Source organism: Mixophyes fleayi, chromosome 1, assembly GCF_038048845.1.
Source record: "Mixophyes fleayi isolate aMixFle1 chromosome 1, aMixFle1.hap1, whole genome shotgun sequence".
Taxonomy (NCBI): Eukaryota; Metazoa; Chordata; class Amphibia; order Anura; family Limnodynastidae; genus Mixophyes; species Mixophyes fleayi.
The window spans coordinates 130620991-130765169 of NC_134402.1; the positions used below are offsets into that span (position 1 = coordinate 130620991).

The 144179-nt window shown below is 40.2% G+C and overlaps 2 protein-coding genes across 2 annotated transcripts; one reads left to right on the forward strand and one right to left on the reverse strand.

The window, feature by feature from the left end:
* The first annotated feature begins 3019 nt into the window (after positions 1-3019).
* LOC142138794 (uncharacterized) lies at positions 3020-31799 on the forward strand. The gene is made up of 9 exons (XM_075195788.1): positions 3020-3064; positions 3563-3640; positions 4205-4291; positions 5454-5528; positions 20721-20865; positions 25899-25946; positions 29279-29383; positions 30220-30396; positions 31645-31799. The coding sequence occupies exons 1-9, from the start codon at positions 3020-3022 to the stop codon at positions 31647-31649; spliced, it is 765 nt and encodes a 254-aa protein (XP_075051889.1). The 3' UTR covers positions 31650-31799.
* Positions 31762-110249, reverse strand: UGT8 (UDP glycosyltransferase 8). Its single transcript, XM_075200346.1, has 6 exons — positions 109778-110249; positions 73750-74573; positions 43807-43949; positions 40669-40745; positions 38584-38803; positions 31762-37608 (listed from the first exon to the last, which is right to left on the reverse strand). Exons 2-6 carry the CDS (start codon positions 74569-74571, stop codon positions 37260-37262), a joined length of 1611 nt encoding a protein of 536 aa, XP_075056447.1. The 5' UTR covers positions 74572-74573; positions 109778-110249; the 3' UTR covers positions 31762-37259.
* Between the last annotated feature and the right edge of the window lie 33930 nt (positions 110250-144179).

The window sequence follows — 144179 nt, forward strand, 5'->3', positions numbered from 1 at the left end:
CAGTGACTTGCTGAAGAGGTGGTCCCAAAGATCTAAGATGTATAAGCAACATTCTACAAAAAAGACTAATGGATTTGTTAGAGTATCAAGGACAAAATGTATTAACTTTTAGATTTAATATACAAAGGTACAGGTCATATGGATACAAATAAAGAAAAAGATCACAGAACAAATTACATAAAAGAAAAGTAAATGCAGTTATAAAAACAAATGGGATGAAATTACAGAGAATACAATTTATGTAACATAATCTGTATGCCTGGAGCAAAGCAGAATGAAATGGACAGTCCTTCAATTAGATTGAAGAGCTGCCATTCACCCTTTGTTTAAGAGGGCAATTTAAGTGGGTTGAACAGGGCGGGCATTTAGAGGAGTAGGAAATGTCCCCTGATTGTCATTTACAGTTTGTCCATAAATAGTCCAAAATACCTTCCAAAATCTTTCTTGGACATATCCCAGAGACATAATCCCAGCTTCAATAAACCTGTCATAACCCCCTGCACATTTACATATCAAATATGATGGAATTACAACAATATCAAATTTCATTCTGAAATATATGTGACTGCTGTGGTTTTCCTGTATAGTTGGTATTTATACTTCACAACTCTTGGGCTGTGTTTGCCCCTAAATACAATTCCAAAATATGAAATATGAAGGCATGCTCTTTGAAGTTATTATTTCTTGTATGCCTGCATAGAGAGCCTTCACAATTTGTATTCACCTACAATGTTCTCACCTAGAGGGCTACTTTGTTTTTACAATACATTAATTAGACAGTCTACTCTAAGCAGGAAAAGGACATGCATGATCAAAGGGGAAGCATGATTGTGATCTGCATATGTAGTAAGTGAGCTTCCTGAAAGAATGTCTTAACCTAAATATCTCCCACTGACTGACTGATCAAATATTTTCCAACACTTTGATCTGATTGGAAAACATTTACATTCCTATTTATCAGTTCAATATTTCATTTGAGCCCTCATCCTGACATTTAATATTTTATAAAGGCCTTTACCCTGACACATGGTGATTACGACAATGGTAACAGTGGGCAGCACGGTTGCTAAGTGGCTAGCACTTCTGCTTTACAGTACTGGGGTCATGAGTTCAATTCCCGACCATGGTCTTATCTGTGAGGAGTTTGTATGTTCTCCTATGTTTGCGTGGGTTTCCGGTTTCCTCCCACACGCCAAAAACATACTGGTAGGTTAATTGGCTGCTAACACATTGACCCTAGTCTGTGTGTGTGTGTGTGTGTGTGTGTGTTAGGGAATTTAGACTGTAAACCCCAATGGGGCAGGGACTGATGTGAGTGAGTTCTCTGTACAGCGCTGCGGAATTAGTGGCGCTATATAAAAAAATGATGATAGTACCTTTTATTGTAGTAGACTGTGTGTTACACATTTACTTTATCTTACTGTAAGCTGACATCTAACTGAACTTTTTTTGTATCTTTCAGGAAATCATACTTAAGAAGATTCACTGGTAACATGTCTTGGACACAACCACTATGGATGTGTCATACAACTTTTATTATCATTCTGGTCTTGTCACAAGTGGCTCTGTGTATCTTTGTTCTGACAGAACATATGGATGAAAAAACATCTAAGCTGAATCAAGCTACAAAACAAAACAATACATTTGGAATGAGCAGTAAGTTTCAAAAAACATGCTGTTAGCACAATGATATTCATTTACTTCCAGATAATAAATAAAGATTAAATACACCCAAAACATAACATTTAGTTTTGAGTAGAGCTCACTATGAAATGATAAAATACCCAGTTCTAGATACCTTAGAGGTAGTGTTCCTACGATTCACCTCTGCACTCCTCTCTCTTATTAAGGCAAGCCTGCTTTCCAATAGATTGAGAGGCTGTCAGTGGTACTGGAACTTCCTATTCACATGCATAGTAAATCCATGGTGGAGAGGCATTGAAAACAATGCTTATCTGAATTAGGCAAGGGATAGTAGAAGAGAGGAGTGTGGCACTGGAACATTGGAACCTTCAAATGTTTTATAAGCACAGAAAACGTGAATAAAACGACAGATAGCCAAAAGAGCTGGATGGAACACATTTTGGAATTTGACTCAAACTGCAGCGTTTCTGCCATGCTGTCATGGTTACCAATCACCTAAACTGTCTGTCACTGATTTACATTAAATAAATTGTTTTAATAGTATCATATCTGCACCCAGGCCTTTCAGATGGAAAAAAGTGCAGGCTATTGATACTACGGGCCTGATACATTAAGGACAGTAAAGCAAAAAAAAAGGAGTAACTTTGCACCTTGGCAAAACCATGTTGCACTGGAGGGGGAGTTAAATTTAAAATGTGATGGCAGATTTCTAGTTAGCGTAGGGCATGTCCTTGATTAACTTTAAATTTCAGTGTAAAAATAAAACTATCATGTATTTTTGTGCTACATGAAAAAACAGCCAGTATTTTCCTTATGTGCAAAATAATAAACTAATTTGCACCCCTTGTATTGTAACATGGTTTGTTCAGGAGAATAATTACTCCTTTTTTTGCCTTACTTTTCTTTATGAATTAAGCCCTACAATATCTATAACTTGAAACTTCACCTTGTTTCTTGGTCGTTATTTTCACAGTATCTGAAAGATCTTGTATTACAGCACCATTAAAATTTCTAGGGGAAATTTAAACTTATTTAGTAGCATACCCATTTTCCCACTGTATTCCCACAATGTGCAATTTCTTCTATTGAATAGTCTAAGAAACCTTCATAAAACTCTTTGCCTGGGTTTATTATTTCATAAGCACTCCTGATTTATCCAATAACACCATTTTGTGAAATTTTTATCTTTAATATAAGATTAATGATTAGAAGGAAGAGAAAGAGTGTATGTTGTCACTACTGTTTACTGTTTGTTTTATTATTACATAGGATTATTAAAGTATTCTTGTGAGACGTGTTATTTATGAGTCATGTCTTTTTATTAGATCTTTTTTTGCAATACCATTATGACATTTTATTTTATAATTTAGGTCATATGGATAATGGAAGCAGTCTGAGATTTGAAAACGGAACACAAATGGTAAGAATGGATATTTTTAATAGCATTAGAATTTCAGTGGTTTCAGCAGGGTGCTGCTTAACTGCTAATTACAATCAAAGTTCAGGTTTCCTACAATACTTTACGCTGTATAGGTCCTAAACAATGGTCAGCTATGAAAACGAACTGTGCTTTTGGTGGGCAACTGTTTGACATGTAGTGGGATCTTAAGCCAAATGAGCATGAAAATTGTAATTAAAACATATGTCTGCTGTGAGGCAAAAGTTCTAACCACTGAGCCACTGTGCTGCGCAAGTGAGGGAAAGTGAAGAAAGGGATGGAAGTGGAGGAAGGGAGCGAATGAGGATAAAAGAATGAAATGTTGAAAAAAATGACAAATTTGTGACTATTCTGGGTTTAAATTTTTAAAACAGACGCTATCCAAAAACTAAAGCTTATACTGATTGTGCTATAATTATTATGCATCCTGCTAGGGCTATGATTTTTTCTTTCTTTTTTCTTGTTTTTTTTTGTTAATAGAGTGATGACCTGAAAATGGAACCAGAAAATCATAGCAAGGATGCTAACATTTTAAAAAGGGTTCATGCATTAGAAATTGTAAGTAAAAATACCTTGTACTGATAAATATTCAACTTAGTGCAAGGAAAAGAAAAAAAGATTTAAAAAAAAATGTGGTGGTCCCCCTATGACAAGATTAATAGTGTTTATAGCAAGCACCCCCATGGGGTTTTTTTTATCTTGTTTAGCCCTGTACAATAGATGGGGGGTCCTTGCATTGCCCCCTTAATGCCAGCAATGCTAATGTCACCATTGCCGACATTATCTCCTGTCAGCGTTTCTCCCAGGCCTGTTGCAAATGTTGGCTGTCCCTTCTTATGTAAATCTGTGTTTCCTACAAGTTGCTAGCAATCGTCACCCTAACTCTCAGTAACACAATTGATCATTTATATTGTATTATATAGTACAATAAGATGCATGAGCGTAAAAAGGATATGTGCTGCAATATGTGCCCATTCTAAATGATTCTTTGTGCAATTGGATCATGTCTGGTAAATTCATGGCAACATTTCAAATCATAAACAATTTAAATTAATGAATTTTAGCTCCAAATAATATTTAAGCAACTAGTGTTTGTTTAACATGGGCCTGTTGTTCATTTAGAATATAAAAACATTGAAGAAGATTGTTTCCAGTCAAGGAGAGGATATAAAAGCTCTACTGGCCCATCAACAAGCTGATGGGATAAAGGTATAAAAGATACAGCATGGTGGAAGATAATTTAAATATTGCATTTATGTATTTACTTGCATAATAGCATGTATTCTTGAGACAAGGAAAAAAGCAATACACACAAATATATATATATATATATATATATATATATATATATATATATATATATATATATATAAAGTCCATGTCAACCAAATTTGGTCAGTAATGAGAAAATATACATGTACATGCAGTTCAGTATAAGTAAGGGAATGTATATTCACTTTAGTATGGGAAAGCATCAATACAGATTGATCTTTATGTTTAAATCAACTGCTAATTTGAAAATAAGCTTGCAGCAGTTTACATAGAAAAAATGTTGAGGCTTTTATTATACAATAACAATGCCAAAAGTAAATTATCACACGTAACACAATTGCCTTTACTTGCCGTTAAATACCATAAAAGTCAATGCTATAGACAGAATCAATCCATGGTCAACAAGATCAGTGTCCAAAGACTGCACCTAAAGTATGATCTTGCATACATGTAAAAGTCTCTAACATAATCTATCATTAATTGCGACCTTCATACCAGCTCTAAAAGAGTGAAGGTCATCTTGAAGGTGCATAAATGCATATCTTCATTGACAAACAAAATTTCTAATTGCTGAACATAGTGCTCATGGATTTATTTAACTGTCAATGGTGAAAATATGTTGAGTGTGGAGTCCAACAGCCCTCCAGAAGGAAAAAGGAGCACAGGGTTTTTTGATCAGGTCCATTTAATTTTCAAACTTTTTTGACATAGCCTGTAAGCAATCTCAGAAAGAATGAGTAGTCACCATAAATTGGCTTAAAATACATACATTAATTTACATTGATAACAAACAGATACGTATGTGACTTAGTTCTGTGTAGGCTGAAAACTCTCTATTTCTATTTATTCCTATTCCTATCTGTATTCCGTCTATTAGTACGAGCAAATTAACAATTTATCTTTGAAGAGGACACTGTATAAGCATCAAATCATCTTTTATACAAACAGAAACATAATACATAAACATAAAACAACAGGCACAATGTAAAATTGCTGTGTTTTTATTCTAAGGATTTAAAGGGTCAACTTCATTTGCAAACGAGCATTGTAATTTATACAGTAATTTGTATTTTATTACCTTTCATTACATTTTTCACAGTACGAAAAAGCACTGGAAAGACAGTTCAACAATAAGACCACAGCACTGAACAGCCTTCAAAATCGCCTGGAGGAGGTCAGTGCAATTTTCTGTGCATTTTCAATTAATTTAATGGAAATGACATGCTTTTTACTGAAAATGTTATAGAGTCTACAATAGATCTGCAGAAGCAGAAAATAGCATAATGTCTTGTAATAAATACTGCTCATTAGAATTCCAATTGTAAGAAGGACTTTTATTCTAGCAGAGGTACATAATGTTACTAATTCAAAATCTCCATGATCTTTTTTTCTAAACGAGCTGTGGTTAGCAAGTGCTAGACTAGTGATGACTTAACATGATTAAAACTTTTCAAAGTTCAAGTCTTTAGTCCAAGAAAAAGCAATAATAATTCCATCTTAGTGACCCACATATAAATCATATTGGGAGATATTCATAAAAAATGTCCAAATGCTAAGGCTAAAGTGGTTAATTCAATATTAAAAAATAAAGTAAGTTACAAATAAGTGAGACCAATTTATATATGAAAATTGTACTTTTTTTACAGCGACTTTAACACCACTTTCTAGATTGTAGATTAAGGGGACAAGGGGAAGGTCATTGATCCCATGAGGTAAGGGGGTAAACTTGTTACAGATTAATCCATCCTAGGGTCAGCAGAACTTCCTGTTAGGTAACGTGCTTTTAACCCCCTCTACCAGTGTTCCAATCAACAACCACTCTGTAGTGCAGTTATTGACTGTGTGAGAGTAGTGGAGACAGGTCTGGGAGAAGAAGTGTTTTTCCTTACCTGTCCCTATTCATCTCATTAATATGGTTACTGCACTTGCTTCAGCAGTGAGCTGTAATCAAGTTGAATGTATGTGTTACATATAGAGGTGAGTTTTACCATAGTCTTCATGCATCAATTTGACAGGAGTCATACATTATTACCCTGTTCAGTTTGGGTACCCTGTTCGTTTGACAATCTAACCCAGTGATGGGCAAACTTTTTCAGGAGCAGGCCAAATAAAAAAGAAAAACTTTAGGCGGGCCAATATAATTTATTAAAAAACTCAAACATCGAAATATATAATACAAATTTTTTGAATGGGACATGAGGGTGTTATATAGCAGTGTTACCTCTATAAGTGCAGCGATCTGACAGACACAGCACTTATTTAAGCAGGTTGTTACAGATCCGTCTTTCTGGTGAGCCACTAACTGACAACACAGCAGCCAATTGAAATCCGCCTTAGTATATGGCCCAGCCCATCTCTTCTCACATGACTTTCAGCCATTAGGGGGCGGGCTGGTGTTTGAGTGATTGACATGCAAAGTGTCCTTTTAGGAAGGAGGATTAAGTGTAATGGAGGAAATAGCTGGGAAGGCATAAAAATGAAGGTTCTGGCACACAGGGTCGGCCCTAATAATTTTATGCATATTTTAATTAAATTTTTTAAAATATTGGCGGGCCGGATAGAACCTCTAAGTGGGCCGGATCTGGCCTGCGGGCCGTAGTTTGCCCATCACTGATCTAACCTATCCCTGTCACATGTAGCATTCTCTTCACTAATATAATTACACATCACTGTATGGTACAAGATCAATATACCCATCTCTTGCTGCTGTGAATGTTCCCATGACAATGGTACCACAGGTTGTTCAATCCCCTCCTTCTTCTAAACCAACTAAGAGCAGATAAAGAATTATAACCAAAAATCTATAGGCTGCACTTAGGTTCCATTCCAACTAGGGCACTATCTGTTTGTATGAATCTGTGTGTAGTTTGTATGTTCTGCTCATGTGCGTGTGGTTTTCATCCAGGTGCTCCAGTTTTCTTCCACAATTTAAAAACATAATGGCAGGTACAAAGTAAAGCATGCTAATACTACTAATTGCAATAACTAAACTATTACACAAATGAATACACTTTAATACACTTTAAAAACAGAAGTACTACTAATACCAGTCAGTTTCAGGAGTAACATAAGCACATGAAGATTACATTCAATAAGTAAAAGTTGGATGTGATATAATGACAGGACCAATGGTAAAAGTAAAACAAAACAGCCAGCCAATGATCAGCCACTCAGTCAATAATTTACTAGCAACAATACGCTGGTGCAGCAGAATGCTGGGGAATAATGACAGCACATTAGTCTTCAGCCCTACATCACACCATATAAGACAGGAGGAAACCTCCTAGGCAGAGGAATGCTATATTTATGCCCCAGCATCACAATTTACCAGGAGAGTAGCTGACAAAAACTTCTAGACAGGAGCGGAAAATTAAAATAGTCCCCAATGTACCAGGGAAACTGGAAATATACCATTACTGGTGAATTGTTCATTTGTACCCTGGTCACTACACACATATTTGAGCTAGCAATGGACAAATGTCTGCTACCTATCTGCTATCTCATAACCATCACATATCTATCTATCTATCTATCTATCTATCTATCTATATATATATATATATATATATATATATATATCTATCCTTTATGGCATATGACTTTAGACAAGGAAGCTATCTGCTCCTCTGTCCCACAAATTACCGTCACAATAGCACCCACAATTAATGACACAACTCGAAGAAGTGGAGAGTATATGGCCATGGTTTTGAAGAGGATTACATCTGGAATGGTCCATATGGGGAAAACCTGGGCTATATGGTCATTTTATTGATGACTTATTATTTGGAATGGGGGTCACATATTAGAACTAGAATTATTATTTTTTCTAATCTAAATTCTTATCATTTGAAATTTACACATTTCTTTGATTATCACACAATTATGCTTTTTTGGATATCACTCTCTTGGTTCGTAGTGACACAATTTTTTCATCTAACTACAATAAACCAGTATATTCTAATAAGTTTTACACTAGTGCACACCATAGACCATGGATTAAAAATATCACAAAAGGACAGCTTTGGAGATTACGTAGAAATTGTTGTACAAAATGCTGGTTTTAAAGAACAAGCTGGTAAAGTCCTGAACAATTTTGTTAAACGAGGGTATCCTAGAGAATTATTATAAGAAATGTATGTTATGGATGACGATAGGAGGTGTTTTGCTTATCCCTAAACAAGTCAATAAGATTAAAGCATCTTTTGTGGAGAATAGAGAGCATTTTAAAACACGATAATGTCCTGACTGATGTCATCAGTGAAAAAACCAAGTATTATATTTAAGAAAAATACAAGTCTGATGAAACCTTTTGCTTCTAGGTATTTAAAAGCACCCAAATAGATGGAAAAGGAGAGGACAGAGACCTGGATACCACAAAGAGTGATTTGGGCTATGCATTACTAAATTATGTTACTTTGCTACTAACATCATGCATGAATTTAATTGAGACTGGTATTCAGGGGCCTATTTTTGAAGCTCTAAACCATACAGAAACTGCATTTTCTACATGGTTTAGGGATTTTTAGGTAAAATGTTAATTTAAGATAAGCCTAACGCAGGAGATAATAGCCTAACCGCAGTCCCCATTATATGCAAAGGGTCAATAGGGACTGCCATCTGCCCAATTTTTATCAAGCTCCAAAAAGTTTACCTCAATCCTATGGGGAGAGCATCACAGGAGAGGGATCCTCGGATCCCTCTCTGGCAGCGTTGCTGCTCTCCCCTGCACTGCTACCTCAAATGGTAACTGTGCATGTGGGACCCTGGGTTCACGCCTGCGCAGTAAAGATTGCTCGTCAGATCCAGGAGTCTTCATTAAAATAAAGTCATCGCCGGGATTGCTGCCTATCAGATGCGCCGTCCTGAAATGACCTGTTGATTAATTTTCCCCAAAAAGTCATTTTCCATCATTGCGATGACAGATGATTAGTAACAATATCAACAGTGCAAAAACCTTATTATTACCTCATTATTAAATAGGTGAGGATTGAGTTCCGGATGTATACACAATAACGTTGTATATTTATTTGCACTTTGAGAGATTCCACTTTTACACTGGTAGGTTTGTGCATACCAATATTATCCAATTACTGTGTCATAGAAAGTTATGCTGTGAGGTCCTCTATATTTATACATATGTTGATGACTTTTGTAGATTTTGGGATTTTTTTAATCAGAACATAAAGACTATACTGTTCACAATATATTTGATTGAGCCAGATCTTTTATTGCTTCTGAGATTGTGAAAATTAAATTAGTAATATATATATATATATATATATATATATATATATATATATATATATATATATCACCTTTAGCACTGTTTTTTTTTGTATCTTGCATATATGACTCCTTACGTTTGTAGATGCTTATGGGTGGATGCAAGGGGTTTGGGAGCAAATATGACCGATGTAGACCTGGAAGCAGATGCAGATACGCCTGTCAGGCAATAAATATTTTATGTGAGTGCTCTACCCCTGGTGTAAGTTACAAACTGATAACTGCAACAAAAAATGTATTCTTACCACCAAAGTAAGTCCACTTATTCCTACTAGAGTGGTAAAATTGTTGTGAGCTTGGTACCAGAGATGCCTCCACTAAACCTTCTAAGAATCCCAATCTACCTTCCAAAATTCCACTGGGATAGACTCTCCTCGTGTCACTGTTCTTGATACAACAATCTGAGATGCCTCCTCCTCTTCTTTGAAACTTAGAATGTGAATCTTCGCAGGTTGATGTTTGAACCAAATATTATCATGTTCAAAGCAATAATCTCAGCAAATTAACTACAGAAAATGATGGCTTGGTCTGCCTATTTATGACCTGCACAACAGCAATCCAAAATAATTTTTCGGAACACACTGCTCCAAACCTTTGACCAACACCTAAGGGTATATGTATCAAGCTGCAAGTTTCTGGCAGGTTTGAAAAGTGGAGATGCTGCCTATAGCAACCATTCAGATTCTAGCTCTCATTATGTATAATGCACTAAATATATGACTAGAATCTGATTGGATGCTATAGGCAGCATCTCCACTTTTCAAACCACTGGAAACTTGCAGCTTGATACATTTACCCTCTAGAATGGGAAAAAGATTCAAGAAAGTTTAATTTTCAATTATGCCTCTCTCAACCAAACTAAAAGGCCATCTTTCCATGTGAGAAGTACCTGCAAGATAAGCATCAAACCTGCCATTTCAGAAAAGCATTCTGTGACAGGATGGACCGCCTATGCCACCCTGTCTGTTGTTGCTGGGAACCGGCTGGGCTTACTTTGCCACCGTTCCCTTTTGTTATCCCAAATGTGCCCTCTTGCCGCAGTAGGAGGGGCTTATACGAGCTGCCACCACTGGACTCCTATACCGGCATCCAGAACCGGGTTTCTTCTGGGTAGTTGATGCTTCTAGCGTACGTCGTTACTGGTGTACCTGGGCTGGTACTCCTGACCTTTTACTGTGGATCAGGGTTGCTGTGAATGGATCTGGCCTATCACACTGACCGGGGCTGCTGGGTAGCAGGCAGAGCGGTGGTACTGGAAAAGCTTGGGTCCAAACCTCAGGCAGCCGGAGAACGGATTAGTTTAGAGTCTAATCTGAAGGTCACAGGAATACAGCAATATTGAAGATGTTTCCAAGCAGGTCTTTGAAGCAAGATGTATATTTGCTCACACTGGTTAGTGGTACAAGTGATAAGGTCAAGTTGAAATCAGAAGAACACTTACATGCTCACACAGCTCATCTTTTATACAGTTAGGATAGTCTATTTTTAGAATCAGGATGTATCCTGCTTCCCAAAACACAGATTTACATGCATTACAAGGCTAACAAAATTTACACTCATCTATGAAATCCACTCTGCAAAAGGCCACACAGTAACGACCCCCTGCTGGGCCTTTGGTCCGAGCAGACATGACACTTCATCATAAAACTTCGTTAGCACTTTCTGCTATCAGACTCCTTTGCACATATGCCTAATTGGAGGTTTTCACTAGCAACCTTACAAATCCTAAACAATGACACTTTTATACTAAATACATCCCAATACACATAAGATCTCCATCCACAAAGGCCTATTGTATCAGATACATGCATCAGAAATAAGGCATATCCTTTAGTAAGGTGAAAACAGGGAAAAACAGTTTCTACCCTGGTCTCAGAAATAATGATTTCCTATCTCAGAATATAGACAATATTAAAAATAATTGCATTGGCAATTTATATAAATCAGCGCCCTGCGCTATTTCCCTTCAATAAATTTATACCATAAGTTATTTATGAGTGATCCAGTCACACATTCAAAATCAACATTAGACAATTTGCACCCTAATAACACTCACAAATTTAATTTAGATAAAAAGTTTTGCCAGATATGCAAAACCTCATGTATTGACAAAGAAACTTTAACATAATAATGGCTGTTTTGACTGACTGACTCTTTGCTAGGTTCAGCCTACAGCACAGAAAAAATTCACACAAATTACTCAACAACTAAAGTTTCAATAACCCAGTAAGGACTGGGGGAATTGCACTTTAACCATTCTAGGACATGCAAACAGTATCAAGCAAAGATTTAAGGCTTAGAATTTGTTCGGCTGACGGTCTGTTCACAAACTTACAGAACTAGTTGTCAGAGGTCTTCACCTTTAGTAGCCGCCTTTCCCATAGAGCTTTATACGCTCACCAATACTCAGATGCCCCCAGGACTTAACTCCAAACGTAGTGCAAGTTTGTAATGCAGAACCGTAGCAGCAGAATCAAGTATTTTCTGTATCACAAATTCCTGATGTCCTTCCACATTAACAGAGTGAGACCTCCGAGGCTGAATACACTTAAATTTACTAGAGAAAATTACAGGTTCAAGTAAAGGAGCAATGGACCGTGTTCAGAATCTTCAAGGAGCACGGGAGTTTCAATCTAAAGGCCACTGGATTCAATTGCTTGATGATGGAAAAGGGACCGATAAATCTAGGACCAAGCTTTTTACACGGTTGCCTGAACCTGATATTACGGATGGAGAGCCAAACCTTCTGACCCACTTTGAAAGAACAGCTCCTACGGTGTTGGTCCACAATTTTTTTTGAGTGAAATGAGGCCCGTTTTAAAGCAGCGTGAACTTTTTTCCACATGTTCTTCAGAGCAGCAGCCGTAGAGTGTATGCCAGGAAGCCCAGAAGAGGTAAGCATAGCCAAAGAGATAGATCTAGGATGGAAACCAAGATATCAATAGAACGGAGAGGTACAAATGGAGGAATGGCAGGAATTGTTGTATGCAAACTCCGCCCAGGGTAACAAAGCTGACCAGTTGTTGTGAAACTTCGTGGTGCATAAACGTAAAAATTGTTCCAGGGGCTGATTGACCCTCTCAGTTTGTCCATTGGATTGTGGATGATATGCTGAGGAGAGGCTGATGTTTGTTCCAAAGAGACAACAAAAGGATTTCCAGAATTGAGCAACAAACTGGGAACCGCGGTCAGAAACAATATCCAACAATAACCATGGAGCTGGAAGATGTGTTGGACAGAAAGTGACGCCAAGGTCTGTGCACTAGGGAGTGTGGTTAAAGGTATGAAATGGACCATTTTACTGAAGCGGTCAACCACTACCCAGATAGTATTGCAGCCTGCTGAAGAAGGAAGCTCCACAATAAAATCATTGACAGATGTGTCCACTGTCTATAAGGAACAGCTAAGGGCATAAATTGACCGGAAGGACGGTTTCTAGGAGTTTTGTTTTGGCACAGACTTCACAGGACATAACATAGTCTTGAACATCAGAAGCCATGGTAGGCCACCAAACGGAACGTGAGAGATTTTCTGTAGTTTTACAGATACCGGGGTGTCCAGTGAGGACAGCCTTTTGGAGGTGAACCGGAAGAAATAAGCGGTTTGCATGTGTCCCGCGGGAGCCTATTTTTGGAATCTGGGAAGGGTTGAGTCCTGGGCTAATCTGGCGTGAATGATCGCAGGTGGTATAATTGGCAGTGGTTTTGTAACTGGTGCATGATGAGAGGTAAAACTTATGGATAATGCATCAGCCTTAGTGTTCTTAGAACCTGGTCTATAACTGATTATAAAATGGAAGCGAGTAAATAACAATGACCAATGGGCTTGCCTTGGCCGTTTTGCTGATTCAACATATTGGAGATTCTTGTGGTCAGTAATGGTAATGGTCAGTTATGACTGAGATGACATGGATCGCCCCTTCCAGCTAGTGACGCCATTCTTCAAAAGCCCATTTGATGGCAAAGAGTTCTCGATTACCAACATCATAGTTGGCCTCTGCAGAAGAGAATTTCCGGGAGAAAAAGGCACAAGGAAATAATCAGTGATTACCAAGATCCTTTTGAGAGAGTACAGCGCCTGCACCAACATCAGAGGCATCAACCTCTAGAACAAAAGGCAAGTCAGGATTAGGATGCCTTAAGACAGGGGCGGAGTTGAATGCCTTTTTTAGAGCCTCAAAGGAACTGATGGCTTCTGAAGACCAGTTACCCGGATCTGCCCCTTTTCTGGTGAGGGCAACAATGGGGGCCACCAAATCGGAAAAACTTTGAATAAATCTTTGGTAGTAATTGGCGAAGCCCAAAAACCTTTGTATGGCCTTCAGATTGACAGGTCGCACCCAATCAAGAATAGCTTGCACCTTACTTGGGTCCATAGAGAAACCGGTAGAAGATATGCTATACCCAAAGAACTATACACTCTGGACTTCAAACTCGCATTTTTCCAGCTTGGCGAACAAATTATGGTCCCGTAATTTATGGAGTACTTGTTGGACGTGGAGCCGATGCTCAAAAAAGGAATGAGAGTATACCAGTATATCATCCAGGTATACAACAACAAACTTATCAAGGAATTCCCGGAAAACTTCATTAATAAGATCTTGGAAGACCGCTGGTGCATTGCAGAGACTGAATGGCATAACTAAATACTCATAGTGGCCAGACTGGGTATTGAAAGCCATTTTCCACTCATCTCCTTCTTTAATGCGGATGAGATTGTATGCCCCGCGAAGGTCAATTTTGGTGAAGATGGTAGCACCTTTGAGTTGGTCGAACAAATTCCGAGATGAATGGAATTGGGTACGTATTTTTAATAGTGATCCTGTTAAGACCTCTAAAATCAATGCTGGGACGTAGTCCACCATATTTTTTGGAGACAAAGAAGCAGCCAGCTCCTACTGGTGCTTTTGAAGGCCTAATGAAGCCTTTCTGAAGGTTTTCTTTGACATATTCCTCCATGGCTCTGGTTTCAGGACTGGAGAGTGAGTACAGTCTTCCTTTAGGCAACTTAGCACCCGGAATTAATTTGATGGCACAATCGAAGTCCCGGTGAGGAGGCAAAGTGTCAGCTGCTTTTTTAGAGAATACATCCCAGAATTCACGGTATTACGGAGGTAGTACTTCTGAAGCAGGCTGCAACATCCGAAGAGGTAACTTCAAACAAGTCTGAGAACAAGAGCACCTCCACTGGGTAATCTCCCCTTGTGCCCAATCAATTACAGGGTTATGAAGCCACAGCCAGGGATGCCCCAATATCACCGGTACAGACGGGCAGTTAATCAGGTAGAAGGTCAAGGATTCTGAATGGAGGGTTCCCACTGTTAGGTGTAATGGTGGAGTTTCATACAAAACCATGCCACCTGGAAGTGATCCCCATCTAGACAACATACACTAATAACTGTCTTGATACTCCGAAAAGGAATTCCAGAAGATTTAGCGAATCCAAAGTCCAGAAAATTCCCAGCGGCACCACTATCAATAAAGCCTGAAATGTCAACAGAATGGGCGCCATAAGTGATGTGCATGAGAACCAACAATGCATTTTTAGAAGAGATAATCTGAAGACCTAGGTGAACCTCCTCTTTATCTCCTAGGCCAAATCTTTTCCCGGCTTGGTAGGGCAGAAACGAGAAAAATGTGCTTTGGTGCCACAGTAAAGACACAGACCTTGAGTCCACCTCCTGGCTTTTTCTTCTGCAGAGAGGCGGTAAGATCCTAATTACATAGGTTCTTCTGGATCCAATGGTGCAGAAGCAAATACAGATGATGGGGCAGACGGTGCCTCTTTCTCCGCCTTCCTTTCCCTGATCCGCCTATCGATTTTGATTGAGAGTTGCATAAAGTCTTCCAATGATGTTGGCAAGGGATACTGTACCAATGCGTCCTTGATCTGTTCCGACAGACCTAAGCGAAGTTGACTGCGTACCGCAGGATCGTTCCATTCACTGTCTGTAGACCAACGCCTGAACGCGACACAGAAATCTTCAGCAGAGCGCCGGCCCTGTTTCAAGGCCCTAAGGTGAGCCTCGGCTGAAGCCACACGATCTGGATCATCATACAGTAGGCCTAAAGTATTAAAGAATGCGTCAACTGAGAGTAGCGAAGGGCTTGCATGAGGTAGACTAAATGCCCAGGACTGACGGTCACCTTGGAGAAGGGATATAATAATACAGACCCTTTGCTGCTCTGACCCAGAGGAACAGGTTTTTTAGCCGGAAGTAAATCTTACAGCTTTCCTTGAAATAGCGGAACAATGATTTTTCCCCGGAAAAGCGGTCTAGCAGGTTCAACTTAGGTTACGGAACAGGTGCCAAGGAACCCTGGTGGGCTTGCGAAGTCCTAGAAGCTTCCTCTTGAGCAGATAGCCGGTGCGAAAGTCCCTGGACCATCTGGGACAAGGTTTAGATCTGCCCTTCTAAGACTTGGGCTGGAGAGGAGTTCGTCCCGTTACTTTCCATGAACAATCCTCTCCAGAAATCAAAGGCCGGTTATAATGTTAGGCTGACGGTCTGTTCACAAACTTACAGAACTAGTTGGCGGAGGTCTTCACCTTTAGCAGCCACCTTTACCATAGAGCCTTGTACGCTCACCGGTACTCAGATGCCCCCAGGAGTTAACTCCAGATGTAGTGCAAGTTTGTAATGCAGAACCGTAGCAGCAGGTCAGGAGGCAGAGTAGATGGCAGCGGATGGTCAGACGTAAGCCGAGGTCAGAGGTCACTAGCTAGCAGAATGTTCAGATAACACGCCAAAGGTCAGGGTTACAGGCAACACAGTGGGGTCCAAGGTACAGGCAAAAGGGTCAGGGTCACAGGCAAGCAGGCAAGGTCCAAGGTACAGGCAGGGGTCATACACAGTAATCAATCCAAAAAGCTTTCACCAAACACAGCACAGGAGCAGGTTAGCTGACAGGGAAACTGGACGCTATAACCGGCAGGGAGGCTAATCCCTCCCTGTCTTAAATACCAATTGCAGCCAATCAGAGCCTAGCTCTGGAAGTATCCACAGCCCCTGTTAATAAATAGAAAATTTAATTACTTAGCCTGCAGGCTGGTGGGGGTGCTGCGCACGCGCCCGGCTTCCTTGCATTGCCAGGACGCAGCGCTGAGGAATTAGCGTCCGACCGTTGCTGCAATGGTCGGCCCATGCCAGGAAGTGACATCCCCGTCACCCAGGTGAAGGCTGGGACCCTGGGGAGCACAGAGAGCAAGTCGCGGCGGCTGTGAACACCGCCGCGGCTCGTAACAGAATTATGTAAACTGAAAACAATGATTTTAGAATTAAAGCAGCAATTCCATGGAAAAATGAGGTGTGCTTTTTTTTAACACAAATCACTGTGGCAGGCTATAAGAAGAATTTTGGTATTTACCATGTGTCCTTGGTTTGTTTCTTCAAGCTATAATTAATGATTTATAATTCTGCACAGTGTCATGTGAATATGGCAACTACGTGGCATATAATGTAATGAATAAAGAGGCTTTGGAATGTCCCTCTGAGCTCTGTCTGCATTGTGTACTGTAAAATCCTCCCCTTATGCCTTCAGATAACATGCTGAGAGATGGAGAACTAGATGATTGGGAGATCAAGTTGGTTGGCTCCGGACAATAAAATACAGTAAAGCATAAGATGACTGTAACTGTGTCACATGACATGATGATAGTGATTTGTCTTCCCTACTAAACTGTGATTGACCTAGATCATCATCATCATTTATATAACGCCAACATATTCCGTAGCACTTTACAATTGGGGACAAACACAGTAAACTAATAAACAAACTGGGTAAAAAAGACAAAGAGGTGAAAAGGCCCTGCTCACAAGCTTACAATCTATGGGAGAATGGGAGTTTGATACATGAGGTTAAGTCTACATTTTGCATTTCGGCGCAGCCAGACTGCAAATGTAAAAGTGACTCATAAGCTAAATGATCCTGTCACACAACAATGTGGGTCAGGGGGTAGTTGTCTTGTGTGAAATTGTTTAACGGGTGGTAATAGGGTAATGTAGTGAGGTTAAGAGGGTGGTTGAGGAATATTAAAAGTTTGTCTGAAGAGGCGGGTTTTCAGAGAATGCTTGAAAGTTTGTAGACCAGAGGAGAGTCTTATTGTGCGAGGGAGAGAATTCCATAGAGTGGGTGCAGCCCGAAAAAAGTCCTGTAACCGAATGGGAGGATGTATTGAGGGTGGATAAGAGACGAAGATCTTGTGCAGAACGGAGTTGCCGAGTTGGGAGATATTTTGAGACAAGTGAGGAGATGTATGTTGATGCAACTTTGTTGATGGCCTTGAAGGTTAGTAAAATTATTTTATATTGGATTCGGTAGAAAACAGGCAACCAGTGTAGACATACAGAGTGATTCAGCAGGGGAATAACGATTTGCAAGGAAAATCAATCTTGCCGCTGCGTGCAAAATAGATTGTAGGGGTTTGAGTCTGTTTTGGGGAAGACCAGTAAGGAGGGAATTGCAATAGTCAATGCAGGAGATGATAAGTGCATGAATTAAGGTTTTTGCAGTGTCTTGCGTGAGATATGTGCGAATTCTGGAAATGTTTTTTAGATGTATGTAACATGATTTAGAACATAGAGTCAATGTGGGGAACAAAGGATAGGTGTGAGCCAAGGATTACACCTAGGCAGTGAGCTTCTGGGGTGGGATTTATGGTCATGTTATCAACAGAGACAGAAATGTCAGGTATGCTCTTGTTGGTGGGTGGGAATATTATTAACTCCGTTTTAGAAAGATGAAGTTTGAGTTGGCGAGAGGACATCCAAGATGAAATGGCAGAAAGACAGTCAGTTACACGGGACAACACAGATGTCGAGAGATCTGAGGAGGATAGATATATTTGGGTATCATCCGCATAGAGATGATACTGAAATCCAAAGGAACTTATTTGATTTCCAAGAGAAGCGGTATAGATAGGGAACAACAGAGGAACTAGCACTGAGCCTTGCGGTACTCTAACTGATAAAGGAAGTGGAGCAGAGGTGACCCTAGAGAAATTAACAGTGAAAGAGCAATTAGAAAGGTAGGATGAGAACCAGGATAGAACAATGTCTTGAAGACCTAGTGATTGAAGCATTTGTATGAGAAGAGAGAGGTTAATGGTGTCAAATGCAGTCGAGAGATCCAGGAGAATTAGGAGAGAGTAATGGCGTTTAGTTTTAGCAGTGATCAGATCATTGACAACCTTAGTCAACGCAGTCTCTGTGGAATGTTGAGAACGAAAGCCAGACTGAAGTGGATCCAACAGGTTGTTTGTGAAAAAGAAGCATGTGAAACGAGTGTAGGCAAGTTTCTCTAGAAGCTTGGAGGGGCTCGGGAGCTGAGAGATGGGACGGTAATTTGAGAGAGAGTTAGAGGTGAAATGAGCACAGGCGACAGGCATCTACCAATTTGCAAGGGAATAGGATCTAGAGGACAGGAGGTAGAGTAGGAATATAAGAAGAGAGTAGAAATTTCCTCTTCATTTGTGGGGTCAAATGAGGAGAGGGTGTCAGAGGGTGGTGGGAAGGAACTGAGCTGATTGCTTGTCGAGGAAGAGGATACCATTTCTAGTCTGATCTTATCAATCTTGTCCTTGAAATAGGAAGCAAGATCCTGGGCACTGATAGTAGACGGAGGGTTCGGGGTGGGAGGAATAAGAATAGATCTAAATGTGTTAAAAAGGCGTTTGGGATTATAAACCTGTGCATAGATAAGAGATTGAAAGTATGTTTGTTTTGCAGTGCCCAGAGCTTTTTGATAGGAGCGGTAGATAGAAGTATATGTGAAGAAGTCATTAGAGGTGCGAGATTTACGCCAGTGACATTCTGCTTTACGGGAAAGTTTTTGAAGATTTTGCATTGCTGTAGTGTGCCACGGCTGACATCGAAGTCGACGTTTAGTATGTAGTGTCGCTGGAGCCACTTGATCAAGGGCTGTTGCTAAGGTTTGGTGAAAATGAGGTACTGCCATCTCAGGGCAGGAGAATGTAGAGATAGGGGGGAGAAGGTGGAGAGAGGTGGAAAATTGTTGAATAATATTTGCACACATTTGCAAATGTATGTTTAAGCCATCCGCCACGCCAAGGCGCTTTTGCTAATAGGATGGTCCTACTCTAAACAATGAGAGTCCCATATATTTGGGCCATACATATGTGTTTTTAAATTGGCATGGCGGATGGCTTAAACATACATTTGCAAATGTGTGCAACAAAGACTTTTGCATTTTTATCTACAGTAGAAATGGCAGATCTGTTGCTGGCTATAGCAGTGTGCTGGGGGAAAAAATGATGTTGTGTGTATGTTCCTTGCAGGATAACCCCACCCTTTCAAGCACCTGTTATGGCCTATAAATTGATTTGAGCAGCTTCACCTTTTGTATTCAGATTGCACTCAGACAGAGACAGATCTGCCTCTTGCACCTCTCTGCCCTTAGAGAGGTGGAATGGGGAAGTTAGTTTGCGGGCCTAGTAATGTAAATGAGTGCTCACCGACTCTACATCAGGCCCTTTGTCTCTAATTTCTGTTGTGACACTAAAGTCGTGTTTTAATACAGTAAAAGCTTCTGTAAATAAATTATAGTAATAGTATTCTTTAAACAGACCATTGTATATGTTTCTGCTATACAAATAGTATTGTCAGACATTGTCTCTCAAAACCAAAAAAGGACTTAATCCTTATGGCAGAGACATGAAAATGATTTCTTATATTTCCCAGTAAGACATCTAGACCTGCTGATTTATAGCACAGATACAGACAAATATTTACAGCTGTACAGTAGATCAAGTTTGCATATTGCTGTTTCAAATGTATCAAGTTTATGCTAACAGTCAATGTAGACACATTCTGTTACCACAAGGTGGTAGTATTTGACCATATTTCTGATACTCTAATACGTTTTGTATCTTTCATCACATGATAGTGAAATAGCAGCTTTACTAGGACTATATATTTTGTTAGATTTCACCCAACTGTACATACTTATTTTGCTGCAAATTATGACACACATTATAAGTTTGGTTCTGTGTTTCATTGTTTTTTGCACTTCTTTCTTCCAACATTTCACAGGGTCTGGATATAGTTTTTTCTCAAATATCACAGCTCAGGGATGATGTCTACTTTATTGAAAATGCTTTAAACCAAACAAAGAAAGGACATTTAGGAGAAAATGATACAGACTTGAAACCAACAAAGAGTGGGATCAAAGTTCCGGCAGTGACTGATCCTCAATTCCCTGCATCACACAGTATGTTGCCTTTTCAACTGTAATGTTTTTATATATTTTAGGTTATGAGAACAGACCCAAATATATCATTAGAAGCTAAAATCCAGTGATATTCTACTTTTAGCCCTAACAATATTATATGTTTTTCCTTAAATCTATGTAATGTGACATGGATAACATCAACATTATCCAAGATGATTTATTAATACAAACATGAAAAATTTATACCTGAAATACAAGATGTTTCAAGGAAAATATGTACTGATTACTTTCTATACTTTATTGGATTTAAAAAAACATCAGGAAACTGTGGGTTTGATTTATCAATGGCGAAAAGCCCTACTGCTGGCAAAAATGGGAGTCTTTACTGACGATAGGGTTTTTGCTCGTTATCCTTTTTTATACAACAAAGGGTAACCGTTGGTGAAAACAGCTGATTAAAATCATTAATAAAATCCTTTATTTACATAATTAAGGCTATAGAAATATATATTTTTTATTTTGTAACTTTTATCCCAAAAAAATCCACATTAGTGAAACTGAAAGCTCAAATTTGCCCATTCATATGCATATGACATATGCAGAGATTAGTCTAGTCACGCTGTAAGTTAACCCTTACTGCTCTGGCTCAGTATCGCTGGAGCAGACGAGTATTCCCTAGCTTCCACAGGGATAGTTTTTCATAAATTGCGGTGATGAGGGAATTTTATTTCATCAGTAATTGACGACAAAATATATCAGTCTTATCGCCAGATTCGTCTCCCTTCATTGAATGAACCTGTTGGTTGTGCGTATGGAATCTGAGCAGTTCATGCTGTACTCACTCTTGCACATTCTGTTAATGGTCCATTATCTAGGTATAGACACCTTGGAGGACTTTGAATGAATAGAGCGAGCAGTAAAATGCATTGAAAAGTCTGACTGGACAGCACAGCAAAAAATTCATTCAGGTTCTCATTACACTTCACCGTTCAATTTGTTAATTCAGAATTATACAGGTTTTTCCATCCCTGGAGAATGGTCCATTATCTGATTGAAGCAGGAACGAGTACGACGAGAAATATGCGGTCCCAGACTCAGAACCTAATCATTCATGCTAGCTTGGGGGGTGGGGACTCTTTGTTTTGATTAAAAAAAATCAACAATTTTGCCTGGAAATCTCTTTTTAAGATATGTTTCATGTCAATGTATATTTTGGACTAGAAGAACACAAACAAAAATATATCTTTACTGTATGGTCATGAAGTGCTTTTTAGTGAAGCCTTTCAGTTTGTTTTGGTGTAGTTTGGTGCAGCTTGCTGTTGACATTTATTAGTACATTAGTCATCAAAGTACGCCCAGTTTTCTATGGCCTTATTTAGTCAATATAACCATTTTATGAGGCTTCCGACTGAATAATAAAGCCTTGGGAACATTAACAGATTTGTTGCATCAGCAAGGGCGTTGTACTCGATCATTAAACCAGTTTGGAAATGGATAGGATAAACTGATGTTATCTGTGATGGTTAAAGATGTACTGATGATTAAGTGACATAGGAGTGATAAAGTGTTACTTTACACAACTGAAAAACCGCAGTCCAAAGAGCAAATGCAGTTGACTGAAACCATCACACCAATTTTGGTATAAATTGTGAAAAGAAAGGGCCTGATTCATGTTTGGATGTACGTCCATTTGCGTAGCGTTTCTTGTGTGAAATAGCTCTGCCCATGCTTTGAAACTAACTTTACACCGATGAAAGCAATTGCATGCAATTCATTTCTAGACGCAAATGTCACCTTTGACCTGAGAGACGAATCAGGGGAGGGAAGGGGCGGACTAATGTAGGCCATGTACAGTAAGGGCATGCTGAGGGAGTTCCGATGTAGATGCGGCCGATACAAGTCCTGGGTTTCTCTTAAGCACATTTGGATTCATCCGCATAATTTGCAGCAGCTACAGGGCAGGTGTAAATGGTGACTGATAGTGATGGCTGTTTCGATAGAGTCTTTGTTTTAAAAAAGTACATGTATGCATGCCAGTAGCTAGCACAGAACATGTGTATGCAAGTAAGATAGACTATAAAAATGCATTGTATGTACAGTATGCATTAAAAGCATCCTTTTTTAAGATTAAATTTAATAAAAATGTTTTTATTTTATTTTTTAAATCCATATTTTTATTAATGATTATACTGTAAAGTGTTGTTCATTTATTTTAGAATACATATTTTTTCATATACTTTATATTGAACATATGCATGTGTGTTTACTGGAGTCTGTTCCATCTGTCTGTATAATGCAAGTACTATTTGTCAGAGCTTACTTACAGCCAGATTCTATCGGAATGTATCTTGAGATCCTCTTCGATTTGATTGCGGTGGAAACTGCCCTCAAGTTCCTTGCTCCGAAGATGTATTAGGCCTAAAATCTCTAACATGAGAGGACCACATTGTGAAAAAACTAATGTGTCGTATCTCTATAAAAAGTTATTAGTCCTGTAGACACTGGGATATTAAAGTAAACTCGTTCCCACAAAAACTATGGTGTTTAGCATAGCAGAGAATCAGATTCTAGCTAAATCCGATGGGCTGGGACATTTGTAACAACTGGTACAAAGGAATAAAGCAGTTATATCTTACAAGCATATCTTTGCAATTATAACCTGCTCTTCAAAAATATATTTGTACTTAAATATATAATTATGTACCATCAATTTTTCTCTTTGCATCAGTTTTTATAAATGTCCCATAGTGCCTCTAAAATTATAGCTGCGCAACATGTAGCTTTTATGCAAATTAATTCCTCATTGCAAAACAGGGTAATTACAACCTGTTTACAGAATTTGATATAGTACAATATGTATTTAGCACAGTATGATATTACTGTCTTTTATGTCCACATTAACAACTACTAATAAGAATACATATTACATGTTTAACAAGGCATAGGAGTCTTTCAACCATTCATCATATCTCTCTACATAACATTTCCTCTACATCATAATTTCTTATCAACTAGTTTGCACTCGCCATCTGTCTCTTGTTTGATCTTATTCACCACCCTACATCTGGGACATACTGCAAAATATTCTCACCAAATATTTAATATTACACATTTTTACAAATATGGGGCCTGATTCATTAAGGATCTTAAATGAAGAAGTTTCTTATTTAAGTCTCCTGGACAAAACCATGTTACAATGCAAGGGGTGCAAATTAGTTTTCTGTTTTGCACATAAGTTAAATACTGACTGTTTTTTCATGTAGCACACAAATACTTGATAGCTTATTTGTACACTGAAATTTAAAGTTGATATTTGTGATATTTCCTAGAGTCAAATAATACCATAATAAGGATTAAAACGAGCCGTTAACTTGAAAAAAATCAAGATAAGAGAATAAAGCAGGAAGCTCTAAGGGGTCTATGTATTAAAATTGTGCAGTGATCATTATGCATTTCCGCAAATCACAGTGATACCTAATTAAGAACCGCTGTAATTCACCATGCCGGGGCTATTCTGGTAACACAAACTCTTTTTACTACTTACCGGCAGTCTAGCACATGTGCATAGCACTTCCACGCTGAGGGATCCAGCGAAGCCGGAGAGGCTTCACCTGGATCCATACAAAATTACAGATAATGCCATCTTGAGTTCAAAGCTTTATGCATAGCAGAACTTCACAGTCACCATATTAATGTATGGGAACTGTATTAAGAAACGTTAGATGGGTTATGGCAGAAGAAATCTTTGATTTCTCCTGCAGGGCTATGTGCAGAGCTTGACACAATTCATGTTTCAAACCATGAAACTTGGGTGTGTTCAAACCTGGTCCCAAAAAGAGTCTCACACATTATTATTGAGGTACTCTGTTGTAAAAAATTCCCACCGTGCATTAAAAAAGTAGTATTATTTATATCTATATTCAGACACTAAGCAAATATGCTAATCAGCTTCTACAAGGGCATCCCATCTTTCAACATTTTTTTTAGCTTTTAAGGCTTGTACGGCATACAGAATTGCCATGATCCATTTTCTAATACAAATACATACATGTGGTATAGGGATCAATGATTAATCTATGTAGACTTCGTTGGAAATTCTGCAAAGTGAAACCAAATACACATTGAGGTTCTCCAGTGCCAACATTCTCTAAGGTTTTGATACATGTTGCCATTCTGGTGGCCAATTAGGTTGTTTTAGACCTAATTGACTACCAGTCACAGCATGCATGTGCCCAAAAGACCACTTGATCAATATTTAAATGCTGCCTTTCAAATGCTGACTGGGATGGCCAGAATATCCATTCGGAAAGCATGTGAACATGTGTGCGGAAATTTATGACTGCACAGATTGTGTATCATAGGCTACCTTTAAGGGTAGATAATCCCTGACTGTGCTTTAGAGACAATCTGATATGCAGATTCAATTCAATCTACAGATGAAACTCCAGTAAACTGCTTTCAAAGGTTCATTTCCCCCATTCTCTGTATTGGCAATATCCATGCCCCCATACTCATAATTCAAGTCCTTCTGCTTGCCTAAAGAGTGTCATAAAGTTACTCACTGTATGAGAAAGAGGACCTTTAAACAGTGTTGACAGGTGTCTTTCAGCTGATTATATGAAATATATATATGAAAAAAATGGACCCCAATAGGTGTTTGAAACTTGGAATTTGACTTGGGGTGTAGGGCTCCTGGTTATGATTTCAATACATTTAAGGCCCAGAGAGACAGAGGTAGGCTTGACATTCCAGTAACTGTCACACTTGACCAGGGAACTTGAAAGCAGCGTGTGCATCTAGGGATTCGCTCACATACGACCCTGGGGCCTATAAATATTTTAATGCAGATGGGGGTTTCCATCCCATTTAATTGACATATTTACATATATAGGCACATGAGTAGGAGGCCGAAGCAAGATCTGTCCAAAATGTGTCCGCATTTACTTCCACAGAACTTACCCCTAGTCACTTCACATTAGTTAAATGAACACCTTATAAAGAAAAACAAAGCTTAGTTATTAAAATTTGCATAATGGTGCTAAATGTAAAACTATGTCACATTTCTGTTACAGCAACAATTGATCTGAAAGGAAAAGCACTGGAGGAAAGTGTACAAACTGGTAAGTCTGATATTACATCTGAATTCAACTACAGAAGAAATGTTGAACATAAAAACTAAAGTGTATAAGAGATTCAATCTCATTTTAAAATGACAAACATAATTCTGAAAAGGTGTCTATAAATTGAGATATTATACTTCAGCAAGATATGGGTAATTCTGCCGCTTGAGGTGGAAAAGGGCCCTAACTTCACAATTTACACAATTTACACAAAATAGCACAGCAATCAAACTTGTTATTGTAATGCAAACTGTAGCATAAGGACGGAAACAAAGCAATATAGAGATAAATTTTATGCTGCCTTAGTCAATAAGTCTGATAACTTGTCTAGTGCCTAAATACTGCATTGAGGTTCCACTACTCACCACTAATAATTTCCAAATTAATTGGTTTTTAAAAGGTCATTGACGGCTGCACCATGCAGTCTGCCCATCTATGTGCGATAACAGCCTTGATCAGGAATGATGAGCTTCTCATTCTGGGCCTGATTTAGAGTCGGACGCAAGACCTTCTTGTCAACGCAAAAAGCACTTTTAACCAAAGATCTGTCTCAGTTTACACTCGGATTGAGACAGATCTCCCTGTTGCACCTCTCTGTGCTTAGAGAGGTGGAACTGGGGAGGTAGTGGGTGAGCCTAGGATGTGCTCACACACTGTACATGCTATTTTGAGTTGAAAGCAACCACAGATAGGTCTCTAGGAGACGTCTCTTTTGCGGGTGCTTTCAGCTGGTGCAAGAGACCTTGATGTATTAAAAAACAAAGTAAAAACAATTTAATTTAAAAAAAGGTGTGCACCCCTACCAAACAGCATAACCAACCCTTGTGCTGTTTTGGGGGAGAAAAGAACAATTTTTTTTTACATTTCTTTATTATATTTAATTATCTGTTTTACAGGGCTCTGTGTATGATACACTTGCACGCTGGCCCATAAGGCAGATAAAGAGACGTGTTTGTGCAATTTTCCCAGTATTCTAAGTCCCATGAATCGTGAAAGATCCGTGCCACTATAAATACTGTGTAAATTACGTGATCCAATCTACACTTATGTTTTCAGTGTAAATAACGTCCAACTCTAAATTAGGCCCTCTATGACTATATATAGTACAACTATGCAAAAGGAAAATATTTTTTTTTATATTATGCCACTTTGCATAACAATATCTATTTCTTTTTCTTTTGTTTTTAATTTTGACGTCAGACTTTAACTGATCATTTAAGCTACAATGGCATCCTTTTATTTTAAATCAGTCATAAAACATTACTATATAGTGCTCTAAATTTCCGTCTGAATCTGGCTTTTCAAAACTTGCTGCTCGAGGCAATTATTTGCTATGGGCCTTACTTACCTTCAATGTTATATTTTGACCATTCAGAAGTTCCAAAATGCAGCTTTCTTCTAGGGCATAATGAAAAATGCATCTATTCCAGTATAGTAGAAAATTAAATGTTTTTATATTTAGAACTGGAAAGAACAGCGCAAATTAGAAGCAGTTGAAAATGGGTAAATACTAATAAACAATGTTGTCTATTTTAAGTTGTACGTCATACAGTGTATACATGTTCACTTTGTCAATATGCTTTTTAATTAAATCTCTCCTTGCTTCAAATCCTCTCTTGAGCAGCTAGTGTATTGACAGAGGACAATATAAAGCCACATATTGTACAAAACAAAGTACGCACCTGTGGTAGTAATGCCCTTTGGGAATACAGTGCTACAGAATGAGTTTAAAGTTTATCTATCTGCTATACTTCATGGCCTTTCAGTATACTGGGATGGTCCTTACCACACGCAGACCATGGAAAGCTGGTCATGACAGCACTGGTTGCTGTACTGGAGCTTTCTTTACTGACCTTATCAGGCCAGTATATAAATTGAATTTTGAAGATTTAGTTTACCACAAACTTTTGACCATTATTAGAGATAGGCGCTTCCTATATTGGTTAATCCAACTCTTTCAAGTTTTATTTATCTGTAGTCGAGCCTCAGATTGACTCAGAATTGCCCGTGCTCCCTGGATCTGAAAGCGAGACAAAATTTTGTTTTCAAGTGATGAAATATCACATGATTTGGCAGCTGCGAGCCCAGGCTACTCACTTTGTGTGAGTTGTAATCTTGCTCAAATCTCTGTGCATAATGTTATATCAGAAGAGCCACTACAACTCCCAGAAGCCCATGCACAGGTCACATGGTATTATCCGACCAAGTAGTGAGAATCCTCAGAAAGAGATATATATTATCAATGGTGGTCAGAGATATGGAGAGAATACAAACCTGGAGTAGAGCTCCGCATGTTGCAACAGGTCCAGCATTTCAATCACGTAAGAGGGTTTGACAGCTAATTGCAATAAAGACATAAAGAATGAAATACACAATCATGTATTTGATGGTCCATTTTTTTCTATGGCTTATGCCTTATGTAAGGTTGGTCTGGGATCGAGGCATAATTAGAAATTTTTGGGTCTCATAACAAAAATTTAAAGAAGTCCACAAAGTTTCTAGGGAGGAAATCCTTTGCATAATTAATCTTGCGAGGCTGGCTACCTGTCTCTGCTCCATTGCACTCTACAGTTCTTCATACAGTCAGTGTTTGGGCATAATGTTATTAGCTTTAAATACTGTAATGATGATGCCACTTGGTTTTGAAGATGTATACTTAGGTAATGCTATTTTTTATAGCTATTACCTATAGCTATAGCTAGAGATAGGCTATAATTGGTGATGTTGTTTGGTTTAAAATTATTTTTTCAATAATAATAATAATAATATCCCTCAAATAATAGAAACCCATCTGTAGATTATAAATTTAGTGTAAATAAATGTAAATAATCAAATCTCAAAATTACATGATTTTATAAAAAAAATTTCATCAGTTTTCAATAAATTTACATTATTGGGTAAAATCCTAAAGCAAAAACAAAACCGTAGCCAGGTTTTTTAAAACCAACACCAAAACACAATAATGGTTTTAGAGACACAGGGTGGCTCACTTATTTGTAATAATTATGATTCTGTGCACCCTGATCAAGGGTAGGCTGGGCTGAGGGGCATCTGCCCACAGGGCCGTTCCCATAGTGGGCTACCTTGTGCTGGGTGACTGGGCCACCTGCATTTTTTTTCATTTCACATAAGCTGCCGAGTCGAGTCTTGCGCCCAAGGCTAAAATCTGCCAGCCCTCCCCTGACCCTGATGGGTACACTTTAAATAAAACATGGCTTTTTGGATGCTGAGTGGAACAGGATCTGAAATCCATCAAGTGGTGGATCCACCTATAATATGTTTCAAGTATTACGTCAAGCTAAATTAACAAATTTGTGTTACATACACTGTAGAGATTATTCAGAAGATTAAGACCACTGTGCAACCAATTTCAGAGCAGAAGGATGAGCCTGGAGAACTGTATCACATATCCACATCTCTCCTGAAAAGTCGAGCAGGTAAGAGGTGTCATACTGATTTTTATAACCTGGTGTTAGTTTGCTTTTCCAAGCAACATAACACAGCATTTGCAATAAGTTCTGCTCTAAAATAATGTATCCAATATATTTTTTTTATTATTACATGCAACATTAAAATCTATAAAACAAAATATGTGGCATTTGTGATAGGTGAGACACACATTTGTTGACTAATGGTATCTAATCTGTAAAACGTTTACTAGTGCTGCCACACAAATGCAAGTAATTGCAATGGCTGTCTGCATCTCCCAGAATATAATTAAAACTTCATGCAGTCTGCCATTGAATGACCTCTGGCTATTATCAACTCCCCATTCCACAGGTTAAAGGCTTCACTTGTACTCAACATGTACTCTGGAATTCAATAACTCAGACATAGTTTAACTTCCAGCCTCTAAAGCTTTGGGCTGCCCTGTAAGCACAAATGTTATCTCTATATCTCTCTCTCTCATAATAATTAATCATCCACATCAGTCCCTGTCTCACTGGAGCTTACAATCTATATTCCCTATGTCAAGGACACACAGACACACAAGTGTTAAAATACTCCAAAGTTCTACATGTAATACACTGCTGATGTCCTCTCAATCTCATGATTACTTTAAGCCCTAAATGAATCAAAATTAATAAGTATTATAGGATAAAATAGCATTCTAATGTGTTGTCATGAAATACACTGGATGAACTCTTTAGGTGCAGTGGTGTAAAATCAAGATGTTTTATGATGCGCATCCAATGAGCTTCAGAATGAGGTTCATTCTTTGCCACTCATTCAAAAGAATGAATCTACTTATTTAAAATGTCTATGTATTCAGACTTTCAGGTATTTTTTTATGGAACAGACAAAGATGCAGATGGATACCTGACCTATGACGAAATAAAGAATGTTCTCGGAGAAGAGGCTCTGAGTAAAGAGGAGTTGCTACAGCACATTGATGATCCAAATAGAATGTACTCTTACACCGATCTAATGAAAATGTTCTCGCTGAAAGGTAAAAATCACATTAGCATATTGTAGAAGAGACATATGGAGAGCTTATTTGACCACCTGCACTTCCATTTAGGGGTAGGGTCTGTGATAGCCACCCTCTTGCCTGCTCTCTGTCAGTTTTGGTGATCCGGGATCTTATTGACAGGAGTCACATCCCTGCCACTAGGTTACCCCCCAAACTGTTGTATTGAGTTGTATGCCTCTATAGATGGTTTAGGGCAGGGTTTCCAAAACCCAGTCCTCAGGGCTCCACAACAGAGCAGGTTTTCCATATCTCCTTGCTGGAGCACATGTGTAATCATTACCAACTGACACATTGTAACAGATCCACAGGAGGTCCTAATTATGTCACATGTGATCCGTAAAACCTGCACTGTTGGCGAGCCCTGAGGACTGGGTTTGGGAAACCTTGGTTTAGGGAGAAGATGGAACAAACACAATGGTTTTGTAGGCAAGCTAAACTATATATTTATAAATTAATAACACCTTTATGGAAGCAGGGAATATTCCTGCAATACGGAAATAAGATACATCCTGTTTAATATTTACATTCGACAAATAGAAAGGAAAGTAGGGCTAACGTGCATATATCTTGACCACTTAAAATATAAGTTATACATGTAAAATATAGAAAACACTGATCATGGCTGTGTATATACTGTACTTTTATCAAGTCAGCTCCTAAGTCTGAAATGACTGAATCAGACTTTGAGAAATCTAAAATCACATAATAAATGGAACATAAGGACAAGAAGAACTTTACTTCCCTACTTGACGCAATGCAGAGTGCTAATCGAAGAGTATATTTAATGTACTGGTGCAAGCAGAATACATGTGCTAGAACACATAGCAAGCTGTCAGTCATTGGTTTGCAATGGTTACGATATTTTTTTCATTGCACCATTATACTTGGCATGCTCTCGAATAATAAGGTGTGCTAAACCAACAACAATGTGATTGCACTTATCAGATTTAACATTGTGTTCCTATGGTTCAGGTATTGTATCACAGTGTAGCGATAACTCTTCAAATGATTCTCCATTACAATATGTCACGTACTGCAATAATGCCTGCCCCACCTGTAAATGGTACACCGACAGAAAATAAATGTGCAATACTAAGAAAATCTGTATAACTATAGAACCGAGCTTCTAGGAGAACCCACTATAGGACATTTTCACCTGCTCTCTGGCGAGATATTGTAACATTTATTTTGTTTTACTGTATTGTGTTCATATTGTCTTTGCAGACTAAATATAAAGATGGAGTAACTGGACTGTTAATATGCGGCTTCACAAGACAGATTTTTACTCCTGAATTTCACGGACCAGGAAGAGGCAGTTAACAAACTACACAAAGAATCCTGAAATTTAAACAAATATTTTATTTTTATTATTGCGAGTATACAAACAAAAGGTTTGCTTTTAATTCTGAACTTGAGAAACAATGTTAATTTTCACTTTCAATTGTTTTAGCTTCAAGTTGTACAGTAGACATTAGGACAGTCATGTAGGTATTTTTCAAAATGTAAGTCATTTTATACATTTGCCATTTTAATAAGTGGGTAAAATGTGATGTGAACTACAATTTGTGTGATATTTTTCACCTACATAATGTTGGTATAGTTTTTGAAAAAATGTAAACATGGAGTGTACTTAGTTTAAATTAGGGGAAAAAAAAAAAAAGAATAGAAATGTTTTGTTAATATGTTTAAGTTTTATTTAGTCAGGGCCACCTTAGCAACATTATGGGCCCCCGGGCAAAGCAGTGCAGCTGGGCCCCTACCTCTATATATGTGTATCATATATAGAGATATATATATATATATATATATATAATTTGCAGGATTTTTTTTTTTTTTGTAGGATTATTTATTTCACTTAAGAGCCCTGTCTATGGGGCCCCCTTGCCTGTGGGGCCCCCGGGCACCTGCCCATCGTGCCCAATGGAAGAGATGGCCCTGTGTTTAGTGCCTATATTTGTAAAATAATAAATCTTACACTTGCATGATTCTGTAATAAAGTAATACATTAACTTGTACTGAGAGTTAATTGCAATTTTATTTCAGTGTCATAAAGGCAGGGTTAAACACAAACTTTAAACACAGTAGGTCACATATCCTGTGACAGAGAGACATTATGTAAAACAGACTTTACTATGAGAACTCTTGTTAAATAGTGTCCACCCACACATGGAGGACACATGCTGTATGCTGTAGCAGAATCTAAACAGGTTTTCAGTGTCCCACCTTAGTCCAGAATTTTCATCTTTACATTATAACTACTAGTGGGACTTCAACGAAGGATGCAACAAATCTAGTGTTCAGTTGTAGATCTGAGCAAACACAAAAGATTTAATTAACCAAATCCTCAGTATGTGCAGTTTAATTGTTCTGTATACAAAGTTACTGTTTACACCTAAAATGAAAAACAAAATGATTTAACACTTAGCGCTTTCCTGCTTCATTGTTACCTGCAAATTAAGGTTAAGAGTTTTATTCAATAGTCCAGGCTAATGTTGCCTTTATGTTGGACAATCTGGAAATAATAGAGTAATTGATCTGGTAAGTAAAAATGATCCCAGTTTCAATGTAATCTTTGAGGGTGGAGTACTTATGAGAATATATTTTTAACTCTTTCATTTCCAGACCACTGAGCTAAGGGGGAACATTGGCTCATGCTGGTCGATAATAATGCTGGACAGTCACCAGTGGTCCTATTGTGGGTTCCAGCAAAGTGAGCAAGATGGCAGCAACAGGAACCCCACCAATATATTAATATTTTTTTTTTTACCATTGCCTTAATGGCACCCTTATTAAACTCCATATTTTATAACCAGCACAGATAAACTTGTTCATTCAACAGTACGGGAGGGAGACCTATGAAGTATATATTTGTTTGCTAGTTTTAAATAATTAAGATAAAATGTCAGCTGGGATATGCAACAGACTTCCTATGTTAGTAATATATCTATTACTTTAACAATACGGTGCATTCTCTGTCCTCAGGTTTTAAGAATATGTTCATGTCAGTCGCTCATTTAGTTGCATGCTGTAAAATGATTGGGCCAATGAACGGAAACATTCTGTCCTAAAAATGTGTTGCCCATACAGAAAAAGTCAGAACCAGTGCTGTGCTAGGTTTAAGAGATAGGAGACATACATGTTACATATATTGCCTCTTCAAGTGCTATGTTCAATTAAAATAATGCTATACAATATAGATTATAAATGCTCTCTAGTAAAAATAGGGGGGGGGGGGGGGCAAACTGCTTTAAAATGTTTACTGATTGGAAAGGCCTTCACACTTGTGTATGCAGTATATGTACGCATGGTATAACACTCAGTGTTATAGAACTGAAAGCACATAAGGGCCTTCACTGTGCATGCTTTGTCCCTCCGTGTATGCTCAGAAGAGTGGGTGGCTCAGCATAGCCGGCTCCCTCATCACTGGGTACCACAGCAGCTGCTTGGATTCATCCGATAAAGGTTCCACCACTGTATACATACATTCCCTGGTGGTGCCTTTATTTGAATATTATTATGCATTAGGCTTAAACCTTTCAATTATTTATTTTATTATCATTTGAAAACAAATCTTCCCAATACTAAAATCATATTTATTTATACACTCCATTAAACAACACTACATTATTCTCCACCAATCATTGCTTCAGGAGTACTAATCTGCTTGTTAATATGCATGTCACAATAAAAATGGTTATTAAATTAACAACTAAAGTATGGAGCTCCTGGTGGATAGTGCTACAATGTAGAAAGTCAGTATTACATTTTAAAAAACAGTAATAAAGTTTGCATTTGTATTAATAAATAAAATACTGCTTACTATGTACAAACAGTGAAGGTGCATTTTACATACCAAGTAAACAGATTTCTAAAGGGATATTTTTGGAATTATCTACACTGATTTTAAATCAATAAGAAAATATTTTTGCTTCTTTGCTTTCCCCTATATTATGCTTTGTCTCAGTTACAATACTTGTCAGGAATTATTAAATCATAAACCAAGCATAGTCTGTTTTTAGTGTGGCCATCATAAATGTACCAGCATAGCGCATATGATAGAGCACAGTAATATTCTTCAGACAGTAAAGAACAAATGTGTCAAACCTTCTAAAAAGTAAAAGTGGAGGTGTTGCTCATAGCAACCAATAAGATTCTAGCTATCGTGTACAGTATCCAGTACTTTCTAGAAAATGGTAGCTACAATATGGTTGGTTGCTATGGGCAACACTGCAACACTTCCTTTTAGAAGGTTTGACACATTTACTCCTAAGGGTAATTTACTAAAATGTCTTAAAAGTGTAATTATACAGTAACGCACAGCAACTAGGCAGATAAACACTAATAGCCACCTGGTTCAAATTTATAGCTGTAGATTTTACTCCAGCCTTTGCAATATGATCTACCAGTGTAACTAGTTTAGTAAAATAGGTTTAGATGACTTTAATGAAGTTATATCCAGAACTAAATCTTGATGTGCATATACTGCTGAGCTATATTTTTCATGATATCTGATATATATGGTTTCAGGATCGGGTTACAGCAGAATGGTTGCATAATTAAATGGAGGTGCCAAGATTAATGTTAAACTTAAATTATACATAAGTTACACATACTACACTAATAAATTACCCCATAGCTTTTCACATGATTAATTTATCTTATATATTAAATGTGCATGTTTATCTAGTACTTTGTCAATCAATACATATACGTATGTTGTCTTATATTACATATTTATCTTATGAGTGAGACTTATTTAGATTAGACGATATTTTTGTATGCTTGTTCAAATTCATAAACAAAGCTGGGATGATAAATTACATGATTAACGTCACGTGGATTTTGAAGTAACTATTGACATTAGCAACACTTTCTTCACATTGCACAGACTATGCTCTGGCTACAATTGTCATATTGGAATAAATAGCTACATGTTTTCAGTTTATCAATATATACACAGACACGCCATCATCAATGTGAACAGAATCTCTGAATTATTGACCAAGTTTTACTAAGCTTCTCACTACCCTAGTCTGAGCTCCAGGGGCTGCTTCATGCAGCAGTTTGTACCCTTCTGGTTGTTCTAATATCACCGGTCAGTAGGTTGGGGTGAATCAAGAACCCCAATCAAAAGATTGCAGCTTCTGATAGGCCCTCCCCAAGTGTGGCAGAGAATTAATATGCTGATCCTGTATTAAAGAAATGGCACAACTCTGGTAAAATTTGCTGCTTGCAGCAACCCCTTGGGCTAGGCTGAAGCTTAGCAAGACTGATCCTACAGGTAGGTAGTGCTGGTTTAAAATAAATGTTTTTTCTGGAACATTTTGTATTAAGTGTTTTTCTTTACTACACTTTTGAGATAATGGCCGTATATGTTTCTAGTTTTTTAACTGTGCAGTAGGAGCTTATTAGACTACAAACAAATGACAATTGTCATCATACATCGTTCACAAAAGTTGAGTTGCATTTGGAGACCAAAACTAAGGGGTCTATTTACTAAGCTGCAATAAGCCTGAAATCCGGAGAAAACTTTTGTTTTGGCCATGGCAGCTCTTCTTTTAATTTATCAAGGTGTTAAAGCAGGAGACATCAGAGATTTCTCCTGCCGTAACCTGTTTAACATTGGTCACTGCAGTCCTAACAGACTTCTATGGGAATTGTGATGTGCCCCACTTTAACAAGCAATGAAAATTCCATCATCACCAGAGAAGCCTTTCTGCATCCAGCGCTGGGCTCCTAACAAAATGTATATGTGTGACTTTTGCTGCACATGCGCAGTAGTTACTCAGGTCAGATCCTCCATCCGCCGGCAGCATTAGGTCATAGCTGAAGGAGGTTTTAATTATTAAAGTGAAGGGGGGGCGAGGGATCACCAGGGCTCACCATTGAGCCCTGGCTTGATAAATACCAGCAGCAGGACATTTTATATTGCTGCAGCATCAAGTGATTCAAAATGACTCTCACAGCCATCCCGGGTTTAACGGTTCTCTATAGGAGAGAATACATAGAAGGTAGTAATTGATGTTAACCACAGTTTCTTTCAGTTAACAAACCTCCAGCATTCCATTTGTACTTCCACATAGAGATAAATCAACATTTTAATGTCAAATGATGTCTGCAAGTTCCTAAATGCAGCTCAACCTCACGGACTATGGACACTGTAGTCATTTTGAATGAAGAATTTATATTTTATCTACATTTTTTCCACCAAAATATGTACAGTAGGGTGCTTATGGATACCTCTTACCTTTCACAGATTTATACTAATAATGACCCAACATAACTCATGAATTTAGTGGCTTTCTTATGCACTTACAGTAATTCCTTTGAAATAACAGACTAAAATGAAAACAATGTACATGAATATATATGTAGACCACATGTGACATAATATATTCATATAAATATATGTTTTGTTCATGTTATACTGTATGTTGCACATGGACATAGTACAAAAATGGAAGTGAGAACAATCATAACTATGCTGTTCTAAAAATGAAACATCATTAAAAGGTGTTAATATAAATGGATGCTGAATGTTTTCTTAGAATTTAGTTAACAACAAGGCAATCAGAGGGACTGTTTAGAAGTGTTAGTAGATATTCTACTTCAAGTCTTTCAGTGCTCGGAAAGGCTAAAATACACCAACTGAGAAACAAGGAAATCGCATTGAAATAAATAATGATTGAAATGAATGGCCATAATTGTTTCATACTTGAGGCCGACTATACTGGTATTTTTTCCTGATGCAGTGAAGACTCCAGTAGTACTGACAATAGTTAGAATCCGTGTTACAGTGGCTCCATTTACATCAGCCTTTAAACCAGGGCTGTACTTATTCATTTCACTTTCTCTTTATGCTTTATATAACCATTTTTCTTGTGTTTGCCATTTGCTATGCCGTTATGGCAAAATCCATTGATGGTGCTTTGCTCTGATCCTGTGTTCTTCCGCAGATATTTCATCATTTTTGAAAGCACAAACCATGTTAAAACAACAATAAAGAGGGCAAGTAATACAATATCGATCAAGAAATACTGATAAGAGGATATATCATAAGTAGCAGCACGAAGATGCTCAGCCCCATTGTGGCGAATGATATAATCTATCCAATAAGTTGCTCTGCTGACAGGATGACCTGGCTGATCCTTGTGAATTTTAGACAACTTCAGTGCTTGTTGTCGGTAACTGGTTTGAAAAAATGAACAAATGGAAAAAGTTACTTTATTAAAAAGGATACTTTAAGTAATACTAAGACAAAAAGTTATGAGGAAAGGTAAGCCAGTTTAGGCATGTTTACTTTAGAAAAGAGGCATCTAAGGGGAGATATGATTACTATGTACAAATACATTAGGGGTCAATACAGAGAACTTTCATGGGAACTTTTTACCCCAAGGACCATACACAGGACACGTGATCACTCCCTAAGGTTAGAGGAGAGGAAGTTTCACAACCAGCAAAGGAAGGGGTTCTTTACAGTAAGGGCAGTCAAGATATGGAATTCATTGCCAGAAAAGGTTGTGATGGCAGATTCAATAAATATGTTTAAGAAAGGGTTAGACAAATTTTTAGAGTAAAGGTGTATCCAGGGATACGACCGTTAATTAAAATGAAGGATAGTAGTGGATATAGGGTAAAAATAGGACTGCAATATTGAGTCTGGGGGGATTTTCACAATTGAAACAGATTGGCGGTTGCTTAAACTCTGGATCAATTTCAAATATAAGTGCAGGATCGAAAGGAGATCCAAAATAGTTTGAACTTGATGGACTGGTGTCCTTTTTCAACCTCATCAACTATGTTACTATGTAAAAAGTATTGTTAATGTAAAATATAAGAAATAGAGAAAAGTGAAAATAAAGCCTAAGACTTACAGTAAAGAGACTAATAGTAGGCAAGTACAAGAGAACTGTTTTTAATGGGCAGAGAGTCCCAAAAATGTCTCAAACTAACAAGCAGTGAGGTACCCCTTGTTAGCACTTCTGGTATATGGACAGGACATGCCTAATAATCAGCATCTGCCTCTGTGATTCACAAGCAAAAATATGAGACCATGTGAAACCAGGGTTCAAATCCGAAAATTACCCCAAGACTATGCCCCCTTTTTCTTTTAAAAAAAATTGTCATTGCATAGTCTCAAAATATGCTGGAAATAAGTCTTACCTGGGATTATGGATAACATCTGAAAGGGACTTGTATAGATTATCCTCTGTCATTCTTTTCCACTCCAGAAGGATTCCCATACCTTTAGCCTGTACTCTGGTCATGGTATCATAATGGTCACCAAACAGTGGGATTCCTACTATTGGTACTCCATGGTACATAGCTTCAAATATACCATTCAATCCTCCGTGACTGAGGAATGTCTTAATTTTTGGATGACCTATAAAATTTATAAATGAATTTCATGAAAAATTATTTAATAATTCTAGTCTATACTAAGATATATAAAAAATATTAATTATATCATTCAAAATATAAATAGAAAAAGGTGGCAAGTATGAGTATTTGCTTACTGATTTTTTTTGTTACCTCTCCAGGAGAACCTGGAGGGGAGGTTGGTATCGCCACACACGAAGGGGTGGCAGGCGCGCACTTAGTGGGGGTTTCCATTTATCCGCAACCTACCTTCCCCTATGCTAGACTCACCACCTTCATCTCCTATGCAGAGGCCAGTGACTGACCTCAAATTAGTTTTTTGTTTTAGTCTGGCAGCCCCAGTGATGTCATAGGGCTCCCAGGAGAAGGCAGGAGACATGCAGCCTATTACTGCTGCAGATGGTGGTCCTGCCTCCTCTGTACAACATGCCACCTATTAAACATAAAGGCGGCAGTGCACTGCTCTTTACATACACAGCACGTGACCACCCCCCTTCACTGTGAAGGGCAAAAGTACACTTTTTCCCCAGCCCATCCCTGGCTCTTTCTTCCCCACCATGCTTGTTTGTTGACTCCTCCCCTAATGTGTCTGCCTCTGTCTTTCATTTCCTCCTGTCTCTCTTTACTCTTTGTGTTCCTGTCTCCAATGTTGTTTGTGTACCTCTCCCTGTTTTCCCATATGCATTTCTCATCCCCCCATTGTCTTCATGTGTAGGAAACACCCCACTAGAAACCAGTGGCGGATCCAGGGGGGGGGGGCGATCGGGGCGATCGCCCCCCCTAGCAGGGGCTTACTCCCGACGGCTGCACACTGTGCAGGTCCGTTCAGCAGTGACAGTGTGCTGCCCGGCTGCTCTGATTGTGTTTTAAACACAATCAGAGCAGCGGGGCAGCACACTGTCACTGCCGAGCGGACCTGCACATAGGGTGCAGCCGCCGGCAGCCTTAGAAATTAGAAAGGGGGTGGGGCCTAAATTGCCCCCCCTAAAATCGCCCGGGGTATAGTAATAGTCTGGATCCGCCTCTGCTAGAAACCAGACGATTGCCCCTGCGGGGGGCGAGGGATGAGGTTGGGACCTAAAGGGCAGTCATGAATTGTGTCATGGATGCCCCCCCTCCTGCTCAATTCACTAATAAGTGGATATGTTGTGGTCGAATGGCCTGCTTTCTTGGGAGTCTGGGAGACCCAACTGAAATTCCGGGAGAGTGCGCAAGGAACACTGAACTTTTATGTCTTGCATAGCATCTCCTTCACTCAAAAAAAGGTATTGCAGTGAGTTTACAAATGTAACTACTTAAATTCACCTTCTAAATTAAAGAAACACAGAAGTTATGTGGTTAATGTGGTTGGGTTATGGATCAAAAACCAAAGGTTTGAGATATTTCCGCTCCTGTGATATTCTGGCTTATACAGAGTTTGGTGAATGAGATGTTAAGGGGAAACATTCACAAACGGCTCAAATAAAACTGCAATTTACAAATAAGTCACACAAGGGGAAACACATTCTTTGTATGCCATACATGTCAATCAAATTAATTGACTCAATCATTCCATTTAATGCAGTTAACTTATTAGAGTCACAGATTCCATTTCCTGTAAGAAAGGCCTCAAATCCATATTGACATTTATTTAATAATGTTGCCATTGTGTATGGAATTTCACAGCCTAATTTCGCTTCAATAAAATATGTATTCATATTTTTATATTCCTTCTATATTTTTTCTAGCATTTGTTGAAATTCAGCCAACTAAATGTTTTCTCTGGTCACCTGTACTTTCTGTGTCTGAACGGAGACGTATTTCATCATTTATAATGAAATGCATTGTTTTTTTAAATATATGAGAAATAATGGCATGGCATTTACTTACCAAGTAAATCATTCTGAGGTAGCCATTCCACTAGTTTTGTGTTGTTACCTAAATTTCTTGGTTTGGGGCCTGAAAATCTACACAAAAAAAAATAAAAAAACAAAATTATTGCATGATAAAAGGGACATTATGCTGAATTGCTAGCTATATTTTAACCCATACATATTTATGTATACATTGCTAGTATAACAGAGGTAAGTAGAAAGTAGAAAACGTGTATATTAGGGGCACACAAAAGTAGTTCCTGAGAGGGATACCAGACTCATATCAATAGGGAGTGGTATTAGATAGCAGCCAATTTGGTACTCTCCGGAAAAAGGAGTTTATAGTCTTATAAAACGAAAGATAATACAATCATACTAATAACTCCTATTATATTAGACAAATCCAGACCTAATTATCTTATAAATGGGTGAAGAAAATATTGAGGTCTTGATTTTGTCCTACACGTTATGTACTTCAATCTTATATAACAGACTCTCTCCCTACAAATAAAGTATTGGGAGGACTATCTATGTGCATTAGATTTATAATATCATATATATGCAAATAGGAACTATTTGTAATAGTATAGCTTATCTCTCTTGCATTTTGAAATAGTGTGAATACTCATTTGGTTAATCTGCTTATTATGCCAGATACTTGGACAGCATGATGATTAATATTACCCAGATATAAAATAATTAGGGAAATTGTAATACTTACTACACAGTGAGGCTAGGCAGTTGGTTCTGTCTTTTTAATTAATTTATTTTGGTTATTATTTTTGTTTTATTTCGCTACTAGTGGTACTAAGGTACTAATTTGGGACTCTACTATTGTTTTAAATGAACTAATAAAATGTATGTTTTATATAAATAAACAATCATAGAGTGCCCCTAATATACACGTTTTCTACTTTCTACTTACCTCTGTAAATATCAGTTTTACGTGTGTAGGGTGCACCAACCCAGTCATATGATAACAAACATTATAATGATAGACTGGGTATATGATTATCTAGTGCGTCGGTATATATCTTTTTCTTATTGCTAGTATAACCACATATAAGATTTTCCTCCCAAAACGTTATTGCTTGGTAATGTCATGTAAACATTTTGCCATTGTTTGTTAATCAGGTAATTAGGTAACACTGTTTTATTGATGTCTACAGATGAAACAACCCCTTGCACTCAACCAAGCAATCAATATGTCAAGTAAAAAATCAAAATGCAAAATAATTCATGAGCATACGAGTCAGAAAACCAGGCCATGGCTGTCCAGCACAGTGCAGGTGCCTCTATGGGAGGTGCAAAAAACAGAGCTAACCCAAATGCCATATTGAAAGTGACAGGGACCATCGTGAACCCCCTTGGCTGTGGAAACCAAGTTAATTGGGACCCCCGGAGCAGCAACTTTACTAATTTAGAGGTACCACTAAGACCCCTGCCTACTATACAAAAAGAGTAAAAGAAAAAAAAAAAACACACACATTTTTATAGTACACTTTAATTGCCAGAGAGTCTTCAAAACTCGCCCCTCACTCACTTTTATTAAATAACATCTTTTCTTATTGATCCATCATAGTCCAAAATGAAAAAAAATGAGGGGACTCATTCACTGGCAGTTTGGGACTCTGCCATTGAAGGAGAGATCCGGGGACTCCAGGTTTTGATCATTTAGCTGTAGTAATTTGTAGTGAGATTGTGTGTGTGCGCACGTAACTTTTTTCCTAGAGATTTTATTGTGGGGGTACCATTTCTTTACTTGAAGGGATCTAGCAAGGCAAAAGAATTAAAGAAGATTTTTTTTCAGCCAGTATTGTATTTAATAAAGTGCGGAACAAGGGTTTTGGAGAGTTATTTATTACATTTTATTTATTATAGTATATTTTAAATTTGTGTGCAATTAATTTGTTTGGTACTTGTTAACTATATAGGTGCTCCTGAATCCGGCTTTTCTCACTGACTTGCATAATCTATTAATTCAGGTTTCTAGTTCCAGGCCATGGTGGGTTTGCTATGGTGGAAGGTCAAGGTGAACCAGGAGCCCTGGATGCTGAACAGCAGATCGCTGATCAGAATCATCCACTGTGTGAGTGCACAGTTTAAGGTTGGGCGTGACCGGAGCTCTATGGGCAGCGAGACGCCGACAATACAAGACAGAGCAGGATTTGCTCAAGATCCACCTTTGGAATGACAGGTGGGCGTAGTCATTGGTTTCAGTGGCACTCATATAAATACCATTTATTTGTACTCTTGATATATTTGACAGGGATCGAATAATCCAATAAAAGTGTTCGTTTTCCCCCTTTGCTAATGAGAGTCTGCAAAGCTGTGCATTCAATATGCCATCACTCTTTAAAATGTGATTGATGTCTCTGTACAAATAAAATACCACCAGTTATCCAATAAATCCACTTACTTAATACATTATGGCACTGGAAAATATATATTCTTTTTTCTGATGTAAAGGCAACAGCAGCAGCTCCACTTCTACTTTAAATTTACAGACTTTTAACTCTTCTCTCCCCCTCAACTCTGACAAATCCACTGAGGTTGCAGGTCAAATGACAAGTGCTTGTTAGATGTAAAGCTGTCGGCTGCTGCTCCTCAATGCCAATGTTAAGCTCGGAGCTTGGTGCTTAGCTATGATGTCACAGCCAAGCACCATGCCCCCAGCCTGAGCAGTAAAGCATACTTACCTACTTTCTTCAGCTCTCTTCCGGGAGCCAGCCAGTGGAGGTGGGCGTGGTGGACTAAATCGCATCATTTTGGCCCCGCCCCCTGTGATGTCATGACACAAACCGCGCAAACGCCGCGATTCACCGGGAATCGCGGCGTTTGGGATCTAATTCTGCCCATTTCACTAGGAAGTGGGGCACTTTCTAGTGAAGAGGGCAGAATTCGGGAGATTGCCACACTCACCCGGGAGTCCGGGAGACTCTCGCAAAATGCAGGAGTCTCCCGGACATTCCGAGAGAGTTGGCAAGTATGAGTAAAGCAGTTGCTCCCACCTTCCGACTGCAAGGTAAGAAGCACTAGGTGGGAGGCACAATGCCTGAGTGTGGGGTACCATCTAAGGCACCCTGAGCTTGCACCACACTTGCAAACAAGAATGTCATAGTTAGTAATAAGGATACATAATGCACCACCTTACCTCCAAATCACTTTCTGGCGTAATTTAGCCAGGGCACCAGCGAGTTTTTGGGCTATGTCTTCAGACAAATATTTTACCCCTGCCCCAAAAGAGACCAATACAAAGCCATTTTCATCCACATCATCGACCCAGGTCTGCAAATCCTAAAAGAAAAAAAGTATTAGAACAACTATGCTGTAATTAAGACAACATGGATGAAATATGCAATATAGGATCATTTTTATTTTCAAATAGGTGGTCAGTAAAGCAGCAAAACATTCTAGTATACGGGCCCTAAAAACCCACCCTTTTCTTAAAGCCTTTTTTTCTCCCACTTAACTTCCTACCTTATCTTCTGCCTCCGTCCCCCTACTCTCCCTCTCTCCCCTGCGTCTCTCAGTCTGTCCACCCCTCCCTTTAGATTGTACGCTCCTCTGAGCAGGGCCATCTCTCCTCCTGTTTCCACCACTTCTAACTCTGCTCTCCAGCTACTTAGCCCTCCTCCTCGAGGGTCCTCCACCCCACGTCCACTCTCGCTCCCTCCTCCCCCCTAGGGGTCTCCGTCTTCCGCGCCCTCCCCTATCGTTTGCGGATCCTCCCTCCCCCTTCCTCGCCCACTCTAGCTGTGCATTGAGCTTACTGAGTTGCTGTGCTTACTGTTTACTGTACTGTGCTGTCTCCCATTGTATTGTAATTTGTTTGTCTCTGTACAGCGCTGCGGACGCCTTGTGGCGCCTTATAAATAAAAATTAATAATAATAATAATAATAATAATAATAATATAGTAAACTTTAAATGAATTATTGTTCTATCACACCATCTGGCCCTTGAAAAGTTTCTTATCGTTATGCCACTGCCCCAATTATGTAGAGCTTCAATGAGAATCTTTTCTGAAGTAACGCTGTTTGCAAAAAACAAAATGCTGTTTTTTTTAAATTGAACATCAAGCTAAAGATGGGCAAAGAGGCACACAGCATTCATACTAGTTCATGAGGAGCATCATCAAATTGGTGCTGTTTATGCTAATAAGTGAGACATTTCATTATTAAAAATGTGGATGTAGTGCTCTCAGGCACATAATTTCACTTGTGTGTGAACTTGTTCTTCCAATATCATGCAAGACCACCAGACAATGGTGTTGTGTGCCATGACAACCATTTTATTTGCTGCTCCCTGAACATTACTACCCTTGGCATCTAGTATCATGGCTCTTATATGGTAATATATCAATATATTATCTGTAACTGAGGATAATTATTGATACTCCATACGTTTCCTAATATTATTCTTCAGAAATGTTACATTCAGTGTGAAAAGGGATACTAAAAGGAGCCAAGAGATTTTGGGGGTTTAGCATCATCATCATCATCATCATCAGCTATTTATATAGCGCCACTAATTTCTCAGTGATGTACAGAGAACTCATTCACATCAGTCCCTGCCCATTGGAGCTTACAGTCTAACTTCGCTAACACACACACACACAAAATAGGGTCTAAAGTGTGGGAAGAAACCAGAGCACCCAGAGGAAATGCACGGAAACAAAAACAAATTCCACACAGATAAGGCCATGGTCAGGAATTGAACTCATGACCCCAGTGCTGTGAGGCAGAAGTGCTAACCACTAAGTCACCTAGCATAGAAAGACATATCATGGACTGTAAGCATATTTTCATGATGCATTCCCATATAGCAACCTTCATGGATAGAGAGTAAAATTTGATTGGTAAATTCTTACTAGTTTAAGCCTTCATAAATTAAACTAGAGGACAAAAAACACAAATCTATTGTAAAACCTAATATTACAATCAAGTGTAAAGATTTGTCAAAACAAATTTTAAGACGAACCAGGGTAACCAGTGGCTTTGGTATTTGCATACATTATCACGAAAGTCATGATCTCAGCACCCTATTCTTATGGGTGTAAAATAAGGTATTGTACCAATCTTTTACAAAATTGCAAAAAAAGCAAATGTGCAATGCATTTCATTATGGTCAAACGTTCCTATTTATTGAACTTGTGCATGCATAGTAGAATATATGCTCACATTCTGATTTTGGGGACTGCCCCATAAAATTACTCTACACCTACTTTGTAAGTTAGGTTGGATATGTGAATAGTGGAAACAGTAAAAATGTAATTTTAAGGTCCAGCCTACTACTACCTTAGGCATACTTGCCAACATTTCTGTGCTCCCCTCCAGAATGGCTAGCTGACAAGTGTTAAGTCTAGTCTAGGTTCTGGGAAATTACCTGCTCTTCTGGGAGACCGGAAGGCCTCCCCAAAATTCTGGAGTCTCACTGATATTCCGGAAGAGTATACAAGTATGAATTTAGGACCACACACTTCATAAATTTACAGTTTTCAATATTTCACCTAAAACACTGCTCATTCCAACCTTATTTATATCTAAAATGGGACATGACTGACGGAGGATTGGGCTTGTTAAGTGTCAATATTATGCGTTTAAAAGTATTTTTATTACATATTTGTGTAATTTGTGTTAGCCACATCAAATACACCTACATCATACCCGACAACTCAAACCCACCCTCCAGGAGATTTCAGATGGGAGGCAAAGAGACAAGTGCAAGAGGGGGCATGGTGTCACAACTGTGTCATTGTGGACCGACCCCCCTGTTGCGCCATACTGGAATACCGTAACGCACATGGGGCGTGGGGGGGGGGGAGGGGTGGCAAGACCTGCCTGCACCAACTTCACTAGTAAAGTGGGAGAGGTCTAGGATGGTGCCTGCTCTTCTGGGTTTTCAGGAGGACTCCACAAAACTCAAGGGGTCTCCAAGACATCAAAGGGAGTATAATGACCTAGATGGTAAAAGAAAAAATTGCCTTTGATAATCACCATAAACTCTCTGCACCCAAAAAAAGCTGTCCTTTTCCAGGGTGAAATATTGAAACATGCACTGTGACTGCTTACAAACCAGGGAATACCCCCATAAAGGGGCCCTCTTTCTCCCTTGAATCTAGTCTACATATAACTAGGAATGCACCTTCTGCCAGGCTTCTGCAGTCAGATGTACACCACAGATGCTGCCATTTTGACACACAGATAAATGTGATTTCTCATAATAAATAAAAGTGCATTTTATAAAGTATGACATGACAAAAGAGCATATGCACTATGAGGGCACATATTTACACTATGGGAGGGACATAATTACACCTTATTAAATGAACCTTTGTATTCACCACAACGTTTATATCCATCTGAAAAGTACTGTGAGAGTAAGTTATTATCTTTTTTTTATAAATCACCAATCATATTACACAGTGATGTACATTGAGGGAATAATACAAATAAATTGCATACAATTACACGGAACAGAAGTAAATATAGCCCTGCCCAATTGAGCCTAAAATGTAACAATTTTAGCCGTAAGGATGTATTTTCATGGATACAGGCACCTGTGCTATTTCTTGGCTTCAGGCAGTTAATAAAGCTATAGTATCAATAAACACATAGGTATTGTGACAAAGGGACTAGCTGACTGCAGGGCAAGGTGCAAATAGAATTACACATTTGTACAGTAGTGCATAGAGATTAAAGAGATACAGATGGTGTGACAAAATAATAACAGTAGTAAAAAATGCGATTTAACTTACATATATAGTGGCTTATAAGTATTCTTTTCCACAGCTAACAGGGTGTGTCTGCACTGAGATTCATCAAGCAGAACAGCAGCGGAGAACTCCTCTATAAAGGCCAGGTGGAAGTGTTATAAAAACCTGACTTGTGCATTATGTGTGACTAATGCCGAATAAGTTGGCTGGTATCTGTGGAGCTGGCCTCTGTTAAATTTAGCATTAGGGTCACAAGAAGTGTGTGGAATTGTGTGTTATCAGTTACTTTGCAATAAAAAGCAAAGTACAAAGCAAGAAGTTGTTCGTGTGTGCATCACCAGAAGGGTGCCCAAGTCACAGTATATATATATTTAAATTAATAATAGTTAAAATAGTACAACAAATTGGTGTCTAAAAAATTTAATAGGCCTACTATTTTTGAAGTTGACAGATATAAGGCACTGTATGACAACTTTCTTTATAGATTGAGAGCCGGTTTTAGTGTGCTCTTGAAGGAAGTGTTAATTTGTGATGAGTTATGCATTAAAGAATCTAATTCTGTCTATCACATTAAAATACTTGTTTTGAGATGAGACTCTAGGAAACTCACCTGACTACACACAAAAAAATCCTCAGTTTTTCCTTTCTGGTGACGACTCAAGAAAAACCAGGTTTTGTTATGTAATCTCATCTTTCCACTTCACTTTTCTGTTTGCAGTGAATCTGACACCTGGCACCAACAAGATGTGGTATTATGAAGTAGGTTTTTTGTTTTTTTTCCTTGGTCCTTCTGGTGTAGTGGAGATCTGAAAGATCAATATGCCAACTCCTCCTAACCCCATATGGTGTGATTAGGTGCTTGATAATAATTATACCAGTCCCCGGTACTTTGTTATTAATTCCTTTTATCTTACAGGTGTAATGGGGCTGAAGAAGAGTAATGCAAAGATTAAGAGTAGCAACTAAAATGCACAGTGTGGAAGTTCTTAGTGTTTACCATAATACCGTAGCAAAACCAATAAAGACACGGACATCAGATTAACGTTGGAATAAAATATTATTTATTAAATGGCTAATATTAAACTAAAGGGGCTGAAAGGCGGACGAGAGCAGGGCAGTCAGCAAACACAAAACCAATAACGGTGGAAAGGTCAGACCATTGTACCACCAACCCAGGATCATACCTTATCTATTGTCCAGTGCGAAATATCTGTCCAAAGGCAAGACTACACCCCCCTTATAACCGCCAGTAAAATATTCAACATACTGGCCCAGAGTCCCATTCATTGGACCCAACACACGAGATGACAACACAATCCAAAAGGGGGAGTAGTGACCTATGATGAGATAACCCAAGCACCATATGCAAACTTACCGACTGCACTGCTCTCCCACCTAGAAGAAACCATATATACACAAACCTAATAACTGCCGGGTGGGCGGGAGGAATCCGGAAGCAGAGAGGGGAAAATGGTGGAGAACTTCACCTATATAAAACTAAGCCGCCCCCCTCCTCTGCCTTATTGGTTAACAGATAGAAGCAGCCCATAGGCTAAACACCTAATCACTCACCCACGTGATTTTAACTGCGTTTGGGCTGATGGCCACACTTCCCTAATGCCATTTCAGGTCTCATTCCCAACTGATATGTCTTTGAGGGATGGAACTACTAGTTTATTGCAATATTTAGGATTTATTTAATTTAGCAAGCCTCCCACTGCACCATAGTGCAACACTGATATTTTACATTTTAATTTACCTTAGTTCACTGGAACCATTTTTTTAAAAGTACATATTTATCTGTGTTTAACTGCACTGTGACAAATCCATAAAAGCGGCATAACAAATACAGATACATTTTTTGCCTGGATTGTGTCTGCCCAACTTCTGCCTTAGCACATTTTTAAAACTGTCCATAAAAGTATAAAAAAAGATATAAAAGCACAACACCATCCATTAGGAACTCCTGTATCAGCAAGTCACTAGCTGTCCTTCCTAGGTCTGAACTTTGGAAATCTGTTTATGGTAGGCCACTGTTGACAGTGAACTTTGAATCTCTTTGCAAAAGTTGCCACAACAGCCATTAAACAAATACAAGCTTTACTTGTCATAAGCAAGAGAAAGATAAACAACTTTGCAGAATTACTGTTTTTTTAACAATTCTCCATTAAGCCTTGAATTCTGTGATGCATTAGTGGTCATCAATCCAGTTTGTTGCTTACGGATATTTGTAATGTCACTGTGCACACATGTCAACAGAATGTGCTAGATAGTACAAAAAATAAAAAATAAAAAAAGTAGTATCATGCACTGTTGAGGATGAATGGTTATTGTCCTCATTCATAAAGCATGCACAGAGGATTAGTTTAAATAGATGTCAATTGTTTGCAGCATTAGTATTAAAGGAAAAATACATAGTGTCTTACATAGTATTTATTTAGTGGCAGGAATAACTGGGACACCAATTTGACCAGTTATTTGTTTATGCCATAAAACATACTTACCAACCTTCCCTGATTGTCAGGGAGACTCCCTGAAATAGGGGTGATCTCCCTCACTCCCTGAAGAGTCTGGCATTTTCCCTGATGCTGAGCCAGTACAAGACGTGGTTGGCTTTGCCATCTGTGGCAGGATGACAGTTCAGAAATTGTGCCCTATGTCCATGTATTGATGCCTATGGAGGTGGCCATTTTCATGGAGACCAAGATTTAATCAAAGACTGACAGGTAAGACAACATGACTTCAGTAATGGAGAAAGAAATGTAAAATACACTTCAGTCTCTAGAGATTCATTAGCTGCTTTTCTTTAACGCATAGTTGCCTACTCACACGGAATGTCCGGGAGACTCCCGCATTTCTGGGAGACCTCTCTGGCTATCGGGAGAGCAGGGCAACCTCCCAGTTTTCGCCCCCGCAATAGACGGGCGGGGTGGACGGGCGGGGCTTAATGACAAAAATATTGCGTCATCTTAGCCCCGCCCTCTGCTGTAATTGGCCAAAAATCATTTAGTGACGGTGCCAAAATGATGCGATTCTTCAAGCCCCGCCCTTGCACGCCCCCCTCCCCCCGAATCTCCCTGAAGCGAAGGAGGAAAATGTTGGCAAGTATGCCATAGTAAAAGCCATCCTACACTCAATTATCAGATACTATAAAATGACAATATAGAGGTTATTTCCACCAACTTTGATTATCTGAATGCATCAGGAATTTAATGTCAATGAAAATAAGTGTTCATTGCTAAATCATCCCAAACTGACTGGACGGTCTTGGAAAGATAAAAAAAAACAAAAAGGAGCCCGATGAGCTTTGAAAGTCGCTAGGTTTGTAGCCGTTAGGAAGAGTCTATCCTGCAATGACGCAAGGTAAAATCCTTGTCTTATATGGCAGGATTCTAGGGGCAGAGACAAGATTCTAGCCTAGCTGACTGGCTTCCAGTTTTTCATGTACCTTCATTTCTGTTACAGTATTACTGCACGCCTCAAAATGTTATTGCAAAAAGCACTTTTGCTAACTGCATATGTGCAGTAGAACCATTTACCCATCAGTCTACACATAGAGAGGGGGTAACACGAGAGAGAATGGGTGGACAGGTGGACATTAAATGTTATTGTTAATTCTTTTCATTATGAAAAAAGCTCTTTTCTCACCAAACATTCTCTAATACCCCATTCATACTGCACCAAAATCCTGGGTTTTTCCCGGGTCTTGGTGCAGTATGAATGGTACAAGTCAAAAATCCCGGGTCTAAAAACCCGGATCTTCAACCCGGGATTTATGGAGGGGTAATTCCCGGGTCGGACCCGGGTTGCCTGCACTATGAATGGAAAAACCCGGGTTTTTCAACCCGGATTGCACAGAAAACAAGATGATTGGCTGTCTGCCTGTCAGTGAATCATGAAGAACTGTGGGGCAATGGTGAGGGGTATGTTTTATAGTACAGATCTGTGTGCAGCATATCTCACAGTGATTCTACTGTGCTGTGTACATACATTTTTTGGAACTGAAGGTGACCTCTCAGTTTTCTTTATTCTTTATTAAAAGGGGAAAGAATAAAATGTAGTAATTGGGTTTGGATTGTGAGAAAATTAAGAACATCAACCAGAATAGAGCTACAAGTACACTAAATTTGGAATATAAGTAGTATATAAAGGTCATCAACAATTAAAGGTCATTTAGCCAGTCCCTGCAGCTGTATAATGCTCATTCTTCAGCCACAGAGGGGTCACAAAGAAGAAAGCTCAATGTACATGTCAAGTTGCTGCCTCGATTTATTACCATAGAGTAAAATTAAATTCTAAGCACCAATAGTTATTATCCCTGCACCTTTAAATCACAATATCTTGGTACACACCTTCTTACCATACCTTTTTGTAAATATTGTGCAGGAATCCGAATGATAAGTTCAGTCGCTGAGTGATGTAGAAAGGTACTTAGATCCCAAATACTATACACATTATTATATTGATTGCGTGAATCATCACATCCCCAGATTATAAGACATATAAATGCTGTGTTCCAGCATTAACCAGTCACCTTTCAATGACATCACCATTTTTCAGCCAATGAAAATTGCTCACGTGATGACTCCCACAAATTGCCAGGGCACAGACTTGTGCAGTATGAATGGGGTCAACCCGGGAAATTACCGGGTCGGAGGTGCAGTATGAATGGTGTTTCTGAGCTGGGACGCTCCGAGACCCTGCAAAAACCCGGCTTCAAAAACCCGGGATATTGCAGGGGCGGCAGTATGAAAGTGGTATAAATGTCTTTACCAAATTCCTGAAATAGCGATATGCCGTCGGACCTGTACCTTTTACGATTGCTCTCTGGGCTCTTGATTGTAAAGTGTTGCCAAAAATATTTCCCCCTGGTACACCTGTACTTATGTCCAGTTCCCAATCCTCCACAGGCTCCATGCACTTAACAGGGTTTCTCTTTCCCAGACCTGCTGGTCTGATTCCGATGAAACTTTGTGCAACCTCACATAGATTCTGTATATATTGCATTGCCTCTCCTGAGTAGCCAAATGCATATACCAACACAGCCTGAGAACTGATGGTCTATAAATAGAAGTAGCAATCACAGCAAAGAATAAAATTTTTATGGAACAGGCTGACGCGTTTCATCGCCAGCAGGCAATTTCATCAGATGAAATTGCCTGCAGGCAATCATACCCCACACCAAATTGTGATGTTTTGGTTTTGTGCAACATGCAAATCATGGATGATTATCATTGAGCCCAAAGCCCAATGATGTTTGAGGAAGTGCAAAACTAAATACCTAATAAGCCTAATCACAAGTGAAGAAGTGCGCTTTGCTTATTAATGGACCAGGCAACCCCTAAATTGTCACACCAGAAAACGATGTAATGGCCCCATAATCAAAGAGCCTAGAGCTTCACAGCCAAAATGATGGGGAACAGCTCAAGCCCATAACAGATTAGTCACTCTGGCTGTCCCCCTCTACGATTTCCAACAAAAAACAAAAACTTTATAGGGATAATGTGGCAAGCAAAAATTAAGGCACCCTAACACACATTGGAACTGCCTAAGGGATACTTTATCTGCGTGCCTGACTGACAAAATCAGCTCTCATGTTGGCCAACTTTTCCATAGGAAGGCGGCAGCAACCCATGATGGTGTCTCTCCTACTAGGGACTTATTACACCAGACAGGTCTAAAACATACTTGCCTACATTGGGCAAGTACTTTCCGGGAGAGGGACATGGCGGGAGGACGGGAGGGGCGAGGTGCAGCAAAACGCGTCATTTTGGCCCCGCCCCCCACGTCGGAAATGTCATTTTGTCGTGGGGCAGGGGCCTAAATGATGCGATTCACCGCGAATTGCGTCATTTTGGGACGGCAGTAGCGGGATGTGGGAGATTTGCCAGGACTCCCGGAAGTCCGTGAGTCTGACCCGAATTTCAGGAGTAATTGTCAAGTATGGTCTAAAATGGAATCTATTATTTCCACCTACCTCATTCCAACTAATGTCATGCATCGCATTCGGGAGCTTTATATCTTTCTGAACTAGCTCCAAGCAAAAATGCAATGCGTCTGGCTACATTGGACCTCATTTAGAGTAGGGATGTGCACCGGCGACTTTTGAGGTCTCGTGTTTTGTGTTTTGGATCCGGATTTTCGTTATTTTTGGGGTTCGGATTTGTCTCGCAAAACACTTGACGAAAGGTCTCGGTTCGGATTTAAGGTTTTGGATTCGGATTTTTTTTTAAAAAAACATAAAAAGTTTAAAAATCAAGTTTTTGGGCTTATTTTCACTCCTAGGCTATTATTAACCTCAATAACATTCAATAACAAGCATTTCCACTAATTTACAGTGTATTCTGAACACCTCACAATATAGTTATTAGTCCAAAACGTTGCAACAAGGTATCTTTCTGGACTGCGTAGAGGAGTGGGTCACCACAATATATATTAAAAACCCTGAACTTTTATGATTCGCACCAATAAATGTACCTGGACTGCGTAGAGGAGTGGGTCACCACAATATATATTAAAAACCCTGAACTTTTATGAATCGCACCAATAAATGTACCTGGACTGCGTAGAGGAGTGGGTCACCACAATATATTAAAAACCCTGAACTTTTATGAATCGCACCAATAAATGTACCTGGACTGCGTAGAGGAGTGGGTCACCACAATATATATTAAAAACCCTGAACTTTTATGATTCGCACCAATAAATGTACCTGGACTGCCTAGAGGAGTGGGCACTGGGCACCACAATAAAATATATAAAAAAACCTTCAACAGGTCTGCATTACACTACACATACGGCTGCTCCTCCATCCTCTCCATCATATACATGTTGGAGTTTTAGCGTGTGACAACCTCTTGTTTTTGATAATGTCAGTGCATTTTGAATATTTTTCAATTTGCCCCACACCACTGAATGTACTTTATCTATGATACACATCTATCTATCTTGACTGCGTAGTGTGGTGGCCCCGGTACACAATTTGGTACCGAGGCCACAATATAATTAAAAAACCCTCCACGTGTCAGAATTCCACCAAAAAAGGGTATGGACTGCGTAGTGTGGTGGCCCCGGTACACAATTTGGTACCGAGGCCACAATATAATTAAAAAATTGGGCATCAACTGTCACCGTTGTTTAATATCTGATACACCTAAATATGGACTGCACAGTGGAGTGGCCCCGGTAGTAAATTTGGTGCCGGGGCCACAATACCTCCTCCAACTTCCAAGTGTAGTGTTTATAAAGACAGACAGCGTCGAAGTGTTATTAGTTGACTTTCTTAACCCTAAAATTGTCCCTGTTGCAAATATTCGTGCAATGGACAGTTACTTTTTTATTGAAAGACTCAAGCTTTCAAGTGTAGTGTTTATAAAATATAAACAACAATACAGTAGTTTTAGAGCACGTCAATACCTCTGGTTTTAAATTATGACACGGCATTTTACTTTTGGTTTAATTTCTTGAATTTTTTTAAATTTGGTTTTACTTTTTGAACATGGCAAACGACTGTTGATTGGTCATATAATGCAAAAAAAAAAGGTCCAAGATGGAATTGTCCTTGGGCCCTCACACCCACCCTTATGTTGTTGAAATAGGACATGCACACTTTAACAAACCAATCATTTCAGCGACAGGGCCTACCAAACAACTTTGGCTGAAATGATTGGTTTGTTTGGGCCCCCACACCAAAAAAGCTATTCATCTCTCCCTGTACAGACTAAACAGGCTCTACTGAGGCAAGATGTCGTCCTCATCCTCAACCTCTGATTCCTCTCCCCCTACAGTGTGTACTTCCTCCTCATCACACATTATCAATTCGTCCCCGCTGGACTCCACAACCACAGGTCCCTCTGTAGTATCTGGAGGGCAGTGCTGTACTTGATTGAGGAATTGATTATTCATTTTTATGAACATCATTTTTTCAACGTTCTGAGGAAGCAACCTCCTTCGCCGCTCACTGACCAGGTTCCCCGCTACACTAAAAACTCTTTCCGAGTACACACTGGAGGGGGGACAACTCAGGTAAAATAGAGCCAGTTTGTACAGGGGCTTCCAAACTGCCTTTTTTTCCTGCCAGTAACAATATGGACTGTCTGACATGTCTACTTGGATGGTGTCAGCAAAGTAATCATCCACAATTTTTTCTATTGTGACAGCATCCAATGCAGCGAGAGTAGACATGTCTGCAATGGTTGGCAGGTCCTTCAGTCCGGACCAGATGTTATCAGCATCCCCGCCAGTGCCTCTTTTGGGAAAACTGAGCTTTTTCCTCGCAGCCATAGATGTGGAAGAAAATGAGGGTGGAGCTGTTGGCATGTCACGGCCCTCTTCAGAGGACAATCTCCTGACCAGCAGGTCTTTGCACCGCTGTAGACTTGTGTCCGCCGGAAACAGAGACACAACATACGCTTTAAACCGAGGATCGAGCACGGTGGCCAGAATGTATTCCTCTGACTTTAAAAGAGTGACCACCCTCGGATCCTGGCAAAGCGTACGACGGGCTACATCCACAAGAGCTACATGCTTGGTGTAATCGCAATGGCTTACCAGCTCCTCCCTCACTTTCTCCAGCTGCTTCTGCAACAGCCTGATCAGGGGAATGACCTGACTCAAGCTGGCAGTGTCGGAACTGACTTCTCGTGTGGCAAGTTCAAATGGCTGCAGAACCTTGCACAACACGGAAATCAGTCTCCACTGCGCTTGACTGAGGCGCATCCCCACTCCTTTGCCTATGTCGTAGGTGGCTGTGTAGGCCTGAATGGCCTTTTGCTGCTCCTCCATCCTCTGCAGCATATAGAGGGTGGATTTCCAGCGCGTCACAACCTCTTGTTTGAGGTGATGGCAGGGCAGGTTCATGCTTTTTTGATGTGCCTCTAGTCTGCGGTAGGCACTGGCTGAATGCCGAAAGTGTCCAGCAATTTTGCGCGCCACCGCAAGCATCTCCTGCACACCCCTGTCACTCTTGAGGTAATGCTGCACCACCAAATTAATGGTGTGGGCAAAACATGGGATGTGCTGGAAATTGCCCATATTTAATGCCCGCACAATGTTACTGGCATTGTCTGACACCACAAATCCCCATGAGAGTCTAAGTGGGGTAAGCCACTGGGAGATAATTTCCCTCATTTTCTCTAATATGTTGTCAGCGTTGTGCCTCTTATTAAAGCCTGTAATACACAATGTTGCCTGCCTTTGCACGAGCCGCCATTTTGTAGTTGCTGCTACTGATGCAGCTATTGCTGTTGCTGCGGAAGGGGATGCATCTACCCAGTGGGCTGTCACAGTCATATAGTCCTTCGTTTGCCCAGAACCACTTGTCCACATGTCCGTGGTTAAGTGGACAGTGGGTACAACCGCATTTTTTAGAGCACTGAGGACACTTGATCGTACTTCTCTGTACATTTTTGGTATCGCCTGCCTAGTGAAGTGGAATCTCGACGGGATTTGGTACCGGGGACACAATACCTCCATCAACCCTCTAAATCCCACTCCACTGATGGCGGACACCGGGCGCACGTCTAACACCAACATTGCAGTTACAGCCGCAGTTATACGCTTTGCAATAACGTGACTACTATCGTATTTTGTGGTCATGGCAAACGACTGTTGGACGGTCAATTGTTTTGTGAAAGACTTAGCGGTCTTACGACTTCCCCTCTGGGAAGATGACCGACTAACAGCAGCAACAGCAGCAGTGGCAGTAGTAGGCGTACCGCTGCAGGATTCCTCGGATGAATCCCGTATTGAGGAGGACTCAGTCTGGCTGCTGACTTGGGCTGCAGGACTGAATCTGATGGAGATTGTGGAGGAAGTTGACGAGGAGGGTGTTGCTGGTGTGTATCCAACTGGACCACGGGATTTAGGTGTCCCTGTACCGATGAGGGTCCTAGCCCCAGTTCCTGAACTAACCACTGAACTATGAAGGTTATTCAGGTGACGTATAAGGGAGGATGTTCCTAGGTGGGCAAGATCCTTACCCCTGCTTATTTGAGCTTTACATAAGCTACATATGGCCATACATTGGTTGTCTGGATTTCGATAAAAATAACTCCAGACCGAAGAGGTGCATTTTTTGGTCTTCTGACCAGGCATGACGATGGGCTTTTTCATCCCATGGACATCAGCTGTTTCCCCCCCTGGTGCCTCATTTACAATAACCACATCACCATCCTCATCATCAAGTTCCTCCACAGCGCCAGCTACATCATCAATAGCCTCCTCCCGAGCCACCTCTTCCCGTACAGTGATGGGAAGGTCAGGCTTGACAACCACCAACATCCTTGGACTCGCCTTGTGGATTTGTGATAATTTCTCTTTAGAAGGCAGAGTTGTTTGCTGTTTTGTTGCTGACAGCATAACTCTCTTCAATTTTTTGTAGGGGGGGGGAGGAGGAGGAGGGCTAAGATCCGTGGGTGAAGCTGAACCACTAGTCATGAACACGGGCCAGGGCCTAAGCCTTTCCTTGCCACTCCGTGTCGTAAATGGCATATTGGCAACTTTACGTTTCTCCTCAGATGATTTTAAGTTTCTCTTTTTGCTACTTTTTCTTAACTTGGCCTTTTTGGATTTTACATGCCCGGTACTACGAGATTGGGCATCGGGCTTGGAAGACGACGTTGATGGCATTTCATCGTCTATGTCATGACTAGTGGCAGCAGCTTCAGCATTAGGAGGAAGTGGGTCTTGATCTTTCCCTACTTTATCCTCCAAATTTTTGGTCTCCATTATATGTAGCACAAGATACTGCAGAATGTGTGAACTTGGTAATATTGCAGTACCAATGGACTTATACTGCTGTATTGGTTTTGCAAATTTGGTTATAATTATTATATATTTTTTTTTTTTTTTAAATTTTTTTTTATTTTTTAAAAACTTGGGAATAATGGGGAAATAACTATGCCCTTAGAAGCACAGAGCACAGGACACAGCACCACTGGACTGAACAGGACACGGCACAGGACCCAGCAGCACTACGGAACTCAGCAGGACAGAGCACAGGACACAGCACCACTGGACTGATACTGCAGAATGTGTGAACTTTGTAATATTGCAGTACCAATGGACTTATACTGCTGGATTGGTTTTGCAAATTTGGTTATAATTATTAAATTTTTTTTTTTTTTTTTAAATTTTTTATTTTTTTTTACTTTTTTTTTATTTTTTAAAAACTTGGGAATAATGGGGAAATAACTATGCCCTTAGAAGCACAGAGCACAGGACACAGCACCACTGGACTGAACAGGACACAGCACAGGACCCAGCAGCACCACTGACCTCAGAAGGACAGAGCACAGCACACAGCACCACTGGACTGATACTGCAGAACACAGCACAGCACAGCACAGCACAGCACAGCACAGCACAGAACTAAACAGCACAGCACAGAACTAAACAGCACAGCACAGAACTAAACAGCACAGCACGAGATCTACCAGGACAGAGGACCACCTAACACACCCTCCCTCTACCCTGATCAATGCCCGAGTGAAGATGGCGGCGACTAGCGGGGAATTTATAGGATCCGAGTATCGCGAGATCCGACAACGGGATTATGAGTCAGAGCCTCAGTTTCAGATTTGAATTTGGCGCCAATACCCGGATCTGTCTCGGATCCGACTCGGATCGGCAACGTTCGGGTGGGCTCGGATTTCATAAATCCGAGTGCGCTCATCCCTAATTTAGAGTAATACAGCGAAAGAAGCAAACCCGCACCCGGATAAACCACGTTGACATGCAAGTGGTGTAATTGCACTTATTGGTGCACGCAGGGAAAATACAGCCTCCCTTGTGTGCAACACAAATACTTGGTAGATTTATTTAAACCTCACAATTTAGAGATAAATGAGGACACAAAAAACTCAACCTCCAATTATGTTCTTGTATTTCTAAAATTAAACCTCCTGCTTTTATTTGGGGTGTAATAGATAAGGTAATCTGCAATGCCTAACCAAATAAAAGGACTTGCTGATGTGCAATAAAAAAAAATCACAATCATGGAGGGAAATGGCAACTTTTTGTAGAATCCTAATTGTTTTTAGAGACTCCCAGCAGATCCTTGCAATGGAAATGTTCCAAAGCACATGCATTTATTTCTGTAAATTATCAGTTGCACTAAAGGCAAAATACTTTGCTTCAGTACAACACATACTTGCCTACTTTCTCAAACCTCTTTCCGGGAGAGGGGCGTGACTGGATGGCGGGTGGGGCGGGCGTGGGCAAACGCATCATTTTGGCCCCGCCCCATGCGACGGAAAGTCATAGCGAATGGCGTCATTTTAAGGTGTCAGTAGCGGGATACAGGAGATTTGCCAGCTCTCTCGGGAGTCCGTGAGACCAACCCGAATTTCGGGAGTCTCCCAGACATTCCGGGAGAGTTGGCAAGTATGGTACAACAAAGCCATACAGGCCCATTCCTCTCTCTAACAGACACTATGGCAATGTGACCAATCTATTCACATTTTTATTTTAAAAGAGTGTGGGGGAGCAGAGTGATTAGCTGATCCAAGGATGGGTAAAAAGACAACAGTTAGGGTACACTTGCTAACACAATGATGCTGTAACACAATGAAATATGCACTGTACACTCAGCATCATTCAAAGGCCTCCTTCTAGCTTGCAGCCGCTAACTGAGAATGATGCCGATAAGCGACCTCACCCTGGTTACTCACCCAGTTTACACTTGAATTACAAATACGCAATTCAGGTAATTTATTATTGATAATGAACTGTATTAGAAAGAAAATTATAGGTGTCAAATTCAGTCACAAGTCCACATAGTAGGTTCCGTAATGAAAAGGATCTCTCTCCTCGTAATTACAAAACCAGCAGAGATGACAGCTCCCACTGTATTTGAAAACATCATTTATCCTCAGCAGTGGAAGCCAAATAGCAACACCTGGCCATATTTTTATAAAGGGAAATTCAGTTAATTTATAATGCGACATTCTTATACTAACATTGTACGCTCCTTAGATTGTACGCTCCTCTGAGCAGGGCCATCTCTCCTCCTGTTTCCACCACTTCTAACTCTGCTCTCCAGCTACTTTGCCCTCCTCCTCGAGGGCCCTCCTCCCCCCTCTGGGGGTCTCCCTGTCTTCCGCGCCCTCCTTTTAGGCCCCGTCATTTGCGGATACTCCCCCCGCCCTCACTAGCTGTGCATTGAGCTTACTGAGTTACTGTGCTTTATGTTTACTGTACTGTGCTGTCTCACCTTGTACTGTAATTCGTTTTTGTCCCTGTACGGCGCCACAGACACCTTGTGGCGCCCTATAAATAAAAATTAATAATAATAATAACGAAAAGGTGGGTATTCAATTGTTGCTTTTAACGCGCTTAAACAAAAAAAAAACGAGCACTCTAAAAATATTAGCGTTAATACGGCTCAGGGAGCTGCGAGATGAAATTTAGCGAGTAAACTACCGTATTAACGGTATTTACGCGCATATTACCCTATAAACTAATATTTTTCGAGCGCTCGGTTTTTTTTGTTTTGGCGCGTTAAAAGCAACAATTGAATACCCCCCAAAGAGCACGTCTTGCAACAGTTCGCTGTTATATAGGACATGCGCAGAGAGACCCTATGCAAAATACAGCATGCATCTGCACCTAAGTTCCTTAATGAATCTGGCCCTGTCTGTTTTAGAGCAATCCTGTGCTTTAGTCTATCCACTTACAGTTAGCCAATAGTAAACCTAAAATGGAAATGGCTCTATTCGGAGACGGAATACTTTTTGTGAGGATATGTGTAGATAAGTTATTGCATGCATGGATGTAACCCTATTACTACTTGCAAACTATTGTGCTACGTAATCATTAATTTCAGGCTTAGAAAGGCTCCATGCTACTGCATATCATCCCTAGGCCTACAGTCAGGAGGTCTGCTGTGAAAGCGTGTCTCCCCCTTGATGAAAGCCGTATCTCAAATGTCTTTAATTCAGAAAACTCAGGACATTTTCACATGTATATCTGGATTTTAGTAGTCATTTTTACAAAGCAATAGTCATTCTTGTTTCATGGTTCTTTAAGAGGTTTATTTATTTATTAAAAGATTTCCTCCCCTGTAAGCAGAGAAATATACATACAATGATCCACATAAAATATAACAGCTACATGATATATAAATACACATTGGTGTATCTGTTAGTTTTTAATTTATTATTACAAACAAGTGCCAAATATTTGCTGTAGTCTTGGAGTGGTTTGTCCATTTGATAACTTGGTGCATTGAGAGAAAGAGTTAATGTCATATTCAGAATATTCCGGATTTATGAGTGCACTCTGCCATCTAGGACACAGGTATTCAGGGTATACCCTGCCACCAAAAAATAGGTTTCCCTCAAGATGTGCGACGACCTCCCACTTATTGAGACTTCAGTGTGGAGCCTTGGACGTTTGCCGGACAGAAGATACTTCTGCCACCGGCACTACACTGGCCACAGCGTGGGCGCAGCCAGGGGGAAGAAAGCAGACGTATGTCACACAGGGGCACATTTAACAAATGACGGTATTGCACTATCGCGCACTTACCGTGTAATTAGGTAAAGGAAGTCTGCAATTGATATTTATGATAGCTCCGTTCGACTGTTCAATCTCCAAAACCATTAATTTTCGCTGCAGTTCGTTTTTTCTAACAGTCACCATACAACAGTATGGTGACTGTTTGGGGCCGGCATTTAACAAGTTCCGAAAAAACAAATTTTTCGGAAACTTGTAATGTAAATGTACGTACATCATCAGAACTGTAACATGTTCTTTTCTTCCTCGTTATGTCCAGCTCTGCTCCGGAGAGCAGAGCTGGACAGCGCATGTGTGGAGGGATCACATGATCCCTCCCTGTCACTCACAGCTCTCTCTCTGCAACTATCGTTGCAGAGACAGAGAGGGGATCTGTGTGCGCATGTCCAGTTCTTGGAACTGGACATGCGCACTTGAAGAGTGAGGAGAAGACCTGAAGACAGCGCTTCCGAAGAGGGGGGTAAGTATGTTTTTTTTTATCACTGAAACAGCAGTTTTTCGGAACTGCTGTTTCTCTGCACGGCTGTACATAAATGTGAGAAGTAGTTCAATCCTTATCATTGCGATAAGGATTGAAAACTACTTTTCACTTTATGTGAATAATGATAAATGTGCCCCACAATCACCTAGTCTTGCGGGCAGGGAAGGGAGAGATGGGAGAAACGGGTGTTATCGCGTTCGCCTTCCATAAAGGCATCTGTCGTGTGGGGAATAACAATGGGTGCAGATGAAGGGCGGGCGTACTGAGAGGCAGAAGAAGAATGTATAATATGAGAAAAATGACAGGGGAAGAATTAACAATAATGAAAGGGGAGGATGGAGAGGGGAAAACTGTTGACGGAAAAGAAAAAGGCAGAAAATAAATAATGGCAGAAGACAGAATAAAGTACTGCATAAAGCGATAAGAGGAAAAGTAAGGAAGGACAAGGAAAGTATGAGGCAAGTAAAGCGCAAAGAGCTGTCACTGCACAGATTAAGCATGCGATTACCTGAGGCGAAACAGGTAGAACTTCTTCTTAGATGCTCTAAAAGCTCGTTTTGCCACACCCCATGGAGCCTATTTGATCATTCACAACAAGTCAGGGAAAATTTTAATCCCTGTGCAATGTAAGCCTACAACCCTGGCATATAAGTGCATTCATCGCTATGCAGGTCTTCATTTATCATGATGAAGACTCAGTCAACTACCAAGTGCAAATCCTCAACTCTTTCATCCCTTTAAGAATAAACTGGTGCAGCGCAGGCAGGTTGAGATGTAACATCTGACATATTGACCAGGTTACGGTGTTGCACCATAAATGCATCCTTTGTAGGGTTATTCAGCTTTTCTATAAATGTATGTGAGCTGTATATTCTACATATACAGATAAATCCATATATGAACCTCAATTTATTAAATGGTGAAAAGTCCTATCTCAGATGAAAGTGTGTTTCCTCCGTGCTTATCAAGGGGTTACGGCTGCTAATCCACCTTGCTAAAAAACAGAAGGCAGTATTCAACACAAGGTTTTATAATAAAATGCGCACTTGAAAAGGATGATGCATTTTTTCGTTTGTTGGCATTGTCTTGAAAGAAATGCATAAAATGTGCAGTAATACAAAAAAACCAACAAGGTCTATAATTTGGAAAATGACCTACTGCAACACACAAGGGTACCCCTAAGTTTACTGAAATCAGTATAGGGGAGAGCTGGTCATTATAACCTGCCCTCCTTCTCTGGACTTTTTAACACTGTCTGTAGGGTATTATTAACTGGTGATACCTACTATCAAAAAAACTAACTAAATCCTTAATAAAATTTGGGAGAAACACATGAACTCTTATCAGTTATGTAAATGTTTTATGGTCAAATATCTGAATTAATGCAGTTAATAAAATTTGTCTTTTATACTTGTGTTCACAGAAAAGCACCCGATACTCCTTTCTTGGTAATATGAAACCCTTTCAACACACAACGAAATGCAACCCACACATACTGTAAGTAGCAAAAAGATACAGGAGATAAAAAAAATAAAAAATTAAAAAAAGTAGTATGTTTTTAAAATGATAGCTGAAATGAATGACAAAGAATGTCTAAAATTTGGCAAACAATGTAAATTTTTCCTAAAACTGTAAAATTGTATACTGTGCACAATTGTATATGTAGATGTATCCTTTATAGCTGAAAACAAATTATCAACAGTTTTCTTATCTATTCACCCACTGCCAAGTCGAAGAGGAATTTGAGGATTGAATGTCACAGTTCAAGACAAGAAGGGACTGATTCATGGCACTGTGTGTTCTTTGTTCTGTTTGACTTGTCACTTGGCTATTCAATGCAGACTTTGGTACTTTAATGTACAGCTGCAGTTACTGAGCAAGGCTCCAACTTGTACTGACTGGCACTGGGTTGCGTGGCAAAATACTAATTAAAAAAGGACACATTGTTGTATAAAGCTATAAAATATTCCTCTTTTGGATAAATCTTAAGTTCTTTTAATAGTGAGGATCTATATTAAAGCATACCTGCCTGCCATTGGTAGACAGATCCAGATTTCACACCCTGATGTAATTCACCAGGCTAAGCTCTTCTAATTATGAGAGAAATCTTCGGAATGCCACATACAGGTCAATCTTGAAGTTTGGCCCAAGCAAGGAACCGCAGCACATGTTATCAATTCGACCACACATTTGAGTGGTCAAATTGGCAAATATGGCCATTCAGGCTAAGGCCAACAGGGCAAATCGCACAGGCATATTAATTTTACATTTGAAAGATGACTGTACACACAGACAGATAGCTGCCAACCTTAGTTATGGGCACGTCCATAGATGTTCTGAGCAATATAAATTAGATTGTTTTTGTGTAACACACACACTTTGGGTAGCATCCATTTAGCGAATATCATCAGTGATATCACTGGGTGTGTGTGGTCAGCCTTACATTAAAAAAAAAAAAAAAGGTATTGTAATTAACCTAGCAGATTACGTATGGCCTGGGTGAATCAGGATGTAGTCAGCAGAATATACTGGGGGCCTCATAGATGTGAAGTGACAGTTTCACCTTAAATCACTCACTTTTTAAAAAAAAAAAAAAAAAATCCATTCTCAAGAGCGCATAGGTCAGTAATGATAACACAAGTTCAAAAGTCCAAACATTGCATAAATCAATAACTGTTGTCTGATGCAATACCCTGGCTGTCTTCATCTGCTTATTTGTTTAATAGCTGATAGTGATCTTAAACTTTAAGGTGACTATTGGGTGACGGACTACAATTAGCTGTAAGATGAATCATACAAGGTATTTTTGTACACAAAAGAAGACATATACATAATGCATGCATAAGATAACCAGTGTTCAACGGCCCAAGAGAAACTGTCATATGAAGCTGTACGATTTAGACATTTCAGTAACAGAAGCAGTGTCCATAAGTAACATTATTTTCAAATTTAGTAGAACTGTCATACAATGCGAGATAAATCTTAGCAGAAAGATAAATGAATTACACTAACCACAGAAATAGATGTTACTCTAATCTATACACAAAAGGCATCCTGTTACTAAACAGAGGATGACAACCACTATCCTATCTCTCTGCTGGTAACTGCTAAACAGCTGGCAGTCCTGCAATGAGAGTCAATAGGCTAAAAACAGTTGCTGCTATAGAAACCGTGCGATTGTGCCTCTTACTAACCTACAACATATACTGTCCATCTGTTCAAGCTGAAGAGTGCAATAAAAGTACATTTAATTAGTAATGAAAAATCCCTTGTACTGTAAAAACCAGTAGCATCCGCTCTTGGATCATTGGTAGGGACAGCACATCGAGAAGGCCTCAAACTAGTTCTACGGCCTCTAACCTGATCCCACATGGGATTTCATACAATAACCCCCCCCCCGGCCCTTTCATGGAGGGAGCAATTCCCAGCCTGGAGTGGTGTGGGGCTGGGTGAATAATAAAATAACCACCATCCTGGCTGGCAAGCCTACCACCAGGCTCAGTAAGGGTCTGAGCATCCTTACCTGTTATCCCTCAATGGGTGAGGGGGAAAATAATAGGCCTCCGTCTGCAATTTGGAACAGTGGAATGTAAATCATACTTGCCAACTTATGGCAAGTATGATCCGGGAGCTGCAGGGGGCAGGTGGCCGTGCAGGCGGCGGGGCTCCAAAAATCATGTCATTTTGGCCCCACCCCCAACATGATGATGTCATTTTACTTTGGGGCGGGCCACATGCCGCGATTCCCAGTGAATCGTCGCATTCTGGATTTAATTCTGCACACTTCACTAGGAAGTGGGCAGATGCGGGACACTGTCATACTCTCCCGGGAGTCCGGGAGACCCACTCAGAATTCCGGAGTCTCCCGGACATTCCGGGAGAGTTGGCAAGTATGATGTAAATAGATATAGCCCGTAGCTTAAAGCTTGCTGGTGGCTCTAGCTTGACATCCTCATAGTAACATGGCGAGCGAGATCACACATATTTATATTTATATATACTGCCACCAATTCTGCAACGCTGTACAGAGCATATTTGTCATTCACATTGGTCTTTGCCCCATTGGTGCTTACAGTTAGAATTTCCTGACACACACTAGTCTTAACTTTGTCAGCAGCCAATTAACCTACCAGTGTGTTTTTGGAGTATGGTGATCTATGGGTAGGTTATCAGGAAGCCCATCCTATTTTGATACTAAATAAGTACAATCACACTAATCACGAAGAAAAACTGAGCTTCAACTACAAGTCTGCTTCGCATTCTAGCTCAAGCACACTACACAGAAGAATGGATTGACTATCATCTCAGTTATATTTATAGATGAAATTCAAATGTGGAATGGCTAAGCCAAAGTGAAACTCAAAGACTATTGCCAGAACTTAGAACCTCAGTAAAATAGACTGTTCTACCACAAAACCAAATTTGCTCCAAATTTTACTGTGATTCTGTTCATCTTTAATTCTCACCTAATTCACGTTTATATGCTTTTCTTGAATAAATATCACTGAATATGGCATCTAGAACATACAGAAACATTTAAATTGATACTAAATTGATGAAAAACTTTAAACATCTTCATCCAGTATTACAAGACATCAAACCTTGTTGTCCATATATGTAATGAATTTTAAATGGGCAACTGGTATCAATATGAATACCCTACAGAACTCCAGTCTATCATGAGATACAGTAATTTAGGTAAAAGTAGGTAGTGGCAAAAACTGAAAAGTCTAGAAGGGCGAATGAGGCCTTGGTTCTTTGAGAACCAATACTTACTAGCTACAACATACAGTATTAGTCAATCCTTTTACTTAAAACAATGCATAATAAGATTATTTTAAATATGCTGTTTTGTCACAAAATTATGTATCAATGAATATAGCAACTTGCTTTTGTAGCTTTTCTGGGGAATATCTTTGAGATCTTGTCAATTACATTGTCTGAGTTTCACATGCATGTACTACTTTGCCTTTTGGAGGCTTACAGGTCTTGTAGTTTTTCTTTTTGGACACTGTGCAGACGAGAAGGGGCACATCGGGGCTATCCCTAATCCCCTTTTCCCCTCCTCTAAAAATACCATTTCAATGAAGTGCACACCAGCAGCAGGTGTGTGCGGTACTAGTTAGAAGGGCAGCCATCGTCGGGTTGGAACAGACCTCACGATCTTTGGGATGGCGAGACAGTTCCCTTAAAGTCAGACTGTCCCATCTCAATCAGGACAGCCGAGAGGACAGGATGGTATATCTCTAAAAGAGCTTTGTTCTCCATTTTTAAAATGTGTACTTTTATTAACTGCCTAAAGGAATCCAATTAGCTGAGATAGTTTGAAAGTGGTAGACAGCTTATGTGATATTTATTATACAAATAAAATCTCTAGTTTTAGCATTTTCTTACAGAGTCACTAAACATAAAACACGTTACCTTACATAAAGAAGCCACATTCACAAATGGGTAATGTTTTTCTGATTCATTGCTATGCATCTATTGTACATGCATGCTACTTTCTCTCATCAGCCAAGAGGCTGGCTCGATCAATGAGATTAACCGACAGGGTTCACTGTGTGTTAGTAAATACCTACCTCTATGATCACGATTTATATCATTTTAATTTGGATAAGCTTCTGAATAGAATTCAAATAAGCAAATCTATTTTCACAGTGGAGCACACTGTCTTGCAGAGGTGGGACGTTCCAGCGTTGTGGAATAGCCATTTCATACTGTACTTGTAAGTTTGGACTTTGTGAGATTTATAGTCTATGTCTAGATCTGGGACGACACTCAGATTATTCTGCTTTGTGATGTGGTTGAGGTAGGACTGGGGACAGTAAAGGTCATATTACACCTACAGAAAAAGGAATATATTCCATGAAACAGTTTGAAAAATGTTACCCATCTTTATTTCTGAAACTTTTACTGATATATTTGTGTATATAAGTCTTGTTTACTAGGTTTAGTTGCCATTTAAATATAGGTTTTAAATTAGGGCTTTACTTGTTATCTAACAACTAAATACACTAGGAAGTTGTGGTCCTCTAATCTGCAACTTCTGATAGTTGGAAATTATATAACAACTTTCTGTATTTCTCTTTGTTGCAAACTGTTGTGTTACCTTTACTCAGTCTGCACAAGTCCATAATGAGCACTTATCAAAGTTACTAGTTACTTATTAAGTTATTTGCTCTTCTGTGATAATCCTTAAAGCTTTTACAAGATGTCTGAAACGCTGGACGCACATAACTAATGTTTTGATCCACCTTTGTTACCACTCCCTTGCTAATCTGGAGTGTGAATGAAAATAAGGTAACTTGTTTCCTGAAGCAAGACATCTTATTAGTATTACATGAATAAATTAAAATGTTGATTATATTCTATTTTTAGTCTACAGGGGAGGTGTGGTTAACCAATTGCAACTTTCTATTTCTAATCAAATTTTATATCTTATTATTAAGACAGGTAGGACTTTCATTTGGTAGTTCTTTGCAACATGTGTGTTTTCTAGGATTTGACTTAACTTGCTTGATCTGTATGGTTCAGTGAGACCTAGTAAACGGCCAAGCAAAACCCACCAAATAAATACATTTATTGTGCATTGCCTATTTAATTAACTACAGCACCAGAGCTAGTCTTGCCAGTACAGATCAGTACAGGCAAGGTGCCTGCACTTATGGTTGAACATTATTTTTATTCTTTATTTATATACAGGTATGGATTTATTTTTTTTATCCAGGATGTTACAAACACTAGAAAGGAAAAGGAGCTCTTTTTCCAAGAGTCACAGCTAAACTAGTAATTTAGTATAGTATAGGCATGGTGCACCAATAATAAGAAAACACTTATTTTCTGGAAAGCCCTAAGATCCTACAGCTTCAATACCCATAGTATTAAACTATTCCTCAAATACATACAATTGCTAACTTAATGCAGACACATCAGGGCCAATATCTTTGGGCCATTGGAGGAAAACCAAACACCTAGATGAAACGGATGATAAGAAAATATTAACTCCACGCAGAGACACCCTTAAGACCCACGTTACATCTCTTTGGTAATGTATACTGAATAAACCAGAATCTTCTCACTATACTATAGCATACTTACCAACTTGACAAAGTTGGTTTCCGGGAGAGGTCGGCGTAATGGGGGCGGGGCTCCAAAATATGTGTCCTTTTGGACCCGCCCCCCATGATGTAATTCATATGACAGCGGGGGGCAGGGCCAAACGCCGCGATTCACCGGGAATTGTGGCGTTTGGGAGCTAATTCTGCCCACTTCACTAGGAAGTGGGCACTTCCTAGTGAAGTGGGCAGATCCAGGATATTGCCACACTCTCCCAGGAGTCCGGGAGACTCTCACAAAATGCGGGAGTCTCCCGGACATTCCGGGAGAGTTGGCAAGTATGTACTATAGAACATGGTATGGCTACAAACACTTACTTACAAAGAGAAGTTGCAGGATGTAAAGTTAAGGTTTGCCCCCCCCCACACATACACACAATGTACACTGTTTATCAGCTGAAATATCTTACATTTTAGTTAGAAATCATCTAGATAATAATGCAATTCTTTTTTTATCAGTTCTCCATCTGCTAGACATAAGGCTCTGTAAACCAAAAGGTGACTAAATTACTAAGTGCATTTCAATAATGGAATTTAATTATTCAACATTTGGTTGTTTGCTAATTAAAAACTCTACTGACACCCCACTTTTTAACATAGGGATAACTTTACTGGGTTTTGTGACAACTTATAAATAATGCCACAGAAGTAAGTCAGGCAGAACAATACAGTGCATTACAAAATACCCACTGTAAAATATCTTAAGTACGCACTGGAGAGTTGAATGTCCAGTTCAGGACAAAATCAGACAATAAGTACTGCAATATTAACAACTTACCAAAACTGCAAAACAAATACAAAACTGTAGTTGTTGCAATAGGATATTTGAATAAACAATTTCCAGGTGGTTGAGAAATTTCATCTCTTCATTATCGGCTTTAATCCTCTTCTGTGCATCTTCTTCCACAGCACTGGCTTACATTGTGGTACTATTTGGCCTATAGGATAGGTGTATGGCTGGAATGCTGATACTTCTAGCTGAAGGTAGAGGTGGTACTCTCTCCTTCAAAGCTGGATCACTGCATTAGATTCCAAGCCACTTTGCCAATTTTTTTGTTTTTATTCGTTTGAGGTTTTTGCTCAGGCTGAGCTACTTGTGAAATGTTGTTACACTGTTAGGGGTAGATTGGATTCTAAAATAAAACAAAAAAAATCACTATGTAGTGTCCGGAACAGCCACGATTCTTTTAGTGAAAGTACTGTTGACATTTGCTCGTGCTCCATAGACATGCGAGCAAAAGTATACGTCATTTTTTACCGTACAAACGGTAATAAAGCACAGCTGTAATGATCTCAGGGACATCGCGGCCAATTGATTCTGCCGCTTAATATGGTGTTTTGTATAGCTTGCTTTGTAAATGATGTAATAGGCTGTCATGATTGCTTCAACCCAATAGGTTTTTGGCATATTAGTACCAAAAACTATCATTCGCCCAATATGACAAAATACGGTTCTTTCTCTCTGCACACCATTCTATTTGGGGTTGGATGGTAGTGTGGTTTTGAACATCGTTCCATTCATTTTCAAGTTTCTTCAGCAACCAGCCAAACTTTTTTCTTATTTGTGCAAAATATTCTTGGAATATCTCAGGCACTTCATCCTTGCTCTGCAGAAGGTAGACAGTGTACTGCGCACCTTGACTGGTGATAATCAATGAATATGAGAAGACACTTACTTCCTGGGGTATCAATGCTTGTTGGGCCACACACAATTGACTATTAAATCCAGAGGCTGCTCCACTCTGCTATTGCTGGTTTTTGGCATTGGAATTTTTTTTTCATGTCAGTTCTTGTGCAAGCCCCAGGGTACGGTTGTTTCTGTGAGCTGGATGGTGATCTCAGCAGTCTCCTTTATATTAATTACAATTTCCTTCAGTGTTCAGCATCTCAAAGCATTCCTATGACATTGTTCTGTTCAAGTATTTGCTCACTTTGCTAGTATTCTTACAAAACTGTTGTTAAGTGTTTCTAGATGTTGTTCTCTCTGATAACTGTTCGGCACTTTTTTTTTTTTTAATCATGAATTCAGCATCCTCACCATGTTATATGTCTTCCTTGACTGTACACAGTGATGCAACTATTGGGGGAGAGGGGGGGGGGGGGGTGAAATTGCTTTCAGGCTTGTAGTGGTGGGGTCTCGGCATTGCTGGGTAACCTCTCCTTGGTCCATGCTCCTCCAAGCCTCTCTCTGCTTTCAAAAGATTAGAGCAGAGGACTCTTCGGAGCTGGTGCATGCGTTGTACCATGTAGTCATTTGTATAAATGATTACAGATGGAACAATTCTCTCTCCTCTAGGTATTAGAAATGTATATCTTAATTTGGTTAGAGGTCTTTAATCTGGCTCGAAAGGTCACTAAGGTATCCGACATTTTTTTTTCTGCTTGTTACACTTTTTCATTTGTATTCAGACCACCTTCCAAAATATCATAAGTAAATTTGGGGACATATCCTTATTGTTGCCAGGACAGTGATTGCAGAAATGTAGAAACCAAAGTCCCCCCATGCTATCCACAAGATTATTGCTAAAATACAATTTAGTTTTGAAATGTAGATACTCCATGGCACCCTCCTCCCCAGTAGTTAAATGCTTTGATTGGTATGAGTTTATTATGGATGGCCAGGGTTCTCTGCTCCTATATCTGACCAGCTTCTGCGAACCTTTTCTGCCTAGCTTAGCCAAATTATCTTAATATACCTAAATGTATATTTTGCATTGTTACTAGTTTTTATGTGCTTGTGTGCTATCTTCTGTGATGTCAGTACAAGCTTTTTGGTATATTTTGTATTGTCTGCTCCCAACTATGTATGCCCCGCCCTCCTTTTTTCTCTGTACCCCTCCCCTTTCCCATAAAATATTTCAATATGTTAAAGAAAAGCAATGTATATCTAAAAAATAAAAAAATCATGCTATCTTGGTGCATTATATTGTTGAGAACATTGTAATTGGAGAAATAACTGGGGATGGGTTGGCAATATGAAGATGAAGTATATACTCTACTCTCTTCTTATTTTCCTACTCTACTACTTGTCATCTTGATCCTATACCCTCACAAATCAGTTGATCCCTATGTCCTGTGCTCATCACAAACTTAAATAAAATCTGTAATCTCTCTCTCCACAGATATGTTTTCGTCATTTTTCAAGCACGCACCGATTACTCCTATTCTGAAAAAACTAAATTCTGACCCAAACGCTCTCTCAAATTATTCAGATTACCTTGGAGTGCACAAAGTAATTATTCAACCAGTGGAAACTTAACTATGCATTGATCTACTTTTACTATCCAATACCACCATGATGCTAGTGAAAGAACGTCCCACATTTTCCCAAAAACCTCTCTCAACATGTCAGGGGCTAACCAAGGAATGTAGCGTGTGCTGTCTCGTAAAGTGCACGTGGTACTGGGAGGTCCATGGCCAAAAATGACATCCTGGGCCTAGGAGCCTGTAGTCATGTCATTGAGGGGAGGGACCTTAACTCATTCTAGAGGACAGGCTTGTATTTGTACAAATACAATTTCTTCCTTGGTCCTGCTTACAGAGAAAATGTAAAAACTCACCGGGTCTGAGTCATTAAGGAAGGTAAAGCAAAAAAAGGAGTAAATGTCCTAAGGGACAAACCATGTTACAATGCAAGGGCTGCAAATTAGTTTATTATTTTGCACATAAGTTAAATACTGGCTGTTTTTTCATCTAGCACACAAATACTTCATAGCTTTATTTGTACACTGAAATTTAAAGTTGATCAAGGACATGTGCTAGCCCAACTATAAATCTGTCCCCAAATTTTACACTTACCTCCCCCTCCAATGCAACATGGTTTTGCCCAGATACAAAGTTACTCCTTTTTTATGCTTTACTTTCCTTAATGACTCAGGCCCACCGTGTAACTGTTTATATAAAACAACATCCCATGACCCAAGTCACTGATACAGCAATTATTTTCTAGAACTTTCATTGTATTCAGTGTAGTATAGCACAGTCACTAAAGAGTGATATAAAATAACAGTCAATTTCTTACTTTCTTTTTTTGAAGTAGACAACATATTGGCTTCACTTTAACAACGTATTTCGTATATACGTATTTGCAGGTAATGTACCAAGTTGCTAAAGTAAAGCTCTAAAGAAAGCAATTTAATTTGTTATAATGGAACGTAGAACTGGACAAAGTCCAACCAATGTGTATGGAGCAGAGATAAAATTGTATATATAACAATTGCATATTTTCTGAAAAATAAAAGTGAACATTACAATTCTAAGAGACCTACCTGGGGTAACTGGCTGGCAGGCTTGGTGAGGATTCCTCCCACATAGACGACATTTGGGAGTGTAGGTCTTGGGAATTCCAGTGCAACATCAGTACAAAGCATCCACAGAGAGGATCCCTGTACTAATTCATACATGGACCTTGTTGGCAAAATGTTATGCTTCCTCATTATCCTTTCATATTTTGGTAGGACTATAAAAGTTACTCCAAATCGTGAGACAAGATAAACAATTGTATTTTTAATTCTGTCCAGAAGGTCCATGCGGTCTGTGAGAAGCGAGTTAAATTCTGGGACATAAGATAAGGGTGCAGGGGCACCCACTTCAGCAGGGTACCAAAGTCCAGTAGAAAAAACAGCATACTTTGCATCTATAATATTGGCTATGACAAATCCACACATCTCATTTGGATCAACGAGCACCAAGTCATACTTTTCCTGCTTTAGCCGTTGCATTACTTCCTGGTTACCCACCATAATATCACAATTCCTGGAATAATGGTCAAGAATGTCAAACAATTCTAATGCTGTGAACCTTCCTGAGAATATATTCTTCATTTTGGACTGTAGAAATTCATCAGAAGTGGAGGTATTAAAAATCCCTGGGTAGCGCTGAACTTGGTAATGACTTGATGATTGTATGTCCCTTCCTTCAGAAAGAAGGAAAACAATTTGATGGCCCTTGTCATGCAGAGTGGTGGCCATAGTTTTGAATATATATAGATGGCTTTCAAACATTATTGGCGGGACAACAAGTATTTTGGCAGCCTTTGTTATTCCAAGAGTAACCAGCAAAAACAGAGTGACAGATGCAGAAGATTTCATGGCTGTTAGACAAGAAAAATATGTGAACACAATGATAAAGATCCTGTACAATTCTAGCCTTTGCAATAACTGATTGTGCATTATCAAGGTACAGTACAGTCAATAACAAATTAAATTTACTGCAAAAGGTATACCACTGGTAAAAAAAAAAAAAAAAACATTGCAAAAATTACATGTGCTAGTTAAATACAAGACACCTTTTATGAAAAAGTTAGTAGTTTGTTTGTTTTTTGCAACATTTGACATTTGGCAGCAGGTGCATATATATATATATATATAGTGGCAAAGAGGCTTATTTGCCACACCTCTCCTATAGAGAAACAGGTAAAATCTCAGCCACTCTGCAGGAGCAGGCTGCAAACAGGGTCAAATTCCCACTGGGTACTCTTTCTACACACACACACACACACACACACACACAGAGTAATGGGTATAGTAATTAGTTTAATGTGTTTCGCTTGTAGTGCTAGGATGGAGAATACACTGTTTGATTTTGTGGGTGGGGTCACTGATGCCAGTTAGTGGCCGGCTAGTAGTGAGGAAACTACTGTTTAGCCAGACATAGGGTTGCGGGAGAATTTGTGATGAAAATTGCTGTTTATGCTATCCTGATACTTCCCAAGCAGACAGCAAGATTGATTCAGCATACATGTATGTATGTATGTATGTATGTATGTATGTATGTATGTATGTATGTATGTATGTATGTATGTATGTATATATATATATATATATATATATATATATATATATATATATATATATATATATATACACACACACACATATATACATATATACACACATATATATATACACACATATATACACACACACACACACACACATATACATATACACACACATACATATATATACACATATATATATATATATTATATCTTAGGAAGCTTATCTGTAACACCAGCTTTCCCCATGGTGCGAGATCTGTGCTGATGATGCAGTGTTGTGGTCTCCGCTATCTTGCCTGTCCGAACTCTCAAAATGAAATAGATATATATGGGGGGGAAAAAACGCCCTCCCGTTCTTTAAAAACCCAGTGCTATTTAGCATTGGACCCGGTGATCTAAGGCAGAACGGAAGAGAAAACTGCTCGATTGCCCAACTATTAAGTAGACAGGCACCCGGACGTTACACCATTTTGTTACTAGGCCTCCTCAGTAGAAGTCCGGTTTGCTTGTAAATGTTTTTTTTCTCTCTCCCTAAGCATTACGTTGGATCAAGAAAAGGATAATATTGCAGGTATTTAGATAGAACCCTGCACTACATAAAAATTAGGAGTACAATTTAAATAAAAAGAGCTGTGTGGAATATTTATTATGACATCAAAAGGGACACTTCTTTATTAAGGCAATAATGGGATACTGTTCTTTATTATTGCAACAACGTGTACACAGTTGGGTATTTAAATTACTAAGGGGGCACAAGATTTTGTTTATTGTCTTGGTCTCCACCAGCCAGGGGTACCAGGAGAAGCCCAAAATAAAAAATAAAAACCCCTGATACAGGATGCAACAGGATAGCTCCTAAAAAGCTCCTGGCGCAAAGGAGATGTTACGGCAGTAGTCAAATTTATAACATGGCAATTTCACACAAGCCCTAAGTTCAAGCTGTGGGAAATCCCGATGTTATAAATATAACTACTGCCATAAGACCTCATTTGCCAGTCTTGCGTCATGTACCAGGGTTTTTTATTTTGCCAAGGATCCTTGGATTAATTAAAGAAATCCCCGAATCAGGCTGAGAAATAAAGAGGGTGAATGAGGGTACTGTTTAACGGTTTTATTATTTCAATTAAAATATTTTACACTGGTGTCTGTTTTATTTATATTTTTTAATGGTGCACTACAGGTCTCCGCAGGTCCAGGGCATGCTGACACTTGTGGTTTCCTAAGTGTAAGCATGGCCTGGCAGCCATGGAACTGCAAATGTCAGCATCCCCAAACACTTTATGGCAGCCTAGGTATACTGGAACCTGTAGTGTAGTGTACCAGGGACAAAGTGGTTTTATACGTTATAAAATTAAATTTACCCACTCCCACTGCTCCAGGGCTGGGAAATCCTGGGGGGAGTTCCTGCATTTTTTTAAGGACCTAATCTCCCTAGGGAATCTAGCCTTGTGCTGACCGGCCTGGGGCTGGTTTGGCATTATGGCAGGGGAACCCCATGCTGTGGGTTTTCCTGCTGTAGTGCCACCAGCCCAGGCAAAGCCAGTGCTGGTAATATCAAAATCCCAGTGACCCCACACTTTTTTGGCAGCAGGGGTTAGGGGAACAGTGTTAAATAAATTAACATCTTCCCCTTATATGTTTTTTTTCCATGTATTACATGTAGACATTTTAACTGTATCGACCTTTTGAACATGTAGACATTATGGCTGTCGACCGTAGAACTGTGAAGATCTTATGACTGAAGACATTTTGGTGTAGAGATTTTCACTGTATACATTTTCACTGTTGACTATTTAACTACATCCCATCCTAAGAGGACTACTAGTGAGGTACAAACTAAAGTCAAAGGTTATAGAAGGTGATGGATAAAGCCATAGTCAAGGGATTGGAGAAGGTAGAATTGTGATGCACAGTCAAACAAAACAATTCTTCAAAGCACAAGCAGAGAAATCCAAAACAAAAAACTTAGTTCTACCAAACCTTTGCAGAATCAAAGGGCCACAAATAGATGAGATATGCTGTTCTGATTGATTTGACCTTATCAGTGAGTGGCTAATTGCGAAGTATTCTGTGCAGTAGTCCAGGTGAGGTGAGCTAGATTGCTGTTCTAAGCAGAGTGCTGATTACAGAAATTGAAAGAAGGTGTTGTATCTGTCATTGTGAATAGTTTTCCGACAGCTGTCAGCTGGAGCTAGTGTTGTGCATCATCACACCCATCTTTCCTTTTCAGACTCCATGGCAGTCCACAAGAATGGGTTAATCCTTAATCAGCTGAGTAGTGACAGGAAGAAATCGAATTGACACCCCTGGAATGTATGTAATGTGACTCCTGCTTTCTTTACTTGTCTTTTTTCCTGCCTATTCAAAGCTGAGTAAGGAAGTGGCAGATCAGCTAGGATTTTTATTCAGGATATGATTTACCTGCTTCCTACAGATAATCTGGAAAGTCACAACGTCAGTTTCAAACTTATTAGCCAACAGAGACAAGGGGTGGCTTACCAGGGACCGTTCTTTACTACCTAGGTGGAATTTGTATTTGAAAGCAAGTACTATATCCAAGCGGCTAACGTCATATCCAGGTCAGTGCTCAAGTAGAAAGTGGCCTGCACATTTCCTCATCACTGAGTCATGGACACAGTCTGCAGAATGGAGGCAAAACCTGTCCCCAAAAAGCAGAGAGATATTCTTTCTAGGTAAGCATTAGTGTGACGAAATGTAGTATATCCAATGACCGATTGATATTTTCTGTTGAATTTATGTATAACACTGAATATTTTATGTAACCTTTCAATGTATATTTTGTTAACTGACCCGAGTCTGACCTAGGCAAGTGTCAATGGTCTTTTGAAAGTAGCCAGGCCCAGAGACAGATAAGATCTTTGAGTAGTTTGTGTATGCAGAGGAGCTAGACGTAGCCAGGCCAAAATGAGCAGAGGTGAAAAACTCAGTTCCACTCAGTTCTTGTGAAAATGTGAGGTCTCAAGGCATCCATAATTTACTTTGAAAGCCCTGTGTCATTTTGGACATCCATCTAACTTAGGTGAAAATAAAATTCCTAAGGTAGGGGGTTAAGAGCCAACAAGAAATTGTTTAAAAATCCCTTGTATCAGTAGTACAGTGTTAATTTCTTTGAGAGAGTCTATCAAGACTGACATGTCCCATGCTTCTCAACTGTGTTCCCTCACAGATTAGGCCTTAACTACTAAGTAGTAGCTCTGATTTTATTTCCTATTTTATATTCTGAAACTCATTTGTGCAACATTTTGTATGTCTTATTATTTTTTGTAAAGAAGTCTTGGAAATATTTTTCAGATTAAACATTGTTCCCTGTGATTCTTTGTGAACTTACAAAGCCCAGGGAGGCTCATGCTACATGTGTATGTGGTTTAAGTGTGAAACATTAATAAGTGGTTCTGGTGAACTTAAGGACATCAGAATAAATCCTTTGTGGTGGCAGAAAAGGTGTATTCATTGTTAACTAATGTAACACGAGTCATGATCAACTGTTCAGATTGCTGTATCTGAGACAGGCTGGGATGTTAGTGACAATTCGTATGGGGTGTTGGAGTTTTTAGGTTTAGTGAGTTTAGGCCCTTATTCTATTTTGTTTCTTAGAGCCTGCGGAAGGGAAGAAATACGGATAATTGCATAATTATGATTGTAGAGCTTGTGATAAACAGTTATGCAATAATTGCATGAAAGTCTTTTGTTTGTATTGTATCCTTAAAGAAAATAATCCAGTGAGACTCCCAGACAAGTATTAGGAAGAGCTTCAGTCAACTCAAGGAGGTAGAAGCAAAGGATCCCACACATGCATAGACTGGAATAATATACAGGAATTGTCTTCAGAGGAGTCTATAGAGTCATGGGCAGTAAACTCAAATGATTCTGAAGAAGGGAAAGCTAAAGAGGGATTTTGGACTTGTAACCCTTAGATAGTGGTAAGATTAATCAAACATAAATAATGCTATAGGGATACACGAGTCACTATCATCATTCACCTTGCAAGTTGATTTTTTGGAGACAAACAGTATAAACAAATGGGGCCCGATTCATGTTTGGAAGTCTGTCTGTATGCATAGCATATATTGCGTGAAATAACTCTTTGCATGCCCATTAACAGACACAATGTATGCAACTGACACTTATGAACTGACTTGAGAGGTTGAGTAATGTAGGAATTCAATTGGGCGCGTTATGGGTAAAAGTAACGCTGCCTGCGCATTACCGTTATTACGGCAATAATGCGCTTAATTACCGTTATTACGATAGTTTCAACGGCTGAGCTACGAGCAGAAATCCGGGTTAAAACTACCGTAATAACGGTAATCGTAACGCCGTGCTAATTCGGGGGGAATTGAATTCCCCCTTAAGAACGTTTCAACGCAGATGTGGCCAATTAAAGTCCTGTCTTTGTCGTAAGTGCACTTGTTTCAAGCCATATCTTTTGCACCCAATACAGGTCAGGTGTAAATGCTGACTGACAGATGTCAAAGTCTTCAAATTTAAAATTACACATATATGTGTCAGTAGCTATAACAAATGTGTGTAACTGAGATATACTTAGCATATAATATGCATTAAAATATTTATATAATTAAAACATTATTTTATATTTGTAAATAAATCTGAAATATTATTATCACTATTTAATAGTATTTTACATTTTGAGCAAATAAAATATTTATGCATTTTGATATGACCCTTTAGTGTACGCACACAAGTATGTATACTGCAGTCTGTTCAGTGTGTCTATATATGGCAAGTACTGTTTAGGAAGAGCATAACTCCACTCAGATTCAAATCGAAAAGCATCTTGAGTTACATTTGGATTTGAATCCATCCAAAACTATGCTGAAGTTGCATGCTCTTTCTAAACACACTATTTGCTAGCATTCGGATATGAATCAGGCCCATAGTGTTCATAATACACAGAGTGGTTAAGGAATTGCTCAAAGAGAATTGGAGCAGTTCATGAAAGAACATGCCAATACGAGAACATTGGACAGTATGAATCCCTTTTAGAAAGATGAGACTAGTAAATGGAACTCAGTACCTAATCTGGATTCTGCAACAGCTTATTTATACCATTAGAAGATGGAGGTTCAATTAAAGATCCTATGGAAAGGAAATTGAAGAAACATTTTAAAGATGTCATGTTTCCGCAGGTACTACAATTAAAGCAGGAGTAGCCATGGCTTCAGTTTTTAAGTCAGAATTTGGATGGACAATCTATATGCTGATGCTCAATAAAAAGTAAGAGGGCAATACTTGCTAAAAAAAAAAAATATGGAAATTATGAGGAAAAGAATCCACTTTATATGAATTGACAATATACTGTCTGGTATCACATAATACTGTCACAATCTGAGCTACAAGTATAACTTTCACAGTGGTGGTTAGAAGATCCTCTGATTACATCCATGGACAGCAAACCAGCAGTCAAAAAAGCCCTTAAATTAACTGCCCTTTGAAGGGGTTTTTCAGTTTGGTAAAAAACTGAATATGACGATTCAAAAAGGTTGTCACTCACCGGACTGTGAGTGCTACTTCTCGTGTGTTTAGAAATCCGTGGCCGTCCGCCATCCTGAGGGTCTGCGCAAGTGCAGCCCTTTCAAGCCTTCAGTACCTGTTGCTTTTCATTAATTGGCTGATCAGGCAACACTCCCTATTTAAAGCACCTGAGGTCAATACCTCGTTGCCTGATCTTGGAGTCTCATTCCCATGAGCCTCTGAAGGTGTGCCTGTGTTTCCTCGTGTATTCAGCTCCTGCTGATTCCTGTTATTTCTATTGTGGTTTCCAGACCACTTCAACTCTGTGTTCATCGTGTCTACACCAGCTGATTTCTATCCGCTGCCTCCGTGGTTTCTATAGAGTTCCTACTCACTTCAACTCTCCTGTGTTCATCGTGTCTATACCAGCTGATTCCTATCCGCTGCCTCCGTTGTTTCTACAGAGTTCCTACTCACTTCAACTCTCCTGTGTTCATCGTGTCTGCACCAGCTGATTCCTATCCGCTGCCTCCGTTGTTTCTACAGAGTTCCTACTCACTTCAACTCTCCTGTGTTCATCGTGTCTGCAGCCAGCTGATTCCTATCCGCTGCCTCCATTGCTTCTACAGAGTTCCAGCTCATCTCAACTCTCCTGTGTTCATCGGGTCAGCACTCCGCTGCTACCATCTCTGTTACTGGAGTTCAGACCGCCTCAACTCTCCCGTGTTCTTCATGTTCCAGTTCCTTTTACTACTGCTTCCAGAGTATTGCCTCGTTCATGCTGGTTTACCTGCCGTGCGCTGCACCAACTTGATTACCGCTTCCACCTTCCAGTGGTCTCTTCTCCTGCCAGCCTTCAGCCGTTCAGGTATCTCTGCACATCTCTCTGACAGCCTGCTCTCCTGAACCGCGGTATGCATACTTCTCATTGAATTTGCTTGTGTATTGCATATCTAGCTGGACTGAGTTGTGTTCTCCTCCGGAGTCCTTCATCCACTGAGACTATCGCTACCATTGACTTTGTTTCCTATTTGCCTGGATTGTTATTGTGACTTTGTATACTTTAGCAGTGCTGCTCTGTTATCATTGTATTGTGATATCATCGTGGGATCAAGTCCTGTGTGCCCGTGTATACTCTGCATAGCATTCATCTCCTCGTGCTCTCCTCACATATATATTGCAGTGGTACAACTTGCTATATGCAGACCACTGATTCCTGTTCCCTGTGACACCAGTTTCCAGTATCCTCTCACATAGCAGTGGTACAACTTGCTATCCGCAGACCACTGACTCTCACTGCCTCCTCGCTACCTCTGGACATTCCTCCTCACTATAGCAGTGGTACAACTTGCTATACGCAGACCACTGACTATCCTCACGTTTCCTTGTCCATCTAGTTCCTCGTGTACAGTTATATACTCATTACCAGTGCTGCTAGTCATAGACTTTTCCTGAGCATTCTCTCACCATCTGCTGTTCCTCCTGTTCCGTTGTCACCCTGCTACCAGAGTACCTATTACCACCTATATTACTCTGGTAAGCCATCATCTGGTGATTTCCTGGGCAAAGACTCCTAGTGACCGTGACAAAGGTACAGAAAGTAGGGATGTGCACCGGCGACTTTTGGTGTCTCGTGTTTTGGATTCGGATTTGTGTCGCAAAACACCTGCTGAAAGGTTTTGGTTCGGATTTAAGGTTTCGGATTTTTTTTGAAAAAAGCATAAAAAGTTCAAAAATCAAGTTTTTGGGCTTATTTTCACTCCTACCTATTATTAACCTCAATAACATTCAATAACAATCATTTCCACTAATTTACAGTGTATTTAGAACACCTCACAATATTGTTATTAGTCCAAAATGTTGCAACGAGGTATCTTTCTGGACTGCGTAGTGGAGTGGTCCCCACAATATAATAAGAAAACCATCAACTGGTCTGAATCCCACCAAAAAAATGTACCTGGACTGCGTAGTGGAGTGGTCCCCACAATATAATAAGAAAACCCTTAAATGGTCTGAATCCCACCAAAAATTGTACCTGGACTGCGTAGAGGAGTGGTCCCTACAATATAATTAAAAAACCCTCCACGGGTCTGAATTCTACCAAAAAAGTTTATGGCTGGCATAGTGTAGTGTTCCCCACAATATTATTTAAAAATTTTGCAGCAACAGTCAACATTGTTTAATATCTGATACACCTTTATCTGGACTGCATAGTGGAGTGGTCCCGGTACTAAATTTGGTACCGGGGCCACAATACCTCCTTCAACTTCCAAGTGTAGTGTTTATAACATATAAACACTACAGTAATTCTAGCACGTCAATACCTCTTGTTTTAAATTATGACAGGGCATTTTTTGAATTTATAGACATTTTGTTTTACTTTTTGAACATGTCAAACGACTGTTGAATGGTCACATAATGCCAAAAAAAGAGTTGCAAGATGGAATGGTCCTTGGGCCCTCCCACCCACCCTTATGTTGTTGAAATAGGACATGCACACTTTAACAAACCAATCATTTCAGCGACAGGGCCTACCAAACAACTTTGGCTGAAATGATTGGTTTGTTTGGGCCCCCACACCAAAAAAGCTATTCATCTCTCCCTGTACAAACTAAACAGGCTCTACTGAGGAAAGATGTCGTCCTCATCCTCAACCTCTGATTCCTCTCCCCCTACAGTGTGTACTTCCTCCTCCTCACACATTATCAATTCGTCCCCGCTGGACTCCACAACCACAGGTCCCTCTGTACTATCTGGAGGGCAGTGCTGTACTTCATTGAGGATATGATTATTCATTTTTATAAACATCATTTTTTCAACGTTGTGAGGAAGCAACCTCCTTCGCCGCTCACTGACCAGGTTCCCCGCTGCACTAAAAACTCTTTCCGAGTACACACTGGAGGGGGGACAACTCAGGTAAAATAGAGCCAGTTTGTACAGGGGCTTCCAAACTGCCTTTTTTTTTCTGCCAGTAACAATATGGACTGTCTGACATGTCTATTTGGATGGTGTCAGCAAAATAATCCTCCACCATTTTTTCAATTGTGACAGCATCCAATGCAGCAACAGTAGACATGTCTGCAATGGTTGGCAGGTCCTTCAGTCCGGACCAGATGTTCTCTGCATCCACGCCAGCAGGTCTTTTAGGAAAACTGAGCTTTTCCTCGCCGCCACAGATGTGGAAGAAAATGAGGGTGGAGCTGTTGGCATGTCACGGTCCTCTTCAGAGGACAATATCCTGACCAGCAGGTCTTTGCACCGCTGTAGACTTGTGTCCGCCGGAAAAAGAGACACAACATACGCTTTAAACAGAGGATCGAGAACGGTGGCCAGAATGTATTCCTCTGACTTTAAAAGAGTGACCACCCTCGGATCCTGGCAAAGCGTACAAAGGGCTACATCCACAAGAGCTACATGCTTGGTGGAATCGCAATGGTTTACCAGCTCCTCCCTCACTTTCTCCAGCTGCTTCTGCAACAGCCTGATCAGGGGAATGACCTGACTCAAGCTGGCAGTGTCGGAACGGACTTCTCGTGTGGCAAGTTCAAACGGCTGGAGAACCTTCCACAACACGGAAATCAGTCTCCACTGCGCTTGACTCAGGCGCATCCCCACTCCTTTGCCTATGTCGCAGATGGCTGTGTAGGCCTGAATGGCCTTTTGCTGCTCCTCCATCCCCTGCAGCATATAGAGGGTGGAGTTCCAGCTCGTCACAACCTCTTGTTTGAGGTGATGGCAGAGCAGGTTCATGGTTTTTTGATGTGCCTCTAGTCTTTGGTAGGCACTGGCTGAATGCCGAAAGTGTCCAGCAATTTTGCGTGCCACCGCAGGCATCTCCTGCACACCCCTGTCACTCTTGAGGTAATGCTGCACCACCAAATTAATGGTGAGGGTAACACATGGGACGTGCTGGAAATTGCCCATATTTAATGCCCGCACAATGTTACTGGCATTGTCTGACACCACAAATCCCCATGAGAGTCTAAGTGGGGTAAGCCACTGGGAGATAATTTCCCTCAGTTTCTCTAATATGTTGTCAGCGTTGTGCCTCTTATTAAAGCCTGTAATACACAATGTTGCCTGCCTTTGCACGAGCAGCCGTTTTGTAGATGCTGCTACTGATGCAGCTGTTGCTGCGGAAGGGGATGCATCTACCCAGTGGGCTGTCACAGTCATATAGTCCTTCGTTTGCCCAGAACCACTTGTCCACATGTCCGTGGTTAAGTGGACAGTGGGTACAACCGCATTTTTTAGAGCACTGAGGACACTTGATCGTACTTCTCTGTACATTTTTGGCATCGCCTGCCTAGTGAAGTGGAATCTCGACGGGATTTGGTCCCGGGGACACAATACCTCCATCAACCCTCTAAATCCCACTCCACTGATGGCGGACACCGGGCGTACGTCTAGCACCAACATAGCAGTTACAGCCGCAGTTATACGCTTTGCAACAGGGTGACTACTATCGTATTTTGTGGTCATGGCAAACGACTGTTGGACGGTCAATTGTTTGGAGAAAGACATATTGGTCTTACGACTTCCCCTCTGGGAAGATGACCGACTACCAGCAGCAGTGGCAGTAGTAGGCGTACCGCTGCAGGATTCCTCGGATGAATCCCGTATTGGAGAGGACTTAGTCTGGCTGCTGACTTGGGCTGCAGGACTGAATCTGATGGAGATCGTGGAGGAAGTTGACGAGGAGGGTGTTGCTGGTGTGTATCCAACTGGACCACGGGATTTAGGTGTCCCTGTACCGATGACGGTCCTAGCCCCAGTTCCTGAACTAACCACTGAACTATGAAGGTTATTCAGGTGACGTATAAGGGAGGATGTCCCTAGGTGGGCAAGATCCTTACCCCTGCTTATTTGAGCTTTACATAAGCTACATATGGCAATACAATTGTTGTCCGGATTGGGATAGAAATAACTCCAGACCGAAGAGGTGCATTTTTTGGTCTTCTGACCCGGCATGACAATGGGCTTTTTAATCCCATGGACATCAGCTGTTTCCCCCACTGCTGCCTCATTTACAATAACCACATCAGCATCATCATCAAGTTCCTCCACACCGCCAGCTACATCAATAGCCTCCTCCCGAGCCACCTCTTCCCGTACAGTGATGGGAAGGTCAGGCTTGACAACCACCAACTCCCTTGGACTCGCCTTGGGGATTTGTGATAATGTCTCTTTAGAAGGCAGAGTTGTTTGCCGTGTTGTTGCCGACAGCATAACTCTCTTCAATTTTTTGTAGGGGGGGGGGGGGGGGGGGGGCTTAGTTCCTTCCTATATGTAGCACAAGATACTGCAGAATGTGTGAACTTCGTATTATTGCAGTACCAATGGACTTATACTGCAGGATTGGTTTTGCAAAGTTTGTTGTAATTAATTTTTTTTTTTTAATTATTTTTTTGTATTATTTTTTATAACTTTTTTTAAATTTTTTTGAAAATGGGGAATAATGGGGAAATAACTATGCCCTTAGAAGGACAGAGCACAGGACACAGCACCACTGGACTGATACTGCAGAACACAGCACAGCACAGCACAGCACGAGATCTACCAGGACAGAGGACCACCTAACACACCCTCCCTCTACCCTGATCAATGCCCGAGTGAAGATGGCGGCGACTAGCGGGGAATTTATAGGATCAGAGTATCGCGAGATCCGACAGCGGGATTATGACTCCGAGCCTCGGTTTCAGGTTTTCATTTGGCGCCAATACCCGGATCTGTCTCGGATCCGGCTCGGATCGGAAACGTTCGGGTGGGCTCGGATTCACGAAATCCGAGTGCGCTCATCTCTAACAGAAAGTAATGTGCGTCAGTTATCTATGATTAGTAAAAAAATAGGTTTCTGCTTTTTCTTCAAGGCAACAGTTCAGGAAAGCCAGAACTTATTGTGTGGGTAATATACCAGACAGCATATGGTCGATTTCTCTAAGACCATTCACAAAACATGAAAGTGGGATGGTCCTGGTGGCTGTTCTCAACAAACAGGGAATTGCAGTTTTGCCAAATCAGAAAGTTATTCTGCTTAGGCAAGTCAAAACAGTGTCAAAATCAAGACATTCATGATAATTGCATTTTTGCAGGAACTTGTTTAGATCAAACCCTTCAGCAAGAGTCACATGGTGTTGTCTCAACAGCTATAATTCCTAGGACTACAAATAAATGCAAAGACATGAAGGGCTAGATTTACTAAGCTGCAGGTTTGAAAAAGTGGGGATGTTGCCTATAGCAACCAATCAGATTCTAGCTTTCATTTATTTAGTACCTTCTACAAAATGACAGCTAGAATCTGATTGGTTGCTATAGGCAACATCCCCACTTTTTCAAACCCGCAGCTTAGTAAATATAGCCCTAAGTGTCTATCACAAGAAAGATTTTACAACTGAATTAAATAATTTAATCTCAACAGAATTCTTATGTGAGGGAAGATTGTTAAGATTATTCTCCTCAACCATAAGTATCCACCCATGGGTGAGCTGGCACATGAGGAATCTACAAATAGAGGAACTCAAACAATGGGATCACAATTTGGAATCCATGAATCAGACTAGGACTTACACAGAGCACCAGAAAGTCTCTGGTGGCAAGATCCAATATTAAAGAAAAGGGGAGAGCCCCTCTCAGAAACAAAATGGACTCTGGCAATGACAGATTCAAGCTACAAGTGCTGGGGAGCTCATCTATATACAGACATAATACATGGTGTATGGAATCTAAAGGAAAAAGAGATTACATGCAACTATCCTGAAAGCAACAGCAGTGTGGTGTGAAATACAACACCTTATGCCTCAACTGCAACAGACATCTTACGATCTTTAAGACAATATGGTGGTGGTAGTAGCCTTCATAAACAAAGAGGCACCAAGAGCAAACATATGATGACAGACATTACAGGGCATATTCAATTCTTTGAAGTCCCCGCGGCGTTAAAACTATTACCCTTTATTACGATAATAGTAAGCTGGATTTCAGCTCGCTGCTCAGGGAGCTGCGAGCTGAAACCCAGCGAGAAAACTACCGTAATAACGGTATTTACGCACACTATTACCGTTTTATAACGGTAATAGTGCACATAAATACCGTTATTACGGTAGTTTTCTCGCCGGGTAATAGTGCGCGGAGCACGAGATTTTTTGGAGTTTCCGCCAACAATTGTATATGCCCCTAGTAATCTTATCATGGGCAGAAAACAATCTAAAGTCCCTCTCAGCACTTCATGTAGCAGGAAAGGATAACATTGTAGCAGATTACCTCAGTGGGTATCAGATCCACTTAGGACAATGGGCACTGAACAGTAAAATATTTCAACAAATAAATGAAAAGTTTCAGGTTCTACAAATTGATAGGATGGTATCAAAATACCAAAGTAAAAATATTTTGCTCCCATCAGAAAGAATCAAAAGCTGAAAGAATTGATGCCCTAACATTGCCTTGGAAGTTTGAACTGGGGTATGTGTTCACACCTGTTCCACCAATTGCATATACTCTAAAAGACAATGAAGAGGGAAGTAGTGTAATGAATTCTTCCATTCTCAGCTTGCAAATTGTGGTTCGCAGTAACACAGGACATGCTTGTGTAACCACCATGGTCTCTTCCTACATCTGGGGCCAGTTTTTCACAGTCTCTCTTTGATGATGTGGAGGTTGAGTGCTACCTGTTGATAAGTAAAATTATGTAGTATAAAAGAGATTTGGCTCTATACCAGGTTATGGACTATACTCACTAGTCACAATAACAAATTTTGTGTGTCCAGTTCCGGGGAGGTGCTTCTTTTCAACATACACAGGTACATATATAAACAAAGAAAAAGGTTGAGTAATGAAGCACTCCACTCCTTAGTCAAACAGTTGTATACAGATTAAAACCAATCTTTATTTGCTTCTTATTGAAAAGGCACTCAAAAAACAATTGTAGTAGGAATTGTTTAAAAACTTTAGATAGTGACAGAAATAGAATAAAGTGAATTAAAATGTATAGACCCTAGGGAGGGATTTGGTCATTCATAGTGAAACACTTGTGATGTCTAATATATTCGTCCTCCTTGATACTGTTGTGGAATAAAGTGTGTAAACAACAAATGTTAATTTCTGCTACTTCCTATTAATGAGATAGGCGCTAAAGCTATAACAAACTAGTGACTTTTTCTGTCATCGAAAGTTTTTATACAACAATTCCTACTACAAATGTTTTTTTGAGTGCCCTTTAATAAGAAACAAATAAAGATTGGTTTTAATCTGTATACAACTGTTGGACTAAGGAGTGGAGTGCTTCATTACTCAATCTTTTTCTTTGTTACATATGATAAGTAAAACTATGTCTGACAAAGTGACTGAAATACTACTACAAGCTAGAAAAAACAAAAAAAAAAAAAAAAAAAAAAAAAAAACTTTCATAGCATACTACAGAGCTTGGAAAACATTTATATATTGGTGCAGGTTCAAGTATAACAATGCATTGGATGCTAGCGTACCTCAGATACTGGACTCTTCAAGAGGTTTACAGAAGGGCCTTGCTCTTAGTACACTGAAGATACAGGGTTCGGCACAGAGTGTATTTGTGGACACAAGATTAAGGTCTGACAATACTATCTTGAACTGCTTGAAAGAACTTGAAAGTCAGAACTTATTGTCTGGCCAATATACCAGAGAGTAATGTGTCCTTGCATAAAAACTTTTGTAGTACTTTGGGATTTCAATCTTCTTTTAAAAGTTTTAATATTAGAACTGTTTAAACCCTTACAGAAGGTATCACTCAAACAGCTCACACGCTAAATAATTTTTTTGATAGCCATCATGTCTGCTAAAAGAGTGGGAGAGTTTCTGAACACACACTAATTTGTACATTTTTAAAATAGCCTTTCCTATCTTTACCGGATACTGCTTCTTTTGGGTAGTACCAAATACCATCCTGTCCCACTAGCTCGTATTGTCTCAGCTTTGCCCTCTCTGTTTAGATTGTAAGCTCTTACGAGCAGGACCATCTCTATCATCTGGTTCAAGTTAGAACCTTCTTCCTTCGATCCTTGTTCTTTTTCAATATGTGATTTGTTATACAACGGTCAGGCACTACAGAGTTTTGTAAAGCATTTGAAATAATGATGATAACAGCAATATAACCAATATCTCAAATTACTGTATACTGCTTCCATTACACTCCACCTTTTGCTAAATATTTTGTCCCTCTAAGCCATTGTAAGATTGGTTTAAAAGAAATCACATTCCTGTTGCCAAGTCCTATGCCTACACTAGCTCTATAATGCAACTTCGTATGTAGGATAAATATTTGCTGACTTCTATTAGTTCTATTGAAGTCAGTAGGAATACACTGCCCCTACTCATTGTCTACTGGATTTAAGCAATATTTTGACCTTCGAAACATTCACTTAATTTATTGAGGAATGTGAGATTCTGCATAGTCGCGCTTTGTAGGAAACAGAGCCAAGCACATTTACCCTTCCTACTGTGACATGTTTCCAAAATGAAAAAGTTCCATAACATTTATTGTTTTGACAAATATTTTTTAGACTCCAAGGGATAGATTTACGTAAGGACGGTTTGCATAAACCACGGCTTTTCAGCATTTTTTGAAAACCGATGGATTTGTTATAGACTAAAAACCAGTTTTGCAAAGCAACATTTTACAAATCGCCATCCTGATTTTTAACATGAATCAAAATACAAAACAGTCAGATTTACTAAGCTGCTGTTTGACAAACAGAGTGGGCTAATCAGCCATTATTGCCGCTCCTCAGGACTGGCTTCTCAGTGTTTGTCGTCCTTATTAACGATAATTATGGAATACTGGTGCAAACAGGAAGCATTTACAGACATAGGAACCTGAAAACTAGTGATTTCGTCTATCTTTTTCTCTGCACTAGAGTATTTCTTCAACAACCATGAGATTAGGAAATATGCACAGAAATGAGGGTTATTAATGTACCCCCTCACAACATATGCAAATATGTCCTTTGAGAATGCCCCTTTGAGAAGAATAGCTTGTGTGTTCATTTTTCTTTCTTGATTAACTTATATTGCTCTCCAGGGAAAAACTTTTTTCAACCGCACAAGCAACTATTTAGGACTATACCAAGTGATAGAGATTGCACATAGAAAAGGTCCAATTCTTAGACCTGAAAAGATTTCCTTTGGATAGAGAATCTCAAAACATCTACGTTTTACCCATTGTCAAAGATATCACTTTATTAAGTTACGCAGATTGCTATTTACTAAGGAAAAACAACTTTGGGCCTCATGTAGGGTTGGACACAAGCCCATCTTGTGAAAACACACTTTTGGCTACTGCGCATGAGCAGAATCCAATAATCCGTCTCAGTTTGCACTCAGACTTAAAACAAGTTATTAAAGTAATTCTATTGTTTTCCAATAAGCATTGCCCAAGCGATTGTATTGTGTTTCTAACGCACAAAGTGATTTATTTTAGCAGATATAAATAGTCAACAATTCAATACATTATTATATTATGATACAGTACAGTACAGCCAATACCAAAAGATACATACATACCGCTGCTATCACATGCGCTCGCTGCGCTAACCACGGCCACCCCTGGACAGTGATTCACCCTTGAATACTGTGATCAGTGAAGTCTGAGGCTGGTGGGGGTGCAGCTATTATATATACAGTACAGTGTTACAGTGAACAATAGAGATGACGTAGCTTGCTTCTATAGGTCCAGACATCAGATGGGTCAAGGCTAAACAGGTCATAGGCTGATTCAATCTAAGGAATCCAAAGGTGGGGGTCGTCTCTCCAGGGGATGAGCTCCTTTCTTCCCGCCAAAGCTCCAGTTACATCTCAGTAAAGTAGCATTTCATAGCCAGCATCATACAAAGGTTTATTCCCTAACATCAATAACTAGAGTATGCAACATGCGATCTCTTCGGCGATGGAACCGGGCAGCTGCTGATGGATAGGGTTTTAATATGATACCTTTCCTATAACCTGAACCTTGAATATCACTGAGGTGTACATATGATATATAATATATATATATATATATATATATAACTAATAAACCAAATACTATCTGCTCATAAATTACAGTGTAACGGAACCGATATGAATATGAATTATATAAATAACTAAATGTTGTAATGCGAGTGTGTGCATGCGTATTTTACCGTGCGATCGCACCATGCCACGTGTTACGTGGCGTACGGATCGCAATCGCACGGCAAAACAATATTAACCAATATACTTTCGCTCATCCAATTATACGACTTCGACAAAGTATATGTAAATCTTGCCTCTGAAAGACTCCCTAACAATCTACATTTATCAATAGTTCAGATAGATTGAAATATTCAATATACAGATTGATATCTGACATTCTGCTAAATACTTGAGTAAACACACAACACTACATTGTTGTAATATTTCCCTTTTTAATCACACGATTTAAAATTAATAAAAGTTTACGTTTTAATACACATTCCTGTCTAGTTGGACGCGTTTCTGTGGAGGATTATTAAAGTACCTCCTTATAAAATATGCAATTTTGCCCTTTTGAAAGGATTTCCTGTGTGTTTTTTTATTTTCTTGAAGCAATGGAATAAAGCCAGGAAAACCAGCCAGCTGCAAAAAGGACAAGAGGCTATTTTGAACAATAAAATATAAAAAATAAATAAAAAAAATTAATAAATATATTTAATTTTATTGTATTTACAAATAAAACAATTTAAGAAAATAGAATATATTATTTTCCATTCTACATTGAAAATGTCAACATTGACTTCAACAGCTAGTGTCTATCTATTTGACTGATAGGAGTTTCTCCATAAAAAAAAAATAATAAATAAATAAAAAAAGTCATGGGAAGTGTCATATCTGAGAAGGCACTATTTTCCAGTAAAAGGGACATTAACACATCAATGATGTAAAAGTAGGTTCAAAATGGGGAAAGTAAAACTGTGGTATGTTGTTGGAATTAATAAAAAAGCAGTAAACCTTGTCAATGTACAATATGACACGGTTTCCTAAATAGGTGGATATAAGTTACATGCATTTTACGAATGGATGGTATGCAAAGCATCACTCAGATGCATTAAATAGCCCCCCATTATCCTTTACTGTTTCTCTACAGCTATAGTGACTGGATCTGTCTTTCTACTGTTAGAAGCTGGCTGCTAAATTTATATAATTTCATCAACTTGCATAATAATTCACTGGTTTTAGGGAAGAGTTATCAGTAGCAGAATGCCACCCTATTATAGAAAACTGCCTGTAAATTTAAATAGGTGATCTACATGCAATGAATATATTACAGTTTCCATATACACTTAAAGAAGAAGTCCAGCAGAGATGTAAAATCTTGGGTAGCACGAACTACAATCTATTAAGAATAACTGCCAGGGCCACCATCAGTGGGGTATGGGGGGGGGTACTGTTGTACCGGGCCCGGGGCTCACCAGGGGGCCTGGTACAACAGCGCAACACATACTTACCTTGGGGCCCGCTGTCTTGCAGTCCGCTGGTCTCCGCTACTCTGTCTTCAGCCTGGCTGTCACCATGATCTGTGACAGATCACATGATCGCAGGGGGAATGATTCCTCCACCCCTGCGATCGCATTCTGGTGCCTGACTGTCACGGTGACAGCCAGGCTGAAGACAGTAGTGGAGACCAGCAGACTGCAAGACAGTGGGCCCCCAGGTAAGCCTGTGTTGCGCTGTTGCTCATGGGGGGGAAGCCCTGTGGCACGGGGGGCCCGTACTGGGCCCCATGATTTCTGAAGGTGGCCCTGATAACTGCAGTGTTTTACTTACCTATGTTATGTAGTTTGATTAATCCACCACATCTGTGAAGCCTCCAAGGGTACCATATTACTCCTGCTCATCTGAATGAAACAGGCAGGGCTATTTGAAATTTAGCTCCCCCGCATACTTCTAAGTATATGCAAATTAAGCTTGCACTGAGAATGCCAGCAGAGCTTATTTGAATTAAACAAGCAGGTTTAGTAGAAAAGGAGAGCAGCAGGGTCAGACTGGCCCACCGGGGAACCAAGGTATTCCCCGGTGGGCCCTGACACCTGATGGTGACGCCCTCTTTGGTGAGGCGAATCAAGGTACTAAAAAATAAATAAATAATATATTACCTAATCGCAGCGGAGGCGCTCCTCCTCCCTTCGCACTGAATGTCGGGCATGACTTCATCATGTTATGCCAGACATTTAGTGAGGAGTGGCGCAGAGAGGAGCGAGCAAGCAAGAACACAGAAAACAAGAAAAGAGTAGAGAAAAGATAATTTAGCTTACGAATCACTTTTACCTTTGCAGTCTGGCTTGACCAAAATGCAAAATTTAGACATGTATCAAACTCCCATTGTCCCATAGATTGTAAGCTTGCGAGCAGGGCCTTCTCACCTCTTTGTGTGTTTCTTACTGTATTTGTCCCCAATTGTAAAGTGCTACGAAATATGTTGGCGCTATATAAATAAATCATGAAGAGAAGAGAAGAAAAAAGCCAATAGGAAGGCAAGTAAAGGACTGGAGGCATGGGGAGGAAAGCAGGATGGCACAGAGTGATGAAGGGGTGGGGGGGAAGCAGGATGGCACAGAGTGATGAAGGGGTGGGGGGGAAGCAGGATGGCAAGAGTGATGAAGGGAGGAAAGCAGCACTGCAAGATGTAATGAAAGGGCGCTAGATGAAGGGGGAAAAGCAGCATGGCACAGTGTGATGGAGGGGAGAAAAGCAGCACAGAGGGCACAGTGTGATCATAAGGGGGCACAGTGTGGTGACGACGAAGGGGCACAGTTTGATGAAGGAGTAGTGTGTGATGAAGACGACACCCTCTATTTTACCTTTTATGTTTTTATTTTGGCCTAGGGGTGCTTTGAAAAAATTACTGGGACACAGTGTGCCTCAAACTGAAACCAATTTAGGACATTTGGAGAGGGAGAGGGATGGGGAGTTACATCCAGGACTCTTAAAAATAAATATCTAGAAATGTTTGCTGTTTAATGTATTTATTTGTATTACTCTCTTTACTAAAGTTTATTATATGATGTGTGTTGAAAGAAGCAAAGCATTATTGAAAGAACAAAATAATTGTAAATTAGGAGGGCGCAAATTTATTTTTTGCAGGGGATGCCAGACATGCCAGCACCAGCCCTGTACACAGAGCCAAGACGCAGCTCTACGCGCCTGCGGGTACGTTGTAGCCGGCAATGACGTGGGACAAGAAGATGCGCCCCCTGGAGGAGGAGCTGCCGGTCTGCCACCCAACAGAGCTGGAAGAAGGACTCAGGAGCCGTTGCTGCTGATCAGGTTAGTACAGAAAAGGGAGAGGGGAGAGGGAGGAGAGCTGCTTCCAGTTAATGAAGATTGATACTCCATTGATTTAATGCAGTTTATATTATCTGTTTACAAGAATGGATGATTCTTGCATTGTATATGAAAGCATGTAAAAAAGAGTTGAATTTATTTAATGGCCTAACTAATGGGAACGTACAGCTATAGTCTGTATCAATAAGTATTTAATGACGTGTGCATATTGATACTATACATTAAAGGGAAGTGTATACCTAATCTCTTAGAATGTGTTAAAACCAGGGATGGTACATCAAAACTAAATAAATAAGGGTACCTCTGTTTTGTATAAACATCATGTCACTGTAAAATAATGGCTTGCCAAGAGACAGTTTTAAATCCAAGAATGATGTTATTAATGCTATGTGTTTAGGGTAGAGATGTTCACTGACCCACGTGTTTTGGGTTTGGTAAAACTGCTCTCACATGTTTTGGTTCCCGATTTATTTTCTAAAATCCCTATTTTTCTATTACCCTCAATAACATTAATTTCCAGTCAATTTTTGTCAAGTGACAAGAACACTGGTACCCCTGTTTCTGTGTGAGCAATGGGGCTGGATCTCCTGGGGAGGGAGGTACTTATTTAATTCAAAACCCGCGAGATTCGTCAACGCAACAATGACGTTTTGCCTCAATTGAGATCAGAGGATGCACAGAGATACCGAGCCGACTTGCGAGCCTACTCGGATCCCCTAAGTTCGGGTGGGCTCGGTTTCAAAAAACCGAGCTTGATCATCTTCTAGTTTTCTGCAGGATTCTATTGAAAGACCTTGTTTAGAAAGATCTGAAGTATTGTACACTCTATACCAGTGGTAAGCAACCCACGGCACAAGTGCCAGGCATGGCACGCAACGCTCTGTAGTCTGGCACTCCGGGCCAGCTGTCACCGCAGGACATAAATGAAAATGAACTGCTGCACATGCGCAGCAGTTCCTCTCAGGCCTCTGAGGAATAGACGACTAATGAGGTGAGTCGCAAACACAAACAGTTGCCTAATGAGGCATTATATCGATTGGAGGCACTTATATATGGCATTATATTAATTTTAGGCGCTTATGTGTGGCGAAATATGAATTGGGGCACTACTGTGTGGCATAACATGAATGTATATTTTTGGTCTCATTACTATTATCTTGATATTAGCAGCATAAAGTCAGAAATATTCTATATGTTGACACACGCACGCACCTGGAGCTGGATCTAACTAGATACTAGCCAGCTCACTGATAGAAAAAGGCTGCCAGGCCCTGCACTATAGAATTAACTTCTCTATGGTCAACTCACCAGAGTTCTCTCTTTCACTCTCTGCCATACTTGCCAACTCTCCCAGAATGTCCGGAGACTCCCGCATTTCGCTTGAGTCTCCCGGGAGAGTGTGACGCGATTTTCAGAGTCCCGCCCCCTGCACACCTACCTTCGCCGGCAGGCTCCCGGATCATACTTGCCATAAGTTGGCAAGTATGCGCTCTGCTCTGACTTGTATTCAAAAACCTTGTGCACTTGTTTCTCTCCTCAAAAGTCTAACGTAAAGAAGCACAACCCATAAACATAACACTATATACTGTTAATGGGGCTGGATGGTTCTGACACACTACATTCCCCCAGTGAGCCCTTCATGTCGCAGTTGACACTGTAGAGCTGTATGAGACCCTTAATGGTCTCACAGACTTTGTGCATCACAGTTAAGTAAGGCAATTGTGATATAGTAAATACATAGTACTGCATTTTAAGTTTTTAGTGAATTTGTTCTTTAAGTTATTATATTTGAAACTGTATGTAATATCTCTGTGCTTCTTATTGAAATATATTGTCTTCTGTTATTAGCCATTTCAAGTGCAGTGTCCTTTGAGAGGCTTATTGACGTGCAAAGAATTTCCTTCCCCCTTACTTTAGAATGAAGTTTCTGCAGCAATACTTGGAGCCCAAGTAACACTAACAGTCAAAAAAATTATGAAAAACGTGAGAAAAGCAGCTCAGGTCTGCGTAATCCTGAGATCCTGGAAACCTGCAATATGTAAATACCTTCAGTTCTTCAGCTATGGAAAATGTTATACATAAGTTGAAAAACAGTTTCATTGTTTACCTTCATATGTCTTCTTCGTTCCAGGAAGTATCCAGAATATATTTAAAGCAATCTGGCTCCAAAATAATCTAATCCACTAGATTGTAAAATCTCTAAAGAGCAGGACCCATAGGCAATCCGAGAGGGGGTTTCCTAGTGCCTGGAAACCCTCATCACAGCCTGGAGCACTGTATGTTTGAGGTGGCTGGACCCTGCCCCCAGGACCAACCACTTTGCAGCTTGTGTGCAGATTGTTTCTGTCTGCACTGTTCATAGCCATCTCTCTCCTGCTGTGTGTTGGGGTTGTTTAGGGGCAAATGCATCTTTTTATTAAAGGTGAATGACATTAATTTACTGTCTGGGTTGGTTGCTGGGTGGCCCAATTATTAAACGTGAGTGCTTTTGATTTAATATTGGTCTGCGATGGGTGAGGGAGGCCTACTGTGTTCACTTATTGATGGGACTTCTATATCATGTACCTGCCCTTCTTGCAACCAGGGACCCAACATTCAGACAAGCAGCAACAAAAACTGAAAGCAGCAAGAACAGGTAGGAGAAAGACAGTCTGCCAACTGTTCTGACACACTCAGTCAGGACTTGACTGAATGTTGGGCGTGATGTCAGTGAGGAGCGGCGCAGAGAGGAGTCGGGGACAAGAAGGGATGAAAAGAGAAGAAAGAAGCCAATAGAAAAAGGTAAGTGAAGGAACAGAGCAAGGGGCAGCAAAGGAAGCTGCATCGCAGTGTTTTGAGGCGCAAAGGAAGGCTACATGGCAGTGTTTGTGATGGAGAGCCATTACTTAATATGAACTGGGGGCATTACTCTGGCATAATATGAATAAATAACAGATTTTTGTCAGGTAAGGCATTCTTTAATATTTTTTCTTTAACATTTTAAAACGCTTTGTTATAACATCTAGTTTTGTGCATCTCTTCTACTGTTCTTATTTGAGTATTAAGTGCATGAAATATTAGAATAGCTTTCGGTATATGTTTTCGAATACTTTAAATGGTCATTAGGGTAGAGAACCAGTTGTTAATTTATTTGAATCCCGTGTATATATGTATACATCATATAATTTGCAAATATGTGTGACAGAATTCTTTCAGTAAAGTGCTAGCCACACCCCCACATTAGGTTGGCCACACCCACTTGACAAACTTCACTCCCACTTAGATGGGGGGCGCCAGTGCCCTGTCTCGGCCAGGGCACTAAAATGTCTAGTTACGGCACTGAGCTGCGTGCATCTAACAGTAGTGCACGCAGTATTGCCCATGTATATGATGGGGATAGGACGAGTTTGAGAGCAGTCAAGTACTTTCTAAAATTATAGCCACGCCCCATGCAGACTGGTCACGCCCACTGGCGGTTTGGCATGGAAACTCCTCTCTACAAATCCTGCCTTTGCCCCTGGGACCCTCTCGCCCTTTTATTTTTTCTACCTTGTATGTCCCTGTTTTATGTATGCTCTTTATTTCCTGTTTGAAAACACAAAAAGACATATTTGCCAACCCTCCTGGGAATGTCCAGGAGACTCCCAGATTCCGAGTGGGTCTCCCAGACTCCCGGGAGAGTATGGCAGCCTCCCGCATCTGCCCACTTGTAAGTGAAGTGGGCAGAATTAGATCTAAAATGCTGCGATTCCGGAATCGCAGCATTTGGCCCCACACCCGCTGTAAAATTACGTGTTTGCATCATTACATCACGGGGGCGGGGCCAACATGACGTGATTTTCTGAACCCCACCCCTCGCACGCCCACCTCCCCCCGGCAGCTCCCGGATGCAGACTTCTAACAAATTGGCAAGTATGCATAAAGGCCCAAAACGTCTGTTTGCAAACCGTGTTGGCCATTTTTTATTAGGATTGTAGGGCTTTTTGGATGTTGATGGACCAAGAAATAAGAAAAGAACCAGTTTAGATGGGCGTCAATCCCTGGACGTTTGGCAAACCTTTTTAATGAGACCACATATACAGATTGGCTAATTAAAAAAGGAATATATTTTTAACTGTTGTGCATAGCCTAACAAATGTCACAACACATTTTCAGAGCTAAAGATCTATATCCATCTCTCTATACACACACACACTGGGAATGGCCAGAGAAGCGATGAGCCAGCAAGATGCTTTAGATTTTCTTTTTTTTTTTTAAGTCTATTTATGAATGCAGCAATTATAACTTTAAGACAATGGAACATTTATAACACAGGGTGTGACACTACCATTAAGGTGCTTATACAAACACTAGGGGAAGCTGCACACAGGTTTTGCACTCCGAGCAATAAGGAGACACAGTAACTTACTAGAGTCACCTGTGGTCCATGACTGAAACAGCAATGAATATGTGAAGATACAACGGTTAAAGAGATAAGCGATAAAGTTCTACTATCTGGTACGCATAATCACAGCTGGAGAGGCCTGGTGCTTTTGGGATATGCATGAAGGCTTTTTTCACTCTCTGCTTTAATGTGTTCACAATCACACTGTCTCTATCATGAGATTTGTATATTTATATAAATATGATTTCGGTGAAACACTTTTCCATTGGTACATGTATGCAAGATTAGTATTGTTTGATGGTATAACAATACTACACTATTGTGGTGCCCTATCCCATTTGTTTTACCTTCTAGAATACTTCCCGATTCACCATCTGGTCCTTGGGAATTGGCAACCGCCTGGACATTGGCTAGTGTATATAACGTAGTGCTTCAACACGATGTGTCTCCAGAACAGTCCATCACGCCAATATTCAGTCTGGAATCTTCGCGATTCCTTACCATAATGGCCAGCAACGTGCACAGTCGGACATCATTATAACATCCATCGGCAATAGAATCTCCGCCTACATCTTATATTTTATAATTTTACGCATGTAAACTGATATTAAAAGAAAGCATGTAGTTTGTATTGCATTTGGATCATCTGGTGATAAAGTGAAATAATATTAGGACAGTTGTCCAGTTGGGGATATACACTTGCCAAAGTTCTAAAACACTTATGTTGTTAAAATGTAACTTTCTTTTCAATTAAGAATCTGGTTTACATGATGAATAATAACAGACAATATGTATTACCTTTGAATGCATCTCAATGAATGGAGGCTTTGTGATCCTAACTTGCAGCAGTGACTTACATAGCAGCACACAAGAGGCTCTGTTATTGTTATGTGAAAAAGTAGATCTGGGAGCCACAGACTTGCTGCACTAGCAGTACCCTTTCACACATATATAGTGATGTGTGTTTGCGTTAAACCTAGGGGGCTGGTGCTTGTAGTGCAGTGGCAGATTTACTAGTAATCTGCCAAGAAAGTTAGCCAAGCTGTCTGTGAAAAAACAGACACAAATTATTAAGTACAGCAGTGTCTCAGAGGAAATGGAGAGCAGTGTCATTTTATCATATCAGTCCACGTTGCTATATACATACACAAATACATTATATATATATATATATATATATATATATATATATATATACACACACACGCACACATACATATACACATACATACATACATACATACATACATACATATACACACACAAGCCAGCAAACCCAAACAGATGAGGCATGTCATGCTATTCTGGGACCAGTAGTAGCACCAGCAACAAAATATTTAAATATTTACTAAATTACTCCACACCCACCACTCGGAGGAAGTGGGATGAGCCCTAATGCTTTCAACATGAGGCTGTTTTCTTCAGGGGGAGACGCATTTTTTTGTGAGGCCGATTCCCCTTGGAAATTCAGCCTGGGCTAGGGCTGGTTAACATTATGGCATGGAGAAGCCCAGGCTTTAAGTTTTTTGGATGCAACAGTGGCCTCCTTTCTTACGTAAACTGCATCCAACACTACATCAGGCTCTATATATCTAACTCATACTTATCAACTTTCTTAAATTGGTTTCCGGGAGCCTGCCGGGGGAGGTGGGCGCGATAGTGGGCGGGGCTCCAAAATTCATGTCATTTTTGACCCGCCCCATGACGTAATGATGCAAATGCGTCATTTTACAGTAGGGGCGGGGCCAAATGCCGCGATTCCCGGCGTTTTGGACCTAATTCTGTCCACTTCACTAGGAAGTGGGCAGATGCGGGAGATTGCCACACTCTCGCGGGAGTCCGTGTGACTCACGTGAAATGCGGGAGTCTCCCGGACATTCCGGCAGAGTTGGCAAGTATGATCTAACTGCTAATAGTTAAAATGAATATTATCAAATAACTTACATAAGTAACAAACAAAAGTCAAAGTGTCATTGGACATCAGCATTACTAAGTTATAAAAAAAAAATTGGTCCAGCCTAAAGTTATCTGTTAACATCTGCCATACCTAATGTTCAACTTTACAAAAAAAACCTGAAATAATATACAATACACAATTCTGGAACGGTCCATTCTTTTTTGACAGCTACTTTTATATAATAGCATTGATTATAGACAGAAAAGGTGCAATGTCATTAATGGTTGCCACTGGAGTAAAATCTAAGTCAGTCAAGAATCGACAAGATTCTGCAATTATAGAGGCATACTCAATTAGTTTTGCATTCCGCAACTATGCACACGGCTACACAAGTCTCGATACCGCAACAGTGGATTTCTGTGTGCACCCCATAGTAATGGTGGACCTAAAAGCTAATTGAATATGCCCATTAAGGTTCAAGAAATGCCTTTTTCAGTATTGCAAACCAATAGACAAAAAAAAACAAAACTCTTTGAGCTGTATAACTCAACTGATCAACTTCATTACAAAAACTCCTCTTGGTTTGTCAAACTATTATCACTACTTTTAATGCCACTATAATATTTCTGAGCAATATAAATAGAGGCAAAATCAATATAAAAAGTGCAAGTACAAAGTCAACAGAGTACATTAATGCGAGTCAAATATTCTTGATAACATAAAGGACATTAACCACAAATTAAGGTGACAGATCAACCCCCACACACAACTAGACTAGTGACTGTAAAACATACATTAAGAATGTGTTTAGTTCACTGTTTATTAAATGCAGAAGGGGACTGTTTAATTATCTTCTATATCCAGTCTGGACAGTGCAATGATAGGACCAAGTATTATTTTACATTATTGGAATGCTCTGAATCCTTCTCCCTTTTCTTACCTCTTTTTGCATACCTGAGCTATTGCATGTTTTCCAACTAACACAATCCAAACATGAGTCACACAGTTTGGGACCAATTCACATGATCACCTGAGTAGGTTATATATCACACAGTATGCTGCTATCACAGGACAAACTTAGAACTGCTCCGTCACTGGTTACAACCTAACTATACCCAGTGAACTCTAGCCAATTACTAGGTAACCTATAAAAATATTGTTCTTACACACGAGAGTTAGATCCACTGAGCAGAAGCAGTGACAATGTGGCGTGAGAGCATGTACTTTGGTCATGTGGTTGCTATGGTTGCATTTTGGAACTATAATGCTACTATTACGAGACTACATTGTGACATATGGAATTATATATCTTTCAACTCTCACACAGACTCACTATATGGAACATGGATTTAGAAAGCAGCACAGTGTCACATTGTAGCTACAGTCAGTGGTAAAACATTTTTCTTTAAGTGCCACACTAATGTTACATGGTGTCATTATAAAGGTGACATAATTGATCTATATGGGTGGGCATGGGGAAGTGCTGTATGTGTTTGAAATTAAACAATTGTTATAAAGTATGATTATGAACAGAGACTGATGTACAAAGTACTTACTAAACAAATTATTCACATTTATGCAATGCCAACAAAAGTATATATTTCTCTTTTTTACTATAGAGCACATGCTATATAATTTTTTTTGCAATTATAGATAAACAATTTATTGTCATACCACACTTTCTGATTTGCCCCAAAAGGCCCACTTTATGGTGAAACCTCACCTCTTTCAAGGTCTGCGATTTGTAACTGTCCCGACAAACTCAATACAGTTGGGAAGTATGATATATACATTTACATATGCATTTTTCTGCACACCCTGGGGCCCAACAAAGCTTAATGGAGGATTACTTGACAGGGCTAATAATGCAGGTCCAACCTATCTTGGTTTAACTTGGCAAACATGGCATTGGCTTATAGAAGTGGCAGAACCTAGTGGTTGCGTACTTATACAGGGAGAATGTAGCAGCCATTTTGTTCATCACAGCCTTTATCCCTTCTAGTGATTCAAGCACATGTTTTCCTGTCCTTTCACTACTCACACACCTTTATCACAGCTCATTTAGTATTTTTTACGGTTTTGGGCCACCCCTAATGGGGCGGGGGGGGGGGGGGGGGGTTAGGAAGGGGGGAGGTGTTCAAATGCTTAAGGCATGGTTCCTGAAGTCAACCTGGTGAGATTTGAAGTTGTTCCAAGTTTAGAAATTAGGTTTGCCAGGCCAGAGGTTACCGCAATGTTATGTATATAATCATGGCAGGAAGCACATTGTGTGTGTTTTTAATTGATAAGTGAGATTATCTACAAACTTGACACTGGCCAAATCAATTAATAGAATGCCAATTTAAATTTCTATATGGGCACTTTGGATTCTACTTCAAAACATCAATTGTGTGAAGCACAATGCACACATACAGTAGTTACAGGCTGTCACGAGCCGTGGCAGTGCACTCACCTGCCGCAACTCTCTGCTCCAGCAGCGTCCCAGCCATCACCATGATGACCGGGACGTCATTTCCTCTTCCGGCCCAACAGTTGCCAGGACAACGTTCAGGACACTCCCTGCTGACAGCGCCGGAGTCGGGCGCACGTGCAAGCAAATAAAGTAATTATACTAATATACCAATAACTTAACCATGAGTAGTTGGCACTACTTAGGGTCAAGTTATTAGTAGCTCTCTATTTTGTCAAGTTCACACATTTTTATGGTATGTGTTTCAGGTCCGTGTTTTTGATTATGCCAGCCTTAATAGTGTAATTAGCAGCCTGCTGAGGCCGACTGTCAGGCCTGTGTCCCTTCTTCTCAGATTTGCCAATCTATGTATACAAGGCAAGGAGGGCTTAGCTTTCGTTTCCGGTTATAAAGAGGTATTCAATTGTTAGCGAGACCGCTAAAATACTCGCGCTCCAAAAATATTACCGCTAATACGGTAATATCTCGCTGAATTAAGCTGCGAGCTGAAATCCAGCGAGTAAATTACCGTATTAACGGTATTTACGCGCAATTTTACCGTATTAACGGTAATATTTTTTGGAGCGCGAGTATTTTAGCGGTCTCGCTAACAATTGAATACCCCCCATAGCGTTTAGTTTCTGTTAGCTTGCCTGCTCCTGTCAGTTTACTGAACCTTGGATTTATTCTCTGTGCATGACCCTTTGCCTGTTTCCTGGACCTTGATTACCTACTTAATGACCCGATCTCCACTTTGTTACCTGGACTCCCTGTTGATTGCCACCAGCCCGGACCATTTGCCTGTACCTGACCATGTTTTTTGCTTTTGACACACAATCCTGGCCTGTCCCGGATACCAGCCTCCAGTATTCTGATTACCTTCATTCTGTACTGCAGTTATACGGATTAGCCTTTACTACCCTAGAGCCTAAGTCCTGGGGGCATCTGAGTGCCTCCAAACAACATCAGTTTTACGGCAAAAGTGGTTTCTAAAGGTGAAAACCTCCAACAGCTTGGTTCTAAAGCGGTCATAGTGGTCATAACGCCAGCACCTTCCATTAAAAAATGCAAAAGCATACCTTTCCATGGTCCCAATTTTCGAGCGACATCCTGATTCGCGGGCTGCAAAAGTGTCAGGGCCTCATTTGTGGGCGTGGTTTGGGTGGAATGGGTACGTGGATTATGTTGTCCTGCTTCAGGATTCTAAATGTTGGGAGGGTTGCAAAAGTGTGATGCTGGGCACAATAAAAACATTAATGATGTCACAAAAATTAATTGAGATAACACAGATATAGCCTCCTGTAACTGTCCCAGACTGTCACAAAATAAAGTGAGTGTCAGTCGTTAATGTAGTTATTCCGTGATGAATTATTTTGTTACCAAACACATGAATGACTGGTAATGATTTTCCTCAGCTGATAAATTTTTGGAATGGCCTCGCACTAAAACTCTAGTACAGCAGTATTATACCATGCAGCAAAAATTGTTCTGTCCATTTCTTTGCTGAAATAGAAATAAATTCTTCTGGACTAAGAATTTAGGGTGGAATGAGTTTGCAACATTTTCAAAAGGATAATATAAATTTTTCCAAATACATCAAATTCTATAAATCATAATTTTCTAAACCCAGTCCTCAGGGACCCCTAATAGTGCATGTTTTCCATATCTCTTTGCCGGAGCACAGGTGTATTCATTACTGACCGATACATTTTGAAAGATCCACAGGTTGTACTAATTATCTCACTAGTAACCTGGAAAACACAAGGACTGGGTTTGGGAAGCGCTGCTCTAAATTATTTCTAGTCACCTCCGCTTTCCACTAAAGTATCTATCTTATTGTTCTACTGCATAATCATTTTAACTGGATCTTGACCATCAACATATGGGTATATGTTAATTTACATTTAACCAGCCTTCTCAAACGTATGGGGCCTCATGCAAAGTTGAACATAAGCCTGTTTGCGTAGAATAACTTCACTCTGATCATGCCCCCAAAAAGTCCTGCAAGTACTCATGCCATTGCAGGATTGTATGCATCCTCATTGTGCCTGCCTGCACCTGAAGTGGGATGATGGAGGAGGGGAGGAAAGGCACGCTCTAACTTGGACAAATCCCAGTTACGGTGAGTTATCAGAATTGTGAACAGATTCAGACCTGAACGCAAATGCATATATCACTTTTACAGCTGGATTAATTGCAGCAGCCTAAGTGCTGGTACAAATACATGTTAATGCTGATAATGACAATTACCAGCACTAGCTAAGCACTTCTGATTGGCAAACCAATCAGAGAGAGGGAGGGGGAGTGGGGTAATTATGCTAAATCACCAACCCCCCCCCCCCCCCCAAAAAAAAAAAAACCTTCTCTGTTCACCCCTGCATTGAACATGCATATATTATAAGATTTTTGTAGCATAGTTGTCACACATGCTGAGGTAATTATCCTTAAAAATGTAATTTAAATACACTGTGTGCTATATACATTTAAGATAATAATAACTGTCTGAATTTTCACGAAGACCTTGTCCTTTTGCACTATGTCTGCAGAGATAGTAATAAGCATACAAATTAAAGTGAGGTTATAGCATAATTGCTACACCTACTGGACCAATTAAGTCCTTTTTAAAAGAAAATCCAAACAAGTATATTGTGCTCTATACAAATGGGGGATTGCATGAATTTCGATGAAGACCCTATCATCCCTGTTGCATTATGCAGAAATAACTAATCAGCATACAAAAAAATTATGTTAAACAACTTTATTGGCCACAGTGATAAAGTGTATACCAGTTACGGACCTTTTATTATTCCTTCCTATTTCAGACAGAAATCTCTCTAGAACATTTTAATATTCCCTCTTCATAGTGTTTTGTATACATCAGCTCACAGTTTCCCCAAAGTATCTTCTTTATGACTACTAGAACCACATCACCCAATTCTGTATTTAGTACATTGTGGTGTTTACTCTAAATATGGTAGAGAGGTGTGTTCAATTTTTCAGTGTTTATAGTTTTATCACAAGGAAACGTTTGTTTAAACATACACTAAACCTAGAGATTGTTTATTGATTAAAAAACAACATACATTTTGTTTATTTTTCAGCCGAACAATGAAATCATCATGTTATGAAACTTTCTTTTACATGTTATTGTTAGCCATTCCAATGACAACCTTTCTACCATTAATAATTTGTCCACATCAGCAAAGGGAGTAGTATAGTAGTTGCGCTCATATTAAGAGAGTATACACATACCCCCCAACAGTCCAAATATAGGCGTGACAGTCCCAATTTGTGGAACCTGTAGTAAACGGATCTTTGATGGAAAGTGGGTGTGGTTAGATTAATTATGATCTATGGGGATGAGGGCGTCTTGTACATATCAGTGGCAAGGTTTGATTTGTTCCAATTTTGCCTAGATAAATGTTGGAAGGTATGTTTATAGATAAATCAGGCCATCTGCAAATTTATACAATAAGAATCTAAGAACCAAGGACATGTTGTACAGAACTATGTACGATTCGTTGAATACTAATCTGATGTGTAATTATATATATATATATATATATATATACACATATACACACACATCTATACATATACACACACATAGTGAACAAAATAGTGCATAGGCTAAACTACAATGCAGGTGAACCTCTATATGTCATTGATAGGCAACGTGAAAGAGGTGGAGGGCTGTCCACCAACCTTCAAAGGGACTGCACAGAGGAAGGAGTGAGAGCACAGTGCACTCCCTTCTACTCCAAGTCTGCCGTGTGACTGCCCTATACTGTGCAGAGAAGGTCCCATAACACAGGAGTCAGCTGCCACCTTTGTGATAACACAGGGAAAAGCTCGCTGGGAAGCCGAAGGTTGCCCGAGGGCTGCCATTATTTACAGCTACTATATTTTATTGCAGGTGAAAAAAAAAAATACTTACTTAATAAAAAATTGAGACATAGAATCTGTTACATAATATATTTTATATGAACTGCTCTAACTAAATACTTTCACCTACATAAATGAAACCCAAGGGCATAATTATAAACATAGCAATAAATGTGTAAATGGCGACTTGTAAACTTTTATACATTAACTGTTGCTTGCGAGAGTTCAACAAATAATGTTTGGGACTTTATTTTTAATTATTCTGAAGAGCTGCAGTTTTCCATGGTTCAAAACAGCTATAAATAAATGTTTTGGATAGATTGAACCATTACAATCACATAACCATGTGCCACAATATGAAAAGAAAATTATGCATTTGAAGACAAAATGATATCAGCCGTTTGAAATATTCTGTATGTAGTTCTGTTTTTTGTGCATTTAGGTACGTTTTCCAGTTACCTTCATTTTATTTAGCAACAGAATAATGGGCTTAAAGTAACAAAATGTTCCAATCCCTCAAATCAAAATTCTCACCCAACCTATTTCAGAGCTATACTCCAATTATTCCCAAAGATTTGCAGTTATAACATAACTTACATCCTCAATAATTCTGAACCAACCATTAGCTAGAATTTTTTTTGTGGTAGTATAAGTGCCATGCATAATTTTATATATAATATGTCTAGAGTTGAAGAAATGGTCAGAATTGTTAGGTGGAATATTACCCTCATTCCACATGGAATTATCCATAAGCTTTGCTACAGTATACCTAAACTTCCAACTTATTATACCTCAACCATATCAAAGAGCAGTATGAACTGTCCACACCCCGGCTGTGTGAAATGAAGAATTTACAGGTAGAGTGTGGAATAACAAAACAAAAGCAGACCTTGTAAGATAGATCTGGAACTGTGTTCATCTTTAGTCAATACAAGCTACATGATGTACATGTTACATTGTAAAATAAACATTGAAGAATATCCTATCAGTTGTCAGTATAAAACACTATCATCATGAGTATAGTTTGTCAGTCATATTGTTACATGTGGAAAAGTATAACATTATCTTAAACTGCTTGATATGTTTTTCAACAATTTGCTAATAATAATAATTACAACTTACCTCTCAGGGCTCCTACACACTAGACAAAACAATCACTTTTAAACTTTGGGTCAGTTAGCTACGTCTATAGTGCTTTGGACGCAATTAGATTCTAGTTATCATAGAGATAACTGATCTTTATGGTAAATCACAGTGTACTTTCAGTACAGGCTACATTTTAGCAGCTTCCTGGATTTCACGGAGTACAGATGGAACGTACTGAGTACAGGGTACACAGTTACGAGAGAGATCAATGATAATCCATGATCTGGGTGTATCCACTGAGGAGTGGGCACATCTAATAACACCACCGGTAAAACGTGTTTAACTAGTTTGTATGATGAGCTCTAAAACATGGTTAACTAGTTTGTATGAGCTCTAAAAGGATGTGCAATACGAATCGAAATAGGCACAGATTATGGACTATACAATGTAAAATGCATTATTGTGTGTATAGTTTTTATTTTCGTGTATTATTACTGATTAATATTCAGTTAACATGAATAAATTAACTCTGTGTTTCATTTTTGAAATGCTGTCGAAATTGCATGGCACTGCTTACTGAGCGTTGTACTTTCTATGAAGTTCTGTTCGTTGAAAGTGAAATCACAAAGACCTCAGTAGAAAAGTTGTGTAATTGCTGCCAATATTTTAATTAAAAAAAAGTGGTTAAAAAATGTGTATAAGTCCATACAGTAAACATTTTTCTTAATTGTATATTTATTTTTATACTGACAGTCGGAGCTGTACATTTAAGCGCAGTAGTTACTTTACAGACAGTGTTCCCCACTTGAGACCCCCTACAGCGCGTAGGCTTTCAGAAGCTCAGGTGACTGGATAAGTGAGGCATGCAAACACAAGTTTGTGAACTATTGTAATACTCCACATGAATGTGCGGTGAGAGCAATCCATATAATAAAACCCTCAAAACTATGCAGTCTACAAACCCTGTAATTATATTATAACATAATCAAATGTTTTGTTATTCACATGTTATTTCATTCTGGTGTTCTTACCTTTTATATCTTGTATTGACGATATCTCTTTTTAAAGCTTTTGCAAATAAAGTTTCCAAAAGGTAAGGCAGGTTAATTAGTAGAAATAAGTATGTAAAGGAGTCATCGATGTCCTTGCAGTGTGAGACCGTTCCACAGCTGCTACTGCTCAGTGGGGACAAGGTGATATCAGATAAAGAACGTTGCTGTATTATACAGGAGTGCAAGATAATTATCAATTCAGTTGCCAAGCGTTTTCTTTGCTGGATACAATGACAGAGCCTGAGGGTTTCTGCCTCTATATTTTTTGTGGTAAACCTAATATGTGCCTTTGTAGTGTTTGCTTCTGCCGGGACAACTGTGTATGATGCTGATATATTCTTCCTCCTCACTGGCTCACTTGCATTTTCTCTCCCTTCCCAGGGTTCTGTGCTCTTATTAACTTCAATAAAAGTCCCTGATCTAACTCCGCCTCTCCTCAGTTCTGTCCTGCATACTTATCTTCATCGAAGCACTGTGTCACTCTGGGGGGAGGATAACACTGCTTACACTGTAGCTTTTTTTCAATCAACCTTTTGGCATATGCTCTTGAAAAAAGATGTGCATGCAAGAAAGCATTACACCATAATTCACAAGGTCATTTAAAATTGTTATAACAATTTGTTGTACAATAAAAGCAAAAGACAATGGGCTGCATTTACAAAGTGCAAAATGAAGATAGTGGCAGTGAAGATGTTAATTGTTAATAATGGGATAGGCTCACCAGTGTGTCTAGTTTTCCAGAGCAGTGCAAAAATAGGATTTCGTTTTGTAATATTAATGAAATGAGATAAAGAGGTGGAAAGGGTTCATTTTTAGGTGCTTTCTCTGATGAGCAGAGGGATGCAGAACCATTTTCAATTTTGCAAAAAGATTTGATTTCTGCACCAGCTTTGATTAGCCGTATCTTGTGTTATCCAGTTGCATGTTGTTGAATAAGTGAACTTCTTCGTGCACCTGTAGCCAATGTAAAGCAAAGATTTAAAGAGACAAAAACTGCCATATTTATTAAAGACAGTCCCAATGTCTTCTCAGTTTAAGATTAATTTAAGAAATGAAGGCTAATCTGACCAGAACTTTAGGAGAAAATGGAAAAGTTTTATTTAACTAAAGGTGTGGGTGTAAAGTGGTAGTAGGATGTACGGTGATTGTGATATACAGGCCTGATTAATCAAGGCACACATTCTGAGCACAACCCACACTTAGTATTGTAACCCCCTGTCACTGTGTGTAGTGTTGAAGTGCACAGTTTAGGCCCTAGCTAGCTCCTGGCATAGATGTAGATGACCAGAGGGTCCCTGCGCATGCAGGTTTAGTTTTACAGAGTCTCTGTGAAGATGTTGGGAGACAGATGATGTTACTTGGTGGTTCAGTGCAATCAGGTGTCTCAATAATTTGGGCACCAGACCATCTCTATATTGCAGAATAAACTCTTTATTTACACTCCTTTTTCACTCCAGCACCTTCTTGAACTGTTGCATTGATAAAATATATATGTAAATTTCCTAAATACATCTCCTATCTCCTCCTGCACAGTTCTTAAGGGCTACATGGACAGAATATCATTGGGACAGTTACATCCAAATTGGTGGCTCTCTAGCTCACCTTCTTCTCTCTCTCACAGCAGTGTTCACTCACCCCTCCTCTGTGGGGGCAATATCTCTCTTTCATTCTAGGGGGTGATATCTCCCTCCCCTGCTCTGCAGGGGTAATATCTCTCTCCCATCCACTGCGGTGGTGTTATCTCTCTCCTGTCCTCTGTGGGGGTGGTATATCTCCCATTCTCTGTGGGGGTGATATCTCGTTCCCATCCTCTGCGGGGGTAATATCTCTCTTCCGTTCTCTGCAGAGCTGACATCTCTCTCCCGTCTTATGTGGGTGTGATATCTCTCTCCCGTGCTCTGCGGGGGAAATACCTCACTCCCATCCTCTGCAGGGGTGATATCTCTCTGCTGTCCTCTGCAGGGGTGATATCTCTCTCCCTTCCACTGCGGGGATGATATCTCTCCCGTGATCTGAGTGGGTAATATCTCTCTCCCATCCTCTGCGGGGGAGGGGGAGGGTAATTTATCCCTAAAATCTGTCCCATGTCACTAGTATTCTAGTATACTCTCTGTGATGTTGTACTATAGTTGTACCTAGTGGCAGTAGGCGATGGACCAGCTCCCCAGATTACAAGGGAGGTCCCAGCAACTCCTCCCTTCTGCTCTGGGTCACATTTTCTTTCCACTCACAGATCTCTTCAGCTGAAGCCAGCCTGATGTTACTAAGCAACATTCCCAGTGTGTCTCCTCTGAGTCCTAGTGCTAGGCCACACGCTCAGTCACTGGGAGGTGTGAACGACAACACCAGAAATGGTGTTACAGTATTATACGCACGTATTTAGGCCGGCTCTAACCTGGACCCGCTGGCATTGGTTCTTTAATGTCGACATTGTGATTGGCGAAATTGTGGATGTCACTAATCACACTGACGACATTGTATAACTGTCTACACAATACAAGTGTCAGCATTTAGCCTGCTGACATTTTCTTGTTGGCAGGTTAAGCGCTGACATTTACACTGTAGGAATTATGCACCCTATCCTTATTAACATATGCATTAATGATAAAAAAGTTAAAAAAATGTTTTCCATGAAATACATTTATTAGAATGTTGTTAATGTCTACTGAGCATACAAATTTTTTTTACCGTTGCTTGTGATTGCAAACACATGTTATAGTGTGCATATGAGACTGTCATCACTACTGATCAGAACTTAGATTAGCATTTTAGCTGGAGCAAGAAAAACTGCAGAAAAACAAGTAACTTTGGGATGGCCAGAGCTGAATTTGGACATGACTGCATTTACTTGAGTCTGGCATGCCCTTACTGTAAATTGACTATGGAAAAACACCCATTCCGCACCCAGTTCACTCTCCGAAATCGTAGGCTGTACTAAGTGTCCTTTGCATTCAAAGATGTAGCAGATAGGGCTACGATCACAGCCATAACTCCCAAGTCTGGGGTGCGCAGAGTGATTTTGTGTATGATACACTCAAAATCGGCGGATACGTACCTTGATGAATCAGGTCCATACACTTTTGCACAATGCATCTGTTCTGAGTTTCTGTCTCTTCGAGAGTACCGAGAGTCAACGTAATTGATGTATTCTGGACAGACCATAATGATGCACCAGTGCAAAACCAATATGTATGGAATGTTAGTATGGGCATGGAAATCTATGTGGTGTAAAGATATCAGTTCAGAAGTTCAAAAAGCAGGAGGACTTTTGTAGTTTACACAGACCACCTTAGAGAAAATGGACATGGTAAAGAATACTGGGTATTTTGTCTTATATTCTATGTTACATCCAGCCAATGAAATGTATAAAAAATTATTTCAAAAAGATATATTCAAATACAACACTCAATATAGAGCACATTCTGGTGACCAATACATATTACAGAGAGCATTATGTTGACCAATATACTATACAGTTCACATTATGGGGCCCAATTTACAATACAGAGAGCATTCTAGTGACCATTTTCAAACTGGGGTCAAGTCTAGTGAACTGCTATACCATGCATACCCTGTACTGCTGACCAGTATATAATGCAGCGAAAGTTGTTATGGCTATGCAATGCAGAACCCAAATATCTATTGGTTACTACAATGCAGACCCCATATTTCTGGTGGTTACTACAGGGCAGTCAACAAATTTTTTATAGCTACCGCAGTGAAGACCCCAAATCTGTTGTGACAACCACAAAACAGATCCCAAGTCTCTGGTGGATATAACAATGAAGACACCAAGGGGTAAATGTATTAACCTCCAGTTTCTTAAACCCCCGCGAGTTCGTCGTCTTCGGCGCTTAAATTTAAAGCGGCGCTGCCTATGCAGTTCCCAATCTTGCAGTACTAAAATACAGCCCAAGACACTCTTCATGCTCGAGGAAGTGTCAAGGTTGTTTAACAAGCAGTGTAAAGACAGCCCCTGGTATTCTAATTGGTGAATAGCAGTAATGGCTACCTGTCTTTACACAAGTTGTTAAGACAACCTCCAGCACTTTCCCTTGCAGTAAGCCTAGCATACATCTGAAGGGTGTTAAATATAAATAAAAATATCGGTCAAATCAATCAATCTGAATGGCTTATAAATTGTTTTCCCTGTATGTGATACGATTGTAATTTGATGAGACTAGCGATTGCATGCTACCACCAATGCAGTCGTGTGCAACTGCCTTGTACCGACGGGACTACTGCATCACTTGTTGAATTAATATCACTGCTTCATCAAATTCCCATAGATACTACTTTTTGTAATAGGATATGCATAGGCATTTCTAATGTCAAGGCTTCCACTCATCAAAGCGGTCTTAGGACAATGAGAATTGTACCATTTAATTTGGTATTTACTCAAAAACAATCAATACCAAGGCTATACTAACTTGGACATTAGATATATACATAAGCTTTCACTTATTCTACCTTTAACATTGATTTGGTTAGTACACAATTCTCATTGTCCTTGTCTGTACTAAATTCACTAGTTATTATCCCAAAATCAACATTGTAACAATGTATGACCTGTGTATCTGGAATTGATGTTGGCAATATTATAATGTATGACTCTATCCCAGTGAATACATTGTAATATTCTGACCATTGGAAGGCAGAGTATCCCACATGGTGATATATTTTTGTTAATTTTTCATTTTTTCCTGTATCTGATTATTATTGTAAAATTTATTTATTTTATGTATGTGATCCCCTCACATGTTAAAAATAGTTTTTGTGCTTTGGAACCACAGCAATCAAATTGGACAAGTACTTATTTATATCTCTAATAAGGTTGAGGCAGCAAATGCAGTTCTGCTCTTTTCTCTATTCATACAGATCACTGTTCATTCACACTGACCTCTCTAAATTCAGCACAGTGTATGAAGTCTAATGTCGTCAACCATTTCATATAATGAACTCCGAAGACTGATGCTTGATCATACAAATAATATTCTATAGTAGTATGTGGCCGGTAGGAAAGAGACATTAGACTCCCTTGGGTCCTGCCACCTATAGACAGGGCCGCCATCAGAAATTGTGGGGCCCAGTACAATGAAGCAGGCAGGGCCCCCCGATCACCCCCAGGGGGAAATGGGGACCAAGGCAATGAAAAAAAAAATCCTGTAGAAAAACACCAAAAAAACAACTTACCTTTTGTGGTCACGATCCGGCTCCCTCCCTGGTCCTATCTTCCATGAAGGGGGTCAGACTTAGGCAATTGAAAGGTAAATTAAGGGGGACCCTAATATATATATATATATATATATATATATATATATATATATACTCACACACATACACATAATCACTTTTTGTTTTTAACAAAAATATATATATATATATTTATATACACACACACATATAATCACTTTTTTTTACATAAAATATATATTATATATATATATATATATATTAGTATTAGGGGAGAGGGAGGGAGAGAGAGACTTCAGGTCTTTGGGACTGTACCTTCAGGTCTTAGCTTCCACAGTGGAACGCATGTGCGTTCCAAAAGTCGAACTTCCTGTTGGTGGAACGCACATGCGTTCCACTGCGGAAGTTAATCCTGAAGGTACAGTCACTGCTCTGCCCGCTGTCCTTCAGTCCCGGCGTCTTCACTGGCGTCTTCAGCCTAGCTGTCACAGTGGCAGCCAGGCTGAAGATAGCGGGCCCCCTGTTAAGTGTGTGCCGCCGGGCCCCCTGGTGAGCTCGGGCCCGGTACAAGGGTACCCCCTGTACCCCCCTGATGGTGGCCCTGCCTATAGACACAGGCATACTTTGTCTAAATGTAAATCTGGCCCAGTATCTCAGTGTGTTTTACCTGCAAAGTTATGCATTCCATAACAGAACATATTTTAAAGGAGTCATTTGATACACATGTAACACCTCCTTGATACAGCATGTGTTCTATGGTTACTTTAAGGTAAATATCTTTCTTTATCCACAGTATTTTATCCTCTTAAACTACCAGTTCCTCCACATGAGTCTGAATAGGCAGGTAACCATGAGTTAGAACAACTGGGGGACAACTCAGGAAGTTCACCCTCTCCAACATTACTAAAGTTATCACACTCAGATATCACACGAACTTCAATCAGATAAACTAAGTGATTTTTTTAAATTGATAACTATTAAAAAAAATTATTTCATAGCTTTATAATCTATGAATGGAGAGACAGCAACATATTATATACAATACCAACCTTATTGTAGAGACCAATCTACTCTCACAATATTTAAAGATGGTTGATTTAAATATAGAGAACAGTTAACATCTATACTACTGTCAATAATAATTAAAGGTACTCTCTCACATTCACCATAAAGCGGTTTGCTCCTATGACTGTGCGAAATCAGTGGCTTAATCATAGGTACAGTACCAAACACTGGTTACTCCAACCTCCTCTCCTAAAAATCTGGCCATGCAGTCATTGATAGTACCCATGATGTAAATGATAACTACTGTGCAAAAATGCAGATCTGCTTATTTGATCACCACTCATATAAAAAGGAGCAGACCCACTTCCTGCTTTGGGAAGAGACTCATTCATACCAGCCCATGCAACCATTTAAGGGATTGCAGGCAAAGATGGCAGTCTTTCCTGCTTCCAATAAGTACTGCTGTACTGGTGTAGAAACAACCCAATGAAGTTCCTGTGCTAATCTGCCACGCGCATAGACTCATTCAAGCTTCATTTAGGATTCAGATTGAGGGCTTTTTCCCCTAAAACTAAAAAACCTGAATCCCTATTTATCATGTCCTTTTTTGTATTTTAAACACACTTATTTAATAAATGTTACTGTATAATTCATAGAGAATAAAAATATAGTGACAATTGTGTGCAATATACAGAGCAAAAGGAATTGTATTGTGTCATGCAGCTGTTCAGAATTGAAGAACTGTCACCTTCTGGATTTTTCTGCTATGCCCTATAATGATCGTCCACAATATTGCAGCATGGGTAGGCACCTTATGTGTTTTAATCTGCAATTCAGTAAACATAAACAAGAATAAATATTAAAAATAAACAATCCATCTTGGATGCATACAATAATACAATATTATACAATATTATTTGCATCTTGTCAGTCAGCACATATAAATATTATTAAACTATGTCCTACTGCAAATCCACATACATTATATAATTATTTAATACAAGTTAACCCGTGCATGATACTCATGCATTCTAGTCAAATCAAGCTACTTAAGGTCTTAAAAAGGTTCTTGTCATGCATTTGGGCCTAGCCCAGGCCTCCTCAGGGGAAGAGCGTTACTTCCCGACGCAAGCGGCCTTTTTAATGTGTGTTCATGAGGTAAAATTACCTCACGAAAATGAGTTTGACCCCTCAACTCGTAATTTAGCCTTTACTACCCCTCCCACAGGGGGAAGGGGGGATGGTGGAAGTTAACTGACTTGACTATTCAAATTTTTTTGTCAAATAATGTCAGTATACCAAATTTCAGGTCAATTGGATGAGCCCTTTCTGAGAAAATAGTTTTTTCCACACACATACACACACACACACACACACACACACACACACACTTACGCACGCCTCTACACATGTGTGTTCATGAGGTAAAATTACCTCACGAAAATGAGTTTGAGCCCTACCAAATTTCAGCCCTTTTTTTCCCACACACTAAGAATTTAGTAGGTCAGTGTATAACTCTGCCCAGCAGGTGGCGCTGCAACTTGTTTTTTTTTTTTTTTACACACACACAGACGCCACAAAGCATTTATATAGTAGATAATATATATGTATTATATTTTATTTAATCTAATATATACTATATGGACAAAAATACTCGGACGCTTGACCATTACACCTACAGGGACAGTAATAACATTGTATTCCAATACATATACTTTAATATGGAGTTGGTCCCCCTTTTGTAGTGATAGCAGCTTCCATTCTTCTTGGAAGGCTTTCCACAAGATGTTAGAGTGAGAAGACCTGGCTCGCAATCTCCGTTCTAGTTCATCACAAAGGTATTCGATGGGGTTGAGGTCAGGGCTCTGTACGGGCCAGTCAAATTCTTCCACACCGAACTCATCAAACCATGTCTTTGTAGTCCTTGCTTTGTGCACTGGGGCACAGTCATGTAGGAATGGAAAAGGGATTCCCCAAACTGTTGCCACAAAGTTGGAAGCATAGCATTGTCCCAAATGTCTTGGCATGCTGAAGCATTGAGATTGCCCTTCACTGGAGCAAAGGGGCCTAGCCCAAACCCTGAAAAACAGCCCCATACTATTATCTCTCCAAAACCAAACTTCACAGCTGGCATAATGCATTAAGGCAAGTAACATTCTCCCGGCATCCGCCAAACCCAGACTCACCCATCTGACTGCCAAACAGAGAGCGTGATTTGTCACTCCACAGAGCATATTTCCACTTCTCCAGTGTCGGTGTGCACATGTTAATTATTGAATTGAGGTGTTTCAATCAGACCTATTGCCAGAAGTGTATAAAATCAATCACCTAGCCATACAGTCTCAATTTGTAAATATTTGTGTTACAAAATGGGTCATTCTGAAGAGCTCAGTGACCTTTGCAATAAGACGGTTCATGAAATTTAATCTCTGCTGGATATTCCACGGTCAACTGTAAATGATATTATTAGAAAGTGGAAGTGTTTAGGAACAACAGCCATGAAGCGAAAGACCACATAAAATCACAGAGCGGGGCCAACGACCGCTAAGGCGCATGGTGCGTAAAAGTCGCCAACGCTCTGCTGATGCCATAGCTGAAAAGTTCCGAACTTCCACTGGCATTAATGTAGGCACAAAAACTGTGTGACGGGAGTTCATGAAATGGATTTTCATGGCTGAGCAGCTGCAAGCAAGACTCACATCACCAAGGCCAATGACAAGCGTCAGAGTGGTGTAAAGCACACATACACTGGATTGTGGAGCGTGGAAACATGTTCCATGGATTGACGAATTACACTTCTCTGGCAGTCGGATGGGCGAGTCTAAAACAATCAGACCCACCCTGTCTGTTTGCTGAGAGGAAGCAGCTTTTAAATCATTGAACCTATGAACTTGTCATCTCCTGAGGAGGATCTGGAATCGAATTATTAACCAGATAAGCCTGATTTATTTCTACACTTGGTACGCGGCTTTTGGAGCACATTATTGTATGATTTTAACTTGATGGTATTACACTATGTTTGGCGCTTCTTCTCTTATGTTTATTCAGGTGATCTGCATCTGCAATCGATGCATTTGGAGTTTGGAGCAGCCTACTGTATGTGTATTTATTTATATTTGAGCTCTAAGCACTTTTTGTGGTGATATACATTGAGCGCCTGCTTAACCACTCTAGTCTATATGTCTATTTATGTGTTTATTTATTTGAGTATTTGTTTACAAAGGTGATATGTATAGTACTTAGTGTTGATGTCACGGTTGGCTTACAGGAAATTGACCCCTAGGCTCTGCTGAACATGGCTAAGCCCACCCACGGGCACAGAGTCTAGCAGACAGGTGGTTTTCACCAGGAACCCCCGCAAGGAGGTATGGTCTTGGCTGCACCAAGTCTGCATGTCGCGGTCCTGTGAGTGAGTGTACAGCAGAACGATGTGGGGGAGCCAGGTGAAGTGGATGGAGACAATGGAGTCCACAAATGAGTGGTATAAATACAGGCACAACAATAACATAGGCTGATGGTCAGCAGCCAATGAGTCAGTAGGAGAATAGGTGCTCTGTGGTATACAACGAGAGGACAGAGGCTGTCACTATGAAGTACTCTGGAGATGGTAATGGAAGTACTGGAGCAGCAATAGTTCAACACAGCCAGAAGCTGAAGGCTGACTGGAGTGGTGGAGGTAACTCGTAGTAACAGCTGATGAGTCCCAGATGAAATAGCAGCTCTGAACGGTAGTGATGAGAGAACTGGAGCTGTCACAATAGAGTACACTGGATATGGTAATAGAGGTACTGGAACAGCGATAGTTCAACACGGCTGCAGGCTGAGAGCAAACTGGAGTTGTGGAGGTAACTCGTAGTAACAGCTGATGAGTCGCAGAGAGAGTATTGGCTCTGAGCGGTAGGGATGAGAGAACTTAAGCTGTCACGATGAAGTACACTGGAGATGGTAATGGAGGTACTGGAGCAGCGATAGTTCAACACAGCCAGAGACTGAGAGCAGACTGGAGTTATGGAGGTAACCTGTGGTAACAGCTGATGAGTCACAGTTGTAGTAGCGGCTCTGAGTGGTAGTGATGAGAGAACTGAAGCTGTCACGATGATGTACACTGGAGATGGTAATAGAGGTACTGGAGCAGCCATAGTTCAATACGGCCAGAGACTGAGAGCAGGCTGGAGTAGCAGAGGTAACTCGTGATAGCAACTGAGGAGTCACAGGTGTAATAGCGGCTCTGAGTGGTGGCGATGAGAGAACCGGAGCTGTCACGATGAAGTACACTGGAGATGGTAAGAGAGGTACTGGAACAGGGATGGTTTAGCACAGACCACGAACTAAGAGCAGACTGGAACACAGGCAGACCAAAAGGAGAACAGGAGCCAGAACCACAGGCTGCAGGAAGTGAGCTTGAAAAACAGGCATCAGACAGGTGAATCCAGGAGGTTTAAAAAGTGCTCCAGAAGTGCTTAGCCAATGAAAAAGAGGAAGGAGGTCCTGAAGTGCAATAGGCTTGCACCTGCACAGATCTGAATATGGCTGAATGAATGAACTGGAGAATGTCTGATGCTGGGACATGGCAGTTTCCATATGAATGGACTGCAGGTAACGAGACAGGTACTATCTGTGGGACCGGAGCATTACAGTACCCCCTCTTTAAAAGTGGCCACTGGACGCTTAGACAAAGTCTTCCGTGGAAACTGAGCATGGAATCTTCGGAGCAAAGCTGGAGCATTGACGTCAGAAGCGTTGACCCAAGAGCGTTCTTCTGGACCAAAGTCCTTCCAATCTACCAGATACTTGGTGGTTCCTCTGGAGATCTTGTAATCCAGGATCTGTGTGATCTCAAACTCCTGTTGCTAAGAAAATTTGGGTACTGTGGAGGTGGATACTGGAACCTGTTGATAATGAGGGATTTGAGAAGAGAAATATGGAAGGAGTTGGAATTATGAAGGGAAGCGGGCAGCTGAAGTTTGTAGGACACTGGGTTGATGACCCGAAGTATTTTATAGGGTCCAATGAAGCGAGGAGCAAACTTCATGAAGGGAACCTTGAGGCGAATATTCCGAGTTGATAGCCAGACCTTGTCTCCCACCTTGAGTGCTGGAACCGCTCGGCGCCTCTTGTCCGCAAATGTCTTATAATGAGAGGAAGACTTTTTAAGATTTGCAACCACTTAAGTCCATATGGTGGAAAAGTCATGAATGGTATCCTCAACAGCCGGAACATAGGTGGGTGGGAGAGGAGAAAATTTGGGAAACAGAGGATGAAGCCCAGTAACCGTAAAGAATGGTGAAGAAGCAGAAGACTCATGGAAGAGATTGTTATGTGCAAACTCGGCCCATGGCAGGAGGTCAACCCAATTGTCCTGGGAGGCGGAAGAGAGTAACCTGATGAATGTCTCCAGATCCTGATTCACCCTTTCAGTTTGGCCATTGGATTGTGGGTGATAGACCGAGGAAAAGCTGATTTGTATACCGAGGGATTTACAGAAAGCACGCCAGAATTTAGAGGTGAATTGAACCCGTCTGTCAGATACAATTTCCATGGGACAACCATGCAGACAAAAGATTTCTTTTATGAAGTGTTGAGCGAGGACTGATGAAGACGGCAGACCTGTGAGAGGAACAAAGTGGGCCATCTTAGAGAAGCAGTCCACAAAGACCCAGATGGTATTGCATCCTTTACTGTGTGGAAGGTCAGTAACGAAGTCCATACTGATATGAGTCCAGGGCTTGGTGGGTATGGACAAGGGTTGTAATGGACCCATACAACTCGCACAAGGACTTTTGTGTTGGGCACATACGTTACAAGCAGCTACAAAATCTTTGACGTCTGATCGAATAGTAGGCCACCAATAGGAACGGGATATCAACTCATAAGTCTTGAGAAACCCTACGTGTCCGGAGAATTTGAAGGCATGACACCAGCGGAGTAAATTTTTCCGAAGAGAAGCAGGGACAAATGTTTTCCCAAGAGGAGGAGAATTGGTCGTAGTGAGTCCTACCAAACATTTAGGATCCAAGATGGGACGACTGAGAGCTAGATCAGAGTTCAGGTCAGAGTTGAAGGCCCTGGAAACTGCATCTGCTCTCTTGTTAATATGACCTGGCTTGAAGGTCACACGGAGGTTAAAACGAGAGAAGAACAGCGACCAACGGGCCTGGCGAGGGTTGAGGCACTGAGCGGACTGTAGGTATAACAAATTTTTATGGTCAGTAAATATGGTAACCACATGCTGAGCCCCCTCCAAAAGATAACGCCACTCTGACAGAGCCAACTTCATGGCCAACAGCTCCCTGTCTCCAATAATGTAATTCCGTTCTGCGGGTAGAAACTTGCGGGAGAAAAAGGCACAAGGAAGAAGTTTGTTAGGAGCATACTTCTGGTCGAGTACTGTTCCTACTTTAATAGCAGAGGCGTCCACTTCTAGCAAAAATGGTTGCGAGAAATTGGGTTGTCTGAGGATGGGTGCAGAAGAGAAGGCCCGTTTCAGAAATGTGAATGCCTCCAAGGCATCCTCCGTCCAATCCTTGGTATTGACCCCTTTTTCGTGAGGGCTGCGATGGGGGCAACAATGGTGGAATACCCCTGGATAAATTGTCTGTAGTAGTTTGAGAACCCTAAGAAGCGTTGCACCGCTTTGAGGGTGGTGGGACGTGGCCAATCCAAGATTGCTCGAACTTTCTCAGGGTCCATCTGTAGCCCAGAGCTGGAGATGATATACCCTAAAAATGGCACGGAGGAAGCTTCAAAGGAGCACTTCTCTAACTTACAATACAGTTGGTTCTTCCGGAGCCTAGACAGAACCTCAATGACATGTTGGTGATGTGAATGAACATCCTGGGAGAAGATGAGGATGTCGTCCAGGTAGACGACCACAGATGAATAGAGCAGGTCTCTGAAGATCTTGTTAATGAAACTTTGAAAGACAGCTGGAGCATTACAAAGTCCGAAGGGCATAACTAAGTACTCGCAATGACCGTCATGAGTATTTAAATGCTGTCTTCCATTCGTCTCCGGAGCGTATGCGGATCAGGTTGTAGGTCCCTCGTAGGTCTAGTTTCGAAAAGACTTTGGCCCCCTTGAGGTATATGATACAGATTTTTTTACTGTGACCGCATTGAGACCTCGAGGTTTGAGGTTGGGAAAGTGGAAAGACTCTTCCTCTGGGAGCAATTCTATCGGACAATTCCAAGGGCAGTGGGGAGGCAAAAGCTCAGCTTGGACCTTATTGAATACATCTGCAAAGTCTTGATACTGAGGAGGTAATCCTGGGAGAAACGTTTTGGTAGCGAAAGATAGAATCTTAACTGGCTTGACTTGAGCTAGGCAGTTGGACCGACAATGAGATCCCCAGGCCAGAATTTCAGAGGTATTCCAATCCAAACTAGGAGAATGTATACGAAGCCAGGGCAGACCTAAGATAATGGGAGTGGTACAGTGCGGCAAAACAAAGAATGAGATTGTTTCGGAATGCAGAACCCCAATACGGAGAGTAAGTGGTTTAGTTTGGTAGCGAACCATACTTCCCGGGAGTTGAGACCCATCAATGGCAGTGATGGTAACAGGTGCCTCGAAGGGTAACACAGGAATAGAATACTGAGATACTAGAGACCAGGAAATAAACTTCCCCGCAGCACCCGAATCTACTAGTGCTTGAGAGAATTCTTCAGAGGAACCCCATAATACGGAGACTGTGAGAAAATAAGCGGAGGATGGGAAGAATTTACATGTCCCCAGTCTGACCTCCCCGGAGCAGACTAGGACCTGGCATTTCCCGACCTCTTTGGGCAGGAATTCAGAAAGTGGCCCGACTCGCCACAATAAATACATAACTTGTTAAGACGTCTCCTATCCCTCTCTTTGGATTTTAAGCGGGTCCTCCCGATCTGCATAGGCTCTTCAGGAGTAGGAGAGGTTGAGTGGGAACGAAGAGCGGATTTGAAGGATGAGCAGTTAGGATGTTCTTTTCTCCACTGACCTTTCGCGGAAGCGAAGGTCCACTTTATTACAAAGAGAGATTATCGCATCCAGAGTGGTAGGAAGTTCTTGGGGTGCCAGTACGTCCTTAATTTTGTCCGATAGCCCTTGCCAGAATGCTGCTACCATGGCGTCATTATTCCAGGACAGTTCTGAGGAAAGGGTACGAAATGCAATGACATACTGGGCGACTGTGTTAGCACCTTGACGAAGCCTGAGAATGCTGGCAGAGGCTGAAGAAACTCGTCCGGGCTCGCAAAAGATCCGCCGGAAAGTCGATAAGAAGACTAAGTAGTTGCTGAGTAAAGGATCATCATGAGAGACCCATGCCAAGGCCTAACCTGACAACAAGGAGATAATGTAAGCTATTTTAGACCTATCGGAAGGAAAATTTTGGGGCTGTAGTTCAAACTGTATGGAGCATTGGTTAATGAAACCATGAAAGAGTTTGGGGTCCCCATCAAATTTTGCCGGTGTAGGTAGTTTCAGAGAAGAGGACGGACTCTGCAGAGTAGGATAGACCGCAACAGATGGCTGAGCAGCCTGTAGAATGTCCAGGCGACCGGTCAGAGTCTGGAAACATTGTAACAGTTGCCATTGGATGCTATCCTGTTGCTCGATACGTGAAACGAGATGCTGTTGCAAGTCTCTTGTTGAAGGCTCCACCGGGGAATCAGACATTTGGCCTGTTCTTACTGTCGCGGTTGGCTTACCGGAAATTGATCCCTAGGCTCTGCTGAACACGGCTAAGCCCACCCACGGGCGCAGAGTCTAACAGACAGATGGTTTTCACCAGGAACCCAGGCTTGCACCTGCACAGATCTGAATATAGCTGAATTAATGAACTGGAGAATGTCTGATGCTGGGACATGGCAGTTTCCAGATGAATGGACTGCAGGTAACGAGACAGGTACTATCTGTGGGACCGGAGCGTTACAGTTGGAAAGGCTTTCCCCTATACTTTCATTTATCTGTCTATCAATTTGAATATATAGATATATATATATATATATATATATATATATATATATAGAGAGAGAGAGAGAGAGAGATAGAGGTGAAATGTACAATACTTAGTATTGGATAGGTCTGCCCATACATGTTTATTTATGTGTTTATTTTTATATACAAGTTAACCCGTGCATGATACTCATGCATTCTAGTCAAATCAAGCTACTTAAGGTCTTAAAAAGGTTCTTGTCATGCATTTGGGCCTAGCCCAGGCCTCCTCAGGGGAAGAGCGTTACTTCCCGACGCAAGCGGCCTTTTTAATGTGTGTTCATGAGGTAAAATTACCTCACGAAAATGAGTTTGACCCCTCAACTCGTAAATTTAGCCTTTACTACCCCTCCCACGGGGGGAAGGGGGGATGATGGAAGTTAACTGACTTGACTATTCTAATTTTTTGGTCAAATAATGTCAGTATACCAAATTTCAGGTCAATTGGATGAGCCCTTTCTGAGAAAATAGTTTTTTACACACACACACACTAACGCACGCCTCTACACATGTGTGTTCATGAGGTAAAATTACCTCACGAAGATGAGTTTGAGCCCTACCAAATTTCAGCCCTTTTTGAATTTTTTTTCCCACACACACTAAGAATTTAGTAGGTCAGTGTATAACTCCGCCCAGCAGGTGGCGCTGCAACTTGTTTTGTTTTTTTCACACACACACAGACAGACATACGCCACTAAGCATTTATATATTAGATATTTTTTGTCCTGACATATATATTAATTAGAACACTATTTGAACACTTGTATACAGTACAATACTCAATGTTTGGAATATATATTTTTTATATTATGAATCTATATGAACTAATAATAACTAAAAATAAAAATAAAGACAAAAATATTTCTACAAGCACATGAAATTATGAATGAGTATTAAGTTGGAAAGTTTATATTATGTGTGTATAGTATTATGAAATAAGTTTCTCTATCTGTTTAACATATAACTAAATATGAGAGCTAAACAGAAAGGTTTTCTTTATTGGCTAGGCATATGAAATGAATGAAAATATATATATATATATATATATATATATATATATATATATATATATATATATATATATATAAAAGAATATTCAAATACTAAGATTAAGAATGTGTTAATATATAAATGAAATTGGGAACACATGGATGAGTTCATGAGATAAATTAAACTAAGATATAGTATATGTTATTTTAACAATCATAATCTGTGTTTTATTATTATTTTTTTAATATATTTTGATTCTGTTTCTAATTGGTTTTTATTAACTAATAATGTATGAAATAGCATTGAGACAAGCCAAATGAGTTAATGTAACACCTGCTAGTTAATTGATTTGAGAGCAGGTCTATATAAAGATACGATAATGAAGGTAGAGAATTCATTGATGCCTCTGAGGAAGTCAGTTGATTTAAGACCCCCTAGTCAAGTATGGGGAGGGGTCATAGTTTAGCAAATAGCTAAGGGGATTAGTGGAATGAATTCAGCCATTTTCCCATAGAATCCAATCCAGCTGTCATTTTTGCGGAAAAATCTCCCTTTCTGCATGTATGTTTGTTTTCAAACCCTTGTATTCAAAGCTTTGTATTCCTATTATTCATTGCTTTCTTATTTCTCATTCTTTACATCTATGCTAGTACCTCTCTATCTTTCTCTCTCTCTCTCTGCTCTTGTATAGATACAAAAAGACAGTAATGGGGCTAAAACATTTTTTTTATTTTTTTTTAAGACAAATTCAGGGATACACACATTAGATTGACATGAGTTACAGTAACAGTCAGGGGTTTGGTGTTATGTGTGGCATACTAAGTGCAATCGACCAAATTAAACAATATCAACCAATATACTTTCGTTCATCCAATTATACGACTTCGACACCTATCACACTGACCAGAATCTGTGCTGGTCCTGTATCGCCTGATCCAAGAAAACATGAAAATCCACCAATGTGGGTTACCTTAGGTGAGATAAACAAACCCATTTATTTTGCTCCCACGGATCTCCAGTAAATAAACTTGTAAAGGTACTAGTATCGGCAATCTAGAATATCCATACTGGAGGTGGTCGCTGCGGTGTAGCGTGCATGCTAGATGTTACTCCTCCCGCAGTATCCGGCAGCAAGTAATCCCCGAAAATCTTAGCCAGCATCTGTGATAGTTTCCATAGACAAAAAATGTGAATATAAAATTGCAGGCATAGCGTCTATGATAGTATCCACAGAGGATCAATGTAAGTATAGAATTGCAGATACAGTGGTTGAATGATCATAGCCTGACACGTTTCATCATGCAATACGACTTCCTCAGAGGCATCAATGAATTCTCTACATTCATTATCGTATCTTTATATAGACCTGCTCTCAAATCAATTAACTAGCAGGTGTTACATTAACTCATTTGGCTTGTCTCAATGCTATTTCATACGTTATTGGTTAATAAAACCAATTAGAAACAGAACCAAAATATATAAAAAAAATAATAATAAAACACAGATAATGATTGTTAAAATAACATATACAATATCTTAGTTTAATTTATCTCATGAACTCATCCATGTGTTCCCAATTTCATTTATATATTGACACATTCTTAATCTTAGTATTTGAATATTCTTTTATATATATATATATATATATATATATTTTCATTCATTTCATATGCCTAGCCAATAAAAAAACCTTTCTGTTTAGCTCTCATATTTAGTTTTATTTTAAACAGATAGAGAAACTTATTTTTATAATGCTATACACACATAATATAAACTTTCCAACTTAATACCCATTCATAATTTCATGTGCTTGTAGAAATATTTTTATCTTTACTTTTATTTTTAGTTATTATTAGTTCATATAGATTCATAATATAAAAAATCTATATTCCAAACATTGAGTATTGTACTGTATACAAGTGTTCAAATAGAAGGACTAATTAATATAAATGTCAGGACAAAAAATATATATAAAAATAAACACATAAATAAACATGTATGGGCAGACCTATCCAACACTAAGTATTGTACATTTCACCTCTCTTTCTCTCTCTCTCTTTATATATATATATATATATATATATATATATATATATATATATATATATATATATATATTCAAATAGACAGACAGATAAATGAAAGTATAGGGGGAAGTGCGAGGGGCTATTGTCTGAGTAGCATTACGTCCGTAATTACGTTGACCCCATAGTTAAAAAAAAAAAAAAAGTACACCCAGCCATGCCAGTCCAGTAATATTCGGACTTGAGCAGGCATCCTTGAGAATGATTATCATTCTTGGAAGGGTAAGGTTTTAGACCAAACAAAGTGCTGGGCGTGCTCTCATGTGCCTCAGTGATTATATCAAGTAGGACTAGTTCTCTTTCCACTAAATATTCTTGAGGTACCCGAATTATGGGTGGGAGGTCACTAGGGGAAAGGTACAACACCTAGGTCCCTTAGTCTGGAGTCTCCCAATAGTGTACAAGCTGATCACTGTTAAAATCTGAGTATTGGGAGACTGGGAAGAACGAACAGACAATAGCCCGCCCACAAGTGTTGATGAAAAGAACTGATGACATTATTAGAAGTGTGTATATTAACGCAAGCTGAAGGAGGTTGTATATGACATTATTGATAGACATAGGATGATGCTATTGATGAACATGAAGTGTTTAAATGTATTCTGAGCTTAAAGACATGTGTTGGACAGATGAACCTGTTAAACTTAAAGAACTCTAGTAGAGTATTCTGTATAGCTGATACATGTTCTATTGTACTTTGTACCTTTCCATATAATGTATTAAGTGTTTTATTGCACCCTTGAAGGGCATACAAAAGGTTATCTCCAAGCTCCAGAGATGTACGGTCTATAGTAAAAGAAGAAATCGTTTTGAGGATTGAGACTCTCTCTTATGATAACTTGTTTTCATACACCAAGGGGGACTTGCATTACATAGCAATGAAACGTGGTACTGAGATCCTGCATATAACATCTTTAAGGTGATAGTTTATTATACTATCAAAGGGTGGAACTGTCAAAGTCGTATAATTGAATAAACGAAAGTATATTGGTTGATATTGTTTTATTTGGTCGATTGCACTTAGTATGCCACGCTACATGTGGCATATTGCGATCGCACGGTAAAATACGCACGTACACGCTCACATTACAACATTTAGTTATTTATGTAATTCATATTCATATTAGTTCCGTTACACTGTAATTTATGAGCAGATAGTAGTTTATTATTAGTTTATATAATATGATTATATGTACACTTCAGTGTTATTTAAGGTTCAGGTTATAAGAAAGGTGTCATGTCTAGTATCATATTAAACCCCTTTTCACCAGCAGCTGTCCGGTGCATTCGGCGAAGAGATCGCACATTGCATACTCTAGTTATTGATGTTAGGGAATAAACCTTTAATATGATGCTGACCATAATTGTAACTGGAGAGTCCGGCGGGAAGAACAGAGCTCATCCCCTTGAGAGATGACCCCCACCTTTGGATTCCTTAGATTGAACCAGCCTATGACCTGTTTACCCTGGACCCAAGTGAAGTCTGGACCTATAGAAGCAAGCCACGTCATCTCTATTGTTCACTCTGTAACACTGACTGTATATATAATCATAGCTGCACCCCCACTAGCCTCAGTCTACTCTGATCACAGTATTCAAGGGTGAACTACTGTGCACTTGTGCCCGTGGTTAGCGCAGCGGTATGTATGTATCTTTTGGTATCGGCTGTACTGTACTGTATCTTAAAATAATAATGTATTGAATTGTTAACTATTTACATCTGCTAAAATAAATCACTTTGTGCATTGGAAACACAATACAATCGCCTATGCAATGCTTATTTGAAAGCAATAGAATTACTTTAATATAGGCATGGGGGGATACATCCACAGCAACCCTGATCCATAGTAAGAGGTCAGGAGTACCAGTCCAGGTACACCAGTAACGGGGTACACTCTCAGCGTCAGTTACCTAGAAGAAACCCATTACTGGATGCTGGTAAGGAGTCCAGTGGTGGCAGCATTTGTAAGCCCCTCCTACTGCAGCAAGAGGGCGGATTTCGGATAAGGAAAGTGAACAGTGGCAAAGTAAGCCCAGTAGGCCCCCAGCAACAGCAGACAGGGTGGCATAGGTGGTCTATCCTGTCACAGAGGGAAAATGGTATGGGGCTGTTTTTCAGGGTTTGGGCTAGGCCACTTTCTCCAGTGAAGTGCATTCTTAATGTTTCAGCATACCAAGTCATTTTGGAATATGCTATGCTTCCAATTTTGTGGCAGCAGTTTGGGGAAAACCCTTTTCTATTACAACATGACTGTGCCCCAGTGCACAAAGCAAGTACTTTAAAAACATGGTTTAGATGAGTTTGGTTTGGAAGAAATTCACTGCCCTGCACAAAGCCCTGACCTCAACTGCATCGAACACCTTTGGGATGAACTTGAACAGACACTGTGTGCCAGGCTTTCTCATCCAACACCAGTGCCTGAGCTTATAAATGCTCTACAGAATGAATGGGCACAAATTCCCACAGAAACATCGCAGGATTTGAGGAGGAGGGTTTCCACGGCACACCACCAGTGGGTGTGATCAGCATGCATGGGGACGTGGCTATAATTTTTGGACAGTGCTATGTAGCTCTCCAACTCTTCCAATCTCCCTTTATATACACAAGCAATGCTGCGTGCACTACTGTTAGATGCATGCAGCACACCCTTCATGAGCAGAGCAGTGTGAAGTGGGACATACCTCCCAACTGTTCCTATAGTTGGGACAAAGTCCTGACTGAGTGGGTGAGTCCCCAAACTCAAGACTGCCCCACCAGATACAGGACAGTTGGCAGACTGTCGTGCTCTCTCCTACCTGTTCTTCCTGCTTTCAATATTTGTTGCTGCTGCTCATGTCCTAAGCTCAGTTGTGCTTGCCTGGATCCTGAAATGTTGGTTCCCTGTTTGGAAACAGAATAGGTTCATGAGATATATAAATACCAGCAATGTGTGAACACAGTAGGCTACCATGCCTCTATGCAGTCCGACATTAAATCAAAACAACTCATGGTTTATTATTAGTGCCCCTTTCTTGTAACCAGCCCGACTGTAAAATAATTTTATTCACCTTTAATAAAAAGACCTATTTCCCCCAAACAACCCCAACATTAAATTAATAGTAATCACATTTATTAAATAAACCTATTTCCTAACATACATTAAATAACTTGCAGTCACTTTTAAGAAATAGTAATCCTTTTTCCAAAACTCTGCCACACATTTAATTAATAGCTCCCAAACCATCCCAACATTAAATTAATCATCCCACCCTACATTAATAAGTCTATACCAACCCCACTATTAAATTAAATTGCCCCATCACCACACAACCAAAATAACTACCATTAATTAGCCACCACCTACCTCACACATTACATTGTCACAAGTCCCCTGTGCCATCACACACACTATAGTGCCACAAGCTCCTTGTGCCGTCACACACACACTACATTGTCACAAGCCTCCTGTGCCATAACACACACACTACATTGCCACATGCCCCCTGTGACATCACACACATACTACATTGCTACAAGCCTCCTGTGCCATCACACTCACACTACATTGCCACAAGACCCGTCCCATCATATACACACTACATAGGCCCCTAGTATTATTTAAGGCAGGGAAGGCATTACTGAATAGCTCCAGGTTTATACTGCTTTACACTCTGCATTATGGGACTAACTTCTGCTGTGACATCTGTCTGAATATTGGACCTTGCTTGTTTTCTTGTGACCCTGACCCCTGCCTGAATAATAGACTTTGCTTAGATTTCACGACCGACTGGACCGTTCCTGAACCAGTGAGATCTCTAGCAGGGATCCAAGAACGCTCCTCGGGTCTATACCTCTCCAGTTGACTAAAAATTGGATGGTGCCTCTAGAAACAAGTTCATATTTTCTTGACCTCATATTCTTGATCTTGTGCGGAGAGACAGCCGAAGGAGATTCTTTGGAAGAAGAGAGCTTGTTAATAACAAGTGGCTTTAGGAGGGAGACGTGAAAAACAGGTATCCTCATAGTGGGAAGTGATTTCCAATTTAAACTCCACTGCTTTGATGACTTCTAATATTTTGAAGGGGCAAATAAAATGAGGAGCAAATTTCCTGGAATGGACCTGTAGACGAAGGTTACGGGTAGATAACCAAACTTTATCTCCAGGAGAAAGCAGGGGAGCAAGTCTTCTCTTCTTATCAAACGATCTTTTGCTGGAAATGGAGGTCTGAAATAATTTCTGCTTGATTTGGGCCCATCGAGAAGAAAATTTTGCAGAAAGGAATCTACAGCAGGAACTCCGGACGGTGGTAGGCAATTCAGAGAATGGGGGAAGTTTGGGATAAAAACCCTTAAGAGCGAAAAAAAGAGAGGTCGTCGTTGACTCATGACAGTGATTATTATGGGCGAATTCTGCCCAAGGTAGTAGGTTAACCCACTTATCCTGTTTCACCGTGATATGACATCTGAGAAACTTCTCAAGCTCTTGATTGGTTCTTTCCGTTAGATCATTGGTCTGAGAATGATAGGCAGAAGAGAAGTTTAATTTGATCATGCATAGATGGCAGCATGTTCTCCAAAATCCTGCTACAAACCAAGTCCCCCGGTTAGATACTATTAGGTTTGGCACCTGTGAAGATGAAAAATCTCCTTTATGAATAAATGGATCAGGAAGGAAGCAGATGGTAACCCTTTTAAAGGGACGAAATGGGCAGCTCGAGAGAAACAGTCTGTGATGACCCACACAACAATTCATCCTTTGGAACAATGCAAATCAGTAATAAAGTCCATCGGAGGATGACTCCAATGTTGGTCTGGAACAGGGAGCGGATACAAGAGCCCATAGGAAGTTTGTCGAGAATCTTTATTTTGTGCACAGATGAAACATGCCGTGAGAAATTTTTCAAAATCAGACTGTTAGGAAGATCACCAGTAGTTGTGGAGTATGAGATATGTTGTTTTCTTGCTCCCATAATGACCAGCAAAATGTGAGTCATGAAACCATCTGATGAGTTTAGTGCGCAGATGGGGAGGAACAAAGGTCTTCACATGAGGAATTTTTGTGAGAGTAAGGGTAGTTAGCCACAATGCAATTGGGATTGATAATAGGTCTTTTGGCATCCAGATCTTCAGAATCGATAGGCTCAAAAGAACGAGAAAGAGTGTCCGCTTTTTAATTCTTAGGACCAAGCCTGAATGTAATGATCATATCAAAACGAGAGAAAAATGGAGACCATCTGGCCTCTCAAGGGTTCAAAGCGGATTGCAAGTACAAGAGGTTCTTATGATCCGCATAGATGGTTACAGGGAACTGGACTTCTTCTAGATGATGTCTTCACTCTTCTAGAGCTAGGTTGATAGCAAGGAGTTCCCAATCTCTGATTCCATAATTCCTCTCATCCGCAGATAATCTCCGCAATTGATTTTTTTGAGCCAAAATAGCTCCAACACTGATGGAAGAGGCATCAACTTCCAAGAAAACAGGAAAAGCAGATTTAGGCTGCTGAAGAATAGGGTCGGAGGTAAAAGCCAGTACTGCCTCGGAGGGACATTGTTAGGAATTGGGGGACTTCTTGGTGAGTGCAGTAATGGGTGCAACCAACGAGAAGAACCCTTTGATGAATTGCCTGTACTAATTTGCAAATCCAAAAAACTGTTGAACTGCTTTGAGACCTACAGGTTGAGGCAAATCAATTGCTCTAAGCTTGTCAGGGTCCATTTGAAGCCTGGAACCAGATATCACGTATCCTAAAAAAGGAAGCTGAGTTTTCTCAAAGACACACATCTCCAGTTTGCAGTACAAACGGTGTTGTCGAAGCTGAGAAACTATGATGGACACATGTTCTCGATGAGAAACGATATCAGGAGAAAATATGAGGATGTTGTCCAGATATATGACCAAAAACTGGTAAAAGATGTCTTAAAAAATGTAATTGATGAAATTTTGAAAAACAGCAGGAGCATTACATAGTCCGAAGGGCATCGCTAAATATTCAAAATGATCATCAAGCGTGTTAAAGGCCGTCTTCCATTTATCCCCATGCTTGATGAGGATTAAATTATATGCCCCTCTGAGGTCCAACTTGGTAAACAGAGTAGCCCCTTTGATCCTATAAAATAATTCAGAGATAGAAGGTAAAGGATATATATTCTTCACGGTGATAGCGCTAATTCCTCGGTAGACAATGCATGGGCGGAGACCACCATCTTTTTTATTTACAAAAAAGAAATCATCGCCATCAGGAGAAGAAGACTTCCTGATGAAATCTTTTTTCAAATTAACATCTATATAGGCAGATATGGCATGTGATTCAGGTAGGGGCAGAGGGTATACTCGACCTCAAGATGACATCTTGTCTGGTAGTAGTACAATGCTGCAATCCCAGGGTTTATGTGGGGCAATCTTGGAAGCCTCCTATTTGCAGAAAACATCCACATAGGAGCGGTGCTGAGGGGGAATGTCGGAAGAGAATTAAGAAGTGGGAGGATCCTCCTCTCGGCGCAATACCACTCTTTGCAAGCAAGGAGAATTACAAGAGGATCCCCAAGATAGAACTTGAGCCTGGTGCTAAACCAAATTCGGAGAATTGGGTCTCAACCAAGAAAGGCCCAATATCAGAGGGTTAAAAGTCTCAGGGATAACCAATAAAGAAATATTCTGCTTATGCAGAGCCCCAATCTGGAGAGAGAGAGGAATAGTGCGCCTCCTGATATCTCCTCCTACTATCCTATTTCCATCAATGGCTGTGATGACGATAGAAGGTTTCAGAGGAAGCGTGGGTAAGGATAATTTTGAAACTGTGGCAGCACTAATGAAGTTCCCAGCAGTCCCAGAAACAATTAGGGAAGGTAAGTGAACCCGTTTATAAGCATGTTGAAGAACTTCAAGGGAGAAATTAGAATCAGATGGAGACGAAGCGAATACACCTAACCTAGCTTCTCCGAAGCTGGTTAGGCCTTGTCATTTAAGGCAATTACCCAAAATGTGACCAGCTTCTCCACAGTACAAGCATAAATGATTCTTAAATCATCTCTCCCTCTCCTCCGGGGTGAGGCGAGCCCTTCCTAATTGCCTGGCTTCCTCAATATGGACAACAGGAGTCTGAAACCGAGGGGCTAAATGGAATCCAGAGAGGTGCGGAGTTTCCTTCTCTAGGACTGCATTCCCAGAAGGGTATATCAATCTGGTTGCATAATGAAATTAGCTTATCCAAAGAGGTGGGTAGTTCATGGCCTGCTAGCTCATCTTTGATCTGGTCTGAAAGACCCTACCAGAACATAGTCACCAGGGCTTCGTTATTGAACTGAATTTTCAGAAGCCAAGGTGGGAAATTTATGCAGCAATGGATCATCGCGTTCCCATAATTGTGATGCCTAGCCCAAAGTTTGCCTTGATAACAGGAAAGATGATATGTCACCCTTGTTTCTTGTGTAGAAAAATTCCCTTGTTGTAACTCAAACTGGATGACACATTGACACATTAATATAAACCCACGAAAGGCTATGAGATCACCATTGAATTTTGGGGGATTGGGAACATGCAGCAGTGAAGCCGCAGAACAGGATGCTACAGAAGTTTGCACCAGAGGAGAGGGTGCAGGAGGTGCTGCCTGTGAAGTTAGGGTATTTTCAAGGGCATCCAGGTGGGTAGTGAGGCCCTGCAAAAACTGCAATAGCTGAACCTGGTTCTTTTCTTGTTCCACTACTCGACATAGCAAATGCTCCAAGAGATCCTTCGGAGAGGGATTACCAGCTCTGTCCATTATAGGGGGGTCAGAGCAAACTGTTACATTTCTCAGGAGATTTCTATCAGTCAGTGTTAGTGCTGGCCTTCCCAAGGAGCGGAGTCTAACAAGCCCCCCGGTCTTCACCAAGAACCGCCGCATGGCGGGATGGATTTTGCTTTTGGAGGTTCGCATCTGGCAGCCCTTAAGTTTGCCCACTGGCATGATAGACGGTAGACGGTTTATAAGAGATCAGGATGAACCAGGGAGAGCAGACTCTGTAGTGGTAGTGTAGTACAGCAAGGCAAAGCAGTAATAGTTAGCTGAAGTTGTACAGCACACACAGAAGAATCCTAAGCCCTAATCACTGGAGTATAGACAGCAGAGTAGTTGGTATGGATATCATGTCAGATACACAGGAGAACAGGCAGCAAAGTAGCTGGTATAGATAGTCGGGTCGGACACACAGGAACACAGACAGCAGAGTAGTTGGTATGGATAGCCTGGTCGGATACAAAGGAGAACAGGCAGCAAAGTAGTCGGTATGGATATTCGGGTCGGATACACAGGAGCACAGGCAAAAAAGTAGCTTGTATGGATAGTCGGGTCGGATACACACTAATACAGACAGCAGAGTAATTGGTATGGATAGCCTGGTCAGATACAAAGGAGTACAGGCAGCAAAGTAGTCGGTATGGATATTCGGGTCGGATACACAGGAACACAGGCAGCAAAGTAGCTTGTATGGATATTCGGGTCAGATACACAGGAGCACAGGCAGCAGAGGTGATGTCCAGAAGCAGAGGTCTTACACGTCACAAGGTCATACACAGGGAAACACTAGAAAGCAGCACAAGGATGCACAGATAGAGCCAGATGCCAAGTGGTAACTTGTTGTTCTGACACAGCTGCAATGTCAAGGTGAGCCTTATATCCTCTGCAGATTGTCTATGCCCCCTCCTAGCCACAATCATGTGACCGCCTGAACCAGGAAGTGCTAAGCTGTACACAGAGACAGAGGAATCAGCAGCAAAGGAGCAGGTAAGTTCCTAGCAAAGACCTAGGGGCATCCAGGTACCTGTGAGTAATAGTAGCTCTACGGGAATTGCGGCTGCTATAGGCGTAGACCTCTACTGATTGTTCTAGGAGTTCATGTTTGAGGCACTGGTCATAACACCCGGTGTACACATGGCAGTGAAAAGGTATTGCCAGTCCTGTTCCATTTGTCCGAGAACCTGTCTGTTATGTTCAGGGATATTCACTCAGTCTAGATTGGCACAGGTCTAGCAAGGCGCGGATTCGAACAGCCCCCTGGTCTTCTTCAAGAACCGCTGCAAGGCGGGATGGGATTAGCTGTTGGGAGACTGCAGGTCGCGGCCCTTGGTTCGGCCCCTAGACCTAAGAAGCATATAGGAGAAATGGCAGCAGCGCATTAAACAAAGGCAGTACCTTAGGTGATTCTGGAGTGGATCAGATGAATGGTACAGATGTCAATCTTGCAGGGGGAAGATCCAGTAAGGGTAGACGGAGAATATGCCGGGTCTGGTATACAGTTCCGATGGATGACTTTACACAGGGTTGACCCAAGAGAAAGGTCAGTAGGTAAGCTGGGTCTTTTACACAGGAGGTTAATCAGCAATCCGGAGAACCACAAAGATAAGCAGAACACAAAGCAATCAGAAAGTAAGTAACCTGTTGCTCTGACACAGGTTAGCGTCAGAGCGTTCCTTTTATACAAGAAGGAAGGGAATCAAATTCCCCGCAGCGGGATCATGTGACCAGCTCCACCAAGGGATCATGTGACCAGCCCCATCTCGCACCCGGAAGTGCCAGGCGACTGTCAGGACAGGACACGACACAGGAGTGGGGAAAGGTAAGTTTCTTAATACTGTCCCAAACCCATGTACAGGGCACCTCTCATTCCAATATCAATAGTGCATTTTCCCTTTGAATGGATAGCTATGGACCTTGTGGGGCTGCTGAAGAAATCCACTTGTGGGCACCAATATATACAAGTGGCGCTTGATTATGTGACCAGATCCCCAGAGGTAGTTCCCCTACAGAACATAAAGTCCAGCACCATAGTTAAAGAATTTGTATTGATGTTCACACGCTTGGGAATAACCAAGGAAGTCCTCAAAAGACTAGAGCACTCCATTCATGTTCAAGCTGATAAAGGACATGTGCTGGTTGTTAGGAGTGACGGCGCTTCATTCCTCCATGTACTATCCACAAGTGAACGGCTTGGTGGAGCGTTTTAACCACACATTAAACACATGCTCAGGAAAGCCATAGGGCAGGATTTTTTTCTTTAGGACAATCATATTCCCTATTTGATGTTTGCCATCCATGGAGTATCTCAGGCCTTAATAGGGCTTAGTCCCTTTGTATTATACTTCATGATACAGCCCAGGGGTATCTTTGATATGTGAAAGCAAGGGTGGGAGCAGCAAGACCCGAGGGAGCCAAATCTGGAGAAATTTTTGTCCCAAATGTATTAGAAGCTAGGATAGATAGGGTTCATTTTACAAGATGTAAAAGAGGCTCAGCAATGGCAGAAGAGAAGTTTTGATTAAGTGCTGTAGTTCGATCTTTCAAGCATGGAAAGAAGTTCCTAGTCCTGGTTCCAACCCAGGAAAACCAACTTATCACTCACTGGCAAGGTAGATATGAAGTCCTAGAGGCTGTCGGTCTTGTCAACTACAGGATCCCTCTGCTGGGGAGGAGAAGGGAAAAGCAAATATACCATGTCAATCTCCTTAAACCTTGGTATGATGAGAACACCTCTCCTCTGGTAGTGAGTACTGTCACTGAAAAGTCTGAAGTCCCCATAGGACCAGCTTTGTTTATTAAACAGAAACAACAGACTGAGGAAATGATACACCGAAATAGGAATGTCTTCTCTTCCATACTTGGGCGCACTACCATAATTGAACATGACATTACCACCCCGCCAGGAGTTGTCGTAAAGCAGAAGCAGTACCGCATTCCAGAAGCCAGTTGGGCTGATGTGAGAAAGGAAATTGAGAAGATGGTCCAGTTAGATGTAATTGAGAAATTCACTAGTGAGTGAAACACCCCTATTGTGCTAGTTCCTAAGCCAAATGGGAATATTAGGTTCTGCAATGACTTTATGTGGCTAAATAGCGTATTGAAGTTTGATACCTACCCGATGCTACATAAGGACGAATTGGTAGAAAGTCTAGTGGGCAGTAACTATCTAACTTCTCGTGACTTAGCGAAAGGGTATTGGCAAGTCCCCCTTGCTTCCATAGCCAAACCAAAGACCATATTTTCCACCGTTGATTGTCTCTTCCAATATAAAGTCCCACCCTTTGGGTTGCGTGGGGGACGTGCCACCTTCTAAAGGGCCATGAAAAAGTTGCTTATGCAACCGCCTATTTATATGATATAGTGATTTATACCACTGAGTGGAAATCACACTTGGCCAGAGTCAAGGCGGTCTTAGCTTCATTACAGCCTGACAGCTAATACAGAAAAATGTGCCATAACCATGAGGGAAGTCAAGTATTTGGGGTATATTGTCAGGTGAGGGCAAGTAAAACCCCCACTGGACAAAGTGGAGGCAGTCGAAAATTGGCCAAGACCAGAATATAAATCACAATTAAGAACATTCCTCGGCTTAGTAGGTTACTACAGGTGATTTGTAAACCAATTCATCACTGCAGCAGCTCCACTTACGGACACGTTAAATAAAAATGATCTAAACAGATTTTGCCTGGTCTAACTCTGCAGAAGTCGCTTGGTCAGATGTTCACTTAGCCCTCTGTTCCTCTACAGTTCTACAAGCACCAGACTTTACCCAAAGGATCTTCCTTCAAACTGATGCCTTCGGTGTTGACTTAGGTGCAGTCTTGTCACAGGAGAAGGTTTGTATAGAAAACCCTGTCCTGTACCTAAGTCTGAAGTTACTTCCAAGGGGAAAAAAATATGCCTCCGTGGAGAAAGAATGTCTTACCATAAAATGGGCTACAGAAGCTCACGTTAATAACAGATCATGCACCATTGCGGTGGATACAGAACAACTGGGAAGTAAATGCCAAGGTAACCTTCTGGTTCTTGGTACTGCAACCTTTCAAGTTCTCAGTAGAACATAGACCTGGAATTTTGCATAAAAATGCTGATGTGTTGTCACAAACATTTGCACTCCTTGCAAAGTCTGCAGCCCTCTACTTGGTGACGCTTGGGGGAGGGTTATATAACAAAGAGAGGTGTTTAGCTGGCAAACTGCAGATAAAGAATGCAGAGTTACACATTTGTGCAGAAGTGCACCTAGTTTAAAGATAAATCGGTGGAGGACATATGTGCCACAAAATGATTGTAAGAAAATTACCCGATCCACGCTCCTGCTCTATTCTGAGAGGCACACGGGACTTCTGGGTATCGGCGCTGGCGATCATGTGACCTTCAGCTGGAAATTCAAACTTCTCCTTCCTATTTAAGGATGCTCTGACACTAGCATGGTGTCAGAGCAACAGGTTGACCAGCGTCTGACTCCTCTGTGTCTTGGTACGTTTCTCCTTGTGAGTTCAGCTTGTGTACTGCTGTCATCTGACTTAGTGTACCAGACCTCGGCTTGCTATTTGTCTTCTCCTCTGGATTGCTCCTTTGTACTGCTGTCATCTGACTTAGTGTACCAGACCTCGGCTTGCTATTTGACTTCTCCTCTGGATTGTTCCTTTGTACTGCTGTCATCTGATTTAGTGTACCAGACTTCGGCTTGCTATCTGACTTCTCCTCTGGATTGTCCCTGTGTACTGCTGCCTTATGACTCGTGTACCTGACCCTGGCCAGTCGGATTCAGCACATCTCTCCTACACTTGTTGCAGGTACTATTTCTTTATTCATAGGTCTCCTGTAGCTGTTCCCTCCTACTTGTCTCTTACATCAGTAGGCTGAACCAAGGGCCTTTACCTGCGGTCTTCCGCTTGCTAAGTCCATCCTGCCTTGCGTCGGTTATTGGTGAAAACCAGGGAGGTCGCTAGACTCTATTTCTTGCTAAGCAAGTGCTAATAATGAATGGGAGTACACACCTGTGCATAACAATAATAGTATAGAGTCTGATTTAACTTACATGATTTGAAAGTGTCTTTTTACCACAGATGCAGCAGGCTAACACGGTGTGTTAGCAATCAGAACAATCAAAGTAGGGCAGTTGATGAGAACTCCTTTTTAAAAGGATGGTGGGATTATCACCTGTCCATCAAGCTAGGACTGTGGGAGGAGTATCAAGTATAAAAACCTGCCTATTTTCTGTCCCAGGGTAGCTTGAACCGAAGTCTACTTGCTAGTATTGACACTGCTAATCTAGGATGCGGAGTCTAATGTTGATCTTCGCCAGGGACCACCACAAGGGGGAATTGGAGTTTGCTGCAGGAGACGAGCAGGTTGCAGCCACCATCAAAGTAGTGTGTGAATAGACGTAGTCGTGCAATCTGAGATCAAACCATGCGGGTAAGTGAAGTACCAAAGAATCAGACATAAGCATAGTCAGGAAGCCAGCAGTCAAACCAGGAGTTCTAAACAAGCCAAGGGAGAGTCAGCGAGCAGGGTCAGGTAAAGCCAAATCAAGAGCCAGGAGGTCAGTCAGCAGGCAGGTACTCAGATAGGAGTGCTGGAGCATAAGGGGACCTTGATACTCCCTTATACAGTATATAAGAACTTCTGATTGGTGGCAGAGGAATTGGTGTTCAGGAAACAGCTGAGCACTGACAGGAGGAGGTGATAGCATCTCTTTGCATAGCAACGGAGAAGCAAGTGCTCTGTGCATGCACCTGCCGGACGCCGGGCCAGAAGAGGAGGAAGCATCCTTCTTCTAGGCAAAGGAACTCGACTATGCAGCAGGAGAAGGTGACTGTAACTGGCACCTAACGGACGTGCAGGGACAGCTCCTGAAATTTTCATTTTCATTGTTCAGGGTGACCAATACTGAATAAATCAACAAGAAGTTGTTTGTGTCTGCATCAAGAGAAGTGCGCCCATGTCAATATGTGTATATATATATATATATATATATATATATCACTCTCTCTCTCTCTCTCTCTCTCTCTCTCTCTATATATATATATATATATATATATATATATATATATATATATATTTATATTTATAGAGAGAGAGAGTGTGAGATAATATATATATTGTGACACGGGCACCCTCAGGTGAGTCATACATGAACAACTTCTTGCTTGAAATAAATTGTACATTCATTGTTGGTATCGGTCGCACAAGTGCACAATACAGTCTTTTACCCTCCACCCAAACACTGCAAACCAATCACAGACAACAAATCAATAACACCCATATGGTGCACCTGTGTGTTTGGGTGCTATGGGAAAGATTGTGTGTGGAATTAACCCTGTCTCCAGCCTGTACCTTCAGACTCTTGGGCTCTTTCCTGTCGCTATGCAGGAGGTGTGGCAAACTAGACTTCGGTTACACGTGTCTTACACCTGTATGTCTCTGAACCTAGGTGCAGTGCTATACATGTGTGTAATCATTTCCGCAGCCTTTACCTCAGTCTGTCAGCTGAAAAGTTGATTCCTCTGTTAGAGACATGCTTGAAAATTATGTACCTGTTCAAACTTTTATTGAATTTCACCAGTTTAAACATGTTTCTGATACAATAACTTTCAGTTCAAAATATATGCCTTGCACTCACGGATTGCCATATGAGGTATGCCATCCACCATTCCTGTTCAAAGTTCAGCACTCATTGCCAAGGTTAGCTGCTTAATTTAAGTTTGAACTTGTTTGCAATCACAAACTGGCTTGATCATGTGTGAATTAGCTTGATCATGGGCAAACTGTTAAGAACATGGCTAAATAGCTTGAACATAACCTCCTTGACTTTCTCTACAGGTGCAGTTTCGTATTTGTGTATCTGTATACAATGAAAGAATGGGTATTATAGGGGAGGGGAGAACTTACTGTTACATTGCAAACCACTTGGGTTTGTTTATCCTGTGCGACTGGTGTGTCTAGGTATATCTGATGGGTAGAGATTATAGGTGAGAGTCAGTGTGTAAATAATGATTGTATCAATTTTCCTTATAGGGATGTACCAATTCTTCTTGTTTGTACCTATTGTGCCAGTAGTTCTCTCGGTATCTATACCTTTCCTTCTTCTCTGTTAGATGAAGCAGGGGGGGGGGGGGTGGAGAGGGGTAGAATTAGAGTGAGAGGGTAAGCCCTGAGGTAGGCTTGTTAATTGTATGGCTCTGATATGTTTATAGCTTTTGCTTGTTTATAACAATTGTTAGATACAGAGAGAGGGATGCTTGTAATGTGTACAGCTTTTGAGAATGTATAGCTATGTTACAGAAAGAGAGAGGTAGATTAGATCAAAGTGATACAGTAGATCATGTTGGGAGGATAAAAAATGTTTAAAGCTCTGGCGGTGTTTTATCTCAGCAGAAATAAACAACTTGGTGGTCTAGCAATGTTGTAAGCGATGTTATAGCTCAAATATATTTGTAACGCATAAGCTCGTATTTCTATTAAAAGAGCAGTTTTTTAGATAACCACTGTCGTGCTGTAACTGTGTGCTGTGCCCAGAATCCAAGATGCCCACTGTAAAACGGAGATCGGGTGCAATGGAACACGAGGTCTGAATCTGCCTGCTGTTCTTTGTGGTTTCTAAGTTAGGTAGTCTGGTACTCTAGTGGTGAATCTTAGGGTACTCTGGAGTAGTAGCATCCGACACATTTTGACTGAATATCTTATATCTTCAGGGATTACTGTTTAATGTAAGCTCATTGGTTTAAGAAGAGTGGAGAGGGGGGGGAGGAAGGAGGTTTTGTTTCCATAAAATAAGTCAATTTAATGGTGCGTGTATTTCTGCATATGTAGCAGGGTCAAGACGGTTATCTTAACACTTTAAATTTGGAGTGGGTCTCTCGATGCAATAAGAGATGGGCTGGTGTTTGGTATGCATAGTGAAAATATTCAAAAGAGAATGTTATCAGAACCAGAGTTAGGCTAGGTACACACTGAAATATTTTCTCACCGACGTGTTATCTCAAACGATTCTACCTACGACTGAAAGTCTGATCAGTCTGACGATTCATGCATACACACTGACATGATATACCTTTAGATCTGTGCTCTTCATCTGGTCCTTCAACTGGCCCTCTAGTCTTCAGAGAATGACAACACAAAATTATTCATTCATTATTGTCACACTGATTAAAACCGACTTATTATAGCTATCCCCATGTCCTAACGAATTTCATTAGCTTCTGTGACTCTGAAATGAAACATCCTGTCTCAGAACGAGCAAATGAATTATTTCTTCTACAGCACTCTGCATTTATTCACCAGTACATTCATTGCTAGCATCGGCTGAAAAGAGCCCGACTCTGTAATCTCTATGGAGATCGTGAGCATTAATGCATACGCACTACATCATCATC

What these genes read in the sequence shown, in the direction of transcription:
- LOC142138794 (XM_075195788.1), top strand. Translation starts at nt 3,020, where the DNA reads ATGGATAATGGAAGCAGTCTGAGATTTGAAAACGGAACACAAATG. An exon ending in TTGAAAACGGAACACAAATG is followed by an intron (nt 3,065 to 3,562) that starts GTAAGAATGGAT and finishes TTTTGTTAATAG; the next exon opens with AGTGATGACCTGAAAATGGA. An exon ending in TTCAAAATCGCCTGGAGGAG is followed by an intron (nt 5,529 to 20,720) that starts GTCAGTGCAATT and finishes CAAATATCACAG; the next exon opens with CTCAGGGATGATGTCTACTT.
- UGT8 (XM_075200346.1), bottom strand. Translation starts at nt 74,571, where the DNA reads ATGAAATCTTCTGCATCTGTCACTCTGTTTTTGCTGGTTACTCTTGGA. An exon ending in CTGCCAGCCAGTTACCCCAG is followed by an intron (nt 43,950 to 73,749) that starts GTAGGTCTCTTA and finishes TTTTTCTTTTAG; the next exon opens with GATTTGCAGACCTGGGTCGA. An exon ending in CGCCAGAAAGTGATTTGGAG is followed by an intron (nt 40,746 to 43,806) that starts GTAAGGTGGTGC and finishes TTTTTTGTGTAG; the next exon opens with ATTTTCAGGCCCCAAACCAA.